General features: G+C 34.7%; 15 protein-coding genes and 1 non-coding gene across 32 annotated transcripts in view; 11 read left to right on the top strand and 5 right to left on the bottom strand.

The window, feature by feature from the left end:
- The window catches only part of LOC7461771 (uncharacterized), a 6,272-nt gene extending 3,614 nt beyond the window's left edge, over positions 1-2,658 (top strand). The window contains exons 4-7 of the mRNA XM_002302552.4: positions 1-739; positions 824-987; positions 1,073-1,253; positions 1,356-2,658. The exon at positions 1-739 is cut by the window's left edge and continues 876 nt beyond it. Of these exons, the coding sequence (XP_002302588.4) occupies positions 1-739; positions 824-987; positions 1,073-1,253; positions 1,356-2,026 (1,755 nt within the window). The 3' untranslated portion in view covers positions 2,027-2,658. The remainder of the gene's footprint in view (positions 740-823; positions 988-1,072; positions 1,254-1,355) is intronic.
- Positions 2,659-7,880: 5,222 nt separating this feature from the next.
- Positions 7,881-22,445, top strand: LOC7494075 (mediator of RNA polymerase II transcription subunit 12). 5 transcript variants are annotated; one of them, XM_052450831.1, is made up of 14 exons: positions 7,885-8,343; positions 9,398-9,556; positions 9,665-9,844; positions 10,332-10,391; positions 10,626-10,731; positions 11,210-11,278; positions 11,459-11,512; positions 11,677-11,784; positions 12,735-12,884; positions 12,973-13,320; positions 13,458-15,862; positions 16,903-19,491; positions 19,896-20,226; positions 21,503-22,445. In XM_052450831.1, exons 3-14 carry the CDS (start codon positions 9,717-9,719, stop codon positions 21,962-21,964), a joined length of 6,810 nt encoding a protein of 2,269 aa, XP_052306791.1. In that variant the 5' UTR covers positions 7,885-8,343; positions 9,398-9,556; positions 9,665-9,716; the 3' UTR covers positions 21,965-22,445. The 5 variants fall into 5 exon arrangements, with proteins under 5 accessions (XP_052306792.1, XP_052306791.1, XP_052306788.1 ...); XM_052450828.1 differs by having other exon boundaries at positions 9,654-9,844; XM_052450829.1 differs by having other exon boundaries at positions 9,398-9,564; positions 9,654-9,844.
- A 10,761-nt stretch (positions 22,446-33,206) lies between these two features.
- On the bottom strand, positions 33,207-36,511 carry LOC18096355 (rop guanine nucleotide exchange factor 3). Its single transcript, XM_006386538.3, has 8 exons — positions 36,025-36,511; positions 35,217-35,584; positions 35,009-35,125; positions 34,759-34,913; positions 34,604-34,678; positions 34,218-34,511; positions 33,679-34,023; positions 33,207-33,591 (listed from the first exon to the last, which is right to left on the bottom strand). Exons 2-8 carry the CDS (start codon positions 35,545-35,547, stop codon positions 33,469-33,471), a joined length of 1,440 nt encoding a protein of 479 aa, XP_006386600.2. The 5' UTR covers positions 35,548-35,584; positions 36,025-36,511; the 3' UTR covers positions 33,207-33,468.
- Positions 36,512-43,978: 7,467 nt separating this feature from the next.
- LOC7494074 (gibberellin 20-oxidase-like protein) lies at positions 43,979-45,566 on the top strand. The gene is made up of 2 exons (XM_002302550.3): positions 43,979-44,445; positions 44,561-45,566. The coding sequence occupies exons 1-2, from the start codon at positions 44,093-44,095 to the stop codon at positions 45,156-45,158; spliced, it is 951 nt and encodes a 316-aa protein (XP_002302586.1). The 5' UTR covers positions 43,979-44,092; the 3' UTR covers positions 45,159-45,566.
- Positions 45,567-52,103: 6,537 nt separating this feature from the next.
- On the bottom strand, positions 52,104-56,755 carry LOC7461769 (transcription factor EGL1). 2 transcript variants are annotated; one of them, XM_024596157.2, is made up of 8 exons: positions 56,447-56,755; positions 55,596-55,847; positions 55,389-55,485; positions 55,224-55,238; positions 54,548-54,604; positions 53,514-54,416; positions 52,727-53,170; positions 52,104-52,444 (listed from the first exon to the last, which is right to left on the bottom strand). In XM_024596157.2, the coding sequence occupies exons 1-8, from the start codon at positions 56,569-56,571 to the stop codon at positions 52,325-52,327; spliced, it is 2,013 nt and encodes a 670-aa protein (XP_024451925.1). In that variant the 5' UTR covers positions 56,572-56,755; the 3' UTR covers positions 52,104-52,324. The 2 variants fall into 2 exon arrangements, with proteins under 2 accessions (XP_024451925.1, XP_002301357.1); XM_002301321.4 differs by having other exon boundaries at positions 52,104-52,449; positions 56,447-56,751.
- Positions 56,756-67,887: 11,132 nt separating this feature from the next.
- LOC7461768 (beta-amylase 7) lies at positions 67,888-75,129 on the top strand. Of its 8 annotated transcripts, XR_002980258.2 has the most exons (12): positions 67,888-68,344; positions 68,845-69,396; positions 69,590-69,880; positions 70,235-70,318; positions 70,527-70,730; positions 71,639-71,833; positions 72,224-72,388; positions 73,021-73,281; positions 73,518-73,736; positions 73,925-74,144; positions 74,322-74,459; positions 74,805-75,129. XR_002980258.2 is itself a non-coding variant. In XM_024594903.2 (11 exons), exons 2-11 carry the CDS (start codon positions 68,938-68,940, stop codon positions 74,831-74,833), a joined length of 2,040 nt encoding a protein of 679 aa, XP_024450671.1. In that variant the 5' UTR covers positions 67,889-68,344; positions 68,845-68,937; the 3' UTR covers positions 74,834-75,129. The 8 variants fall into 8 exon arrangements, 7 of the variants coding, with proteins under 7 accessions (XP_024450672.1, XP_024450671.1, XP_002302585.2 ...); XM_024594903.2 differs by lacking the exon at positions 74,322-74,459 and having other exon boundaries at positions 67,889-68,344; positions 68,845-69,381; positions 69,662-69,880; XM_002302549.4 differs by lacking the exon at positions 74,322-74,459 and having other exon boundaries at positions 67,889-68,344; positions 68,845-69,381; positions 69,593-69,880.
- A 214-nt stretch (positions 75,130-75,343) lies between these two features.
- On the bottom strand, positions 75,344-79,326 carry LOC7494072 (uncharacterized). The gene is made up of 5 exons (XM_002301320.4): positions 77,994-79,326; positions 77,472-77,530; positions 77,008-77,136; positions 76,289-76,424; positions 75,344-75,825 (listed from the first exon to the last, which is right to left on the bottom strand). Exons 1-5 carry the CDS (start codon positions 78,696-78,698, stop codon positions 75,505-75,507), a joined length of 1,350 nt encoding a protein of 449 aa, XP_002301356.2. The 5' UTR covers positions 78,699-79,326; the 3' UTR covers positions 75,344-75,504.
- A 6,801-nt stretch (positions 79,327-86,127) lies between these two features.
- Positions 86,128-88,448, bottom strand: LOC7461767 (uncharacterized). 2 transcript variants are annotated; one of them, XM_024594980.2, is made up of 2 exons: positions 88,001-88,448; positions 86,128-86,769 (listed from the first exon to the last, which is right to left on the bottom strand). In XM_024594980.2, exons 1-2 carry the CDS (start codon positions 88,269-88,271, stop codon positions 86,549-86,551), a joined length of 492 nt encoding a protein of 163 aa, XP_024450748.1. In that variant the 5' UTR covers positions 88,272-88,448; the 3' UTR covers positions 86,128-86,548. The 2 variants fall into 2 exon arrangements, with proteins under 2 accessions (XP_024450748.1, XP_002301355.1); XM_002301319.3 differs by having other exon boundaries at positions 86,128-86,763; positions 88,001-88,432.
- A 6,513-nt stretch (positions 88,449-94,961) lies between these two features.
- Positions 94,962-100,993, top strand: LOC7461766 (integrin-linked protein kinase 1). The gene is made up of 7 exons (XM_024594145.2): positions 94,962-95,070; positions 95,179-95,258; positions 95,682-95,744; positions 99,397-99,509; positions 99,616-99,701; positions 99,838-99,956; positions 100,301-100,993. Exons 3-7 carry the CDS (start codon positions 95,686-95,688, stop codon positions 100,437-100,439), a joined length of 516 nt encoding a protein of 171 aa, XP_024449913.2. The 5' UTR covers positions 94,962-95,070; positions 95,179-95,258; positions 95,682-95,685; the 3' UTR covers positions 100,440-100,993.
- A 2,195-nt stretch (positions 100,994-103,188) lies between these two features.
- TRNAV-CAC (transfer RNA valine (anticodon CAC)) lies at positions 103,189-103,262 on the top strand. The gene has a single exon. It is a non-coding gene; the product is annotated as a tRNA-Val (tRNA).
- A 75-nt stretch (positions 103,263-103,337) lies between these two features.
- LOC7461764 (riboflavin biosynthesis protein PYRD, chloroplastic) lies at positions 103,338-105,856 on the top strand. Its single transcript, XM_002302545.4, has 3 exons — positions 103,338-103,809; positions 104,396-104,694; positions 104,895-105,856. The coding sequence occupies exons 1-3, from the start codon at positions 103,423-103,425 to the stop codon at positions 105,502-105,504; spliced, it is 1,296 nt and encodes a 431-aa protein (XP_002302581.2). The 5' UTR covers positions 103,338-103,422; the 3' UTR covers positions 105,505-105,856.
- A 2,815-nt stretch (positions 105,857-108,671) lies between these two features.
- LOC7461763 (putative ripening-related protein 1) lies at positions 108,672-111,713 on the top strand. The gene is made up of 2 exons (XM_002302544.4): positions 108,672-109,251; positions 111,228-111,713. Exons 1-2 carry the CDS (start codon positions 108,691-108,693, stop codon positions 111,711-111,713), a joined length of 1,047 nt encoding a protein of 348 aa, XP_002302580.4. The 5' UTR covers positions 108,672-108,690.
- Positions 111,714-113,240: 1,527 nt separating this feature from the next.
- Positions 113,241-115,404, top strand: LOC7494071 (uncharacterized). Its single transcript, XM_002302542.4, has 3 exons — positions 113,241-113,679; positions 114,283-114,337; positions 114,875-115,404. Exons 1-3 carry the CDS (start codon positions 113,404-113,406, stop codon positions 115,198-115,200), a joined length of 657 nt encoding a protein of 218 aa, XP_002302578.3. The 5' UTR covers positions 113,241-113,403; the 3' UTR covers positions 115,201-115,404.
- Positions 115,405-117,259: 1,855 nt separating this feature from the next.
- On the bottom strand, positions 117,260-122,073 carry LOC7461761 (serine/threonine-protein kinase BSK3). Of its 2 annotated transcripts, none has more exons than XM_024594910.2 (10): positions 121,671-122,073; positions 121,367-121,578; positions 120,816-120,951; positions 120,474-120,607; positions 120,282-120,387; positions 119,533-119,618; positions 119,164-119,352; positions 118,623-118,775; positions 118,247-118,360; positions 117,260-118,050 (listed from the first exon to the last, which is right to left on the bottom strand). In XM_024594910.2, exons 1-10 carry the CDS (start codon positions 121,750-121,752, stop codon positions 117,796-117,798), a joined length of 1,467 nt encoding a protein of 488 aa, XP_024450678.1. In that variant the 5' UTR covers positions 121,753-122,073; the 3' UTR covers positions 117,260-117,795. The 2 variants fall into 2 exon arrangements, with proteins under 2 accessions (XP_024450678.1, XP_002301354.1); XM_002301318.3 differs by having other exon boundaries at positions 121,367-121,587; positions 121,671-122,071.
- A 1,562-nt stretch (positions 122,074-123,635) lies between these two features.
- On the top strand, positions 123,636-124,394 carry LOC18096354 (uncharacterized). The gene is made up of 3 exons (XM_006386537.3): positions 123,636-123,804; positions 123,892-123,953; positions 124,112-124,394. Exons 1-3 carry the CDS (start codon positions 123,747-123,749, stop codon positions 124,238-124,240), a joined length of 249 nt encoding a protein of 82 aa, XP_006386599.1. The 5' UTR covers positions 123,636-123,746; the 3' UTR covers positions 124,241-124,394.
- Positions 124,395-134,200: 9,806 nt separating this feature from the next.
- Positions 134,201-138,982, top strand: LOC7494070 (AT-hook motif nuclear-localized protein 9). 3 transcript variants are annotated; one of them, XM_002302541.4, is made up of 6 exons: positions 134,202-134,658; positions 134,833-135,415; positions 136,276-136,343; positions 136,944-137,075; positions 137,946-138,107; positions 138,533-138,982. In XM_002302541.4, exons 2-6 carry the CDS (start codon positions 135,022-135,024, stop codon positions 138,761-138,763), a joined length of 987 nt encoding a protein of 328 aa, XP_002302577.2. In that variant the 5' UTR covers positions 134,202-134,658; positions 134,833-135,021; the 3' UTR covers positions 138,764-138,982. The 3 variants fall into 3 exon arrangements, with proteins under 3 accessions (XP_024451710.1, XP_002302577.2, XP_024451711.1); XM_024595943.2 differs by having other exon boundaries at positions 134,204-134,658; positions 135,076-135,415; XM_024595942.2 differs by having other exon boundaries at positions 134,201-135,415.
- The last annotated feature ends 976 nt before the right edge of the window (positions 138,983-139,958 follow it).

Genomic DNA, 139,958 nt, shown 5'->3' with positions numbered 1-139,958 from the left:
ATTGGAGATAAGGTTCCGAATGAGAGATTTGGTTCCAACTTTTCTCTGACTGAAATTAGAAGAAAGTTGAAAAATGCAATGGGAAAGGAAAGGCAGGATACCTCTACTGATGGGACTTCAAAGAAATTTGCTAACAAACAACAGGCTGTGGGAAATAGTGAGAAAGGATCCAAGGAGAACCTTGGAAGGAGTTCTCCAAGTAAAGACCACTTCTTTATTGAAAAAATTGCTAGACCTCCCGTGGTTGGCAAAATGAGAGAGAAGACTGGCAAGTTGAAAGAATATGAAATAAGCATGGAATGTGAGGCCGCTATTTATCCCAAGCATAGGGCATCTAACATCTACATTGAGGCCAAGAAACATCTTTCTGAGATGCTGAGTACTGGCCAGGGGGATGTGGATTTTTCAAGTGAACAGGTTCCAAAAACCCTCGGCAGGATTCTCTCCCTTCCTGAGTACAGTTTGTCGCCTACTGGTAGTCCTGGAAAGGATTGGGAGCAAGGCTTTCTGACAGCACAGATGAGATTTTCTGCCAATGACAAATTCCAGAAACACGAAGCCAATGTCAGCCATTTAGGTCGAATAGCATTAAACTCAGAGCCTCAGTCATCTGTTTCCAATGACAGCACCGATTGTATAGAACAAGCTTCTTCAAACCCAAATGCAAGTGCCTCAAATGAACTTCATGATAAGGAAGACAAAACCTTGTGCTCTGTTGGAGATGAGATGCCTTCTGAAGGTAGTGTTTCTTTATGGTAGGACATGGATAAATATATCACTGTGCTGATAATTTTTCCTAATATTGGCCTTAACGTTTCTGCAGGTGAGGCAGAGGTTGTAAAGGAAACTGAAACTGCAATTGATGAAGAGAGTGATGTCTTAGATACTCTATTTGAACCAAGTAAATCTCCTCTTGATGGAGATGGCCGAAATGGTGATATGTCTGAAGTTTGTGATAAAAAGGAAAATTCAGAATGCTTGGAACATGTAATTTTACTGGTTGCCTATCATTTCCAGTTCTTCATCACATATCTTGACATTTTATCCTAATGATTTTACTTTTCTTTCTCAGGACTCTGAAGAACAACCCCCAACTTCTCCATTAACATCTCCATCCACCTCTTCAAACACCAAAAAACTTGACTGTCTAGAGGGTCCTTCTGAGATACCAGAGCGGCCTAGTCCTATATCTGTTCTTGAGCCTCTTTTCACGGAGGAAGATGTCAGCCCAGCAAGCAGCAGATTTGAACCTGGTAGGTCTTTATAAGAAAAAGGTCAATAACTTTCAGCATTTGTTTAGTACTTCTTATCACGTGGTTTTCAAGCTAATCTTTAGTTCATCTCTTATCTATCAGTTGAACTAACAGTGCAACCCTCGAGAATTCAATTTGAAGAACATGAATCTTCAGCTGCAGATCGAATCCCTCTTAAAGCTTCTTTAGATGACAAGGAATCGGTATTTGAGTATGTAAAAGCAGTGGTTCAAGCTTCTGGCATGAAGTGGGATGAATTTTATATGAGGTCACATTCTTCAGAACAGCTTCTTGACCAATCAATATTTTTTGAGGTAGAATTCTTTTCCAACCAGCTTTGTTGTGACAAGAAGCTTCTCTTTGATTCCATCAACGAAGTTCTCATGGAGGTATATGGGCGGTATTTTGGTTGCTTCTCTGGGTTATCATTTGTACAATCTAACATCCGGCCTGTCCCAGACGTGAAAAATGGCATCTATGAGGTTTGGGAAGGAGTCTCTTGGCATCTCCTCCCATTGCCAATGCCTCATACTTTGGATCAACTTGTCAAGAAAGATATGGCTAAAACTGGAACGTGGATGAACCTTCAATATGATATTGAAACTATCCTTTTTGAAATTGGTGAGGACATTTTTGAAGATTTGATGGAAGAAATCGTTTTTGGAGATCTAATGGAAGAAAATTTATTCATCCATGCAAACGAAAGTTTAGAGGGTGGAAATCAGTTGATTTCAGCTGAGTTGAAGGAAACTGAGAGCAGCATGAGCTCCTAGAAGACATTTTCATGTATTCATTTCTTGATCGACCTTGTGTCTGGATGGGAATGATAGTGAGTCATGGCTTGTGCATCAGGAGGATGAGCAGTAATGCAAACATGGAAGAGCCTTATATGGCTCCCTTGTTTGACTTGACATGGCACTTCTTTAACTTCGCTATTGAAATCATGTACATAACACTACAGCTTGGAAGCTCGACTAAACACAAATCATGAAATGAATGAACAAGGAACCACACTACTTCATGGGCAAAACTCACAAACCCAATGTGCAATTGTTTTCTGCTACTGTATGAAGACTAGTTTTCACTTGCAGTTTTTGCAACAAGGGCCAGATCAGTGCCCTGCACTCGTTGGGAATAGTAGTGTTCCACATTATAGAATTTGTAGAAATTTGTGTCTTATTTCTTATATTAGGCTGTGTGCATTTTTCTTCTTCTGGGACTTGTTTCATTTATTCTTCTGTTGAGTTTGTGCTGATGTTTTTTCTTTTGTATTTACAAAGCCGGGGTTGAGTTGTGACCATTTTAGTGGGGAGGGGATTTGACAGTGAGTGTTGTATGCCACAACAAGCTGTGGCTGTTGTGCTGTAAAACAATAATAAATAATACAGAGTACATACTTGATCTAGTTGATTATTGTACTTTGCTCAGGATTATCCTATCTTGAGGTCCTAGTATAATATTCCTGGTCACACATGCTAAAGAGAGATGACATTTTCTTCTTTAATCATTAACCGATGCAAACCATATTATATCAACTCTTTCCTGTCATTCTTTAGCATTCCACCAAAATTCCCAAATCTTATGGAGCATATATTTTAATCTTCCGTGCAGGAATCGCATGTTTGATGTTTCTTCTTCTTCTTCCTTCCTTGGCTTCGGGCCTTTATTTTTGTAACGTGACTGGCAGGTCCCATTAATTGACTTAAAACAATAAATCGCACTCCACCTAACTGAATAGGATTTCTGTGGGAATTTCTTCCGTTAGAGAGCCTCCAGAATACAGTGGTTAAAATGCATCATCATGTGCACAAGAAGCCCGTGCTGTAACCTGCATGATGCCTATAAACCATTCAAAAGGATTAGGTAACTTCAGGACTAATCAAGACGCCCATCAGGACTTCTCAGCAACCGTTTGCTATGGCCCGCTACTATAATCTAATTAGATGAGCCTCACAGCTGAGAAAGATAAATTAATGGTTTTAATTTACATTTGTTGTTCTTTCTCGGCAGCGGCATTTGTGTCTGGATGCATTAAAAGCTCTATACGCATGACCAAAAAGGTCCATCTCCTCTCAAACCAGCAGGTAACTTTTTCTCCAGGCTTATATGATCTGTAATAAGATCAGATTCTTCCATTCATAAAACCAAAGAAGTTGCTTTTCCTTGCACTTTCATCATCATGTGTAACTCACCAAATGACCTCTCACCATCATGTCCGGAGCCCTTATGAGTGCAGACAGAATGGTACACCAACCATCAATATAAGCTGCCGAATCCAGTTACTCTCCTTGCCTAAACTGCTTTGTTGCGATAAGAAAATCAGTATAGCAAGGATAAAAGCAACTATGTCCAGATGTTGTTGGAACTTCTAAAGACGAACAAAAAATACCACTCCCCAACTGTTGTGGAGTTTTTTTTTGTCTGTAAAAGTGTTTTTTTAATTTTTTTCATTTAAAAACACATCAAATTATGTCTTTTTAAGTGTTTTAGATTATTTTAATAGACTATTATCAAAAATTAAAATTAAAATTAAAAAAATTATTTTAATACACTTTCAAAATCTCCAACTAGGACCACTAATTTTGTGCCCAAAGGCGTGCTTGCTTCCATGAACATGAGTCGCACGTTGAGCTTTCAAATTCGTGATAGAATCTCTGGATTACAGGCAGAGGATCAATGATTATCTCCAGGAGTGCTGAAGTGCTATTAAGCACATAGTGCAATTTCCACATCGACTTTGTATCCAACAAAACCAATCAAGTCAAGCACTTCAAGCCATTTGTGCGGATGTTTAGCCTTCAGCTTAACTTTGCTTTGGGGACATCAAGTAAAGGGGGGCACTCAACTCTCCACGCGTTCATCGCCAATTCCAACTTGTTGATATATATTCCTTAACTTTGCAAATTCGGGTACCCCAAAATTCTTTAATAAAAGATTAAAAAATATATGCAAGCTAAAAAGAGGTATGGATGATTCAAAATAAGCTAAAATGCCTTTGTATCATTAACGTGATAATTTTTTATAATTTTTTTTGAGATTTTTTTACTAAAATATTTATGTTATGATTATTCCAAAAACAAGTTTCAATTCTAAAAAAAATAACATGTTAGTAATTATAATATGAGTTAATGAGTGTATTAAAAAACATAAAAATGATATAACGATCATGTATTGTCGTGATTAACTATTTGTCAGTATTATTAAACTTGGCTTGGTAGGTTAACATTGAAATTTCCAAACTCAAGTACTTTCTTGGTTTAAGTTTCAAATTAAATCGTGTGAGAGTTGTTTTGACGTGATCCGGTCAACTTGGTAGGACCAAAAACAACCTGAATGACCGGTAAAAACATGGTTTGACTTAAAAAATCAAAGATGATTTTTAAAATATATATATATATATATATATTAAAATAAAAACATATTAAATCGACCCGGATTAACCCATCAAACTCACGGACTAGGTCATGAACTTGACTGAGTTTTATAAGTTTATTTTTTTGAAACTATTTTTTATTAAATTATATGATAACATTAATAGATACCTGCGGTAAATCAACCGAATAATTTTAAAAAAATGATTATGAAAGGTTGTACAAAAAAAAATGCTTGCTAATATGATAAAAAAAACTTCTATAATATCATTAAAAAACATTGAATGCTATTTGATAAAATAATATCTAAAATACATTCTTAATTAATTTTATAATTCAATAAAACAATACATCTAACTTATTAAAAAAACATATTTTTAAGAAATTTAATTTAATTTTTTCAAAACAACATTAAAAAAATAGTCAAGCATGCAAGTCTAGGTACCTAGAGCAACCGTAAAGGTAAACAGAAAATCAAGACAAGATATTTTTTTTGTCTAAAAAACCTATTTTGAACTCATTCTCACCTAAAAACTGCTGAAAACACTTTTGAAACTTCAAGAAACTAATTGTCTAACTCGGTAAAATCTAAATTAGTTAAAGAAAATATCAAACAAAAAAATCTCTCTCAATCCTGATTCACTTTTTTAGGCGATATAAAAGCCAAAATATATCTCAATGGCACGCGTCTCGTCAAAAAAAATATTTTGACACCAAGCTTGTTTATTTTTTCCAACAAAATCTTACTAGCCAATATCTTTTTTTTTTGTTGCTGTTTTTTGACAACTCTCTCCTTTTTCTCAAGCTTTTTGGGAATAAAATGTGAATAAAACAAAATTTTGAACTAAACCAAATAATTTCCAAACTAAAGGGACTAAAAAGGATTTATTGGAAATAATCTAGGGCAAAATGAAGGAAAAAGATGCTAACACCATTTTTTTTAAGTGCTCATCCTTTTTTCTTTGTTTAAATTTTGGTCCCCTCATTTTTAATATTTTTTAAATAATAAAATTGGATTCTTTTTCATAAAACCAGATATCAACCTAATACTATGATTTTTTTCAAGATCAAGGTGACTACATAAAAAGAAAATTGAAACAAATTATTAATCACAAATCTCAATCAATACAACACTAAAGAATGAAATGAAAAAAAAAAAAATTGAAGACCAAAAGGGGAAAAAGAAGAAGAAAGATGAGCAAAGTTGACACAATGGCTTTTTTAGAAAACAAAAGGGTTGTTATTTTTTCTTTGTTTCAATTTTGATCTCTTTATTTTCAATCTTTTTAAAGTAATAAAATTGAATTTTTCTCTCATGAAATCCAGCATTAACATGATGCCAATACTTTTTTTTTAAAACCTTAATAACCATAAAATAACAACCCCACAATTAATTTAACTCTACAAAACAATCTTTAAAAATAACCAAAACCAAGAGAAAGAACAAAAACACCCCTACACTCTCCCACTCACCAGCACACATATAAATATTCAAATAAACAAAAACACAAAAAAAAAAAACATATCCACTCTTTAATTCACTATTCATCTTCTTTGTCTCCAAACACTTAAACATCAAAGACCATAACCACTCTCTCACTTAAAACACAACTTTCGACCAACCAGCACCTAAACTACAATACATAGCCCCTGAGTCCCTTCGTAGCCATTGCCAACAACAACAACAACTCACAGTGAAGAGAGAAGAGGAGAGAAAGGAAAAGAAGAACTAAAACTTCAAGTTAGTCAATCTCTCTTTTTCGTCGATGGTGAGCTACATTGTCAATACCAGTAAAGAGAGAAAGAGTTGGTCTACCACGCGAAGGTCACACACCTACAAGTCTTATTAGTGTGTGGGAAAAACATGCCAGAAGCTTTGGCTTTCTCAAGTTACGTATGCTAATGTATTGCCATTGTTTCCATGGATTCCAACAGCTCCAAGGACCTTCAACTCCTCTATTGAAGATTGATTTCTAAGATCCTAAACCATAACTTCCTAACCTTATTTTTCATGTTTAGCTTGTATTTTTAATTGAATATTAGATTTTGATTCATGAATTATATGTTTGACTATAGTATTTGTTTGAACAAGTTTATGGTTTGAATGTGATTTGTGAATTTGAAAAACTTTATATTGATTTAGGGTCTTATTAGATTAAGTGGTTGAGTTGTTAATGATAAGCTTTAGGGTTGTGTGAGTTGACTTGGATAAGGATATTAGATTTGAACATGATTTGTGATGCTTGTTTTAGTATTTAGTGCTCAATGAAGTGTGACATCATGTTGAAGAATTACATGATAATTGCTAATGGTTCATTGAGAAACTAAGTATTTAGTGCTTAAAAAGGACTATACCATATAGCTCATCCGCTTTTAAGAAAATAAAAATAAAAAAGGCACGATCCTAGTCTGTTTATCCTTTATAAATGGCTATGTCTCGGGAGCCTAACTTATTTTTGTTTTTTCTTTAAATTTTTTAATTATATTTTTCAATATTAAGTTTTTATTAAAGTTTTTTATTGCTTATTTGTTTTAATCGATGCATGTTATTTTGTTTTTATTTTGTTTTTTATTAATTTTTTCTATTTAAATATTGATTTATACCCTCTCTTTCTTAATTTTCTTAAACGAATCGAATTAACTTTGAATTCTAATAATTAACCACAAAGCGTGGGTGATTAAACTAGTTTAGTGCTAGTTTAATTATTTGTGGAAAGATTAGAGGGTTGCTGGATCATGTTCATGTGAAATACATGATGCAATAATGAGGAATAATATTACACAGAGCGTGTTGTTCTAACCTAATAATACGCGGCGGTACAAAAAAAACACAAATAGACGACAAAAATAGTAAGTAAATCACTCGATGCCGTTTTCCTCAAGACAAATGTGAAAATCTACAAGCTTCCTGCTTTCTCATTTTCCTGCTTTTTTATTTTCCACAAAGCGTGGATGATTAAACTAGTTCCTGCTTTAAAATAATATTATTTTTATTTTTAAAATTTATTTTTTAATATTAATACATCAAAATAAACTATACAAAAACACAAAAAATAAAAAGTAATTCAAAGTTAAAACAATAAAAGTATGGTTAAATTCAATACCAAATATCATGTTTTTTATTTAAAATTAATTTTTTTTATGTTTTTAAATTATTTTAATATACTAATATTAAAAATATAAAATATTATTTTTAACAATAAAAGGCTCTCAAAATACTAATGAAGTTCCAATGGTAAACATCTTCTTCAACCAAAACAATTCTCATCTTCCTCGGAGCAAAAAGGAATCTATCACATTTTTCACCGCCTGAAAAAGCCTGAAACACCAGCGACACTGCTCCCTGGCATTCCTCTTTTAACCTCCCATTCCATTCCACCCCTCCGAGATTCCTCCCCATAAACACTAAAAGTCCCAAGGCTAAACCAGTAAAACCATCTTAAAAAAGGAAGAGAAAAATAATTTTTTAATATTAATTCTCGTATGAACGAGTAGATCGTTTCTGTTTCTACTCTTCTAATTTGTTACACAGGAGACAAGCAACGACATCGTCTTCGTCATCAGCATCATCAAGACAATCAAGAAATAGCTATAAGAGTCAAACCCTCTCCTCTCCTCTCACTTTCTCTCTCTACTCTACTCTGATATATATATATTTATATACATATAAAAGCAGCTATTCTTCTTTCTCTCTCTTCGAATCTTTATTTTCTTTCAAGGTAAGATTTTTTTCACGTAGTCTCTTCCTTTCTCTCTCTTAATCGCAATATCTTTCCTCTTCCTTCAATTTACGAATTTCCCATAAAAAACCTAGCTTCCTCAATAGCTTGCTTATCGTGTCCGAGCTTAAGGAATCAGAGTTAGGTGTAAACCCTAGTTTTTGATTTGTGTTCGAAATTAGGGTTTGTTTACTCGAGGATTATGTGATTCCGGGTGCAATTATTGATTTAGATTGATTAAAGGTATTGTTTTTATGGTAATTTGGATTAGATTCGTGGATGTGGTATTGGGTTTTGGATTCATTTTGTGTTTGTTTGGGGTTTTAGTAGCTTGAGGTTGCTGGGTTTAGAGGGAAAGATTGAATTTTGAGTTGTCGATGATAGTTTTGAAGCTTAGGTTTTGTAGATCAAAGTAATCAGTTGTGTTGGAGTTATACCACTAAGTTTGCAAGTTTGGTTATTTGATTATGATTCTGAATCAGAGGAAGTAACACATGCTTGGGTCTTTTGTATTTTAAGTTGAAAGTATATTACTTTGATGTTCATGTCCAACCTTTTGTTCTTAATATTTGATATTAGAAACCCTAGAAATACTTGTTCTGGGACCATTGGATGTGGTTGGGAAGAAGGGGCCTTGGACTGGTTCAAACTAGTTACTTGGAAAAAAGAGATGCTTGCAAGTTGCAACTCCAAAATGCTGACTTAGGTTTTGAAATTTTCAGTTTACTTGGTTATTGGCGAAAACAAGGATTACTTTGGTTTAGTTACCTGATGCTTGATTATCAGCAATTTAGAGTTCCCAATCTTTATTTTCCCTCCAAAACACCATTTGAAGTTCTGTCTCAAGTTTGTGTTGATCTCAAGATAACCTAGCATGTGATGAAAGCAATCATTTTTTTTATTTTAAATTATATTTCTAGGACATGTTGATTTTCATGGCATCATTTTTCTGTACATTATCATGTTACTGGATTCATTTAAACCCTATAGTATAGATTCTTCGCTTCTTCTTCTTCTTCTTCTTCATGTTTTCCTTTTCCATTTTTTTCAACAGGTCTGTTGTGTCTGCTATGAAAAATAGTTGGCTTCATAGCCACGGGAAGTTGTGATCATCATCTTACAGTTTGATGCTCGGGAAAAATAGCCTTTTCAATTCAAATTATATGGATGTTGATGGATTTTTACCAATTAACTTGTAGATTTCATGCTTGAGGTCACACAGCTGAGTTTGTCTTTGCATTTCTTTGAATCTGTAGCTTCAGTGTTCTTTTGGCTTTCTATATGTTTTAAATATGTTTTTCTCTATGCAGTTTAGTTACAGAGCTTGTAGTTGTTCAATGTTGGGAGCAGTATGTGGATGTTAGTTTGGAGAAATGCAAAGGTATCATACTGCCGGCTGCACTAGTGCAGTTAACAATAGCTCCATTGGAGGCACATCTTCTAGAGATAGCACGCGGACTGATTCATCTTCATTGGCGTCCAACTTCTCTATAAACCCTAGGTAAATTGGTTTTCAATATCTTTTTGCCCTCCATGAACTGTTGATAATAATTTTGTGGCTCTCGACTCTGAACACAGTCACATTTTCTAGTTACATGTACAATACAATGCACACATGCCTTTGGTCTGTGATAAGTTTTTAAGCGTTGCCTATACCTTTGTACACACCCATACGTTTGAATTTCCATATTGAAATCACTTTTTAGTTCGCAACGCATCTGTGCATGTGTGCGCTTTGTGCTAGCCTCACTAAGAATGGGGCTAGGTACTCAACTCGTTTCGTTATTACATCAGTCAATGCCTAGTTCTCTCATTTTAGTTCAGCTGCATATTAACTGTTAGACATTTAGATTTTTCTCCCATGCTCCTCATTCCTTCTGCTAGTAGGATGCTTGTTCTTTTTTCTTTACAAATAGACACAATTCATTTTTATTATTTTGAAGGGCAAATTTGCTGTTTACTCAAAAGTGACGTTTTGTATTGTGTAGGCGGCCACCTCCTCTGATTCCATACAAGTTGAAGTGTGATAAAGAACCTTTGAATTCCCGGTAATTTCATTATTAGCACCACTTACAGTGAAAAAGAAGTAAAATAATATTTGTTGGCACCAATTTTTATTCAGTTAGCTATTTCTTCATTTGTTTGGAATGATGTCAGTTAAGAATTTAAATACTTTCATTATGAGTTTGGATGCTTGTTGTTTAAACTTTTTTTCCTAGTTGATCTTTATTGATTGGTTATGGTTCTTATCCATCATATAATCATCTCCTTTTAAATCGTAGACTTGGCCCCCCTGACTTTCATCCTCAAACTCCAAATTGCCCTGAGGAGACTGTCACTAACGAATATGTTGAGGCTGGATATAAGGATGCAGTTGAAGGACTTGAGGTTATTTTTCATTCATTAATACTTTGCCACAGACAACATGTATAAATGTGGACAACATGCTACATTTTATTGTCCTTGCCATTTGACCTTTTATCGAAAAGTGCGCACATATGCATGATTCTTGTGCTTAATTCAATTAGCATACGAATCTTGATGTTTTCTCAAAAAGAAAAAGAAAGTTTTGATTTTTTTTACTTGTTATAAAAACTGACATTTTGAACATTGCCCCAAGAAACAAAGAACTTTATTGCTTTTTTCCACTTATGATTTTATCCCTGCTTACATTTTTTAATCTCAAACCTGCAAGAGGAAATCATATTTCACAGATCCCTTTATATTTCCTCGCATAAATGATTGGAACTGTGAGAATCGCGTTGTTAATATGTGCTCATCAAAATTAGATCTTAATGTTTTCATGCAAATACTTACAAGCCTTGATATCTATAATTTATCAATTTTTTATTTTCTGAGTTCTCAGGAAGCCAGAGAAATCTTACACACTCAGGCTCAAAGTTTTACCAGTCCTGTTGTCAAAAAATGCAAAGAGGTTATTCACTTCAATTTGGAAGCTATAATGCCTTTCATTTACTTGTTTTTTTTTTTTTTTTTTTTTGTAATTTTATAGGAAGCTACTATGTTTCATTTTTGTTTGCCCATAAAAAGCTTTGGATACTCTCATGCGAAGAGATGATTAACAATTACTGATAGTTGAATTTTGCTCTTTCAGGCTATCAGAAAATGTCTGAGGGCCATTAATGAGTCTCGTGCACAAAAGCGCAAGGTATGCCTTTCCCCTTTCTAATTATGTGTCATACTTATGAAAGCTTTTTCTGCTTTGAATGCTCTATCTTGCTCCCTATATGTTCATCCCACCAGTAGCTGAAGATGTGTTTTTTTCTTTACAATCTCATCATCTAGTCTTAACATCTATGCTCATTATTACAGGCTGGTCAAGTATATGGCGTGCCTCTTTCTGGGTCATTATTAACTAAGCCTGGTGTATATCCTGAACAAAGATCTTGTGGCGAAGACTTCAAGAAGAAATGGATTGAGGTATATGGTTTCCAAGTTTCTCTAAAAGAAAGTGTGCATACCTGATTGGAAAAGGCACTTGTCAATGGACCTACTATGGCTGAGTTAGCTTCCTAAAAAAACCATGTGGGTGCCTCGAGGAAATGCGATGCAATGTCATTCTTAAACTTATTTGGTTGTGATACACATTTAATTGTTTTGGGGGGGGTTGATCCTGAGTTCAAATTTTGAAAAACAAAACTTGCTACCCTTTATCTTGGAGAGTACAAATAACTACGTGCTTGGCCTTTCTCTCAAGTTATGCGTAAAGTGGGACAATTTTTTTTTTAAACATGGAAGATAGTGCATCATGAGTCGAGAGAGGAACGGGTTTGAAATATTGTTTTAAATTTTCATATATCACCAATCTCTAACATGCTTTATTATGTATAGCAGTTCTTGATGGTTGTGATGGCTTGTCATCTTTCTTAACACTTATAATTGGAATAAGCTATAGTAATTGGATGTGGGATGTTAAGTCAATAATTAACCTTGTGTAGGCTAGATGTGCAATTGCTTAGTTATTGAAAAGAATTTGTCAATGTTGCTGAGGGAAATTTTACATGTGCACAAGTAAAAATGCCTACACATGAACTGGAGTGCCTTCTATTTCTTTTTATATCTTTTTGGTTGATACAAATACAAATTTTTAGTAGCACTCAATTGTCTCTAATTGATATGTATTATGTAGTTATATTCATGAGAAGCATTGTAAGTATCAAGTAAAATACAATTACAAATTTTGGAGCCCTGTAGGCAGCTTTTGCTGAAAGAAACTGGGAAGAACATCATTTTAGCAAATGTGTCTGCATGTGACCTTGGAAATTGCCTGTTGTGTTGCATTTTAACACAAGCTTGAAATTTTAGCTGATAACGGTCCTGTTTTCTTAGTCTTTCTTGTAACATTTTTTTTACTTTGTTCTTTATACCAGGGTTTATCACAGCCCCACAAAAGATTGCGTTCTTTGGCCGATCATGTGCCACATGGATATAGGAAGAAATCACTTTTGGAAGTTCTTATCAGGAACAATGTGCCATTATTTCGTGCCACTTGGTTTATTAAAGTAACTTATCTTAATCAGGTAGAGCTGCTTGATTACTAGCACTGGCATACAGATACACTTGCTTATTTCACTATTTTCAAAAGCAGATTATGGTTATATTTTGTAGGTAAAACCGAGTTCTACTAGTATTTCTTCTGGCACACCTGACAAAAGTCAGTTGTCCCGCACAGAGCTCTGGACAAAAGATGTTGTTGATTACTTGCAGTCTCTCCTGGATGAATATTTATCCAGAAACAATCCTCATTCTGCTCCACACAGCAAAGATAGATCACAACAAATGCTTTATACTGGTTCAGTACAGCACAGAAGTGATCCATCATCAGCCATCCTTGATAGTGAAGAGCCTTCCCTGCATTTAAAGTTGTGGTATGTGGCCCGGCTCTTGCACTGGCACCATGCAGAAGGGCTGCTTCTTCCTTCAGTAATCATTGACTGGGTTCTTAGTCAACTACAGGTATATTTTTAGATTAACCAATTTTTTTTTATTGTACTTCTTCCAAGGTACAAGATGAACTTTATGCTTTACATGTTAAGATCACGAGTACTTAATTGGGTTTCATGGCTTTTGGTGGGCTTTATGTGCTCCTGCAGGAAAAGGACTTGCTTGAGATTTTGCAGTTGCTGCTGCCAATCTTATATGGTGTTTTAGAAACTGTTATTCTTTCTCAATCATTTGTGCGCACTCTAGTGGGGGTTGCGGTTCGTTTCATTCATGAACCTTCTCCAGGAGGTTCGGATCTGGTAGATAATTCTCGAAGGGCCTACACAACCTCTGCTTTAATTGAGATGCTTCGGTATCTAATATTAGCTGTGCCGGATACATTTGTCGCTCTGGATTGTTTCCCTTTACCACCAAGTGTAGTGTCTTATGCAGTAAACGATGGGACATTTCTGTCAAAGGCTTCTGAGGATGCAAGAAAGACAAAAGATAATTCAGCTGAAGTTGCTTGTGTTTTCAGAAGTAAAGGGCTTGATGCTCAATATCAATCTTTGTCCTTTGATCGGGTTGTTTCATCCATTCAGAAGCGTGCAGATAACCTTGCCAAGGCTGTTAGCTCTGGCTATCCAGTTCATAGCGTGGCTAAAGCCTTACAAGCTTTAGATAAAGCTCTTTCACTAGGGGACATTAGAGAGGCTTATGGGTACCTTTTTGAAAATTTTTGCGAGGGATCTGTTCATGAAAGCTGGATAAAAGAAGTCAGTCCATGCCTGAGATCTTCTTTGAAGTGGCTGAGGGGCGTGAGCTTGTCACTCATTTGCTCTGTATTTTTGCTTTGTGAGTGGGCAACATGTGATTATAGGGATTTTCGGAGTGCCCCACCTCATGAACTGAAATTTACTGGCAGAAAAGATTTTTCTCAGGTTTATATTGCAAGTCGGCTTTTGAAGTCAAAGATACGAGATCTGCAAAGTCCATTTCGACGGAAGAATGAGAAATCCCCTGGAGTGAATAGCCTTGTAAAAGGTCTCAATCAGTCTAATTATTTTGGCAGGATTCCTGTGGGAAATGGATATGAAATTAAAAGCAACTCAAAAACTGTGAGTGGACAAGGTACTAATATGTCAAATATATTTGAAAGTCCAGGTCCTTTACATGATATCACAGTGTGCTGGATTGATCAACACGAAGTGTGCAATGTAGAGGGTTTGAAACGTCTTCAGCTACTCATTGTGGAACTTATACATTCTGGAATTTTTTCCCCCCAAGTGTATGTGAGGCAGTTGATAATTAGTGGAATAATGGATGCAGCTGGTCCACCAGCTGACCTTGACAGACGAAAGAGACACTATCGAGTCTTGAAACAACTACCTGGGCGCTTTGTCCATGATGTTTTGGAAGACGCAAGGATTGCTGAAGGGTCAGAACTTTCAGAGGCAATGCGTATTTATTCAAATGAGCGTCGCCTTCTCCTTCATGGACTTTTTTGTGAACGATATCAAAACTCAGTTAAATCAAATTTATCAGTGAAGAAGCCCAAGCATCATCCACCTATTGCTGGAAAGGATGGTGCCTCCCCATCCTCCTTTGAGCAGTGGAAAAATACCCAGTCCCGCCCTTCTGCAAAAGTGAAGAATGAAATGGACATCGAGGAACTGAAGGCATCCATATCGGCACTGTTGCAACTCCCAATATGCTCCACATCTTCGGACACGGGACTGGATGAATCTCAAGGGAGTGTTAAGAGGCCTGCTGAGTCAATAGGCAGCAAAATGGATGTAGTAGAAACACCTGGTTGCGAAGACTGTAGAAAGGCAAAGAGACAAAAGTTAAGTGAGGAAAGGAACTCATACCTTCAAGGACATTCTCCTATATCAGATGATGAAGATACCTGGTGGGTACGGAAGGGGGCTAAACCCTTAGATTCCTCTAAGGTTGATCCACCACCAAAGTCATCCAAACAGGTCTCCAAGGGTAGGCAAAAGGTTGTGCGTAAAACTCAAAGCCTGGCTCATTTAGCAGCAGCCAGGATTGAGGGTAGCCAGGGAGCTTCTACAAGTCATTTTTGTGATAATAAGATAAGCTGCCCTCACCACAGAACTGGAATAGAAGGAGATAATCTCAGGTCAATGGATGGGATGGGAACAATGTATGGTGGAGATATTGTTTCAATTGGTAAATCCTTAAAACAACTGCGTCCTGTTGAGAAGAGGACAATTACAGTTTGGTTGATAGCTGTTGTTAGGCAGCTTGTTGAGGAGACTGAAAAGAGTGCTGTCAAGGCCAGCCAATTTTCTAGATCTCTTGTCAATGTAGATGATAGGAGCTCTGTTAGATGGAAGCTTGGTGAGGACGAGCTGTCTGCTATATTGTATTTGCTGGATATTTGCTGTGATTTAGTTCCAGCAGCAAAGTTACTGCTCTGGTTGTTGCCGAAGGTCCTTAGCAACCCTAATTCTACAATCCATAGTGGGAGAAATAGTATGATGCTGCCAAGGAATGTGGAAAACCATGCATGTGAAGTGGGAGAGGCATTTTTGTTATCTTCTCTCCGAAGGTTAGACATGCAAAAGTTATGTGGTTACAAAGTTCCAGTTTGTATTATGCTCTTTCTAATATCCATGAAGTGCTTCTTGCTTATTAATGTGCTTCTTGCTTATTAATCTAGATAAAATACATCACAGATTATCTGCTTTAACTGCTTTTTGTTGACGTGTTAGTCTTTATTTGTGGGATCCTGTTTTTGTTAGAGTAATTTCTTTTTTAGTTCTTTAGATTCTTTTGTGGCTAAATATTCTTCATACTCATCTATTTCTTTCTTGAAATGGTTTACAGAAAACTACAATGTTGGTTTTACAATGTACGAGAAATAAAGTTTTAACTGCATAAACCTCAGGGCTCCGAAATAAATTACCATTTATTTACTGTTTAGCTATTTTTGCATGCTTAAAAGATGTTTTTAATAATTTGTATATGTTGTCTATTGGTTTTGCTTGAATGCAGTAAACTTCTTCTTCTTCTTCTTTTGCTATTTTCACTAGAGTTTTATTTTAGGGTCCTTCCATTTTGTTCCCATCTCATCTCTGCAGTTGAAATTCAAGCTTGTAGCTATTCATATTTTGTACTGTTTAAAAAAAAGCTATGGCCGAACTGTTTTTCTGGAACAAAGAATTTCTGAGCTCTCCAATTCTTTATTTCCTCATTTTTTTTTCTGGGAAAGTCTCTCTGGAATCAATACCAAAGAAGTTATGTTTATATATTTTCTTCTTCACTCTGCTTTTAGGTAGTATTATACATGCATCCAGCACATGTGTGTTGAACCATCTGCATATTCTTGTAAAGAGCACTGTTTGCATATGCATGTTCCCTACTTTATTAGTTTTTATCCATGGTCTGGCTTGTAAAGTGATGGTTCTTGCAGAGTGATGGTTCTTGCAGACTTTTTATGAAGCAATTTTTGTTTTGTTGTTTCTTTTTTGCTATCTGGTAGGATGTCTTATTCTCCATTTGTGTATTATTCTGTTCCCTCTTTACTATAATTTTTTCTTCCTAAAAAAAATTAAATTTGTAATTGCTCATCACAATGAAAATTTTCAGGTATGAGAACATAATTATTGCAACAGATCTTATTCCTGAAGTCTTGTCAACCACAATGCACCGTGTTGCAGCACTGCTGGCATCCAATGGAAGAATTTCAGGTTCAGCAGCCTTAATTTATTCCAGACATCTTTTGAGGAAATACAGCGATGTGCCAAGTGTTTTAGAATGGGAGAAGAGTTTCAAGGCATCATGCGACAAGAGGCTTCTTTCTGAACTTGAAATCGGAAGATCACTGGATGCAGATTTTGGATTTCCACTTGGTGTTCCAGCAGGAGTTGAAGATTTTGATGATTTTTTTCGTCAGAAAATTAGTGGCAGTCGATTATCAAGAGTGGGTATGAGCATGAGAGATGTTGTCCAAAGGAATATTGACGATGCTTTTCACTACTTTGGCAAAGAGAGAAAACTCTTTGGTGCTGGTACAGCAAAAGTTCCTGGTATGGAAAAATCTGATGACACATATCAGATAGCTCAACAAATAATCATGGGACTTATGGACTGCATGAGGCAGACTGGCGGTGCTGCTCAAGAAGGTGACCCATCCTTGGTGTCTTCTGCTGTTTCTGCCATAGTCAATAATGTTGGACCAACTATAGCAAAAATGCCTGATTTTTCTCCAGGCAGTAATTATTCAAATGCTTCAGCTGGGACGGGTTTGCTAAATTTTGCTAGGCGCATTTTGCGCATCCACATAAATTGCCTATGTCTACTCAAGGAAGCTCTTGGAGAGCGTCAAAGCCGGGTTTTTGAGGTAGCTCTTGCAACAGAAGCCTCCTCTGCTCTTGCTACAGCATTTGCTCCTGGAAAGGCTTCTCGAAGCCCGTTTCAGCTGTCCCCTGAATCCCATGATTCCAGCGGGAATATTGCTAATGAGATCTTGAACAACTCTGCAAAAGCTGCTGGAAGAACAAAAAGTGCTGCTGCTATTTCTGGACTTGTTGTTGGAGCTATTATCCATGGTGTGACTACTCTGGAGAGAATGGTGACTGTCTTCCGGTTAAAGGAAGGGTTGGATGTAATTCAGTGTATAAGGAATGCAAAATCCAATTCTAATGGTAATGCTCGTTCGTTTACTGTTTTTAAGATGGACAACTCAATCGAAGTTTATGTGCATTGGTTTAGGTTACTTGTTGGGAACTGCAGAACTGTATCTGATGGTCTGATTGTAGAGCTCTTGGGTGAACCATCTTTAGTTGCTCTTTCAAGGATGCAGCGATTGCTCCCTCTTAGCTTGGTTTTTCCACCTGCCTACTCTATCTTTGCCTTTGTTATTTGGAGACCATTCAGTGCAACTCGTGAAGACATCCATCAATTGTATCGCTCTTTGACAATGGCCATCGGTGATGCCATAAAGCACCTGCCTTTTAGGGATGTGTGTTTAAGAGACAGTCAAGGCTTTTATGATCTTATAGCTGCAGATTCTAGTGATGCTGAGTTTGCTTCCATGCTAGAGTTAAATGGTTTGGACATGCGTTTCAAAACCAAGGCCTTTGTTCCGCTCCGAGGAAGGCTTTTTTTAAATGCTATTGTTGATTGTAAATTGCCACACTCGGTATTCGTGCAAGACGATGGAAATAGGGCTTCTGGACATGGTGGATCTAAGGTTCAACATGCAGAGAATGAAATCAAGCTTCTAGATAAGCTTGTGAATGTATTGGATGCACTGCAGCCTGCAAAATTCCATTGGCAGTGGGTTGAACTCAGGTTGCTTTTGAATGAACAAGCCCTCATTGAAAAACTTGAGACTCATGACATTTCCCTAGCAGATGCAATCCGTTCTTCCTCTCCTGGCCCTGAAAAAGAAGCTGCTTCTGAAAATGAAAATAATTTCATTGAAATCATTCTTACAAGGTTATTGGTCAGACCTGATGCTGCTCCACTTTTCTCAGAGCTGGTTCATCTTCTTGGGACGTCTCTAGAGAACTCAATGTTATTGCAGGCTAAATGGTTCTTAGGAGGCCATGACGTTCTTTTTGGACGAAAAACCATTAGACAAAGGCTTATTAATATCGCCGAGAGTAAAGGTCTTTCAACTAAAGCTCACTTTTGGAAACCTTGGGGCTGGTCCAATTCTGGTTTTGATCCTGTGATGAACAGAGGGGATAAGAAGAAGTTTGAGGTTCCCTCTCTTGAAGAAGGGGAGGTTGTTGAAGAGGGCACTGAGACAAAAAGGTCTGGAAAAGGGTCCTTTCCAGTATTCGAGTCCGAAGGTTCTAGTCTCTTCCAGCAGAATGTGACTGAAAGGGCTCTTGTTGAACTAGTTCTTCCCTGCATAGATCAAGGTTCTGATGACTCTCGCAATACATTCGCAACTGATTTGATCAAGCAGTTGAATAATATTGAGCAGCAAATAAACTCGGTCACTCGTGGTACAAGTAAGCAAACAGGAACAGCATCTTCTGGACTGGAAGGTCCAGCAAATAAAAGTAACAACCGCAAAGGAATAAGAGGCGGCAGTCCTGGATTGGCGAGACGAACTGCAGCAGCTGCAGATTCTACCCTCCCCTCCCCTGCTGCCCTACGAGCTTCTATGTTACTGCGGTTGCAGTTATTGCTAAGGTTGCTTCCTACCATATGCACAAATGGGTAAGCATACAAATATTTCCTGTTCATTTAATATTTCGTAGCTTGCACATTACTTAATACAAATTATTATGTGTTGATCCTCAACTATTTTTTTTTCTTTATCAATTGTTCTTTCACTCTGTTCTCACATCAGTGTTTCTAGATATTTTGTTTCCTATATTGGTATCCATGAGAATCATTTTACCATGTGGTGTATCATTCCTTTCACCTTTTTCTCACATGCTAAATCCCAGACACATGCGTAATGAAATAATTCCTTGAATGAAGACAAATTGGCTTCAGTAATGATTATGCATAGAATTTTATGCTAGTGTAGTAGACTGCGCAGGCAGACATTTAATTGTCTTATTAAACTGCTGCAGCAGACACTTAATTGTATCATTTCCATTTTCTGGACTTGTCAGTGAGCCATCTGGGCGGAACATGAGACACGTGCTTGCCTCTGTCATACTTCGTCTTCTTGGTAGTAGGGTTGTGCATGAAGATGCAGAGCTATCTTTCTATCCTTTGCAAAGCTTCCAATCTAAGGGGGAACTAGAGTCGCCGTTGGAAGCTGCTTCTGCAGATTTATCTGGCGAAAGTCTCTTTGACCGGTTACTGTTGGTCCTGCATGGGTTGTTAAGCAGCTCCCGGCCAAGCTGGCTGAAGCCAAGACCTGCCTCCAGCTCCAAGTCAGTCAATGAATCCTCCAAGGATTGTGCTGGATTTGATCGTGACTTGGTGGAGAGTTTGCAGGTTTGTTATCTGATACCCGTGTTTCAATTGACTGCGATGGTGGTGTCAAATATGATCAATTGACTGCTGTGTTGGTGTCAAATATGACTTTCACATATGAATATAGCTACTCTTAAATGTGGGTACTTATTTTGTGTGTCTCAACCCCCATGTGAGATTGGATAAACTTTTTGTATTTGTTTGGATATCTAGGTGACATTTATATCCTCGGTCATATAAAAGATGACCTGTTGAATCTGACTTGTATAGGGAATCTAAATCAGTATCTTGATACCAGTGAAATACATTCAGGCTGAATGGTGGTCTATAACCCAAGTAGAACACCACAATTTCAATTTATGCCATCTCAGTTTAAAAAGCCTGTTTCTCCACCTCTCAAGCTCTTGACCTATCTGTACAGTAGGGGGAGAACTACTGCTAGAGCACAAGGTCCGGTTTCCAGTTAACCTGTGAAATTTTACATGCTTATCAAGTTTTATGTAGGGTTTAAAGGAACAATCTAGTTGACCAACATGAATTCTTTTTATTTGCCTGCCAAAACCAATGGATGAAAAACCAAAACTTACTTTCTATGCCACTGACAAGATCCTATGATGTGCTTTTTCTTAGTCATTTCAAGTGATTACACAATGCACAATCAAATTGTATGACAGTAAAGGTAGTTGTTTCAACACTTATTGGAGGTTGAGATGCCCTTGAATTGAGTATCCCACAAAAGTATTGATGTAATATCTTTGTTTTTGTTAATGAATCTTAATTTACACATAAAGGATATCCATCATTTGTTGGGGCTGGTTTTAAAAATGTTAGAAAGGGCGCAAAAAACTCTTTTCATTCCTTTCTCTGGAATCTTCATCCAATTTTATTTTCTGTTCTGCTCATCCAATTTTCTTTTTCATTCTGCTCTCTCTACCTACAACTAAACTGAACCGTGTCTGTCCCAAATAAGGTGGGGCAGTTTACGTTGATCCATAATCTCCATTTATTTGTTTTGGGATAAACTCAGAGGTTCTTATTGCTAGATCTCCCTTCACTTCAGCTCCACCATTTGGTTGATCTCTTCTCTCATCTTTGCAAAATACTTAAATTTGATCACTGTTTCTATTATTACTTCTTAAAAAAAATAAAAATAAAGGCTCACTGTTTCTCATCAGTACATCCATGTTTTGATGTTGGATGCTTAAAATCAAATAAAAGAAGAGAAAAGAACTAAATGGTTATTTTAGTTTGTCTATGAGGGTATAACCCAACACCCCTATCATTGCTGTGAATGCAGAATGATTTAGATCGAATGAAGCTGCCCGGCTCGACTCGACTGCGTATCCAAGCTGCAATGCCAATTCTTCTACCTTCTGTTCGATGCTTTGTCTCTTGCCAGCCACCACCTGTCCCCACAGCTGCTGCTGCTTCACTTCAACCCAGCATTGCAATTTCAGGGGTTTTAAATGGAAATAACTCTCAGAAAAATCCAGCTCCTTTGGCACGCTCTGCAAATAACATATCAACAAAATCCAAGCCACTGCCACTTCCGCTGCCACTGCAACTTGATAATGATATGGAGATTGATCCATGGACATTGTTGGAAGATGGCACTGGGTCTAGCTTATCTTCAAGCAACACTTCTGTGATTGGCAGCAGTGACCATGCTAATCTTCGTGCTTCCAGCTGGCTTAAAGGGGCTGTTAGGGTGAGGCGGACTGACCTCACCTACATTGGTGCTGTGGATGATGACAGCTGACCTTGACTTCATTCTTGATTTTGTTCTTGGAGAGCTCAAACCACCCCCCACCTGACAGCTGACATGAACTTCATTCTTGATTTTGTTCTGGAGTGCTCAAATCCCCCTCAACAAGTAATTTAATGCTCTCACTTGTCACACAGAATTGGCATCAAGATTCTACCATGCTCTTGCCTTTGATGGAAAAGGGAGCTGTTTGTAGGGGCGGTTTTTCAGAGGGGAGGGGTGGGGGTGCAGGATGGAGCGCCGGTGGAAATAGAGAAAGTGATGACGCTCCTACACAGCCTGCCCCGCCAGGTCTTGGTCCTGCTCAACTACTAACCTTTTAATCACCCACAATCTGGGCTGTATTATCCAGGTGCAGTTCAGAGTATTGTTGTATATATGAGATAACTGTTTTTACTTTGCAATTGATCATGGTAAAATATCCTCAAGAATGACCTGTAGCATTTTCATAGGCATCAATCTATTGTTGCAACTCTCTCTCTCTCTCTCTCTCTCTCTCTCATTATGTGCTCCTGTTTATTGGCATGTGTTCAATAATTACAATTGTATATTTGCATGCTCTGATGTGTATAGTGTATTTATTTGTTGTGTTTTAGAAAGGTTGCAATATCGTTTTTTGGAACAAAGAGCTTTGTTAAAATTTGTATTTGCTGTCGATGTTAATCAATCATGCATGTTAGGTTAGGAGGTTTCTGGATTACGTGTTGGATTCTTGCTCATAATTCACCTCATTGTTTATTATTTTACAGAGATCTGGATGATTGTTAGCTGAATTTAAAATTAAATCTAAAATGTTGATTATTATTATGTATTTGCCTGGTTTTGTTGTTCTGTCACACCAATGATTTTTTTGGTTTGAGTATCAGTTATCTTTTTTACTGTGACGAACTGTCAGCAAAAACAACTGGTGTGATGTTCTGTTTTTCCCCAATGTATCTATGTAAGTTTTTTTGTTAATCTATCGACCAATTGATTAAGGGTACCCAAACTTCAAAAAATGGAGATTGGTCGAGGGGATTGACAAGAGGTACCGGGACCTCTGGAGTTCTGAGTCTCTCTGTTGTGAAGTGCTTAGCAAGACTATTTGCTGGCCTGTATCTATTCCCTCTGGCATAGCGCAGAAACCACGGGTCTCTTCGTTTTGGTGTTATTGTTGGTGCTTGTTATTTCATGTGTCATTTGTTGGATATTTATGTTTTCTTCCTGTTCACATCCATGGTCCACCGATCTGTGGATGTACGTGAATGATGGTATATTAATTGTTGATCTCTCAGGGACTGCCTTGTCAATTTCTTCATAAAAGGTTACTGCCCTTTAGCTTCTTAAAAAATGAAAGAACGAAATTGTATTGCTTTGAAGATCACTTGATCAGTGCATGTGCGATTTGTCCATCATTTTCTTTTCTTTTCCTGCCTGGTTCTGTCCATCTCGCCGTGCCAATGAATATGCAACTGATGTGGATGATTATAGTTCATCGATTTCTGTTAATCATCCTTCAGACTGAAATGTTACTGGGCTAACTTAAATATGCGATGTGGTATTTCTACTCAATCAGATTATTCTCTTATTATCTTGGTCATGCTAGCCAAGATTTATATAGCTATCCTCATCAAACGGTTGAGAGTCTATTGAAGGTGAATTAGGGATAGAAACATTATTCTGTGTATTGCTATGAAGTTCTAGGATTTCATAGCCTTCTTTCTGACACCAACATGATTGAGCAACACGATACCCACATCTTGCCTCAATTGGAAAAAAAGAAGAAAGAAACTGTGTTCACTCCTTTTCTTTCCGTTAATTCTGTCTGTTTGTGTTTCCTGGACTGGTTTAATGGAGGAAAAAGAAATCGATCCTTTTTTATTTATTATTTATATAAACGCAGCCTTTCATTGTTGCTTCAACAGCTTCAGCTGACACCTCCCAAGTCCTGATGGATACCGGACCGGAAGGGTACATGTAGCCCCTCACGCTTTCTTCTTCTAAGGCCCGCATGTTGATATTGACCATCTTGGGCACTTCTGTTCTCCATTGCCAGAGACGATCGAGGCAGTGAAGCTCCCCATCTCGCAGTAACGGCGGTTCTTTCCATGATGTTCTTCTAACTTTTTCCAAGTCCTGAGAAAATAAGCTTCCAGAAAGTGAAGGTTATAAAATTGTCATGCAGTATCTTCCAGTCGATGAATAATACTCATATCTCGTCTCGTAATTAGAAGTAATGCATCTAACGTGGCATTAGTTAAGAGTGCACCTATATTAATGGGGTTTAAGGGCAAACGATCACAGGTTCTTCGCTTAAGAATTTCGAGATTTGCACCTTTTTTTAAAAAAATTTTCTTTCAGTTTCATTGGTTTCCCCGCTTCAGATCCCACAAATATATATTATGTAACATCTTTTGTCATATTAATCTATAATTAAATACATCTTGAGATGAAATTGAGATATATTCTTAACAAAGGAGTTGTAATTTGAGAAGAAATAGAAGAAGAATAGAAGTAAAGAATTTGAGTGTAATACAGAAACTGAGGTGTTATTGCTTGCTTCTCTTGTTTTTACAATTGTCTTATTTATACAATCTATTCTCCTCTTTCTAACTAACAACTGACTACTAACTAACTTTTAACGGGATTTCTAACTACTAACTAACTCATTTTCACACGTGATTCTCTTCTACTGCTGACTGCTGCCTTTTGTTATTGGTGTACTGCTACAACCAGTTTTATCCACTCTAAGTTGTTCAATCCTCTCTCTAGTAATTCAATCATCTTTTCTGGCAATTAAGCCCAAGTCCTGTAACACTTCTCTCTCTGTGTAAGATTCTTTTCGTTAAGAATCAAGGCAAGAATTAGGAAATTGATTTGTCAGTTCCTCCAAATCTTCCCAAGTATCGTTATCTTTGAACAAGTTGGACTATTGCATGCACGACACAGCTAGGATTATTCGTTAGGGAGTCCAAAAAAATATAATATTTAAGCTGTGAGCCGAATTATTTAGAATATTTATTTGAAGCTTTAATATGTAATCGATTATTTAGAATTTCTTGAATAGTTTGTCTTTTAACTACCTTCTCAATATGACATGACTAATTTTTCAAAATTTTCAAGCACCTAGTAGCAAATCTGTGAGCTGAATTTAAATCTTTTCTCATATGAGTCAAAAAAGCACACCACTCCCCATCATTAACTTTTTTCCAACAATTGAATCACTTAACAATAAATGTGTTTGATCCTGGCTTTCCACACGGCTTACTTGAAAATAGATAACAAGGGAAACAAAATGCAGTATTTTTCTCTGAATATTCAAGCTATGGATAACCTTTGAACCAATGAGATTGAAATCGACGAGGATGTTTTTCATCAGTCAGCGGATATTCAGACATCAAAGGTTGATATGACCCCAAATTAATGTATGCCCTTCGAATTTCATCTTGCTGATTAACCGAGTATTCCTAAATTTGAGAACGATTAATGTATGCAGTATTTTTCTCTGAATATTCAAGCCATGGATAACCTTTGAACCAATGAGATTGAAATCGACGAGGATGTTTTTCATCAGGCAGCGGATATTCAGACATCAAAGGTTGATATGACCCCAAATTAATGTATGCCCTTCAAATTTCATCTTGATGATTAACCGAGTATTCCTAAATTTGAGAACGATTACTTGAATATCTAATTAAATGAGCAATGTCAATTCTAGTAGGAGGTGGTTCACTAGTCAATGCAGGTTCTTCGTATACTAAAGTACATTGGGGCTGCTCAACCATAACTTCAACATTACACATTGGAGTTGGTTCATTAGACTGTGAGTTATCAATATTTTTCCTCTTTTTCTAAAAAAAATAAAATCAATTCTTCTTATTTTGTTCATGGTTCAACCTAAAATCAAAACATATATCGTGAGAAAAAATTGGTAATTTTGGTGGTTCTGCTAAAAACAAAACATAAAAAAATCCAAGTATAATCAAAACAAACCCATAAAATATATCAAATTAATTAGAAAAAAAAGCATCACTATAATAAGAATTCAAATTTTTTTTGGTAAAACTAGCAGATCTGAGAAAAAAAGAAAAAGCAAAAATAGCATAATTATAAAAAAACATCATCAAATTCTTAACAAACATCCCAAAACAAAATAAAAATAAATTTTAAATTTGGGTTATCAGTAATCAATTACCTTGTTTTGTTTGATAAAATATTAATTAATCGGTGAATTTTCCGCCTGCTTTGGCTTTTCCACCTGCTGTTTGTATTCTTATGTCTATCTTTTATTTTATGTTAGGGTTTTAAAAAGTTACAGCAACTTTATGTTCTTCTTTCCATGTAGGAGTTAAAACAAAACATAACTAAACTCTACCAATATATTTACTATGGTAAGGGCCCACCTATTTAAAATAAAACACATTCCACCTTCTCACGTTCAATTGAATGTTTTGCAGGGGCCCGAGCCCCTACTTGCCCCCCTTTAATTCCGCCACTAATTGCATGAGCCCCATTACCGTAACTCGATTGTCTTTCTTTATAATTTTCCTGTTTGAAATGGCTAATGGATATACTTTTACTCTTCCATATTCATCTACCCTGGCAATACTAAGGAAACTATTGCATTGTTTCCATTTTTTTTTTTTAGCAAAGACATGGAATATAGGGTGGATAGTGGAACCTTCTAGTAGCTGAAGCTTGTATGCTACCAATCTAATCTCTTGTACAATTATGTATGAACAATACAACCTGATATTCAACTTAATAAATTTTCTTAAGACCACATTGGTTTGTCTATAAGGTTGTAGCTTAAAGTATGCCAGGTCTTTCGCCTCAAATTCCCTCTCATTTCTTTCTTTGTCTGCAATCTGTTTTATTCTGTGTTTAATTGCTTCTAATTATGTCTTTAATAATTGATCCATGTTGAACTACATATTTCACAGCCACTGAAGTAATCTCTTGTGTAATTAATTCCCTATTATAAGAAGGATAACCATATAAAGCTTGAAAATGACTCATATTAATGGTATAATAGAAGTTGGAATTGCACCATCATTGAACTAATGATAACCAATGAAGCCACTTTTTTGGATTGTGCATAGCCATACACCTCAAATAAGTCTTCAAATATTGATTAGACATTTTAATTTGTCCATCAATCTGATGATAATAAGAGCTCATTAATAACTTAACCTCTAACAACTTCTTCCATAATAAGTTGGTGAAGTTCTTATCTTTGTTTATGATAATTGTTGTTGGCAATTCATAGAACTTGTATAAATGATCCAGGAACATCTGAGCCATACCCTGAGCAGTAAAAAAATGTGTTAATACAGTGAAGTATCCATACTTAATGAATCTTTCAACTATCACCATTACAGTATCATTTCCCTTTGAATATGGTAGCCCTTTTATGAAATCCATTATGATATTCCTGCAAGTCCCCTCTAGTGTTGGCAAAGGTTGTAGAAAACTAGGATAAGCTACCCTTTCTAACTTAGCTTGCTTGTATACATTACATTCATTCACAAACTTTTTTTTACCAAAGTCTTTATTGAAGGCTAATATAATATAGATTTGAGATTTTTATAAGAATTATATATGTTACTATGATCCTCAATATATGAATCATGTATAGTATTAACCAAAATATCTCTTAAATTTCTTTCCCTCCTAATTACTATTATATATTTGTACCTCAAAACGCCTTTTGTAAAAATATAATCTGGCCAGCTACTTGTATTTAACATTGTCTCAGCAATAATTCCTTGCAACTAAGGATCATTGCTATAAGTTTCTTTGATCTCATCATAACATGTTGGTATTACTACGAAAACGATTCATAAACTTCCAGTGCTTTTCCGAACTATTCTATATTTGACTGTTAAACTCTCATTATAACCAATTCATTTTTACAAGGAATCAACTACCACACTCTAATTGCCCTTCGTGTATTAGACATGTTATCTTAGCCCCAACAATTTAGCCGACACTTTCTTTTGTAAATGAGTATGAATATTTTATTTTAAAAGATGTTTTAAACTCTTATGATCAATTTTGATGATGAATTGATCATGCTTTAGATAATATCTTCATCTTTTCATTGCTATCAATATAGCCATGTATTCTTTCTCATAAATTGACAATCCTTGATGTTTAGGACCTAATGCCTTGCTAAAAAAGGCAAATGGCCTCCCATCTTAACTTAAGACTCACCTAATTTATTGGGCATGCATTAGTCTCCAACACAAGATTCTTTTGAAATTTGAAAAATCTAACATTAGAGTTTTACGTAATGCTTTGTAAAAAAGCCTTATAAACCTTTTTATTCCAGTTGAAATTGTTTTTTTTAATAGTTCAATTAAAGGCTTACAAATAATTCCAAATCCTCATAAGAACCCTCTCAATTCTTTAATCGAGTGTGGAATGGGCCAATTCTTCACAACTTTTGTTTTTCTAAGATCAGTGGTTACCTTTTAATAAGATTATATGTCCTATGTATTCCATTTGTTGCTGATAAAAAAGACATTTTGATTGCTTAACAAACAATTGATTATCCTTTAAAGTTTCTAGTACCATCTTTAAATAATTGATATATAATTTTAGGACAAAATTATATTTCAGAATATCATTAAAGAATACTCTTACAAACTTGCTCAATAATTGTTCCAGTATGTGGTTCATTAAAGCTTGAAATATGGTCGGTGCATTGGTTAAGCTAAAAGACATTACCTTAAACTCATAATGTCCATGACGAGTTCTAAAAGTTTTCTTCTGCACATCTTCATGCATTATCACCTGATGATACCTAGATCTTAAATCTAGTTTTAAGAAGAATTAAGAGTCATGTAGTTAATCTATTAGGTCATCAAACAATGGAATGCAAAATTTATTCTTTATAATCTAGTCATTGAGTTGTCTATAGTCAAAACAAAACCTCTAAGTGCCATATTTCTTTTTTTTTTACCAATAAAACAAGAGAAACAAATGATATGCAACTTGGTTGAATAATTCCATTCTGAAACATCTCATTAACCAAGCTTTCTATCTTCTTCTTGTGCACAAATAAGCCTTAATAGGGTTTACTATTGACCAACTTAGCTCCAAGAATTAGAGGAATCTTGTGATTCAGTTGTCTTGTAGGTAAGAGGTGCTTTGGTTCTAGAAATACTATTTTATAGTCTTTTAATAAGGCTTTCACTTTTGAATTCTGCATAACTTGTTTTGGTTCTTTAAACGTCTTCATGGAGAAGAACTGTCCAATTAAACCATAAATTGCTTCCTTCAAACACTTATATGTCTTGTAATTGAGATAATTTATAATCTTGCTTCTTCTACGATTCCTTTCAATCCGATCATTCTTCCATTCTTCTTAAATAATAACTTTATTTTAATGAAGTTTAATAAGATTGCTAAATAGATACTCAACCAATCAACCTTTAATACCATATCACATCTGCCCAATTTCAATATTCTCAAATATGTTTGAAATTCATATCCTTGCATAAACCATATAAACCTGGGACTGTAGGCATTGCACCTGATGACATTTCTATTGGCTACTATTATAGCAAGTATAACAATCCTCTCAATTACTATCTTGATTTCTTTTATAATAAATTCATCAATAAAGTTATGTGTGTTGCCACTATCAATTAAAATGATAAGGTCTCTTTCTTGGCAACTACTTCTAATTAGTGTTACGTGTATAACTATAATCTAAGACATTTAAATACAATTCATATTTTTTAACTCTGGTTTTTTCTATTATAATTTCATTACTATTATCCTCTTCCACACCCAAGAATTCTTCCCTATCATCCTCCACTCCTTATATTATGTTTATTCCTTTCATAATATGTTGATTTTCAATGATATATTTCTCTTCACACCTAAAACATTGTTCCAACCTTCTTATTTCCTCATGTAATATTTTAGAAAGTTGTTTTGAACTACATGACACTTTTGCTTTAGAATGATTAAAAGATTTAGGTGGTATATTACCTAATTATCTTCCTATACTGTATGATTAAGTAATTATTGGAACACATATATTCTTCTTAGCTAAAGCATTATTGGGTTTTTCTTTCTATCTAGCTTGATCAAACAAGTTGTTGGTTTAAGAATCTTGAGCATTGGTTTACTACCATCCTTGAGCTTATCGTTGAAGCTGGAAATATAATAGGATTCTGGCATTAATAAATTGAGGGTATTCATCAAAGATTTGAGTTTTTAAAATCTTTTCATATATTTCTCCACCCTTTTATAATGCTTCAATTTATTAAACTTTTCCACCACATCATTTCTGCTACCAAACCTTATATAGATTGCCTTGGAAAACTCTTCCTAATTTGCTAGATCATTGCCTCCTAACAAAAGTCCTTTATACTATATTTCAGCCTTCCCTTTAAGATAAAAATAACTATTTCTACCAATTGATGCATTGGAGTGAAGTGCATCTTAAATAATTTTTTATGCTTTCTAATCCACCCTTTCATGTTTCTTCCCAAAAGGCTGGTAGTTCCACTTTAGATAATGCCACATCATATCCAATTCTATAATTTTCATGGTTTTTAATGGCTTTACCAAAATTATAACCTTTTTAGCTAGGATTTATTCCTTCAGAAGTTGAATTATCCCTTCTTGCTCTTTTTGCTTCTTAGCTAACCATGAAGGGCTTAAAAATAGTCATCATAACTTCCATTTACAAATTAATATGTTCATCCTTCTTGGTTTGTTCCAACCATTGCTTCTGGTTCTCAGCTATGAAATATTGTAGTTCTTGGTAAATGCTTTGTATTTGTTCATTAAACCTTTTACTGTGTTCCTCTAATGCTTTGATTTTTTTTTGTTTTCCACCATGATTTGTTGCAATTTTGTTACTATTGATCTAGTACATGCATATTTGATACCAATTTATTAATAACCTATTAACAAAGGAATTGTAATTTGAGAAGAAATAGAAGAACAAGAGTAGAAGTAAATAATTGAATTGCAATAACTAGATTCTTATCCCTTACTTCTCATGTTTTAACAATTGCTTTATTTATATTATTCATTTTCTTTTTTCTAACTACTAACTAACTTCTAATTGAATTTCTAACTACTAACTCCTTTCCTTGTATGATTCTACTCCAATTTATTTTATCCTCGCTAAGTTGCCTAGTCCTCGCTTATGACAATTAAGTTCAAGTCCTATAAAATATATTATTGGTAACATAGGAAATTGAGATGAAACATTAAAAGAGAACTTTAGATGTTGAAATGAAATTTACCCTTTCTTTGACGAGACTGCTGAGCATAAGAGGAGTCCACGAGACAACACATATGGCTTTGACTTTTAGGATATTTGAGAGTCTAGTAGTTATTACTTTTTAAAGTATTTTTTTTTGCTCAGAAATATATAAAATAATTTCAAATAAAAAATTAAAATTTTGATATCAACACATAATAAAAACATAAAAAAATTAATTTTAAATAAAAAATTTAAATTTTAACCAATATCTATTTAGGCCAAGGTTTTTAATTCCGTTCCGTTTCGTCTGGAATGACCGAAACATTTCATACCAATTCAAAAAACAGAACAAAACGGAACAATTTTCATCTCATTTCAAATCTTGGTCCGTTTTGGATTTTCTGGTTAATTTCGGCTGGAATGTTTTGGTTTCATTTCACATGTTCCGTTCAAGGCTTAAAAAGCCATTAAATCAACAGAGGTAGTAGCTCAAGCTAAAGATGAAGAATTTGAGAAGACCTTGGAGGAAAAGAGGAACTTGCTTGATGCATGCCATGCTATACACAAGGATCTGAAGACCGCCCACTCATCTTTGCAGGAGCAGATCATTGAGTTGGAAAGTCCGCGGGTCCAATGGTGAGTAGCTAGAATCATATAAGGGCTATAGGAACGATTTGATATTTTGTTTAAGTTGAATTACTTTAAGTTAAAATTCTATTTAATCTTGATTATTTAGGAATATTTTAAATTTTAAAATTATATTTGTTTGACATTGTGTTTGTATTGCATAATTTATAATTAATTTATTTTGAATTTGAATTATGTTGTTGAATTATATATATATATATATATATGTGTGTGTGTGAGAGAGAGAGAGAGAGAGAGAGAGAGAGAGAGAGAGAGAGAGAGAGAGAACAATTCAACCCTAAAATGACACCCTAAAATACTCTGAAACCAAAATATTACATTCTAATTTAAAAAATAAATCACCTACGGTAATGAAATTGACAATCTTCGATTTAAAGTTCTCATCCGAAAGAGACAAATTGTTAGAGAACTGGACAAAGAAACAGGCCGTTAATACTTAATACCTCAACGCGTGGTGCGCGACTGGTTGATAGTCCCTTTCTCTGCTTTTCTCTGTTATATTCTGCACTGTACACCCTATGACTTCACTATAGTTACAGCCCTGAAATTACTCCGCTATTTCCTACTTGAAAAACCCTAAATCACAATTCACTCAAATCAAGTAAGTTCACCAACTACATAGTTTTCTGATAAGAAAATTGGTAGGTTGTTGATAATTCACCACCAAGTTCCCTGAGTACTCTGTTTGTATTAAGAAAGAAAATCAAGTAGTCATGGAAGAATCAGGTTTCTGTATTTCTTTTATTGATAAAAGATCTTTGTTTTCTTTCTCTAAAAATAAAAATTGTGTACAATAACCTTTCTTGATGATTTTTTTTATGTGGAATGTGAATGATCATTCAGATACAATGGATGATGAGAAGGGAGAGAGTGGTGGTGATAGTCCTGGAGCTAATGATGGCACAAAGAAGAAATTGTCTAAAGATGGGGCTGAAGCACTAAAGAAGTGTTTGGAAGAAAACAAAGGGGACCGTAACAAATGCAAGTCCAAGATTGATGCTCTGCGATCTTCTTCTGCTCCAAGAAAACGACCCTTGCTACCTTTAAGACTCAAGAGCGGTTCATTGACTGATGTGTGAAACAGAGTGGTAGTAGCGGCCCATTAGCATGACTTCTGTTGATATCGTTAGATATAAAGGGGCGAGGAGGGTTGCCTGAATTGCAGACTTTTATTGGATTGATGATGTTATGAATATAATATGGGTTTCATTACTCCTGTTTTCTTTTATCATCTTTTGCTCTATTTATCTCCATGGATTGCATATCAATTAATGCTGGAAAAACTTGATCTTTACTTTTCTGTTTCAAATTTGTATGTGGGGGAAAAGAACCGTGAATTGAAAGCTCGATTGCACGAAAACAAAGTTCTTGAGGTTTCAGAATTAAAATTATCTTAACTGGATGCGGAATGTACATATCTTGCTCAAAAGATCTGAGTCAATACAGAAAATGTTTCCTATGTAAGAACTACTGCCTTTAACTTCTTACACACAGAAGTACATGGAATTTCTTAGACTCATCACTCTAATCCTTACAAAACTTGCGCGTTACAGAAAGTTGTTGGACAATGATCTGGGATAGAGCTCCTTGATTAAGATATCTTATATTTCACTGATGTTTGAAACTCATGCGGTTTCTATTGATCTTGGGTTCTCACTGAGTTGTCCACGAAAAGAACATCTTCGATCCAAGCAACAATGTTGAATGCTAACCCTTCTAGAACTCTTGAGTAGCTCTCTAGTGTTGCTTGTCCCACATCCTGCAATATTTATCTTCCCATTTAATTCTGTATAAAAAATTAATAAACTTGATATCGTGCAGTGAGATTAATGATTACTCAACTTACCCGATTGTACTGGATTTTGCAAGTGTCCAAGGATGTTTGTGAAAGTTCAGGGTATCTCTGCTTCAAGCAAAATAGCAAGGTCTCGGCTCTTTCTGCTAGAACATGATTTTTATCAGTTCGGTCAATGTCAGACATGAGATCTTTTACCATGTCCCAAGAGGATTTTGAGTGGCTTAGGCATGCTTTGCGTCTCCATGTGTACATTGAAGCTTCGACTCGGTCTGCAAGCTCAAGTGCTTCATGTTCTGATGCTAAGTTGAGACAGTCAAGGAGATGGTCTGGGGAGAATCCGTCTGCTGTACACAGGTAACGGTAAATCGTGTCCCCCAGACTCGCTCTTCCACTCTGAAATAAAAACATTTTGATATAACATACTGTCAATACTGGAACATGTCTTCGCTATTCTTTAAAGCCTAAATGAATGAGATAATTTCATAGTGCTTTTTCAGAAAATGGAAGCTAGTCATCACCACTCTGAGACCTCGAAATCTAGAATCATTACATTTTTGTTAAGTTATTTGATTAGCAAGAAGGCTAACCTTTGGAAGAGATGCCATGTAAGAGTGTGGAATTTCCATCTCAGTAAGAATGCTACTGTTAATGGCCATGGCAGCTTTGTGAATTTGATATGCACAGTCACGTTTGTGTCGCAAGTGCTTCCTCGACTTCTCAGAGAGACCATCATGTGGGACGCATGGGACTGGCACCCACCACTTCTCCTCTTTGCGCTGAATAACAACTCTGCGAAATGAGCCCGAACGAGTTGAATTCGATGACATGCTTCCTTGTTCTGCATACCAAAATTCTCTATCTTGGAAACTATCCAGTACTTCCTGTCAAGTAAAATCCAAGTTATAATGAATATATGACACTGAAATGAAAACAGAGTTTGCTCTAATCCCTTGCAAAAGAAAGCTTTTCATACTATGAGCATCGCGTCTAGCTTTGTTAATGCCGGAAGGTTGATGTAAATATCTGATCTTGGTCTACTTTCCATCACCTGAAAGACCAATCTATCATGTTAGAGATAAGCGAGGACAAAGTCCTTTGAAATTTGGGTTATAGTTAACGAAACTTCACCTCAAGAGCTGTCCCATCTCGTAAATTCTGAGACTTGGGGATAAATTCTACTATGTAATCACATACGGAAAGAAGGCAATCCATCTCTCTCTTCCACATCGATTTCTTCTCAGGTTTCAGTGGTTCTAATCTCAAATTTTGCCCAAACACAGTTGCTGCAGGAAGCATCAAAGATAAACAATGATGGAGAACTGGATGAAAGAAAGAAAGAACCATATAATTTAATAAATCAAGGTGATGTCATACATACCATAGAGATTGGTTATGGCATTTGATATAGTAACAGCTGTGCAGACACCTTTGCCACTTCCTGACATGTCTTCGCCAAGCAAGAGCTTTGAGAATCTTTCTTTCATCGTCTCAAGTTCTGCCATAATTAAGCAAAAAATTGTTACCGTCTTGCTCATTACATGGACAGATTTTTCAGCAAAAAGACAAACTATCATGCGTAACCCCACCTAAGTCAACTGATTCTTGATCATCCAACTTGTCATCCACAACTTGCTTCTGTTGCTTCATTTCTAGTCTTCCAAACATAGCCTGATTTTGTGCTCCAGATTTGGTTACTGGCCAGTGAGAAGGAGAAGGTTCACTTGAATAGCTGTTGTCATCTATGGGATCAGAAAAGGCTGAGGTCTCTGAATAAGTCCGACCGAACATGAAAGAATCACCACTCATTGTTGAGTACACTGGAGTTTCCACGGTTGATTGATCATTTTGATCCAAAGAAGAAGGTGAGGGTTGATAACTGGGCTCAGAAATTTCGTCAAAATTCGATGAATTATCCATTTAAAGACTAGTACTTGTGGCGTAATTGCTCAGAAATCTGCAAGATAACCATGAAAGTGTTAAGAACTTTGGTTAGTGGGCTCTAGACTTGGATAACTTCTTTTGATCATTGCCAAAACACAATCCACAGATGGGAATCTAGGAATACTCGAATCCGATACTTTCACCCGGGATTTGGCTTAAAATTCAGAATTTATGATTGAGAGAAGAAGAAGAAGAAAGGATTACAAAGAAAAGAAACAGAAGAGCAGAGAAAGAAAAAGAAGCGTTCTCCTTTCTAGCTACAAAAAGCAAAAGGGCTTAATCATAAGTCGTTACGTAATCATGCACTGAATTTTCTGCAAAACTTATAACAGAAGCCAGTCTTTGATAAATTCCATCTTTTAGAAATGAACCAACAGACATTTGAAAATCGAAAGACAACGGTTTATTACAAAAAGCAACGGTCTAATAACAACTCCTTTGCTTTGAACTTACCTTTAACAGGGAAAATTTGAATTTTGTAATAGCTGATGACACTTGCTAGCTAGTAAGCTGAATATTGATGAGTACCGTCTGGAACACTTCCCTACTTCATATGCTTCTTCTTCTCTTTATTTCTTGTAGCCTTTTCTTTCCAAAAGGTACGCTTTCGCTGGACAAGCACTCATACCTCCGTGATCTTAAGAGATCAGGGAAAAAAAAAACTTCGACCGTTGGATTGTTGTGTTTCTTGATATGAGATGAAGATTTATATGGTGGGCATGAATATTTATGGGTTTGCGGTGCGTTATTATATGGTGCTGAATACATGGTGAATAATAAATGTTGTAAGAGAAATTCAACGAATCATTTTGAGTTATTTTAATGGCAAGTCTACCATCTTGAAGTGCAGGAAATGCCAGGGTGAATTTTGATTCGAATCACCTTAGGGTTTATAAAACACTTTTAGGGACATAATTGGTCAATTAGGACCATTTTTTTTTCCTTTTCTTTTTGGAAAGCGATTTAGACCGTCTGATCTATAAATCAAAAGGAAAGAAAAAATAGAAGAAGAAAGGACACCTTGTTCATTCATAATTCTGGGTCATAAATCTGCCATGTGAACCAGAAGCCATGAGATACCGGCAAGAGTTTCTAAAAAATCCATGTTTCCCCCATCGTTTTTTGCCTACTTGAGATCCCTCAAAGTTGAAAGCCTTTTACTATACGAACTCTAAATCCTACTCTTCATTTGTTTAATGAACGTGCCCTTTTGTTCGCTTCAATCTACGACATCAAAGACTCTGTATTTCTCCAAGTGGGCAGTACCAGCTTGTCGAATTGGAAATGAAACTCGACAACACTTTCATCATCAGTTCTTAAAATGGCCATGAACCCCTTATTTAGTTGTCCAAATACAACTTCATAATCAGGTTTTTTTTACATCACCTAAAATCCTGTCTAAAAAATCCAATAACAAGGTGGTAACCCACCGACAAGTGAATCTTGCAAGTTATCAGACCCAATATATTTCGAGAAAATAACTCTTTAATCTCCTCACTCCATCAAAACAACAAAATTTAGATCTCAACTCAATAGTTTAAACTATTAGATGAGATCCCAAGAATAATTTTATATTACTTTATAATATTTATCATACCAAAATAAGAACACACATCCTTGTTTTTGAAATTTAAAACTTTTTTTCATTTAATATAATTCTCTATTTAAAAGTTACTGACTTCATCATCTGAAGATCTTTAAACCAAAAAAAAAAAATTATTTTGTAAATATCAGGACCTTTAATCATGTACTTTCTAGGCTATGAAAAATAAAATATTAATATGTATATGTGATTACCTACTGTACAAAAACCAAATAACCTCATTCTTAAACATCTATATCATTACAGCTCAACTTTATTCCTTAAAAGAAAAAGAAAAAGAAAAAGAAAAAGAAAAAAGAAGGAAAGAAAGAACATGCAACCCTTAGTTGTATACGTTAGAATTTAATAAGAAAGAGTTGTTAGCTCGGTCGGAGGTTAGCTTGGAAGACATGTGGAATACATTAGCCTTCGTATATAATTGATGAACTCTCGCCATCGGTCTAAAGAAAAACTCGTACCAATTTGAAAAGAAATCCATTTCCTGATAACATTTTTTTTATGAAACACAGAATTTCTCAAATGGGTCGTGACTCCTGAGACAGACGTGCATCCCATTTTGCAAATGTGTTCCCTGTTCCATAGGGTTGGCAAAGAAACAAAATCTCAAGATTATCAGGTCAAATATTTCTTTATTAAGCAAATGCATGAACATACTTTTAGGTGCAAAACAACAAGTCTACCGTTCCATACAAAATTACCAGAAAAAAAAAAAGTATTCCTATGCAAAATTGACCAACCAAGGACTCAATGAAGGTATTGTTGTTGTCCATTCAGCTATTGAACAGATGCAGGCTACAATTTTCAGACCCGTTGCCCATAGTCACTAAAAGAAAGTACTCTTACAGAAACGACTATTCAGAAGCTTCTAAGTTGACCATATATATAACACGGGGAGAGAACCTGATGTTGCTCAACTTATAAATCAATATAAATTAAAAAAAAATTATAAAATTAAATTCTCAACTATTTCAATATTAAAAAATAAAATTAACAAAAGTTTTTTAAAAACAATCATAACAAAAAAAAACAAAAAAAAAAGAAAATCATGTGTTAAAAAAAAAATATGGAGAAACACTGCAGCAATTTATTACATTTTGTGAGAAAAACAACATGTTTCCCCGTATGTTTTAGCTTTTTTTATTATAACTTATAATATGAAAACTACAATGAGGAACATATTCTGATGAGTTCTGAACAGATTTCCTGGACGGAAACATTTTCCCCATTGATAACCAAAATATGATCCAATTCCCACAGGCTCAATCCATCTTGATTTCGTGAGGAAGTTTTTCCTTGGACTATGATTCAAGATTATGATCTAATTAATATACTTCTAATCTTCCTGTATTGTTTTTAGTATTTCTCTGAATATGATAAAGCCAGAACCTCCACCATGAAAATTTCCAGAGATTTACAATGGAAAGTCCTCTCTGGGAGTACTTCTTTCTGCCAAAGATGGTGATTTTATGTAAGATCAGTGATCTAATCCACTGATGCGTAATTACAAGAAATTGATGGATGTCACATAAAAATGTTTGCTTACATTAGCAATGAATTTGAGTCCAATCTTTATCTCTCCTTTGTTCCTCTACTAATCCCCTCTTTTATTATGCTTCATAGGTAAATTCTAAATCACAAATGAAACATAAATTAAAAACAACATCAAAATAAAATCACAAGAAGACAAACTGGTTAGTGGATTGAGAAATCAAGTCTCTACACTACACCTATGAGAGTATTATTAGATGAAATTCCTCATTGCAATTACTTTTAGCGTACAAAAAACCACCCTGCCATAGTTTCTGCTGTAAATCTTATCTATTATTCCTCAGAACAAAAGTTTCATTTACTTTACGACTTGCACAAGTATTCATGGTCAAGTTTAAAAGGAGGAAAAAGAAGTTTAAATAAATAGCACTTTGAGTTGTCAAAGGAGTTAAAACAAAATAAGTAGCTAAAGCTGTTTTAAATGAATCCCTAAATTATTGGCCACGAAGCAATGAAATCAAATCTTGAGTTTCATAAATTGTTACCTGATGACTGTTATGATGAACAACATTTTGTAGTTTCAGAGCAGAGTGAAACTGTAGCCTAACATAGTTCAAATTTTATGTTTTAAATCATATGCCTAGTGTGGTCTAACATAGAGCTTCCAGAGGTCTTCTTACCCGACCTACAGTTTAATTAACTTCATAGTTTGAATGCATACTGATTGACCAAAGTTATATATTGCATGTTAAGTATTACGTAGATCTTTAGGTTTTGTTCTATGTGAAGACTGACACCATTATAATTAGAACCCTTTTCAATGGTCACATACTCAAGTGGATCATCAAGCACCCTTTAATTAACTAACTCTCCCTTACATTTACAGTATACCTCCTTTCTGAACTGATCACTGAAAATTCACCCAACAGAAATACACAATTCAATGACCATTTCAAAATTCTCATGACCAAAACAAATGAAGAAACAGTCCAAGATTGTAATTCCAAAATTCATGACCATCATTTTAATATCAGCATCTGAGCAGCATAAATTATACAATCACCGTGTATAAGAAAAGGCCATTTAACTCTCATCCTTAGAAATTATGAACCATGTAATGAATAGGGAAGAAACATGAAATCAACTGACCAATTACCTGTTGATATTAATGAATTGGAAATGCTTGTGTGGACAATCATTTATCTGCATTCTGCTCTCTACATTAATCTTTTGCCATCTGCCAACATTTTGAGCCTCACCACATAGTCCCATCTACCTCCTTCGCATACAAGTCTAACAAAATCTCAGGATAAATGGTATTTTCTGGGTCCAAGGCACTAAGCCATTTTCCCACAAATTCTGCCACCACATTGACCCACAACTTCTAGATCTACAAATGGCAAGAGGAGATCCCAGATTCTTTTAAAGGCTCCAATGGCATTTTGTTTCAAATTCAAGAGCTTCCTCAACCTTTCCTTGCCAAATTAGCAGATCCACCATGCAAGCATAATGTGCAAGTTTTGGAGTACGACCATACTTTTTCTTAAATGAAATAAACAAGTCATGACCCTTACATTCTAGCCCACATGGACGAAGGGCAGATTGAAAAGAGAGAGAAACATCATCATTGAGCTTTACCCCACAATCCAACATGCTTCAAGACCCTCAAGTCCTCATCCATCTAACCCATATCCCTTAATTGGTGAACTTCCATTCTCAAAACTCATTCTCAGCACAACCAAGAATCTACAGTCTTCCAAGAAATCAAATCCTTCTTCCAACCTCCCCTAAAAACCCAAATCCAGCCCTCCAATTCCCCACATTTTGCATACACAATGAACATATCGTACATTTGAGAAAGACAATCTATATCAACAACCTACGAATCTCTTTTCCTCAACACAACTCACTAAGATCATCTCAAGCACCAGTAGCCTCCAAACTTTAACTCTGCATTTCTCCTAAACCAATAAATACCATCCTTATACTTCCCATTCTTGACAAAACTCGAAGCCATAGCACTCCACAACACAACATCATATTTCTGTTCTACTTGATCAAATAATATACTAGAACCCCTATTATATATAAAAAAAAAAAAAAAAAAAAACCCAAGTAAAACAATCAAGACCTGAACTTCAAGCTCGAAACCACATTTAATCAAGAAAAACATGAGAAACTTTTTTTAATTTTGACAATTAAATGAACAAAAAGCACCAATCACACTAACTAAAGCCAATAATTTGGCCTCTGGTCACTCAAAAGCATCGTTTTGAATAACACAATCGCCTTTCAGGCCTTTTGTTTTCCTAAAAAAAGGGGAAATCTTACATGTTCATGATGGTAAATTGTCGTAAAAATCAATTGGTTATGCATAATAATGGTATTCTTTAAGCGTGGGAGTGAAATAGTAAGAAATTATAGAGCTGTTCAGGAGATGGTTTCGCTTGGTGATTTTATCGAACGGTTTGTGTGCGTTACTGGAAAGTTAGCACGTAAAGCTTCAAGCTAACTTAACGTGACATGAAATGTGAAATCGTTATGGAGAAATGAAAAGAAGTGAGTGAGTTTTGAATCTGGGCCTTGAGTTCACTGGGCCAATGCCTCAATGGATTTCTGTGCCCTAGAACTAGAACCTATCACTGCTCATGACGGTTGGTAATTAGTTCTTTTTCTTGAAAATCTTTTTTTCCCCCCTGTTGAAGAACGAATCACATCCTAGTCATTTTAACAAGCGCTGAAATCATAAATAATCATTTCAAAAAAATAAATAAATATTAAGGTATAGATTTAAGGAACACAATCAATTTTTGTGACTTTATTAACAAAACATGGAAAAACACTATAGACAAATATGCATTTATACACTAAAAGTATTATTAAATTAAAATCTATTAGGACATTGAAATCTTTTCATAAGATATATTAGTTATTATTAAATTAATTAGAAATAAATAAAATAATTTCTAATTAGAAAACACAATGCAACAATCAAAATGCTCTTGAAAAAAAATTAAAACTGACATTCAAAGATTTTTTGTATTTTCACAATAATTTTTTTTTTATTATCAGGTCAGTTAAGAAACTATATATATATATATATATATATTCCATGTGGAAGGCGCTCGCAATCTTCGACAACATGTTTGGTGGCCAAAATCCTCTTTCCACTGTGTCATTGGAAATTTTGTGATAAAGTCTTTCTTTTCAGGCAGTATGTGTGGTCAGTGGTGACACAATTTATCACCAATGAATTTTTTTTCCCCTCTTTTCTCTCTTCTCCCATGATTTTCGCATTGGTCATGCAAAATTTCAGAGTTGTCCTCTGATTTAAAGAGATTTCCTCTCTGGTCCTTCTTCTTTTGATTTTTATTTTTTGTTCTTGACAATTTTATAAAATTTTAATTTATTTTCAATTTCATATTTCAATTCCAATTTGTGATGTTATTGTTTCCAATTTGATCCTTATTTATTTGATTTTTATTTTTTTAGGTTTTTTTTGTTAAATTGATTTTTCTTTTCGATTTTGGGGGTGTTTGGGAGTATGGTAGAGGTTGCGGTTTAAAATGCTTTTCGCTTAGAAATGCATCAAAATAATATTTGTTTTTTATTTTCTTAAAATTATTTTTGACATCAACACATCAAAACGATTTGAAAATATTAAAAAAATAATTTTAAGCAAAAAAAAGAAAAATATTCAATTTTTTTAGAAACGCGGTTGAAACCGCGTTTCCAAACACCGATTTCACCATTTAATAAAAAATAAAATTTATTTTGTATTTCAATTTTGATCCTCATTCTTTTAATTGTGATTTTGTATTTTGAATCCTTTTGTATAATTGAATTTTTTTTTCAATTTCATCATTCAACATTAAATTGAATGAGAATTGAGCTTCATGGTTTTTTCATATAAGGTGTTTCAGATCTAATGAAAGTTAATAAGGGTTAACATTTTTTTTATATAAAAAAATTGGCTTTGTGATTTTTTTTATTTTTTCTATCGGGTTATTCCAAACATATGACCTGAGTTACAGGTTTAACGGTATAACTCAGGTTGGCTCGACCCTGATTAACGGGGTTACAAGTTTTTCATGCTAACTAGGGTTTACAAGCTTAATTTTTTAGGTCATTTTTTAGCACATTTCATCCTTCTATATTGATGGGTTGAGAATTAAGCTGTATAATTTGTCTCATTTAAAAAAAAAAATTTACTAGGCTATTATGATCACTTAAAAAAAAAACAATTGTTCTTATGATGTTAGTCAGGTCTATGACCTGAGTCACGAGATTTTTTTTCTTTTTCAAAACATGTTTGCAATACTTGAACATTATATTTTACAAAAAAAATAAAATTCTATTCAATCTTCATGTAATTCTTTGATCAGTGTTTCTTATTTCATTGGTTAATGTAATTATTTGATATATTCCTTTCCTCTTCTAGAATTTCTATTTAATTTAATCACTCTTTGGTAAGGCTTGATACTTGTTTAATTATTAATTTGTGTTTTGTGATGTAACTTGGTGGGCAGGCATGAATCGCACGTATAGTACTTTAATCCCTGTCTTATTTCTTTAGTATATCTTCCAGAACATCAGGTTAATTGTCAATGAATTGCTTCCAGCAGAGTACAAGATTTGGAAACTCAAGCCGCACTTCATTATCATCCCCTGTAATCGCATCCCGTTTCTTGCAAAGACCCGGCTTGCCTGGATCGGAACCCGCGACACACTCAATCGTATGCAGACAGATTTCGGAATGGAGAAGAATATTAGGGTTAGTGGTGGCAACAAAATCACGTTTTTGTCTTGACCAATATTTATTAGTTTTATAAGCCCTAGACTCTACAAGCTTAATGAACAAGCAGATGTGCTGGTAGGCTTTCTGACCAATAATTTTAAGCTCTAGAATCCATGCAAAAACACGGTATAAGAAAATCATCCCATGTGTTCTGGGCACCTCTCTAACAGTCTGTCATTGGTTTTGAGCCTCCATTCATTTCTTCACTTGACAAAAAATAATACTTAGCAACCATTATCATCTCTTTGTTTATACGTAGTCAAACCTTTTGTGGTAGCCTTTGATTCAAACATCATGTTGGTTGATTAAAGCTTAATTTCTTATACTGGTCAATCAGTAAGAATCAACTACTTGTCATTTTCATAACTTTCTGTAACAAAAAAAAAAATCAAGTGAATTGCACCTCTAAAGAGCACAGTTTTTGTAGTCGCATCAGTTTATATATATATATATATTTATTAGGTGTTGCCCTTCTCTTCTCTCTCTCTCTCTCTCTTTTCTTTGTCCGTTTTCTCTTGATCAACAAGGTTGAAAATGATTTCCCTCTTTCTTCTAACCAATCATTTATTGATATATATATAGCTCTATCAAACTGGACAAACCAAACATTTTCTCTCCATGTTCTAGGAAAAATGCCTGAGTGCCATTCTGCAGAACTTCCTATTCTAGATATCTCTCAGCCACTACAGCCGTCTGCTCTGGCTTCACTGGCTGAAGCTTGCCAAGAATGGGGATTTTTTCGTATTAGCAACCATGGAATCTCCAAAGAGCTTTACAACAAACTCTATTCACTTTCACAGCAACTCTTCGGCCTCCCTGCTGAGACAAAACTCGAACTTGGTCCCTCTTCTTCCATAAACACTTACACTCCTCATTTCATTGCTTCTCCTTTCTTTGAGTGCCTCCGAGTTTTTGGACCAAACTTCTTTGCATCTGCCCAGAGTTCCGCAGATACCCTTTTTGGCCAACAGAGTTTTGAATTCAGGTGATATAAAAATTGAAACTTCCTTTTCTTTATGCGTTTATATTTTCTGTTCTTTCCTGATTGTTTCCATATTTTTTGCGTTTTGTTTTTCTCGTTTCCTTTTCCTTCCTTACAGAGCGGCACTACAAGAATATGGGACCAAGATGACAGAATTATCGAAGAGAATCGTGGAGATTTTATCGATGAGTTTGGGGGAGGGTTTTGACAATAAGTATTATGAGTCAGAATTCAAAAATTGCCATGGTTATCTGAGGATTATTAATTACAATCCTCCGAAAGGTTTGGTAGATGAGGTCGAGGGACTTGGAATGCATACAGACATGAGTTGTGTTACCATCGTATACCAGGATGAAGTCGGTGGCCTGCAGGTGAAATCCAGGGAAGGGAAATGGATGGATATAAGTCCAGGTGAGGAAACCTTGGTGGTAAACATAGGAGATTTGTTGCAAGCTTGGAGCAATGATAAATTAAGATCATCAGAACACCGAATCGTTTTGAAGAAGCCAGTTAACCGTCTTTCTCTTGCCTTTTTTTGGTGCTTCGAGGATGAGAAGGTCATCATGGCACCAAATGAAGTAGTAGGAGAAGGAAATGCGAGAATCTATGAGCCCTTTGTTTGTTCAGATTATTTGAAGTTCAGAGAGAGCAGTGAAAGAGGGAAGTTTGAAAAGGTTGGCTTCACTGTTAAGGATTTTGCTGGTATTAGTCTCTGAAAGTCATGGCTAAAAAATCCAAGTTCAAGTTCTTCCCCGTGTATCTGGTCATATTACTGGTAATCTTTTATTTCTGAAGTTAGGATCTTAAAGTTGGTAGTTTATGTCAGATATCTCCAGCAATCGCCTTTCTTAACTTTTAAGCTCTTAGTCAGTGAATGGTTTGTCTTGAGGGATTTCAAGTTCGAGGTGAAGAAGCCAACAAAATAGGGGTTAGCTGAGTCTGAGAGCAATGACCTGTTGGTAGTTAATGTCGAAGAGGTTGTACAGTTGGAGTTCCAACTTCCAACTATGTGTTCGTGTATTATATAATTCTTGTATTTATGGGCCTATCAATAAATGGAGATACAATAATGGCCAACTCCAAAAGAATCTAGAAGTTTTAATGGATTTGTTCTTGACAGATCATCTGGATATCCAACTTCTATTCCTTCGCGATCAATTAGGTCAGAAATAATTGGCAGGGTTGCCTTAATTCCATAGAAAATTGGGCATCCAAAACCATAATGTCCCTTTATGACATCAACGGATTAATGTCAGAAGAGACGATGCAAAGCAGAGAATGATGCCCAGTTTCTAAAGCCAAACCCTACTTTGATCTTTCTATTAATGAGTGAATGATTATGTTTTTCTTCACACTTGAAAGGATGCCCTTCCGCTCCCAGCAAGATAATATATACTTATATTGCATCACATTTTTGTACAATTGATGTGAGAGCCTCCCAACCAAAGCCAATTCAATATTGGTGATGGCCTCTTGCCAAGGTCATCAATTAAAGGGGATGGCCTCAAAGCCGAACCCACCCCTACCTTGGCAGGTTTGTGAGGGCTTATCCTAGCCCATCATTCATATGGTGTGGGCTTGTTAAGACATGCTCATGCTAGAGCTGCTAACCTAAACGTTTCACTTTATATGGTAATAGCGTGATCGCTCATAATAACAGTGCAATCGCTCATAATGACAATGCAACTGTCTATAGTGACAATACGATAATCTATAACAACAATGCGACCATCCATAACAAAGGTAATCATCCTATTTGATTTTCTAATGAGTAGATTCACATGATTCATGAATATATAAAGATCTATGAGTTACTAGGTAATATACAACAAGTTGTGAGCTCAACTCACTCACAAACACACAAAGAGATAAAAGGGAGCTCATATTCTTTCTTTCAGCTCTCATCATCTCTAGCTTCTTTCCTACAAACACACATATCATCACAAAGGTTTCTTTTTGCCTACATTAGTATTAACTTAAGCATCAAAAGGTCCCCTAAGCTATCAAGGGATCTGTTTTGCAGGTGCTCTTGAGATCCAAGTTCAACAATCACTTTCAACAACTCAATTTGAAAAGCCCATCAACCAACCATGGAAACACTCCTTTAAAGTTTTCCTTGACTTTGTTAGTCCGTAGCGTTGTTTATAGGAATTGAAGAAAAGTCAGTTCAATTCCCTTTTTTTACTAGCTTTTTCCATGACTGACAACCTAGAAACTTTTAGGATATGGGAAAGAAATAAACCTTCTCATCGCAGATACATCAGCTCCATGAAATCTCTAACAACTAATACAATAATAAAAAATGCTCATGGAGGCTCTATTAGCCACCTAAAAGCAAGTCAAGGCCTTACCTTTTCCTTGACAGATGGCTCCAACATTATCTCTACTAGATGCACCCCTTTAATGCACACAGACAACTACAGCTTGAGAAAGGAGCATGTCAAAATAATGTGTAGGAGAGAAAATAAAATGCCACAATTCACACATCCCATATGAGATCTCTGTCTCCAAACAAAATCTTCATGTTTCAATACAAAATCCCTATCTTCATGCAAAATATCTATGTATCCAAGTGAAATATCCACACACACCATGTCTCCAAGTGAAATATCCATACATAAACTTCATCTCTCCATGAAAATTCTTCATATATCTCCATGTGATTTTTCTTTTAGGCGATGAACAACCTCGTCGATCATGTGCAACTACCCACCTGTGTATAATATGGTCTTTATTTAGGTATGGGGATGACCGAACTTGAACTAAAGATATTCTATATGAAAATGATCTCCATGAAAAATCTTTAAAAGTGTCCATGCAATGTCTCCAAATAAAGTTCTTTGCCAATCTCCATGAAAAATATCTATAAATCTCCATAAAAAAGTGTTTCAATGAGAAACTCGTGTCTTCATTTAAGCATACTCTCCATTTACACACTATTAGATAACATTTATCCTATTAAAATTAAGTTGCATAATATGGAGAAAAATAGGTAGCATAATTGAGCCCAACATAGAAAAAAATAGGTTGGAAAACTAAGCCCATATCGATGATGGAAAAGGGCTTAAAATCAATCCCAAAAGAGGTGTTTAGTAGGCTCAAACTCGAACCTATTGCAACTTAAACTAAAAAAAGGATGCAAAATTCAAAAGAGAAGAAACAAAGAAAAATGTAAAAAGCAAAACAAGAATGACGCTCCTCCTCAGCCAACTTTTAATTGACATGCATAAGATAAAAATGACCATTCCTTTAAGAATAATCTAATGCCATGATAAACTCTCTAATTGGCCACTAGAAGTTGCCATTAGCATCACGAGTTGATGAGAAACACTACTCCACACACTAGCGCTGGGTGTCATGATCTTGACATATTTTCTCCCCTTTTATTTTATTTTATTATTCCACAATAGCTCTCCAATTTTATTCTAGATCTTGGCCACCTATCAAAATAAAATAAAAAAATCCAAACCAGCAAGCAAAGTTGGATTAGATTTCAAGAAATAAAAAAAAATATTCTTCATATTAGGGGTTTACTTAACCAGGTTTTCAACTAACAACCCACTTGTCAATCTCCTCTAATATAAGCACTGAGTATAGCTACTCCTTAAATGAATTCATCTCCTTTATAACTGATACTCTTACTTGCCTAATTTGCTATAACATTTGTGACACATTTTAGAACTGGACAATTATCTCTTACTCTAATGAACTTAATTCAAACGTGATCATCAACTCTCCTATGAAACGAACTTCTATTTGAATTTTTATTTGACCCAGGTCCACTTATATCAACACAAAGACCTAACATCTTATAAATAGGTACATGAATGTACAATTATAATAACAATATACATGCAGTAAAGTATACCCATTAATGCTCCTCTAATGGGGACTTTTTGAAAAATAATTCATATGTAACTTTAAGTCTTTACATCACAATAAACACAAAGATTTGAATGGGTACTAATTCGGTGGGCTTTCAAATTGAATCAAATTTAATGGTGATAAGCCTCTTATCTAAGGCCACCAACAAAAAAAAAGGGTGGGCTCAAACTCTAACCCACTTACACTTTGCTGGGTTCGGTAAGGGCTTACTTAATCCTATATACCATTCATATGGTAAGGGTTAGATTTAGGCTTGAAAGACCCAACCCTTTTCTTTTCATGTCTTGGAAAATTCTGTATTTAATATTGGCATGACTCAATATAATAGGGTATACAAAATGATATTAAGTCATGTTTATGTCAGAACTACCCACCTGAATGTCTCGCTTTATAAGGTAATAATGTAGCTTCCTATAATAACAGTGCAGTTACCAGTAATGATAATGCCACCATCTATAATATAGGTAATCATCATGTATGATCACATAACAAGTATATTCATGTGATTCATGGGTATATAAAGGTTTATGAGTTGATGAACAGTGAAAGAAAGTTTTGAGCTTAACTCATAAACACACGTAAAGATAAGGGAACTCATTTTTTCTCATTTAACCTTTTATCATCTCTTTCATCTTTCCTACATGTACACACATCACTATAAATGTTTCTCTCTTTCTATATAATTGCTAACTTAAGCATCGAAATATCCTTTAAGCCATCAAAAGTCTTGTTTTGTAGGTGCTTATAAGGCTCAAGTTTAACAACCACCTTCAATGGCTTAATCTTAAAAACCCATCAACTAGTCATGAAAAGGCCAATAATTATTTGATGTTTTCTCAAACTTCGTCAGTGGTTTTGTTTGTGAGAATTGAACAAAAGATAGTTCAATTATCTTTACTTCCTAGCTCTTTCTATGGTTGACAACAAAAAAAATCCAAGATATTAGAAAATGACAGACCTTCACGTAGTAGGTACATTAGTTCTTCCAGATCTCTAACAATTAATATAACAATTGAGGATTCTCATGAAGACTTTATTAGCCACTCAAAAGTAACTTAAGATCTCGACCACCTCCAGACCCTAATGCATGTAAACAGTTTGAGGAAGGAGCATGTTACAATGATATGAAAGAGAGTGTCACAATCTCTATATCTCACATGAAATCTCCATGTCTCTAAGCAAAATCTCCATGTATCCATAAAAAATCTTCATGTATCCACCTAAAATCTTTATGTCTCCACATGTATACTCCATATCTCTATGAAAAATCTCCACAAGTCTTTAAGTGATTTTTCATTCAGGTATAAACAACCCCTTTATGCATGTAAAATTACCCACCTAGGTATAATACGATCTTTATTCAAGTATAAAGATGACTTAGCTTAAACTCAAGATATTCTTCATGAAAGTTATCTCTATGAAAAATCTCTAAAAGCCTCCATGCAATTTCTCCTAGAAAAGTCCTCCAACAGTCTCCATGAAAAATCTTCATAGGTCTCCAAGAGACTATGTATCTATTCAGGTATACTCTTCATTTAGACACTATTCATTTAGGTAACCTCCATCCTTAAAAAAATATAAAACCAAGTCCAAGACAGAGGGGAAGTTGCAAAACTAAGCCCAACATGGAAAAAAGTGATCTGAAAAACTGAGCCCAAATTTCTTAAAAAATGGGCCGAAAATCATGTCTAAATTGACACAAAAAAAGTGCCCAAAATTGTGCCCAAAATGAGTGTTTAATCGACTCAAACCAGAGCTCTTGTAACTAAAACCAAGGCTAAAATTAAAAAAAGATCGCTCAAAATTCGAGCAAGTAAGAAAAAGAAGGCATGACCAAAACAATAATGTGCTCCTCTTCCGTTGACTTTTTGTTGACATACACTGGACAATAAAGATTGTTCTTTTGAGAAGAACCTGACACCATAAAAAACTATCCAATTGACCACTAGAAGTAGCTGCGCATTCCATGAGTAAACAAGGAACACTTCTCAATGCATTAGCACGTGAGTGGTCATGAGCTTGACATATTTTCCTTTTCCTTTTCTATTTCAATCCCTAATTCTATAACAACCCTCCAATTCAATCTCATATCTTGGTTACCTGTCAAAATCACATCTATAAAAAGTCCAAACCAAATCAGAGAAAAGCAAAGTCAGCTCAAATTCTAAAAAACAAGAAAAATATTCTTTATCCTGAAGGGCTTCCTTAATTGGGTTCTCGATAAACAATCCCTATACCAGTCTCCTCTAGTATAATCACCAGGAACAAGTCACTCCTTAGATGAATTTCTATCCTCTACATCTAATACTCTTACCTCCCTAACTTGTTATAATATTAATGACACCTCCTAGAACTAGAACTGAGTAGTTATCTCTAACTCCTAAGAACTCAATTCAAATGAGACACTTAACTCTTTTATGAATTAGACTCTTGTTTGGATTGTTTCTTGGACCTAGGTTTAAGTGGATTAAAATAAAGATGCAACACCTCATAAAAAAGCATAAGAAGGCACAATACAATGACAATATAGTGGGTTTTCAAAATGAAGCCTACTCAATAGTGATGGGCTTCTTGCCTAAAACAACCAACTAAAGAGGGGGGCTCAAACCCAAACCCATTCCTATCCTGGTAGGTTCGATTAAGGATTACCCAAGCCCACCATTCACGTGGTGTGGAATCAGGTTAAGCCCTAGGGGACTTAACCTTATTTTTCGTGTCTTGGATGATTTTGTATTTAATGCTAACATGATGAGACATACAAAATGGTGTTAAGGCATGCTCATGCCAGAGCCACCCACCTAAACGCCTCCCTTTACAAGGTGATAATGCAATCACCCACAATGATAGTGTGACTGTTCGCACTAATAGTGCGGCCATCAACATGAGAGTAATCATCCTACATGATTACATAACAAGATTCTTGGATATATAAAAGCTTATGAGTTACTAGGTGATTAACAATAAGTTACGAACTTAATTCACTCACAAAAACATAGAGATAAGAGGAGCTTACATTCTCCCATAACCTCTCATTATCTCTTGTATCTTTCATGCAAATACACATATCATTGTAAATGTAAATGTTTCTCTTTATCTATATTAATACTAACTTAAATACTAACTAGGGGGTCTCGAGAGCCATCAAAAAAACTTGTTTTGCAGGTTCACGTAAAGCTCAAATTTAATAACCACGTTAAAACAGCTCAATCTCAAAAACCCAATAACTGCCCGTGAAAAGTTACATATCCTTCGAAGAAGTTTTCTCCAACTTCATTAACAATCATTTTAATTATTATACTTTGTTGATCTTTTTAAGGTCCATACCGGTAAAGCTATACATTGGATTTATTTGGGGGGTCCACCGTGTGGGAACGTGGTGTTTCCTTTTTGTGTACATTTTTGCTGTTGTCTTGAAGAATATGAATGCTTGAATGAGATGTTAATTATGAATGCTTGAAGTTGGCACTCAGCAACTTGTCTCTGGTTGGGGAAAGCAAATAGAACAATATACTCTCCTACATCAAATTTTAAATTCTGCACCTGGTCAGGTGATTATAGGTTATTTACATCTTATTTTACAGGAATATCTGAAATAAAATGAATTTTAGTTTACTTAAGAATTCTAATTACAGCATTAGTCAAGGTTCCATGTGCCTCTTGTAAAGTAATGTATTTCAAATGGCTACTGTCATCTTGGTTTTTTTTTTTGCCATTTTAACAGGGATACTAGCTCTTGTCTTGGAGAATCAATCGGCAGCACAACAGATAGAACGGTATCATTAAGAAGAACACTTTATTGAAATGAGATCCAAATTGGTAGGAAAATTACGCTGAAAGATTTGATTCCTCCACCACTTCTAACAAGTCACTACTTGATCTAATTTGCAAGCACTAAGGTTGAACATTTGATAATGGAAAGAAGGTTAAGAGGGAAATTGAAGTTATGCAGTTACAAGGCCATGCAGTTACTGCTACATGATACATGAGAATCTAGGAACTAATTTGTACTGAATGGATAAGCCATCCAAGTACCAGTTGATATATGACGACTCAAGTCTTGCCGGCAATTTTCCAAAGTGCTTGTTCGATCATCCCTGCTGGTGCAACTGCTGCCCCTCTAAACTGAAACCAAGTTCATAAGAGTTAAGCATTTTTCCAACAAAAAGGCATCGATGTATGTATCAGAAACAACTTCAGTGACAACTGGCTTCTTCTAAAGGCCGTATTTTTTATAATGGTAATAATCTATTTCAGTTTTGGATTACAATTCTCAATAGACATCATATTTAATCTCATCGGGAGTCAGTGCACCTCACACTTCTTAGCTATGGATTTCTTAATGCATCTGAAAGACAAGATAAGCAGAAAGGTAGCAACTGGATTGATCTTCGGCACAAACCTTAGATTTCAGGGTCAATGCGAAAATGCCATCAAGAGTGGATGACTGGACTGAGTGCACATCCAACTGCAGTTTGTTGATTTCATCCATGATATCAAGCAACATGTACTCCCTGTAAGGACATCTAATCTCAATGAGAACCTCCTTCTCTTTCGTGCATACTTTCAAATCTAAGGGCATCCCATCTTTGGGAGAAACCCCATCAAGCTCTAGTTCAGCTTCATCAATGTCAAGGGCCTTCCTCTTGTTTACCCAAGATCTCTTTCCATTGTCAATCTTCTTGATGTCGTCGTTATCTGATGTCTGGTCTACCATGTCCATGTAACTCCTCCTGTGTCCTGCCTCGTGATCTATCCAGCCTTTGCAAGATTCTAGTTCTGCTACTCTTGATTCAAGCTGTTTCAAGTAGTTAATGGTGTCGCTGAGGATTGATTCTTTGTCAATCTGAACAATTATGATCGAGTTTATTAATGAATAGCATCAATAAAAATTCATGGATCAGAATTATGAACTTCTCAGAAATAACATCATCTCAGAGCCAGTTTACAGAATTCAGCATAAAAGTTGTTGAGGAGAAAAGATATGCATTAATGCTTTGTAGCTGATTAGAAAAACCAGCATAAAATCAGTTGAGCATACATATTTAAAAGTTGGAGATTGGTTTCCAGCTCTCCAAAAATGTATTGCAGTTTCTTACAGTAACACAAGTGTAAGGAATTATGAAAACTCCACTTAATATCAAAGTCTCAATAATAACAAAGATTTCCAACAAAGGCAATTTAATTACCTCACTAATAGAAGGAACCATCGACCTGAGTACTATAAATTTGTCATTCACTCTTTGTTTATCTGATTTATAATGCTCCTTGCACGTTTCACAGCCTTCCAATTTCTTGAGGCAATCTGTTCCTCCATTTTCCTTGTCGAACCTAAGAGAGTGGCCACCATATATCAAAGGTACTGCAAATAAAATCTTCTTCAACATATTCTGTTGTACCCGTGGCATAACGCCATCAACTGCTCTTTTCTTCCAGCTAAAAAAACTGGACTTGTGATCTCCACTTCGGAAACATGGATTTTCAATTGATTGACTTGAACTTTTCATAATAACACACACAGTTCTTCTGTAGTGCAAGTCATCATCAGCTCCAAGATCGAAGGAGCTCAACTTTGTGTGGTTTCCTTCTTGAAATACTTGCGACTGAAGGCGGGTTACATTTTTTTCCTTGGAAGAGAGTACGGCCTTTCCTTGTTTCACTACAGCCTCTGATATGCACTCACTCGAATTCATAGAATCTAGAACATCATCGCTGAATTCATCATCCATGAAATGCCAACTTTGAACTTGAGAAACACCTCCATTTAAACCTTCATGCATGGAGTCTTCAGTCTGGTGATTGTGCTCACAGCCATCTGAACAATCATCAGGAGAATTCCTTTTGAATTCTTCACGCAAATTTCCATGTAAATCGTTAATTCCCTCTTGCTCAAGTTCTATATCGTCTGTTGGGGTGTACAGGTTCTCCAAAACTAATGAATCAACTATCTCATGGCTGATCTTGGTAGACATTGGGTCTTCATCATCATCTCCATTATGAGCAGCAGAGGAAGATTTCTCAGAGCAATCAGGCTTTGAGAAATCTAATAAGGAAGCTTTGATATGTTGAATGAGACTGGGGTCTTCTGTGACCTTGAAATAAGCCAAGAAGAGAAGCAAGAACGCAATTAAGGCATTTATAAACTGTTCCATTCCATGCATGCTTATATACATATATTCTGAATTAGAAAGTCATTGATCTATTTTTCCAGAGAGGAAATTACCAGCTCAGTTACACCTAGCTCCATCACTCCCTCAAGATAGGGAAAACACACCACGGTCTGCAAAATTGAAGTCACAAGCCATGTGATGTTAGAGCAGAAAGATAACACATCTGTATTTGATAATATGAGAATTGGGCTATGGGTGTTGAATTTCAAAGCAGGTGAAATGACGATTTTTAAAAAAGCCCCGTTAAGGTACATAGCTTTCTCCTTAAATTAGCAAGCAAAGTTGTATATGACAGCAATGTTGAAAGCACCAAGGACTAGGGAAATCTTAACATATGCCAGCCAGGTGCAACATTGCTTCTTGAAGTTTATACTTCAGAAAAGGAATGCATAGCAATGTAAAAAGAATGCATATCTTATACTTCAGAAAAGGAATGCATAGCAATGTAAAAAGAATGCATATCTTATTATAGCAGGTTTGAGATTGGCTTATCATGTGACCGCTTGTCCAGTAACATGTAAAAAGAACGCATAGCAATGTAAAGCAAAGCAAAATGGCCAAACAGAGAAGGTCAATGCAGGGACATGTATGGGTGGGTGCATAGATTAGAATTATGTGTTTCGTTTATACAAAGACCTTCCCAGCAAAGGCCAAAGCAGGGGCAATTCTGTGTAAGTGTGTTCATAGCATTCACATGATGTATTCATAAAGAAATAGATCTGTTGTTACCTGAATAGATGCACTCTAAGGTCAGTGATGGTCCGGTCATAGAGAAAACATAACACGGAAAAACAAAAGGTCAGTTTTCCTTCATAGAATATAAGACATTACAGGTATTAAGATCAGTTGAAATCTGCATTAAATGTGAAACAGATCTCAACCAGGGAAACCAACCTTTGCAAGCAAAGAGCGAGAGAATACTTTGCTATCTGCATATTGAGCATTGCACAACCAGATGGTCTGTTTATTGGCCAATGCTCTTCCTGGCAACCTGTGCAGCAAATAGAAATAAGAACGACCATCTAATAGCATAATTATATGACAACATTACCCAAATAGAAAATGAGAAGATCCTTGGATCAGTGAAAGACAGATTAGTACCCTTCACCAGGATTGAATACAAAGGACATGCACACCAAGTAATACCACTCCTCATCTGACAGATCCTCAGGAGACAATGCAGGAGAAGACCTCTTAGCCTGCTGGCCAGCATCGCCTCCAAGGAGAGACTTGTAAAGTTCTCGCAATTGCTCACTCCTCTGTAAGCCTATTTTATCAGCTTTAAGTTCCGTGGCTTGAACTTTCCTAGTCTTGATGTCCCCATTGTAGTACCCACCACCCCATTCCAGTACCCTAAAAGAACATGATCACGTTGTATTTTCTCAGCATAAGCATTGAAGGACATAAATGAAAAGCAATCTCAATTAACTTTTCAATGCTGCATTGTGTTACCCAAGAGAAAGGAGGTGTCTTTAAAACTATCCTAGCATTATCTATTTAAAAGAAGAATACTTTCACAGCCCTAATTTTCATACATTCTTCAACAATAAAATCCTTTCTTCTATCAAATTTAAGTAAATGAGGGGTGGGGAGAAAAAGAAAACAAATCTAATGGTTAGTCTATTCACTTCTAGTGGTCAACTTCTACTGCAGCAGCCGATGAGCATATAGCTCAGCTGACAGTAGGATCCCCTCCCTCTGGAGTTCTCGTGTTCTAGCCTCTCCTCTGTACAAAAAAAAATCTGCTGCAGCAAACCATAATCTTCTAAGTTCTACTGCGGACAAGGGACATTTTTTTTTCTTCTTAATCTTGGATAGGGTATTTTTATCATTAAATGTGAAAACCCAGATATGGAAATCGAGAAATAAGAATAGAGTTGCAACAAAGAATCGTCTGCAAGAAGAAAAGAAGTAGTTTAAAAGTTTAAAGTGAAATAGTTCAACTAATGTACCCTTTCTGTCTGGTTGACAGTGACCAGAAAATTGCGTAGCTCCACTGTACACTCCTCACAGCAATTGCAAGCTGTTTCCTCAGCTTCTCTAGTATTGCCTGCTGGCTTTGGACAACATGAGCCATAGCCGAACACAGACACCCAACCTCAAACTTACAGAAGTGAAACACTTCTCTCTAATACATTAGTCAAACAAGAAAGCCTGACTGCTCACTTTTTTTGCGGACCCCAGATGGTTGTTTACTTCCAATAATGCAAAATATTGTTTCGTGGAAATTTGTCAGGCAATCATGGCCTTATAACCAATCAAGCTCGAATCTTCTTTCTTTCTTTTTTATTGGCAAATATGTCTATGCATACCAGCAGCACTATCTTGATAGGTGGCAGTGCCACTATTGTTTTCTTCTCATAAAAAAAAAATCCCAAAAACTAATAAAAATGGAATGGACTGTGCGTTGTTTTTATCTCAATTAAGGAGGAGTGCCATCTTTTGTGGTTAAAAGGATGGCCACAGTGCTGAAATTAATGAGCAATTAATGAGAAGAATCTATCGGCCAAGGTAATTAATCTTTTGTTTAATCTAGAAAAGATCTCCCTTGCCCTTGTTGTTCTTTGATGCGTTATCATGGCATGGAAATGCCATTAAAATACTACCCCACGAAATAAAATAGCTTGTGCTCCGATTACGAAAGGATTTCGCTTGTATTATGTTCATCGATTTCTGAGGTTGCAGATTGGATTGGCTTTCTAGCTCGATGCCATTGATGGATTTTATAGTTCTGCCCCCTGAGATTCTGTATGGAGTAACTTGTGAATTTGTTTTGATTAAATTAACATTATTAGTTGCTATATGTCATAAAATATTAAACCACTACTCTCTTCTTTTAAAGATCAACTCAATGTCATAAATCAACTTATTTAATAATTAAGATATTTAAATTTTGTATCCAAACTAAAATATATATCAGAAGTTTTAAAGATTATTTGGTATTATAGTAGCGGTTGTTTTTTTTATTTAAAAATATATCAAAATAATATTAATTTTTTAAATTATTTTTAATATTAAAATAATCTAAAATATATATATTAATTTTTTAAAAAAATATTTTTAAAACATAAAAATAAACAAAATTTAATATATTGTATCTTTTTTTTATTCGTACTCAGACGTATGAAATAAACTTACTAACAACATCAATGAGTCTCATGAGTTTTTTTTTTTTTTTATCAAATAATGAGCAAATCTTTCCTCGATCCTTGGTGCCGATAACCATAACTCGGCAAGTAGTGGATGAGTTCAGGAGAGGTTGCCTCGGTCGTGAAAAGCCATGTTCATGTGAATTACTATTTTAATGGAGAGACGTTTGCAGATTGATTAGATCAGTGATGCAAAGTCAAAAGAAGAGAAAAACTATTTCCGACTTATTGTGAGTTTCTAAGTAAAAACAAAATAGCTAATTAAACTATATATATTTTCTCCCCTTTACATTTACATTATTCTATGAAATAAATTTATTTGTCTCACGTTATTCTATGATCTTGAATGTGTTTATTTGTGTTCTTATATGTTTTTATTGTGGACTGGACATAAATTTTTTAAAATATAAAAAAATACTTTTAATTAAATTATAATTAAGAATTTTTTGGCATAGTCATTAAACTAGATATAACAGTTTAAACTTAAAAAAATCCATACCCAACTCCTTGATTGATATTTAGTTAGTCTACCAACCCCACGAGCTGAGTTATGAACTCTACTTGGTTGAATTAGTTTTTTATTTTATTATATGATAGAAAATACCAAAATTAATTTACAATTAACTTAATACTAAAAAATAAAATTCAATAAAAACTCAACACTAAATAATGGATTTGACAAAAAAAAAATCTCCTGAGCTTGTGTGTGTGTGTTTTACTTAGATAAAAATATGTATGTACAGTGGCGGAAATGGAAATAGAAAATAAAATTAAAAGGGGTCAATATTTTAATTGCTTTACTACTTAAGCTAAAATTATAAATATCATTAAGGGAGGGGCTGGAAAAAAAATTCCTTGCAGGGCCGGCCTCCCTGCCAACCCCTCCCTGTGTGTTACTACCATTATCTTCTATATCAACCCTTTTTTCTTTCTTTCCTTGTTCCTCAGGTTTCTCCTTTTGTCCTTCAGCAAGGGTATTCTTATCCTTTCATGACTAACACCACATTGTCCAGGACCTATACCATTACAATTTCCCTTTTGTTTTTATCTCCTGTTTCACTTTCCCTTTTGTTTCATTCATCACTCTCTCTCTCTCTCTCTCTCTCTCTCTCTCTCTCTCTCTCTCTCTACGCTCAGGTCGCGCTTGTTTCTCTATCTAAGTTGTTCAGTAGCTATTTGGTTGCTCAATTAGTGATGTTCTCCTACACGGGTTCACCTGGGAATCGGTAAGGAGTGGCCAGATAGGAGCCAGGCGAGGCTATTTTGAAGAACTAAAAAAAAGGAAGACCGCGCCTGTTAACATCATCAAGATTGTAGGGAGGAAAGGCCAGCGCCAAAAAAAGAATTGAAAAGGCTACAAATGGATGATAGAGGGGGAGGAAGGTGAGAAATGTGCGTCAGGTGAGGAGAGACTTTGAAGGGCACGATACGAAGGAAGAGGTGATTAATTGCTTTAGGAGGAATGAGGATTTTCTTTTTAGGCCCCAAAGGCATGCCAAGAGTTCCAGAAATGCTAAATATGCCCTCTAATTCGAAAAAGATTAGCTACGAGATATTATTATATATTTTTGTATACGTTAGTATCATATTATTTTCAAGATATATATATATATATATAAAATGAGCATAAGAAATAAGTGTAACACATTTAACTAACAAGAAAACTATAAATAATTTTAAATAACATATTCAATGAGAATTTTACGGTCGAATTTTTTTAGTTTAAAAATAAAATTACGAGATCATGACCTTTTTTTAGAATTAGTTGGAATTAAGCAGTCATACGTAATATAAACACATGCATGGAATAAAAATATTTCAAGTAAATGTTATACAATATTAAAATTTGAAGTACATATAAAAGATTTGGAATAGAGATATAAATCAATTTTTTTTAGATCTTGGTAATTAATAAAGGTATTTACGATCAAGGAGGATAGATGATACTCTCCATGGTATATACGAATCTAATTTGTCTTCTGAAAACATTATAGCCATGTATTCAGAGATATTGTTCATCGGAATAGGATAGTGATGATTTTGCCCTAATCACTTTTCTTTTTAAACTTGATTATCTAGTATCTTTTTTTATTTTTTTTTCTATCTAATTAAAATAAAGAAAACTTGTTTGACTCAGTCAGATCTATAACTTGAGTCACATATTTTTCTTTCTTTTTTAAAATACATTTGTGATACCTGGACATCATTTCTTGTAGAAAAAGAAAAATCTAGCTTTGCAGCGAAGCGCGAGCACCAGGCCAAGTAATTTACTATATAAGAATCTTAGCTACTATTTCAAGTGCTTTTATATATATATAAGATTTACTTGCATTGAAATGTATCATTTCAAGTCTTATGCAAATCTGACTATCAAGTGTGCTATCAAAAACAAAATACTCTAATAAATTTTTGAAATTTAAAAAGATGACCAAAGAAATTTTTTAAAAAGGAGTGGAATTACTTTGAATCTTCTATAATTTAGTTATTTTTTACATTATTTTTATTTTTTTAGAAATTACAGTTCATATTTCATAATTTATAAGTTGTATAACACTTTCCTTTACGTCTACTCTTTAATTAATGATTAAAGAGCTTTTATTATGTTAAAATTAAAAAAAATACCACTCTTTTTTTTTCAAACATAAAACCCTGACTATCAACCTCCGTCATACTCGTCAAGGTCTAACCTCCCAAAACCAACAAAAAAAAATTGGATCATCATCAATAATGTCTAAATCTATGTATCTATTCATCTTAAATATTTGATCAAAACAACAATTTTTTTCCCTAATTTTGTTTTATCTACCCTCAAGAAGTGATCTTTTTCCTGTTGTGGTTTCAAAGAAATTGGATTCAGATTATATAATGACTTTATTTCATGGAAATTTATGATCTTTAATGGATTTCAAATTCAAAAGCTTGAAACTTTAAAGCAAAGATTGAGATTTTTTTCAAGGAGAATTTTGTGGGGAAAATGTATAAATCCGTGGTGTTAGTGGCGAAGCTAGAATTTTTTAGATGAGGGGGCAAATTACTAACCAATACTATATAACTTTTCAAACTCATTTTTCTTTGAACTTGATTGAGTTACATGACTTGAAGTTTTGAATGACTTTTCATCCTCAAATACTTGTTTAGTGACATGTTAATTTAATTGATGAACCTGCTAGTTTTTTTTTTTTTTTTTTTATTATTATTATCATTGGTGTCTACATTATAATTAACACAACTACATAATAATTTGTTGTTAAATAAAATTCAGTTGAGTTACACAATAATTTTAAATCTCCCATATGAAATTCATAGCAAAATACATATCAATTCATCAAAACTCATTTCAATTCATATCAATATGCATATAATAAGTATGTTGATTAAATTATACTTAATCATTTCTAGACATTTAAATTATTTCTAGATACACACAAAAAAGTTGTATGGACTCACTAAGTCAAATATATAAAATAAGTTTTAATACTATATTCTAGTTTCAAATAAAAAAAATACTGAGAGAGAAAAAGTGTAGCTTATGGGATTTAAACCCATGTCCTCTCCTAATTCCAAGCATCTCATTAACAATTAATTACAAATAAATTTGTGATATAAAATGACAATCAATATATATACATTGTAAATTAAGAGACCTCAATTAAATAATTAATCAATGATTATAGTGAATTAAGAGACCTCAGTTAAATAATTTCAATAATCTACTCTGTCAATACAAGAGATGCCAAGAATACTGGTTTTGCATGAACATTAATTTATTCATTTATAATAAGAAAAGAAATATTTAATTAATTAAATTAGTAAATTCAAACATTTATTTTGAATATATTTGAACACATTCGTATCAAAACCCCTAAATTATCATAAACCCTAATATTTTTAATAACTAATTATATAAAAAATAAAACTAAATTAAATAATGAAATAAATAGAAAAGATAAAAGAAATTTACCTAAAATATAAAGCAAAAAAAATTAATTTAAAGATAAATTTACATAATAGAAGGAGACAGGTAACAACGGCTCAAAAGAAAAAAGGGTGTTAGTTAATGTAGAAAAAGAAGAAGTAAATGAGCTACATGTATAATATATATTATATTAAAATATAAATAAACAATAACTTCCACTTTCCATATATCAAACCTTCATCAAACTATTATATTAATATTTTAATATAAAAAATATTAAAAGAATTAAAAGGGTAATTGCCCTATTTTATCTCTACGCGACTCCGCCACTTGGTGGTGTACAGAGGAGATGATACATTGGGAGAAGTAGAAATACATGCACAAGAACAACAACAAGAGAAGAAGAAGAAGAGAACAAGAACAAGAAGACGAGAGTGATTGATGAGATATTGAAGGGAATCAGAATAAGGCATTTCTCACAAACAGGCAAGAGATTTCCATGACTTGCTGAGGCTGGAAGGAGCTATGGATACATTAATTATTGGAGAGGGGCCAAGAGGCTGGAATAACATGACCATTTTTGTTTGCGATATGGTCAAACTCCAAAATAAATAAATAAATTTTGAATTCTTGCAATTAAATTATGAAAACCATATTTTGGCTGCAAGTACGTGTTTAATTGCAAGGAGCTATGGATACGTAATCTGGAGAGGGGCCAAGAGGCGGGAAGAACGTGACCATATTTTGTGAAAATTGGTTTTTCTTGTCTTTTACCTTGTGTGCAGAGGCGGAAGGAAGGGGACAAGCAGGGGCCGGGCTCCTCTAAAATATTTTTTTTATAACTCAAGCACAATAAAATAAAATAAATATTATATTTTATTATATTAATTATAGCCTTTTTAATAAATAATTCTAACTCTGTCCCTGCTTGTGTGGACTTGGGACCTCAACAACATCTGTGTGATCTGTCCCTGTCACGGACAAGGGATTTACGTTTGTGGTCACTTGCACTACTGGACCTGCTGTTCCTCCTGTAATTCGTATATTCTGTGTTTTTGGAAGTGTATTAATATTTTTTAATTTTTTTAAAAATATTTTTAATATCACTACTTAAAATATCTAAAAATATTAAAAATATATTAATTTAAAGTAAATAAAAAATTATATATTTTTTTAAAAAACTTTTAAAATGTAAAAATAAACTTCGCGCGTGAAAACTCTCCTTTTAACGAAGGCTGTGTAGCCAGCTGTCACATTTTCATCATAAGGTTATTGAAGAACGTTCCCACATGAATGCCCAGCTTGTGGTCTTGTCTCCCATTTCAACTCAACTGTTGGATTCTTGCCTTTCGCGGCCATTAATCAGCCTTGCATGCCGAATCTTCGGCTGCTCCCCCTTTTCTTTTTTTTCTGGCGACAGCCCGATCCCACGTTTATGTTTGGGCTATTTTTAAGACTTGAGTTACAGTCGTACTTTTTAAATAATTTTTTATATTAAAATATATATTAATAATATTTTTTTAATTTTTAAAAATTATTTTTAACATCAGTTCATCAAAACGATTTAAAATATATAAAATATATTAAATTTTAATAAAAAAATTAAATTTTTTAGAAACGCGGTTTGCTTTGTTGTGATTACGTAAATGTTTCTCTGGCTCCTTTAATTTTTAAAATTTAGTTGTGATTACGTAAATTCTCTTTTGGTGTATTATTTTTTAATTTTACCTCCATTCTTTAAAGAATTATGTTTTAATATCCTGTATATCTCCCTTTTCACATGTTAAAATAATTAACAAAAAATATTAAATTATTTATATTATATATTAGTTAACAATTAAAGAGTTATTATATTAAATATTATGATTTTGCCATCAAATTAAAAAAGCAAACCCTTGCCACCATCCTCCTCCCCTCCTAATCTGGCAATCCAAACTCAAACCTCTACAAAACTTAAAATTTACCAATGAAGATTAAGAATTTACAGCGAAGCTGTGGTTAGCAGAGACAGATGAAATATAGAATTCAAGTGACTGAACTACTTATGGCCTGCCTATATATATGTAGCCGACATATAGATACAGTCCCAACATGTGGTTTGTACGCGCCAACACTATCACCTTTTGTTCTAGCTGCTTCGATCCAGATCTAGCCAACTCTTCAGTTTTGAACTTCACTATGTGATTTATTTGTTCTTAGAATTATTTGGGATGTATGTTTTGGGTTTTGGTCAGTGAATGTTCATGTGATTGTTTAGCGTTATTTATTTTGTCCTGATTTATTTTCAATGCGTGAATATTTTTTTAGGTTAGATTAAATAATAACAAATATTGTAATTAACTCAATTAAATATAATTAACCAATAATATAATTAAAGTACTTAAATTAGAGAATATAGGGGTAAAAATTACAAACTTGGTTTTTAACGTGGTTCGGCAAGTCTACATCCACACCTCAAACACCAAACCGGTTTTAAGTATCGTATTCTTTACTAGTCAAAGTCAAATATTACAATGTCCTTGATGAATCATCACCAAGCTTTTTTTTTCACCACTTGAAGAAATACATTCTTCAAGATTTTTTACTTTAATGATATACCTTATCAATGACCAAAAGTTTTTCACTTAAATTCTTGAAGGTCATTGTTACCCATTTTGGGGCCCCACATAAACAAAAAAACAAAAAAAAGAGAAAAAATATTAGAAGAAAATAAAAAATATATATCGTGAGAAGAGCATACCAAAACGCCTAGGAAATTGCCAAAAACTAGTTGAGAAAGATCAAATATACAAGGTTAGAAAAAAATCTGACAATGTATTTTTGATTGATAAAAGCCCTATTAATAAAGAAAATTCAATTTGAGGAGGAAAATTTAAAATTGGATGTTTAAGGACCTAATTAGAATTTTTCAAGGTTTATTTGAATTTATTGAGGGCTTAATTGCATGAAAAAAATGATTTTTAAAATAATCGGAAGAGATTAAAGTCTGGGGGTCGAATTGCAATTTTTAAGAGTTAATTTGGTCAACTCAGGGGCTTAATTGCATAAATATTGAAGTTTGATGGGCAATTAAGGACTTGATTAAAGAAATCTAAAACCAAAGATCAAATTGGAAAATACACGTGAATATAAGGCTGAAATTGACCAAATCAGGGACTAAATTGAAGAAATTAAAAGTTTACTAGTCAATTAAGGGTTAAATGCACAAATTCAAAACCAATGACCAAAATGAAAAAGGTAATCAACTTAAGGGCTGATATTTGAGTCTGGCAGGGGTTAAGTTTTTTGTGTCAATTAAGAACGAACGTGACATAATTAGAAGAACAAGGACTAAATTAAAACTTTGTCAAATCCCAAATTAAAAACCTTAATTTCTAAGTTTTACACTAGACAACACGTCGTTCAATCTCTGTTCATTTTCATCCTTAGCAGTTCACGATGGTCAGATTGGCACCTTCCAAGAGCTCGTTGTGAAGTTCTAGACCTCCAAATCATAGTTTTAAAACCCGAACCGGTGGTCGATCCGGTATAGTGATCGGGTACGGGTCAGATGGGTTGACCCGGGTCGACCCAAAAAGAGAAAAACTAACGTTATCTCTAAGTAAACTGAGTGGAGCATCGCGTGTTCCCATTATTCCAAGAAATAATAAAACTTGAACGACACCACCCTCTTGCAGATACTCACACCCTTTATTGTTTACCTCAAATTAAAAGAGAGTTAAAATCTTCCTCCCTGCACCTCCATCACATAGGCAGATTGTCTACCAAATCATAAAGACTCTCTGCGCAATTAACCTCCTAATTACTCTACTAATTGACAGGTAATGTAGGTGGTTGTTTGATTCCACAACAGATCAAACAAAGTATGCATGAACGTGGACGATGAAACGAGAGAGAAAAGTCTGTATGGCTGCCGGCTGCTATGAAGAGACATGTGGGTACAAGTAACATTAGCTTCATCTATAGCAAATTTGAAATAGTGATCCAAATTCTTCTGCTCCTCTGCTTTTCTTCACTGTTGAAATGGCTTTGAAGATTTCTAGGTTTTTTCAATTCTCATTTATGTCTTTATTGTTAATCGTTTTGGCATTTTACAATTAAAATGCCAAAAAGACATTGTTACACACACACACACACACACACACACACATATATATAAAAAAAAGAGGGCAGGTCTCAACTGGGTTTACCCGGGTCGACCGGGTTTCGCCGGGCCAACTCCCAGACGGGTTTTTGCTTAAACCCGGACCGGGTTTCAAAACTATGCTCCAAATAACATGAAAATTTTTTCAAATGGAAGAGAAACATCGATTTTACAACCCTATTTCCATAAAATTAGACATTTACACCACAATTTTTCCATAGAATTTCTCGACATCTTGTCCCTGATCAGTCATCACTCGATTTTCAGATTTGAGGCTAATCAAGTTGGCACCTTTGAACAAATGAATGTGGAGCTACATAACTTCAAATTGAGCAAAAATGAATCCAAATGAAAGGTGTGTACCTCCTCTACCAAATTCAGGTGGTCTCAAGTAATGATGGCATCAAAATTGCTTCGAGAAAACCTTGAAAGTGGGCAACTCAGTCAACCTTAACAATGCAACTATCTTGCAAAAAAGGATTTGATTTTCATTTGTTCACATACAAGGGCTCCTCAATGAATTCTTATTAAGGATTCACGACACTCCTCTCAAGATCAATAAAGAAAAACTTTATCTCACATTGAAATAGTAAGAGGTTTTGTTGTGCCTTATAATGTGAGGGAAACATAAATGATTATTATTATTATTTTTGGAATAAACTAATTTAAGTTAATTAATTAAATTTTTAGAATTAATTAATCTAATAATTATACATGACGTCTCCTGCCAAATTGTTCAAATAATTTGAATGAAGAGTTGTCTTTTAAACTCTACAGACATATTGGTATGAAGATGTATGCCTTTAAACTCTACAGACATATTGGTTTGAAGAGGAGTGCCTTTAAACTTTACAGATACATTGGTATGAAAGAATGTTATTTTATTTATAAATACTAATTTGATGGTTGTCAGAAATTAATTAAAAACAATATTCTTCTCTCCCTAATTTTTCTCTACAAACTGTTTATTTATGTTTATAAAAAACAAAACAGAACTTCTTAATAAATCTATTGAAATTACTGTCTATAAATCTAACACTTTGCGGTATCCTAAAAGTATATTACTTTAACCCTCCCTCAAATATAATGAGAATAATTAATACCTTAAAGATAACAGTTTTTATGCTTATACCCACTAATATTATAGTTTGTTCATAATATTCAATGTAACATGTTTCATAGTGCAGCTCAATGTAGGCTTTTAATTGTTCTAAATATCCATTTTTTTTACATTAAACAATAGCTGCCATTTATTCTTGCGACGAAGCTCATCTATTTGTTTTTTTTTTTTTTTAAGATAGTCATCCTCTATGTTACTGGATGAGTCTTTTTTGTGTTGCTACATTTGACTTCGACAATCTGATTTTATAGATAAAAGAGATAGAAATAATAAAAATAAAATGAACATGTCTTTTGTTCTTTCTGTCTTGAAATGATAAAGATTTTCTGTCTTGAAATGATAAAGATTTCCTTTAAAATTATCACATAGACAAATTAATTTAATTTATAATCTTATCTTCATTTAAAAAATAAATAAATTTATGCTATCTTTTTATATATTCTTTATATCCCGTTATACTAACCAAATATAATATTAAAAATTAATATTATTTATTATGGATTAGTTTTTTAAATAATTTTAATCACAGGACATAAATATTAATAGGATTTACTAAGTTGGATTCGACTAATCATTGACATTATTGGCATGGATGGATATTGCCAGGTGAATAGTATTATTTCTTATTTTTTTTAGAGGTTGTTTGAGAATATAATAAATATTATTTTTTTAAGTGTTTTTTATTTGGAAATATATTAAAATAATATTTTTTATTTTCTACAATTTATTTTTAAAATTAACATATTAAAATAATTTAAAAAATTTAATTAAAAATAAATAAAATTTAATAAAAAACAGATGACACCGCAACCGAAAATAGGTTCAAGTTTCCTCATTTATGATTTATGCAAATCATAGTAACATTGAGCGGAACGGACTGACCGCGTAACTTTTCAGACAATTGTAAAAACGGTCTGTAACCATTTACCACAAATGTAGGTCACGTGATAGGGCCCCTTAAGAACACACTAACATCTCGTGTGTAGTCTAACTCGGCCAACTTTCGGCACGTGCTACTCGTGTCTCCCGCACCCCCTTTCGAGCTTAACTACACACGCCCCATCCGTGTCAAACCAAAACACACACACACACAAAACACGCTCGAGCCTCTCCACACGCGCGAAACCCTAACCCTCGCACGCAAACACACATCTCCACACGCGCCTCCTTACTCTCCCTTTCACATTGACCGTCCGCTACCTCCACTCGCCGGGAAAACCTCGAATTTCTCGCTTTCTTGCGGAGCTCTGTGTTTAATTAGGCTTTGGAGAGTGGCCGTGAAACGCACCGGAGGTTCTCCGGTGGTCGGCGAAGTTAGGGTTTCAAGAGAGGTAGATGGATCTGTTGTTATGAAGCAGATATAAGGTGAGAAGGTTTGTGAATTTGTTGGCGTAAAAGCTGGAAAAGTAAAATTTGAGTTGGAAATGGAGAAATAGAGGGGAATTTGAAGTGTTAGCACGCAAAAGGTGAAGTTTTTGCGGGATTTTTACGCTGAAATGTGCGGAAGACTGTTACAAGAAGGTGATTGTTGAGTTTATTTGTAGTTAAAAAGTGCTAATTTTTTATTGAAGTTCTGCTGTTAATTTATAGTGAGACAATTGGTCTCTACTTGTTTGGTTGCCGAGAAAGAAATTAATTTTTTGATTATTCTGTTTTTTATTTCTATTTTTCCCTTGATTTGAAGAAACAAAAATAGTTGTAAAAAAAAAAAAATATATATTGAAGAACAGAAATGAGAAAACTTACATGTTTATGCCAAATGTAGCGTTAAGGACAATGTAGCGGAGGCATTTGTCTTCTTGACTTGTATGCAGTTGAAAACACTATAAAAGTTTCTAATAAAGGCTTAAATTGTAAAAGAGAACATTCTTTTTCCTTCTTTGTCTATTAATGATTGAGTATATTTGGGTCATAACTCTTTAAGTTTTTCATTGTTGCCAGGGAAGTCGAAAATGAGACTAGCACATGTTTTTTTTTTTTAGTTTACTGTCTGCATTATTTGAAAAACGGTAGCTTTTCAGATATATGGATACTCAAAGTGGAAATGATGGCCTTTGTCACCGTAGAAGTATTCAATGACTAAGTCCTAGACATTTGGTTGTGGAAGAGAGAGAATGGCAACGGATATCCAAAAATTAATAGGAACAAGTGAAGAAGATGATGATGAAGAAATGGACATGGACGTTAAAGAGGAAGATGATGAAGATGAAGAAAATGGAGGGAAGAATATTGCTGCACAGATTATGGCAGGAGGGGGTGGAGGGATGGCATCAAACAATAGTGATAATCAGTTTCAACATCAACAGCAATTTCAAGAGCAGGTTACCACTCCAGCAGGAGGAGCTCGGAGGTCTAGACCGCTTGAAGAAAAGGAGAGGACGAAGCTAAGAGAGCGACACCGGAGGGCAATCACAGCAAGGATCTTGGCAGGATTAAGGAGGCATGGGAATTACAATCTTAGAGTTAGAGCTGATATAAATGATGTAATTGCTGCTTTGGCTAGGGAAGCTGGCTGGGTTGTTCTTCCAGATGGAACTACCTTCCCTTCAAGATCTCAGGTGCTTATCTCTCAAGTACGAAGCCTTTGTTTGATTTGTTATTTAGATGTTAGTGATAACTGATGAGAATGCGCATTAAATTGTTATTACCCATGGGTTTGAAGAGGTTGGGTTGGTCATAGTACCTCTTTTTCATTCCTTGATTCTTGCTTCAAATGGATCTTAGTAAAATCTAGAGGGAATGGCTATGTTCTTTACTTTTTTGCAGCAGGGCTCAAGGCCTGCGGGTGGCACTTCTGCTGCAGTAACATCATCTTCTTCTCATCTGGTGTCACAACAGACTCCACCGGCTTCCCTTAGAGGAGTCTCTCCTGGTTATCAGACCTCAGTTGAGTACAGTACATGCAGTATGAAAGGTGTTTTTATGCCCAACCCCTCACCTTATGATCTATCAGCAAGCACTCAGCCACAGATCCCAGCAGTGGTGGGGGAGGGAGGAGAGCAAACAGAGAGCAATCTCCATATTGGTGGCTCCATGGACATCATAAATGACAAGCAGGTACTATGGAATTCCTTTGTACTCTATCTGTGCTGAAATATCCATCACTGGATATTCTAATAAATGTTGTTTTCAAGTTGAATGTTTGTAACCTCCTAGTGAACTTTGAACGCTGAAAAAATTTGTGCTGCTGCTTTTTTTTTACTCTACGTATATCTTGCACATTACACGTTAGACATAACTAAATTAACCAACCTTTTGATTAGCAGTGGAGCACAATTTTGTACATATGTAGAACTTGTTTTCAGTCAAGGAATCGAGAGTACAAGTTAATTTTCTAACAAAACTTGGTTCTTCTAGACGAGTTTAATTTCATGCATTTTTCAACTCTCTACTCTCTCTTTTTTCATATAGATTGTTGACATACCTCCAATTCCAAAGCTACCAGAGCGGGATTTTGCTGGCACTCCATTCATACCAGTTTATGTGATGTTACCAGTGAGTTAATCAATCCTACTTTTCGAACAGTTAATTTTGGAGATGGGTGCTATCCTATTTTTATTTCTGCTCAGAGTTCAGATTTTTTATGAAAGATACAATATTGTCATTGATATGTTGTTCTCAATCTAACCTTGATGCCAAATGTGAGATCTATGCAAAGTTCTAATCAAATTCATTTTTGTTTGCCATAATTTGTTGGTGTCAGTTGGGTGTCATAAATATGAAATGCGAGCTGGTTGATCCAGATGACCTACTGAAGCAGCTCAAGGTCTTGAAATCTGCCAATGTTGATGGCATTATGGTTGACTGCTGGTGGGGCATAGTAGAGGCTCACACTCCTCAGGAGTATAACTGGAGTGGGTACAGTAGGCTCTTCCAGATGGTGCGTGAACTTAAGCTTAAGTTACAGGTGAGTGCTTTTTGAAACTTGTTATCCTGTATCGTAGCTCATGCTCTCCCTCATTCTGGACATAAAATTAATGCTAATCATTGGTTTTTCTTAGCAACCTCCCTTTCTATGGTACACCACTTCATAGATTGTTTATGAATGCATCCATACATGTGGATGTTGGTGATGTTGATACAATGCCCTGGATTCTGCAATATTATGAGATCAGATATTTTTCAAGTGTGTGTGAAACTGAGCAAGTTGTTGCTGTTGATCATACTGTCAATGATATGAGCATGTGTGTGACTAAGCATGTTGATGGATCATAGCTGGGAGATTATTCACAGATCAAATTTAAGGAACTTACTATGATGATTTTGATAGGAGACAATTTCATTAAATGGCAAAACATTATCTTTGGGCTAATGAATGGGCGATGGTTGGGGGACTTAGATGCATAAGACTGAAGTTGTTGAAACTGTCATGAAGCCAGGCACTAATGAAGGTGTGGTCAAGTATACATCCATGTGTTTCAGTGGCTTCCTGTCTATGAAGGGTGATGGTTGATTCATTTAGGTTTGAGATTGCAAATCCCCACAGCTTGGGAGCTGATATTGGCTGTGGAGTATTTCATTCTCTTTATTATTATTCTCTGTTTTTTTTTTAATGTTACGATTAAACAATAATTCTGAGTACACCCAAATTTATTAACAGGTTATATGATGTTTCTGTTAAGAAGGGATGGTGTTTTCACAGGGTTTATTTAACTTTTAAGATTCTAATAAGTATTGAAATGTTAATTATGAGTGTATCTTCATCTAAACATACCATAGCAACTCATTGCTGATTGATCTGTAGTAGTTTGTCTCAACACTCTTGAAGATTCCTTCTGGATGAGGTCAACTTGTTTTACTGATTTTTTACCTCAGGTTGTGATGTCATTTCATGAATGTGGAGGCAATGTTGGTGATGATGTGTGTATTCCCCTGCCACATTGGGTGGCAGAAATTGGACGAAGTAATCCTGACATTTTCTTCACTGATAGAGAAGGCAGGCGCAACCCAGAATGTCTTTCATGGGGAATCGACAAAGAACGAGTGTTAAGAGGCCGTACTGCTGTTGAGGTACATCCTGCTGTGTCTGTCAGGCCTTATGGAATTATAAGCTAGTGTATGGTTGATACATATAAGCTTTTCTGTCACTCTTTGCAAGTATCCACATGAATATCTGCTTCTGTGATAATCATTAAATTTTCTTAGACACCTGCATAAGCTAAATACAATGATAAATTATTCCATTTAATTATATTTTTTAAGTTGCTGTTTTGTTTATGGCTAACATTTTGAATGTATATGATGCTGAATTCAAAACTGGATTTTATATGTGTTCCTAATTGCAATGATCAGAACAGAGGAGATTTGATCTGTTGCTTTCATGTAATTTGGGAATTTGAGCCGGATTATTTTTTGAGGCTAGTAAATTTGGTGTTTTATCTCTATGGTTAACTAATGTAGGTGTACTTTGACTACATGAGAAGCTTCCGAGCAGAATTTGATGAATGTTTTGCTGATGGTATCATCTCCATGGTTGAAGTTGGACTTGGTCCTTGTGGGGAGCTACGTTACCCATCTTGTCCAGTGAAGCATGGCTGGAGATATCCTGGCATTGGTGAATTTCAGGTAATCTTTTAGCTATGATTTTAGCGATCTTCTTTCTTACTGATGTAAGCTTTCATCATCCACATTTGCTTGCTACAACTTTACAAGTTACTTTGATCTTTGAGGTTTGCAACACACAAAATCCATACATGCAAACTTGCCGATGGCTTCCAACATTTGCGCTCACAATGCTTCTGGCCTTGAGAGTTGCTGCTCAGGCAGTATGCTCCAGCCACCTGTTTTTCCAACACCATGCAGCCTCTCTTCTTTTCTCTTCTTCAAAATGCAAAAACTGAAAATAGAAGTCAATTTACAACGTCTTTCCAGAGTTCACTTGGACACAAGTTGATTTTCTGATTTGTATGCCCATTTTGTCAAGGTACTTCAGAGAAGTGGAGTTGGACTTGAATGTTAAGCAGAGTTTATAGATTTTAAGAAAACAGTTATCTTAAAAATATACTTTGCAATATGGCTTGTTTTCAATTTTTTATTTTGTAACTAGTAATGAGAAAACAATTATTACCATTAGGTTAATTGGTTGCTCCACGTTATGTGAATTGAGTGCTTGATTCTTTCATCTATTTTCTCAACTTGTCATGTCAATTTATCTTTTATTATCTCAGCATGGTTAAAAAAAAGGCCCTTATTTGCAGTGTTATGATCAGTATTTGCTGAAAAGCTTAAAGAAGACAGCAGAAGCAAGGGGACATCCTTTCTGGGCCAGGGGACCAGATAATGCTGGTTTCTATAATTCCCAGCCACATGAAACTGGTTTCTTCTGTGATGGAGGGGACTATGATGGGTATTATGGCAGGTTCTTCCTTAATTGGTATACTAGGATTTTAGTTGATCATGGTGATCGGGTACTTTCTTTGGCAAAGTTAGCTTTCGAAGGCACTCAAATTGCTGTGAAGGTGAGTCAGCTTTTCTGAAATTTCTTCTAATTTTGAGGCTTGTTTATCTAAGATTGCTATCTAGAATTGTTTCTGTCTTTCTGTGTTTAACTGCTTTGGTCCTAATTTTATGCTCATTTAAGATATTTGTTCATGCTCACTTCAAAATGCATTTTGAATTTGAAAACTATGTCTAAAAGTTATTTAAATAGTTATGCTTGATCCACTCTGTTTGCTACATTTTAATTGGCGAGCAGCTATCAGGTATTCATTGGTGGTACAAGACAGCCAGTCATGCTGCTGAATTAACTGCTGGGTTCTACAACCCATGCAATCGTGATGGCTATGCTGCAATTGCAGAAATGCTAAAGAAGCATAAAGCTGCTTTAAACTTCTCGTGTTCTGAATCACGGATGGGAGACCAGCAAGTGGACTTTGCAGAGGCACTTGCAGATCCTGAGGGATTAGTATGGCAAGTAAGAAACCTACTGCTCAGCTTCAACATTTCCTAAATTGAGCCTGTCATTTTAGAAAAATAGGTCGTCTTTATAAAAGCCTGTTTTTATCGCCTAAATAAAAATTTTGGATGAACATAATGCTATATCTTTCTTCAGATACGCTGGTTTGAAAGTGTGTCTATGAGCATTCTAACTTTCTATTTCAGGTGCTGAATGCTGCGTGGGAAGTTGGCATTCCAATTGCCAGCGAGAACGCTCTTCCATGCCATGATAGGGTCACATATAACAAGATTCTGGATAACGCCAAACCATTGAATGATCCAGATGGAAAGCATTTTTTGTCTTTTACTCACCTTAGGCTCAGCCCACTTCTAATGGAGAGACAAACCTTCGTGGAATTTGAACGCTTTGTCAAGAGAATGCATGGTAAAGTACTAGAGCAACATGCAATTATTTTTTAAATTTTGAGTCTTTTCAATGCTATTAATTTTTTTCCAATGAGTCGTGCTGTCTTCGCAATGCTGTAAATTTTAATCCAATCACCCATGCTAATAAAAAAGAATGAATCCGTTTACCTATTTTGAGCATCTATTTGGTGGGCAGGGAGCTAATAACTGAGGGAAAAGGTTGAAAATAGAGGGTGACTGATTTCTTTATCTAAAGGTTCTGGATGCTTCAATGCTTGCCAGAATCCGAGGAGTAACAAATTTGGTTCTACCAGCATGAGTTTCACTGATTTAGGTAATTTGCACCAGTTTTCTGTTTCATAAACCGTGAGATGACTTCAAAAGGTTCCGCCAACAGTGCCCTGTGTGAAGAACAGACAAGTCATAGCCTGGTCTCATTTTCTGGCTGTTAGAACGAAAAAAAAGAGGGCTTTATTTTCAGGCACAGCGTTCTAGCAGAATCTGTTAGATGTTGATAAATAACCTGTCCTTCAAGTTAATGAAGGTTTATCTAGTCACATAAAATTCAAAATGAAAGTGGTAGTGAGCCATTTGGTTAGCTCGCTGTTGATGATATTTAGCACTGATGGATGCATTTTCAGTCGCGATTCAATCTGAATGAGTTTGATTTCCATTGCAGGGGAAGCAGTTGTCGAACTCCGGGTATAGCAGGAGGAGGAAGGGCATCCAGATTGAGTAGCATTTGTTTTTCTCCCACATAACAGATGGGGGTTTACCGTAATGTATATCAGTGTAGTAGTAGTTTTTATATGATAACTAGGGAATAGTATTGAAATAGTTCTAACACCTCTGTAAATGAAATCTCAAACTCAAAACAGTCAGGTTCTCCACTACCGCTAGATTCGAGCTTCCTTTTATGCCTGTGTTGAAACTTTTTGGATGGACAAAACTGAAACTTCTGGTGTGCAGTTCAGAAGCTTGAAATTATTTATTCATTAGCGGTACATCTTTTCCCTTCCCCTTCCATTTATTATTTCCTTCTCATTTTCTATCGCATCTTCAATTGTCTTTGTAAGTTCCTCCTCAAGATCCTTCTAGCCAGCTACTTCCAGACCGTCACATTTGCTGAAGGCCAGGTATCTTCGTAATTTCTAGACGTGCTCGCACAACAGGCCGCCGACAAGTTTCTGTTTACAATGATCTCGCCACGCCTGAAGGTGGGCAACATATTCTTTCCTTGTATATTTTATTACCCGTGGTTTAAGCAGACAATCCCACAGGCCATCAAAATACAATCGAATGAGGAATTGAACCTATTTGGCTGACAAATGAAAGAAAGAAATTTGAAGGCAAATTACAAAAAAGAAGAAAAGGAAAGTCTAGGTGGAAGACTTCTTGAACACCATTCGACCAGATTCATCCACATCAAAAAGACGCTCTATAAAGTTGTCCCAACGCTCCCTCATTCTCTTAAACGACAACAGCGAACCTGCTCCACTTGAGCTGCCAGAACTCTCCCCTTCTTCCACTTCAGCAAAGGTTCCATAAGAAGGCGAGTAGGATGCCTGTGGGATGTCCAGAGCAATAGCTCTCCGAAGTGCTGCCTCGTATTCTTCACTGTGCTCGCGTGCAAGAGACTCCTGCCGCCGCATCCGTTGTTGTGCTGGAATTTCCATTATCCGATCTTTCTCTAGCATCAACTGACAGGGAAAATGGTGTTTCAGTTTTGTCAGCAAATGTAGAAGTTAATTCTCAATCCCCGATCATCTAATATAACAAAGTGAATACACAAGAACCACATGACTGACTGTCTGACACTGCCTTTATAATACATAAACAATGGAGCCACAAGATCCACTTGACTGGCACAGCCTTTATCATATACAATGGAGCTATAGATATGGCAGGTCTCGGGGATTTCATGAGAAACTTGCCACGGATTGGCCTCTACAAACATTCCAGATGCTGCTATTTTTTGAACTTCAGAAGTTGTGAAAATGCTGACTAACCTCCCTAGGCTGAACAAACCAAGGTTTTTTTTCTTAAAAACTAAAATGGCTTTACGAGTTTGGTTCATGACTCAAACTAGACCAGTAATGAAAGTAGAGTCTCAATCTTAGCCCCAACTCACACTATACTTGCCAAGGAAGAAGTTAGACTTACATCAACAGCCCTTTGAGATTCCCTCTCTAACCAGATAATGGTGTGATCAGAAGTCGCGTTGCATGAAAGAACTATGTGCTCGAAGCGCCTGTCCACAGGGACTGCTGTTCTGACAACTGGAGGAAATCTTCCTATCCTGAAACCAGAGTGTAAAGGTACTGTCATTACAATAAGATAGTAGTCAATAATCTAAAACACTGAACTTCTCATAAATAAACCTCCAGAAATCAAAATTGAGTGGCAACCAGCACATCATGGTGGCAACTGACCACTCTTTTGCTCGTAAAGTATTCAATGCTAATAATCAGTTACTCTTTGAGCTACTGTTCCTAGCACATGAATGAAATGCTCCCCTGCATCGGGGAAAACACTGACATCTCAAATGGAAGAGTGCATGCACAGCCCTCAATGAATGTTGGTTTCAGGATTCCTGCGGCATTTTTAATCCACTTTGGCTTTGAGGAAGAGCCTAATAAGTCTGTCTTTGATTGCCTATCAGTATTGCAGGTCAAATTGGTAAGCATAACCCATACCATCATCAAGACTCCTTATTTCTATTTTCGCTCTTCCCCTGCCTATTACTCTTATTTCCCAGCAGGAGAATCCTTCTTTGTATACCCGCATCATCAAGAAGTTCCTTCAGCAAAGGGCATAAAAACACCTGGCCAGCTACTTTGTTAGGTGCACGTAAAATTGCAACAAAATACAGCTGAATTTACCTGAAGGGCTTCCTCTCAACAATATGGTATAGGCGGCCAGGTGCGTATAGCCGCCTTGGATCCTTAAGCATCTTCTCCTCGAGAGTGCAAGTATCCTTCAAGCACATCAGGCAAAGCAGGCAAGGCAAACTGTCCAAAACACAAAAAATCAGCTTAGTATCTTGTCTAAAATGAACTCCTTGAGAATACATGATCGTTGTAACAAAGACTACATGTGCAAGCATAAGAGTCCATAGATGACTATCAGCGGTTTCCTCAACTAGCCCAATGGAAAAGCTCTGTTTAAGTTTATTTGCACAGATGCACTCGTTTGCGAAAAGCATATTGACCAGTTTGATTTTTTCAAAGGTCTCAAATTTCAACATCTTTTCCATTAGAATATATGCCAGGATACCAGATGCCATAAAAGAAAAAAACAATATAACTGGTTATGAAAAAGGTGAGTAAGACATACTATCTTTTACCAGAAAATTGATTTGTAAACATCTTCCAGAGCAGTAGTTGTCCGAGGTAAGAAATCATCCTGGTTCATTCAGTAACTCATATTAGAACAGAGCACATACCACTATTCCTAGGCACAGAGAAAGAGGAACTGACATGCTAGAAGTCTAAAGCATTAAGCTCTTTGCTTGTTCCATCAAATTCAGAGTTTGGCAGCAGGTTAAAATTGTAATAAAAAAGACAGATTAAAATGTTAATCCTTCACATAATTAGTTTTCAAACCAGCAGGGTTCCTGATTCTCATAATAAGCTGATGATTTCAACATGCTTTGGTAGCCACTTTGACCAGGTTTTATTCATTTCAGTAAAACCAGAAAATGCTCCTACCACCATTCTCATCAAGACCACTCATCATCATCATTTTTGTTGGTGTTTCCAATCGACTGATGAATTCAAAATTTAAACTTCACCACAATCCATTTTGACAAAATTTTAAGCACCTTTACTTGATTTCAAACATAGCTGGAAGCACAGGGAAGTCCTACCTGAAGCACGACAGAATTGATAACATCAGCATATCTCACTGCCAAATTCAGTGACACGCATCTAGCAGGAGCCATGGCAAAGCATCTGATCCTATTCCTCTCAATGGTCCCCAATTTCTCCCGATTCTGAACAGCATACATTGCTATCAATGACACTATCCCTGCACCTAACGAATGTCCAGCAAAAGTTAACCTATAATCTGGATTCATCTCAACCAAATCCCTCAAAAGCTCACATTCTGCATCAAAAATCCACTTTGCAGCCTTCAATAGCCCATTATGCACGTAACCACCATCAAACTTGGTCTGCCCCAATTTATTATCAAGTAGAACTGCATAATCACTTTCCTTTGCCAAATTAAGCCCTCTAATAGCCAACACTATTTCAACATTATCATGATCCAGGTAAATCATATAAGGAGTAGCACATCCCCCAGTTTCTTCATAAGTTCTCTTCACAATTACCCAATCAGGGTTAATACCATAGCCACCTGGCGGTGCCCAAAGTGGGTACCGAAGATCATCTTCATAGACTGATAGGATTAGGCGACAAAGACGAGGCACGGGCTCAAATTCTTCAGCTGTGGCTAAGCCCCAGTTCTCACTTTCATGACCAGCGGTGTAAAGGCATTTTTGCCATAGCCAACGAGCACAGCCAAGGCAGTACACACATTCAAGGATTGGAAGGCCACAGAGGATTGACATGGAGGCCTATGATTCAAGCATGATAATATATCCATCAAGAAACATGACTCAAGTGAGACCGACACATCAATGAATTCAGGGAGCTCAAATTTTGAGGAAAAAACCCAAGTGGGTCTAGAAAACAGTCAGATTATACTTCTTATTGAAGAATCAGTGAGACATATCTCAAAAGCTTAGGAATGAAGCTATTCATCTAAAAAAACTAAGAATATGAACGACCATCATATATAAAACAAACAACAAACAAACTTAAAAAAAAAACATAAACCCTTATAAAAAGAACACTAAAAAAGTGTTAAATACAAAGAATTGGTTGGTGTTAGTGTATCATGACCTGCAAAGAGTTGGGTTCTTTAGATATGCTACTTTTGATTGGTAGGTTTAGACGACAAATGAAAGGGAGAGAATTAGTAGAACTAAGAAATAAAACACAGCGATGTAGATGGAGATATGAGAGAGACTAGACATCTTATTGGATGGTTTACCAGCTAGTCAACCCATTTCCCTGTAGAGTGAGTTGGCCTTGCAAGAATCTACTCTGTTTAATGCTTTTAGATGCCCAGTTTTTATTCAAGTTTCATTCTTTAATCATTGGAGCCTGTCCATCTAGCTGTTTGACCTAACGACCGCTGCTCTTACAGCATTGACGGTTAGGAGGTTCAAGTATTTGGGCATGTCCTAAAGAAGAGGGCCTGATTGATTTGTAACGTGATTGATTTTTTAGAGTGTTTTTATTTATAAATATATTAAAATAAAATTAATTTTTAATATTAGTATATTAAAAGATCTAATAATATTAAAATATATTAATTTAAAGTAAAAAATAAAATAAAATATTTTTAAATGTTTTCAAAAATGTTTTTAAAATATAAAAACAAACACTATCTTAGTCTAACTAAATGTATTTATTGTTTTTAAAATTAATTTGTTTTTTTTTATTGAAACAATAAATCATTCATATATTCTAACTAAATGTATTAATTGTTTTGATAATCTTCTCTTGTATTGACTCCAAGATTATATTTGAAAAGCAAATGTGAGGGCAACTGTGAAATAACTTGTTAATTATCATATGAGAATCTATATACTTGTTTGGTCTTGATTTATCTACGGTATGTGAATATAGGAGGTAAATAGCATGAAGAACATGTCTTTGATATATCTAGTCGATGTAAGAATTTCAAATTTCTTCTTTTTTACCAAGTGAAAAACTAGGTTAGGAAGAAATGAGTTTAGCTTAATTATCTGGTTGTTAGGAGTTGGATTTAATCATGGGTTTATCCAGAACAAAACAATAAAATAAACTCGAAATATTTTAGTTTAAATTTAAGTGGAAAATCTAAAATAACCCAGATTCAGATCAATATAAAATTTATTTCACTTTGTTTTATTTTTTTAAAATAATACAAGGTATACCGACTATTCTAACCAGAATAAAACGAAGTTAATAATATTGGTTGAAACCATAATCTTACTATTAATTATCATGATATAAGAGGTTGAGATTATATTTCAGGGGTATATTATATAATTTATCCAGAAATTAAGCAATACCCTCTCAATTTTGACCTTAGAAAAAAAATGAATATTGAATTAAAATAGCTACTATTTGTGTATTCTATACTTACATTAATAATATATTATCTCCTACTTTCTTGCTTGTCTAAATGAATCAATTTTGATTTACTATATCATAAGAAAATAGTATTTCAATATGCAACAAGTTGAATTAATCATATTTTAGGTTTGAAATCTACATTGAAAAAAAATCAAAATAAAAAAATTGTTTTTAATGCATTTACGCATATTTTATAATTTTCACTGTCTTAAAAAAAACTTGAAAAAACAGAAAACCTAAAAATATGCTTTTGAAGCATTTTAGCCATTAACGCATCTATTTCATATTTCTTGATTACTTTTTTTTTTTATCGAATTGATGTTGACATTGTTCTTTGAAGGGAAAAAAAATACAAAACTGAAAAAATAAAAGGTCAGAATAGGAACCAAATGGACAAGTTAGCTAAAGTGCAGAAAAAATAGAGGACCAAAATAAAATTGAGTTACTTATAGACCGGGTAACTAAAAAAATATGACAAAAATATTTGGATATAAATAGAAGGAGAAACCTTAGCCACCATAGAAAGATATAAAGAGGGAACATAAAAGGGAATATGGAAAACCTAGCCACCCACAACACAAACCAACCCACCAAATAACCTACCCTCATCTTTTCCACTTATTGTTTTCACCACAAAACCTTAGCCACTATAAAAGACAAAAAATAAAAAGATGGTGAAAAAGAAAAGAGAAAGTGAGGCTGAAATTTAGAAGAAAAACAACCCTAGAAAACCCTACTCATCTTCTCTCCTACCAAAACTCAAAACAAAACCAAGAACCCTAGCCACATCTCAACCAACCTCACCAGATCTCGACCACCATAACAACAACCATGACCAATCACCACCATTTCAGCAACCTTAACCCCCCCTCTCTCTCTCATCTCTTCTTATTATCTGACCAACTTTTACAACTTCCTATATCGTAAAACATCAAAATAATGAAGGAAAAAAAATTGTCAAAGAAAGAAATAAAATATTACTGAAATTTCCTGGTACTAAGTCTCTCTCACCAATTGACGATGATTAACACCGCCACCACCAGGAGAAAGAATGGGAAGTGGTGCAACATGCAAATATATTCATGTGCCTTATCTCCCCACCGTTAAGCCCAATGACATGTCCAAAAAAGACAACATCATAAGCAAAAAAGGTCGAAACTTTCTGGCCATCAACCTCCTCTTCTAAATAAAGGTGATTTGTATTGTCACTACCAGGAGAAAGTGGTGCATCCTACGAATATAACCATACACCTCCTGTTCCTGCCATTAATTTAAAAGACTTGATGTAATCCGAGTCGTCGCTGCTAACTTTTCCAGCATTATTTCACAATTTCCATCTATTACTCCAACAATTTCTTACCCATCTTAGCCACTCTAAAAGATCTATTTCGAATCCTAAATGATTTTCAAATTATTATTTTGGTTTATGGTTGATTTGGAGGTGTATTGTGAATATTTTTTTTTAGATTGATTGCATATATGTATGTGGACATTTGAATTACCTGTGCGCTTAATTTTCATGTATAATGTATGTATATGCATCGCAAATGTGTTTTCAAATATTTTTGATTTTTTGTTGCATTTATGCATTTAGGCTGAATCCCTTAACCTTGCATCTTACTCATATTTATGTTCTTTTTCATTCATTTGTGTTATTCATGCATGAATTTCACACTCATACACACATTTGCATTGGATTTTATAACTTGTTTATAAAACTCAATAAAGGTTTAACTCATATTAAAAGGCCTTTTAAAGGTTGACATTCAAATGCTTTTACATGTACTTTTTTTTCAAACCATGTTGGTTTAATTTCCAAGTAAAACTTTCAATTGTCAATATGAACTTATAACAATTCATTATTTTATATGTTGATTAAGAGTAACCCTATATTTGGTTTTTAAAAATTAAAACCTTTTTTTAAAATACATAAGTCAAATATGCATCAATGATTCCTAACATAAATGAACCTTTAAAGTCATTACTTTTAGGTGTTGATAAAGGGTAACAAAATGTTCCATTCATTTGATGTAAATAACTTGAATCATGAATAAATTATCCTCTAATAATAGTTATGCATATATAAGTCTTTATCGATCGATATGTAAAAGTATTGATTGAGGGAAATACTCTAAAATTAAGTAATAAATATGATTGTTAATACAACAATACATCCTAAGACAAATGAATTCATAAAAGTTATTGTCCAACTTTTAGTCAACAAAGGAACATTCGATGCCATTAAATCAAAGACACCCTGAAAATTGAGAATCGTAATTTTTTTTTTTAGTTTTTTTATGAGTTCATCATGATTTCATGATTCGGGTCACAAATTTAACCAATTAATTTGGGTTTATCATTATTAGTTTAATATGTTACCGTCTCAATACTTTAATAAAAAAATACCATCCAATATGTGTTATATTTTGAATTTATAATTACATTTTTTTCTCTTAGAAAACACATTATCAATACCTATATATATATATATATATATATCGACATAATTCCTTAGATTTATCACTTTTGGTTTTTATCTATTCAATTATCTTGTACAAACATTCGTATTTCTGTAATTTTTATTTTATTTTAAGCTAACATGAAGCTGACTCTTTTGTTGGGAACAGAAACATAGCTATCTTTCACATTATTACACTTTGATGTTATGCGCAGGCACTGGCTGCAGCATCAAAAACAGTTGATTGCCTTAAACTTGTCCATAGCTTGCATGCTTGTTTTCTTCTTGCGGGGGATCTTAACAGTAAGTATAACCCGTGACGCCTAATCTTTGGATAAAAACCATGTGTTACCCTTAGTTTTGTTATGCTCAGAGGTTACCTCCGTTCAATCTTCATGATTCATGATTCATGTAACAATTGCAATATGTCCAAGTAGAAGCAACCACTATTTGTCATACTCTGCTATCCCTTCCTGCTTGGTAGGCTCGTCTTCTCTCTAATAGTATGTGCCACAAGAAATTAGTGAAAATTCTCCCACATCCAGTCTCCATCTCAAGTTATCAACAAGTTCTGCAAGAAGCAGTGAAGCAACCTTGTTCTCTAGAGTCTAAAGACAAATTGATCCTATAAGTTCTTCAAATTTCTGACTTTCTTCTTGTTCAGAAAAGAAGAAAATATGTATAAATTACGAAATAAAGGAGAATATAAGTGTACAGTTCAATTGAAATATTTCTTCGCAGTTCATTGTCAGGTACCGATGATGCTTTTGTTTGCATCAATAATGCCTTTCCCTTCAAAGTCAATAGATGTGTGTGTGTGTGTGTGTTTAATCAAGTTTTAGATCATCTTGTCTTACCTTTTCAGTCCATCATCTTTAAGAGAGAGACCTTTATCAAGTTTATGTATTGATATGTTCAGTCATTACACATGTAATCAATTTGCAATTCCTGTATGCTTCACCACATGCTATAGGTGCTCTTTGAGATGGGTTGGGCATTCTTACTATAGAATACATGCACAAGCTCAGTGGAGGTTTTGAAAAAACCTGACCCAGCATTCGTGGTTTTGAAATGAAGCATAGAGGATAGCGGTAGTAGATTGTACCATGCTCAGTCAGTTATTTGAGAAGAGGGAACCTTGCCATAAGTTCTTCTTTTAAAGAGAAAATAAATGGGTTGCATAATATATTTCCTTCTTCTAACGTTTTGGGCTCACTTTCCTGCTGATGGAGCATGACAGCTAAACTGATATTACATGTGGTTTATGTTTGTCCATACTCTTTTATTGCCAATTATATACAAAGTTCAACGAATACGTGATGGGAAAAGCTTTGCTACCCGAAAAGCTGATGCCGTACAGAAAGGAAATATTGCATTCACATTGATGGCTTCATTTCAGGTAATCCTGCTGTCTTTGTTTTGCACCTAATCTGTATTCTGACAAACATTTTCAGTGAGATGGATATGGCAATGGTCATCGATTCTGTGGCCACAATGCGAATTGTTAGGTTGTTACTTGGGTATGTTTTTGAAGGGAAGAAATGCAACCTATGCTAGAAAGTTAGTGGATACAATATTGAAAATACCGGATAGCTACATTAGCACTCTGCTATGTTCTTCAAGAGCTTTCGACATTAATTGAATTTTCTGTTTTAGCATGGTAAGGTTTTTAAGCTAGCTGAAATCACCCCCTGTCCAAACTTGCTTGAAATCGCGAATAGTTGGAAAAGACAACTGAGTTGAAGCTGTTAAACTTTGATCCTGAATCTTTGATATTAGTTTTGTTATCAATAGAAACTTAAAAGGAAGATTTAAGCATCATTGCTTTCATTAATCTATAAGGAATTAAAATAGAATAAGATCTATACCGTGTTAAATAATAAACAGTCCCTGTGCTCATCTCCACCGCACCAATCACTCCGTTACTTATTTCTAGCAACCATTTTCTTTGCTGAGCTTGCCGCTCTTGCCTAAGTTTGTTGTTGTGGAGATGTGGCAGAACCGGCTAATTTCGTGATTGGGGCTAAAGGAAATCTTTTGTTTCTAGCAGGGTTTTTTTAGTAAGATGATCCGCCATGGGGTAGGTTTTAATTGAATGCTAGAATCCTAGGGGAAACTTTTATGCCAAGTGGTTATGGCCCTGTGGCACCATAGTGATTCTAAAGGTGTGAGTGTAAATCTGGGATCAATGCTTAAGATTCTGAAGCTGAAACGTGGCAGATTTTTGAGGAATAAACCTCGCTCGAATGAGGAAAAACATGATATTTACCTTTAATCAGTGCTTTGTGAAGTTATAATTGAAGCTTTTCGAGATTTGTAATTGGATTAGCAGGTAGGAGAGGTGATCAGTCAGTGGCAGGGAACCAGACAGCTCCTGATCTGGGAAACTAGGATCTGAAGTTGTATAAATGCTGCATTTTTTATTCATTTTATAGTATAAATTGAGGGCTTCTAAGTAAATAATTTGTAAATACTGTCGAGTTTAATGAGTTTCTCTATAATAACATATTGGGAACTTCCATAAATCTCTTTGATGGTGTCTTAAAGCTGCTACTGGCTCTGCGTTTTCTTCTTGTTCTTTCGATATCAATCTCCAGCTCAATTCTGCTGATAGCTGCCTCCACATGCAGCTTGCACAGAGGCTGCACATAACAGGTGCTAATTACATCTTGAACTTGGACAGGACAGTAAACCCTCCCCTGAGAAAGGTATTTCTTTTACGCCTATGATGAAAATTGATTTTATAAGAATTGTTCAAGCTAATATTTCATTATCAGTCATATCTGGTGCAGTTCTTTGCTTAAAGACATTGCCCTTTTCCCTTAATTTCTGCCTGTCTTACAAAACTTTCAGCAAATAAACTTATATTTCTGACGTCCTTGATTATGAGCTTAAGAGATAGCCTTGTAAGATTATTATTATTATTTTTTTTTGCAATCATTCAAGAATGAAACTGATGTTGGGTTAAGTTAATTTTACAGAAAGAAGAACACATGTTTGTCCACCAGCAATTACCAATACCAGCTGTGCCAGAACAGGAGCTGGTAAGTAGAATGTACGTTATTAAACTTTTCCCCTCAATGATTTTAAAAAAAAACAACAAAAAATATTAATATTAAATATATTAAAATGCAAATAGATTGTTAAAAATAACTTTTTTTCATTGAATATATTAAATACATATTAATATTAAATATATTAAAATACATAAGAAACCATGTTTATTACACTATTAAAAAACCATATCAACAATTTAACTCTTCTAAATAACTTTTGCCAATTAAAAATGCTATTATCTTTTTGAAGTTATTTTGGAATTGCCTATGATGTCTCGGGTATACAGCCAAACCAACTACACAGACTACAAGAAAGCATTCAATCCGCCATTTTTCCGACAGGCAAATCAATTGTTTGAAGATCACAATCATGTCCAGACAGCCTGAATGTAGCTGATGGGTAAATGAGAACCTAAGTAACACAGGTGGCAAGACAATAGCTTATCCCATCTTGCAATTAAATAATCATTGCATCAAGTCGATGCAAGATGTCTTGCTGGAAAGCTATCAACACCTATCCTCCACATTAAAATTGATGCTTTCGGGTAATTGTAGTACAGGGAAAACACCTAAATCCAGGACTGTTAGGCTAATTTGGTTAGCAAGCCCTTCCTTTCCGCAGCAGGATCATGGATCTATTGTACAAATAGAAGACAATCATAGGCAACCCTAGTCATTCACCTTGAAACTAACACCAAATGCTAAAACTACAGCAAACTCAGCCTGTCTTTTTCTTTTTAAAAGCCGGATGTATGCTTCCATTGTAGGAATCTAGTTTGTTAATCCTAGAAATACAATCTTTCATCCTCTTTAAAACTACAGGCATTGTAGAGACATTGCTAGATATTTTCTCTTTCAACAAATGTACTTTCTCGGCAGTCTTTCGGTCTTCTTTTGTTAGTAATGCCGCTCTACTGGATTTGTCCTGTCCTCCTGAATCTCCATAATGTTATGATATCGTCAGTGCAACAATCACAATAAAAAATCTATAAATTTAGAACAAGGTGTCAAAAAAGAAGTATCTCAGTATTTTAACTTGAAATTTACATAAACTTATTCTATGTTATATTATTAACTAATTTTAATTAAAAAAAAAGTAAAATTCAAACTCGTGACTGTTTAATCATTAAAGATTTGATATTATGTAAAAGAACTATCTCAAATAAAAAGCTTAAACTATGAAGTAAGGTAGTTTAAGCTATTAAATAAAATTTTAAAATATAGATTATATTATTCCCTACCAAGATAGCTCTAAAGCCTTGAATGCAAACATCATCATGTCACTTTCTCAAGTTAAAAGTAAAGGAACAAGGAAAACCGGAAAACACAGTTCGTTCTTTAGGATGAAAAAGAATTGCAATCAAACAATTGCGCCGATGAACCTCCAAAGAGTAAATATAAGTGCAGTATTGGACGCGGACAACAAGCTTCAAATTATATCATTTCCTATCATGCTAGTGTTATATTCTGTACTTATCACACTATAGAACCAAAGATGTGAAAATCTGACTACCTCTATTTCCATAGAAATCAGCAGAAAACCACAAACTTCATCTTCATTCAGCTCTTAGAACAATGTCTGCCTTCCTAGCTTCCTTATCTTTCCAATTTACATAGAATCCCTCTAAAAATTATTTCCTCTTGATTGGAAAAAAAAGGCAAGAGCTGAAAGAACCACAGTGCATTGCTCGATATAATTCAACACAGCTTGTAGACGGCACATCCATTGGCCTAAAGCTAAAATTATTCATTAACGTTAGGCAATGCAGCATAAATTAACTGATCTCAAATATCATCAACTTGAATTAATTAATTAATTAAGTCGTCGTCAATTAAATTACACGACAATCATAATAATAATACTTCCATGATACTTGTTAATGGCATATCATTCGAGTTCATACCTAAAATTAAAATCTTTAACTGACCTTGAGCAACGGTTTAAGACCTAATCTTTTACGTACTAATACAAAATAACATTAAAATTAAGCTGGCACAACAACTCATTAACACTTCTAATCAACAAATTTTGCAATTAAGTTAAACTTCAAAAGAAACAGCACACAAATCACCAAATATTTTAGTACCCAAAAACACTAGCACACAATTTTCACTTGCTTAACCCAGATTACATTTAAAACCCTAAAAGAGAAGACGATAACTAACTAACCTGGGTTAAGTTCACCGGAGGGCCCAGGATCCGAGCCGGAATCGCAATCAGGTAAGATGGGTCGTTGCGAAGAAAGAAGCAAAGCGAGAGTAGTTTTGAGTTGATCAGGTAAAGTGACTCTGTACTCGAGAATCTTCTTTGCCATTTGCTTCACTTGTGTCTCCAACTGCTCCAATTCCTCCGCTTCCTCCTCGTCCTCCGCCTCGTCTTCGAATTTGGATTCGGGTTTTTCTGGGCTCCGAATGGTTTGGTTCGGATTGTTAGACGACATGCTTGTTTGGATCTGTAAATGTGGAGTATAGAAGAAGAGCGAGAGGAGGGTTTTGGAGGGTATTTTTTGGGTTTTTGAAATTTGAAACAGTTTTTTGAGCTTCCTTTTCTTCTTGTATTTTTTTTGTTTTGGAGGGGTGGGGTTGGGTTTTTCATTTTGAGCGTATAATATAATACTGGAGTAGAGAAGCGGAGGTCTCCACTGACAGTGACTGCACCACCCAGCCCGATCCATATATGGACGGTTAGTTGTATAAATTATTTTTTTAATTTATTTTTAATATTAATACATTTTAATTTTATTTTATAATTAAAATTACATCCTATTAAAAATTTGTTGTTGCGTTAAAATAAAAAATATTATAATTACATGATTGTCATTTTATTCTTCCCTTTATCAATAATAAAAATTAAGACATTGTTTTGATATCTAACTGTTTGTTTATTTAGGGTTTAAGAAAAGTTTTTTTTAATAAAAAAATATTATTTTATCTTATTAAAAATTAATCATTCTAATATAAAAACATAAAAAATAAAATAAATTATCTTTTTATTTAATATCAAGAATATATCTCACGTATAAGTTTATAATCTTGTATATTAAAAGAAACAAAATAATTTTTTTTATGTTTTTAAAATGTAGACATAGTTCTAATAGATAATCATAAAATAGTTAATTCTTGTATTTTTTTTCAAAGCATGATAAAAATACATTTTTTTTAATAAAAAAAAAATATGCATGAGAATTTTAAAAGCTCCCGTGTGCAAGAAAAAAAATATTTTTTTATTTTTTAAATTTTATATGGTAAAAACTTATTTTTTTCTTATAATAAAATTATCAAAACAGATCTAAAAAAATACATTCTTAAACCAAAAATTCTCTTAGGTAAAAAATTGCAAGCTAATTAGAGTTTTAATATTTTAATTTAATTTTGACCCGAACAGGACAACTCGACGGATACTTTACCTTCCACTAACAACCTTTATTTTATTGCTTCGGACAAGCATGCTCTCTTTACTGTTACTGCACTTCCCCTCATTGAGCCAACCAGTTTCACTACTGCTTTGAAGTTTCCAGAATGGCATAGTTCCATGAATGATGAATTCTCTGCACTTATGAAGAATGACACTTGGATTTTAGTTCCCCGACAATCACACATGAATATTATTGTCTGCAAATAGACCTTTTATATGTTAATGAATAATCTCAACTCAATAGCTTAAGCTATTAGGTGAGGTTCCAAGATATGATTTATATTATTCTCTAACACCCTCCTCAAGTGAAAGCCCTTTGAGCTTGAAACTTGCACAGACTTACATTACCTTGTGTTTAATTTTTATCAAATAAATGAGGATGGTGAGATTCGAACTCCTTTTATATTAAACAACATGTTGATGGCGCCATTGAATGTTACAAGGCTCGCTTTGTTGCTAAAGGTTTTCATCAATAACAAGGAATTGATTATAGTGACACTTTCAGTGCAGTGGTTAAACCAATTACGACTCGAATTATTCTATCCATTGCAGTTCAATCTCAATGGCCTATACATTAACTTGTTAAAAATGCGTTCGTGCATGGTGATCTCAATAAAGATGCTTACATGACTCAACAATGGATTCTCTCATATATACTTTCCTGAACATATTTGTCATTTACAGAAAGCCTTTTATGGCCTCAAACAATCTTTGCTAAAGGTTCTTTAATTTATTGTTTTTCATCTGAAATTCTACTTGTACTTTATTTATATTTATATGCTTATCATTTATCTGCTCATATTATTATATTTCTGTAAATTTTGAATTGCACTAAACAATTTATTTTCCTAATAACAGCCTTTACATTGATGAATGTACTGATTAAATTTTCAGTTTCCCAAAATATGCTTATTGGCAATTTGTGCTTCTTTTTTTCATGCAGTTCATGCCGGTACCGTTCGGTAGGGAGCAATATCTTAATGGGAAACCGAAGAGCATTGAAGTTCAAGGTCCTCGTGGAAAAAAGTGGCCTCTCAAAACTCTTTGGAGAAAGGCGGCAAAAAGAAATCTCTACGTGAATCGGGGATGGCCTATGTTTCTGAAGGATAATAAATCGAAAGAAACTGATGTTTGTGGTTTTGAGCTTATCAACAATAAAGATGCTGTGCTAAAGCTGTCAATATTTCGTGCTGTTAAAGATCCTGGGCCACAAATTAAGCTTACCGAGTAGCAAGAACATATGTGTTATGTTGTTTGGTTTCTGCTCATTTCGTTGTCTATGCGCTGCCTCAAACGAGATTCTGTGCTCAGTCATCTTGAAATATAAGAATCTAGTTTGATCTTATCCTTTTCTACATTGCCGAAAGCTATAAACCTAGCTATAGTTCGTTGCTACGATGCTGTTTGCTTCAGGCATTTTGTACTAATCCGCAATGATTTAGGTTTAAACCTGTAGGACGCAAAATCAGTCTAATAAGTATATTTGTAATATGGCTAACCTGTAGGCGTTGCTGGGGAAAGGGTTCTTTATGAGCTCGTCCAAGATGCATTTGAAGTCATGATCTCGGTTGACATAGATGGATTCTTTTTACGGTTTTCTGCTTTGAACTTGAATTACACTCTGCTTGTACTTTAAGTATTGTTTCTTTTTAGGGGGCTAACTGCAATTGCACAGATTGGATATGGCAGTACATTTTGCCTTCCTATTTCATGCATGCTGCACCAAGAAAATTTAAGCTTTGATCCAAAAGAAACTGTAGAACGTTTGGTCGTTTTGTTTAAAGTTACACCTTGAATAGCCTGACTAAAAGCTGTTTCTTAAATCAAAGTTCAATGGCACGTAGTTTTCTCTTCATATCTATGTGTTTTAATTGGCTTCAAGGATGGGCCTTCCCTTCTTGTTTGGTTCATAGCAACAGGCCGACAAATTTTCTCTCCCACTTCGCTTTTGCTAATGTAATAGTAATAAAAAGCCAAGACTTGAAACAAAACGAAACGCTACCGTTTAATTAAAACAGAAGAAAACCCGCCAAAAACAAACTTCCAGCCAAAACTCCAAAACCCTCATCACTCTCCAGATAAAACAAAAGGAGGGGGGGGGGGGGGGGGGGAATTGTTTGGTTGTCGAGAAAATTTAATGAAGTTATAATTCTCAGTTTTCTCTTCAACCAAACAGTATTTTTATACCTCCTTCCAATCCAATACCTGGAGACGTAGAAATCCAAGTGAATAATTATTTAGACGAGACAGGACACGATAGTAACCCTCGGTTACATCGAATTCAATACAAAATAGATTTTGGATTGTTGTTGTTAGTGTCATTATTTAATCGAAAATGTATTAAATGTCCTCGCGTCTATTGTAAGCTTAGCTGGGCTTATGCATGTATTAGTACTATTACATGTAATAATCGAAAATGTACTCCATGTATTAGTACTTTTGTTTGGTTTTAATTTCCCTTTGTGTTCAAATTGATTTTCTTTTTTTACTTCGTGTGTTTATTTATTTATTTTTCTGGCCAGAGAGATTGCTTTCTCTGATTGTTTTTTATTGATCATGGAAGGTTGCAATGGTTCTTCCCTCCCCTCAAAGGTACTTACTTCACTTCTTTTTGTCTTTTAATGTTAATTTATGCGTATTTTGAGGTCTGTTTGATATTTAAATCGATTCTTGAAATGAAGAGAGCTTGTTATCTGGAGTCAGGTACAGATTTTTCCTTTTTAAACTATGTCAAGGGCTTATAACAAGTATTTTATTTATTCTATGTATAATAATCATCTCATTTTGTGAGTCAAGTTATAATTTTCTTCATTAAATGGACTGAATTCTGTGATATTTGTGACTTATTAGTGTTTTGAGTATATATTTCAGATAAGTTATTCGAATCATTTCGAGGATAAGCATTTACTAGTTTTTGGACTAGGTTTAATTTGTTTGCATGGTCTATATTAATAAGAATCGAACTTTTTATCTATTATTAACAAGAATTACAAGTTCTGCATACTTTCCCTTTGCTTGAGCTTCTACTTGGCATCGAGGAGAGAAAAGGGTTTGTGTTATGGCATTAATTGATCTTTGCAACTGCTGAATCTAGGTTTATCCATCCTTACGTACCTTCACGGAAATGGGGTTTTATGAAGGATTTTCTGTGTATTTTCAAGTTTTATGACATTTATATGCATGCAGTTATGTAAGGCACTTAAAGGAAGAATATTTAGGGAATCATTTTTTCTTTTGTTCAAGTTTTGACGGTGGAAACTCATCATACATCCAAGTGATGATCAATGAACTAGCTTTTTTTGTTGCTTTATATAATCTTTGTGCGCTTTATTGAGATTTTGGGTACGATGAAACAAAGCAGCTGATGATCAATGAGCTTTATTTCTGCTAAGTTTTTCATTACAAATGAAGACAATTTCACTGTGGTTTTGTATATCAGAGGATTCAATCACAAGCAATCGACTCCGAAGGTCCATACCGGCTGCTTTCTTGTTCAAGCAAGGGTGACAAAGCTGGAGTGTTGCAGGAGTTAGAAAAAGGTGTGGAACCCAATCTGGCCGATTATGATAAGAGAACAGCTCTTCATTTGGCGTCTTGTGAAGGTTGTACAGAGGTTGTGATACTACTTCTTGAGAAAGGAGCAGATGTGAATTCTATTGATCGCTGGGGTCGCACTGTAAGTTTTTCTCATCTCTAAACTTGATATCTATTTGCTTGCCATGCATTAAGAAGAAGACACATTGGCAACTAATGTGTTTAGCTGTGGAAGGTATGTGCTAAATGGTAAGGTCTCATTGCTCAGAGGCAGTCAGAGCTAGCGGCAGATATATTAAGAAACTAAAACTATGTCTCTATTTTGTTATATGGTTGATAATCATGCTTGCTTGGCACGTTTCAATTGATGCAGCGGAAGCTATAGGGATGATAACAACATAAAAACACAACAAATTTGAATGAGTGAAAAGAATTACAGATATGAATTTTAATGAAAATTCTTCTTACTAGGAACTTTGTATATAAACTTTAGTCTTCAAGCGAGTGTAACAAAAAACATATTCTGTGTATTGCATAACTGTACTCTCACATACAGGGTTTCCCTAAATTTCTGTCAGATTGCTATTATTATCACATCCGTAGAGTAGTAGTCAGATTTTTGGAATTCTGTCATTTGACATTAGAAAATCTTCAGCCTCTGTCAGATGCTCGTAGCTTTGGTCATGAAGGTATTTGCAAGATTTTGGAAGCTCGAGGCGGAATAGATCCGGTATCGCACTTCCTTTGCATATATGCTGTACTAATTTATGTAAAGGAGACAGACCTAATGCTATATATATATATATATACACATCATATGCTTTTTTATCTGCATTTCTCCTTAGATCATTGGTATATCTGGCCAAGATTTTCAGGTTAACTCAAATGAGAAATATCACTTTACGTGTAATTTTCAGGATATTTCTAACGAATTGATAAAAAATGGAGGACACTTTCTCAAACATATGCCTATTTTAATTAACTGCAATATCGTATATAGCATTCAGCACTGACCTACTGTTTATTTGCTCATTGTGTATACCTACTGTATGCACTGACCTACTGTTCATATGTTTTGCGTGGTCAATTAAAACTATATATAGACTTAATGGTGGCTGTCAGAATTGCAAAGATTAAGGCTCTTGTTTATATTAGTGATGGATAAATAAGTGTTTTTCCATTAGATCATATGGAATGTTATAGGACCAAACTATTTTGGGAACTTCATGGGTCTAGTAATATTGATCAGTCAGTGTTTCACATTCAATTTCCCTATCATGATCTGTTTTTATGTTATTATTTTCACTGGGACAGGTAGGACTTGACTCCCAGACTGCGTGCTATGAGATTGATTACTCTGAAGTGGGCATGGATGATGCAATACTCATTGGAGAAGTAATTACTGGATATCCCAATTTCTAAAGGCAAACTTATATAGGGCCCATGAAAACCTTTTTGATTGCCCCACGTCCTTTGGGTCGTAGGAGCTCCATTGAGATATTTAACCTTCACCACTACTATCGTCTTCACTTAATAATGTTATTGTGATGATCCCACTGACTTAGATCAAGAAGGCATTGCAGGGATCATATGGTGAAGTTTACTTAGTCAAATGGCGTGGTACAGAAGTAGCAGCAAAGACGATCCGTTCCTCCATTGCATCAGATCCAAGGGTGAGGTAAGTTTCATACCTGAAGTTGTGTAGCATGTTCTCTCTCTGTTTCATTGTCCAATATCTTATAAATATTCAAATTATACACATCTTAAAATTTAGGACATTAAATCAAGTTTTTCTTAGTTTAGAGAATGATCTGCCTACCAGAAAATGACCTCGTTCAAGTAAAAAAAACTGTGAAACTATTTCTCTAAGAAACCAAGAGAAGAAAAGAGAACAATGAAGAAGGTAGTAAATTCAATATAAGAATCCATGTTTTTCAATAAGTTCAAAGAATGATCTTACTATCTGAAATGACCTTTTTCAAGTTGATAAAACTATGAAACTACTGCACCAAGAAATAACGAGAAGGAAAAGAAAACAACGAAAAATACAGTAATGATGTTAATAAACGTAGATCAACTAGTTGGCTATTGAGTATAGACTGATTCTAGCAACTTTAACTATTTTCAGATTTTATCTTAAGTTCATCTTCTCAGCACGTTAATTTCACAGGAATACCTTTCTGAAGGAACTGGGGCTGTGGCAAAAGTTGCGCCACCCTAATATAGTGCAGTTCCTTGGTGTTCTAAAGCACTCCGATCGGTTGATCTTCCTGACGGAGTACCTTCGCGATGTGGGTTATCCAATTTTCAATCATGACTGGACCTTTTTGGTATTTGTTTCGTTGACTCCAGACTAGAATTTGCTCCCCTGATTTTTTCCTCCGATATGAACGTGTTAGGGAAGTTTGTATGACATCCTAAAACGGAAGGGAAGACTTGATCAGGAAACAGCAGTTTCGTATGCTTTAGATATTGCAAGGTAAGATGTTCAAAGAATGCTTCCTGTACTTGAAGTTTGCAAATAAAAGCTTAAGCATTTTCTTCGAACAAACTTGAAAAAAAAAAGATTATGTCGTTAATTCAACTCCAAGAGCATCCTGAAATGTATTTTTGTTACAGCAAAGATAATGTTGTTACAGAGGAGATTTTGCCAAGTAGTTGAAATTTAGCTTTCTTGAGTTGATTAGATCATTATAGAATCTATCTGACAAAAACTCCATTTCTTTCCAATAAAGCTGCCTTCTTGTTGAATTCTCCGAAGAAATTACAAGCAATTCGATGCACTAGCATTTCCTGTTGTGTATTACCCTATTAATTAATTATTCTGCTTCTACTCATTTGACTCGAAATCATGTGGCCTCCACACGCTAAACCCTCTGTCATTGATCATGAAAACTTGCAGGGGCATGAATTATCTGCATCAACACAAACCACGTGCTATTATACACCGGGATTTGACACCAAGGTATGTTGCTATCTGGATATTTCTGTTTCATGCTGATTGTGTTGGATACTTGGCTTGCATGTCAAATTACAAGAGTTTCGGACTCGCTTTTGTTAGGAAAAGTACATCAATCTAACTAAATTCATAATTTACAAGTTTCAATTCTTTTTACCTTTTTGCACAATAAAAATTAGAATGAATCTATTAACAAAATTAAACTATTAATAATACAAATCAACACTAGAAAAATTTACGTGAAAAACCCAATGATATAGAAAAAGTCAACTGTAGTCCACGTAAAATCCTCCACTATCAACAAATAATAGGATTACAAAGTATTTTTTTTTTATTAGCTAAAACTAAGGGCTACAACATACAAACTCTTGTAAAATTATGTTGGAGCTTACTTCAACCCATACAAGCTCTTCTTCAGCTTATAAACTAATTACTTTATACCTTTAACTTCAAACTCTTAAGGGTAATCCATGTAGATCTCCTAACACAAGTCACAATAGCAGTTAAACCAAGCATAACTCGGATTGAAGATATCTTGAGCAAGGGTAAAAATATTTCTTCAAAATCAATAGCTTTCTTTTGACCGAAATCTTTTACAACCAATCTTTCATTTATTGGTTGTAAGCAATATTCATCAATTTTCAACATGAACACCTATTTATTCTAGAGTGCTCTCTTGCTTTTAGGAAGCTTTACTAACTCGAAAGTGTGGTTTCCATGCAAGAATTTCATCGCTTCTTACATGGCTATCAACCACTTAATTTTCTTCTCATATGGCATAACTTCATCAAAGAATTTTAGCTCTCCCCTATTAGTAACTAGCTCATACTCATGAGGAGAATATATAGTGGAAGCTTAGTAAGTTCTAATGAAACTCCTTAATTATGGCTCAATTAGAGCTTCTTGAATAACCTATTTAAAAATAATATCATCATTATCATTAGTTGGCTCCGGATCATCAACTAATAGCCCAAAAGGCAAACTTCTATTATCATCATTTTATAAATCTCCTTCATGATTAAAAGGCATCAAATATAACTATGGAATAGTTATTGAATTTGAATTTGCAGGAATAAAATTAGTAGATTCTATTTTATCTTTTTGTTCAAAATCTTTAATAGTTTGATATTCAAAAAACACATCTTTACTTCTCACAACTCTTTTTTATATATAACCTATAACCAAAGTCATCATCTTTAGAACCCAAGAAAACACATTGCTTCGTCTTGCTGCCAAGCTTAAATCTTTCATGTTTAGAAATATATACAAATACCCTACAACTAAACACTCTTAAGTACGCATAAAAAACATCCTTTTTCTTTCCATATTCTTTTTGGAACATCAAAGCCATGAGAAAATTATAGAGAAAAATTGATCATGACAATTGTCTTCAAAGTAAGCTTTCCATTCAGAGTAGAATTATTACGTGACACCACCAATATTTTTCAACTATCTAACAATAAACTCAATAGAACTAATGTTTTTATCTCATCAGCTATCTCAAGATTCATCAATGACAAGTAATTCAAAAACCCTTAAAATTTATTTATGTGCAGTGAAGTATCTTCGCCATCTTTACTCTTCAAATTCACAAGATCTCAAATCGCAAAAGCTTTGTTTTATGTAATCTCCTTAGCAAAGGTTTCTTCCAATATCTTTAAAATTTTGCAGTAGTTATGTTCTTGAGAAATATAGTTAATGGAATTAAAAGACACTCATTTTGGAACATCAGCAGTTGCTTTTCTATTAAGCACATTTCATTTTACCTCCTCTATATTGTCAGTGTTTTTTCCTTTGCACTCTAGCGGCAAAGCCAAATCATTGCAATAAAGGTGATCTTCCATCATTGTTTTTGATATAAAATAATTGGAGACAATAAGCTTTATCATGCTTAAATCTTCATATTATATTTTAACTTCACAAGAAAATTAATCTACACAATCAGTACTCTGATACCACTTTATTGAAAAAACAATATCAATCTAACCAAATTCACAATTCATAAATCACAATTCTCCTCTCTTGATGAAATTAAAATTAGGATCAACCAACAAATAAAATTAAGTAATTAATCACACAAATCAACAACAAAAAATTTTACATGGAAAACCCAATGTGGAAAAAACCACAAGACCATAATCCAATTAAAAACTTCCATAATCAACATATAATTATAGGATCATAAAGTGTTTTTTTCTTACCTAAAATCAAGGGCTACAACATATATATTATCAAAAACAATTTATTCTTGGAATGCAACAAGATTAAAGAGGAAAGAGTCGAGAAATTCGTATAAAACCAACAGCCTTGTTTTATAAAAAAAAGAAATTACCAACCTAGACACCTCTAATTTTCAATCCAATCGTATAAAATGAATCGTCATTGCAATCTTGTTTCAAAGTGGCAAGTGATCTACATATCATAAAAAATTCTCCCACCTCAGGCCCAATCTCCTCACGTTAGACTTCCTTTTCATCATCATAGATAGGCTCTTAAGAATCATCAATGCACTCCTCACCTTGTTCTGAATGAATAAGGTTCACTCGATGTTTTAGGCACTCGTTTGCAAGATGGCCAACTTGACCATATTTGAAGTAAGTTGCTGACCTATGAGTGCGGTTATTTTTCCCACCATCTTGCTTTGTGGAGGCTAATTTGTTCTTTCATATATAGAACTTCCAAGTTCTGTTTCAGAGTTTCCAGCCTTGGATGAGGAATTATGATTTGTGCTTCAAAATGTTTATTTGGCCCACTTCGTGCAAGTTTAGCATCCAACTTTAATGCTAATTGCTAAGCATCATTCAACTTCTAAATCTTGTGAATTGAAAGTTTCAAACCCACCCCCCACAAATCTTGCAGCCAGTTGTTCTTCAATTTCTTGAGTATCATTGTGAGCCATTAACTTTTAAAACTCTATAGTATAGTTAATCACTCTCTTATGTTCTTGTTGAAGATTATTAAACCGAGAGAAAATGCTGTGTAAAATCAGAATGAAGGAGTTTCTCTTTAAGTCTGGGCTTTATTCTCCCATATTCTGTAATTTTTGCTTTTCCTTTTCGAAGTCGCATCTCTTGGACTTATCCCCACTAAGCTGAAGCATAACCACACAATCTTATAGCTACCAGCTTCATTTTTTTTGTTTTCAGGGATTTCTTTGTAATCAAAGACTTTCTCAATAGCACTAAGCTAATCAAGAAATTTTTCAGGTTGAAGATGGCCTTAAATTAAATTCTGGTAATTCATTCTTTATATCATCTGAAGATTGAAAAAACATTTCAATCAATTTGCCTTCTTGATCTTGACAATTGACGAAAGGATCAACATCGTCGGAGTCACTTTTAGAATTTCCATAACTTGAACCTTACTCTTCTCGAGCTTGATAACGTTCAAGCTATAAAGAAATCATAATCTGCCACCAACAGTCACAGTAATAGAATATAAACTAAGGAAAAGTAATTGTCAAACTTAAAACATAATGTAAATAAAACATTAATAGAAGAATTAGCCTTTTAGAAGAATATAACGGGAATACCGTCAGCCAACATAAAAAATATAAATGATTGCTCACTGCATCACTTTACCTCCCTCCATGTAAGCGAAAGGAGAAAATGACAAATGAAAGAACTCAAAAGGTTTTTTTTCAACTTAATGTTGCTAGGAATGTGTTACAAGATGAGTCTGGACACCTAAAGGTTACAGACTTCGGCTTAAGCAAAATTGCACAGGAAAAGGATGACCAAGGTTACATGATGACTGGAGGAACAGGTTCATGTAAGCCTTTCTTTCTTATTGAATTAATGTATCTGTTAGAACTAAAGATCTTCTGCCATGTAAAGATCACGTCATTTGTTGTGGCCAATGTTATGGGATATTACAGATCGCTACATGGCACCTGAGGTATATCGTCGAGAATCCTATGGGAAAAGTGTTGATGTCTTCTCCTTTGCCCTCATAGTACATGAGGTAACCGAATTCAAGCTTTGGGTTCATCTGAAATCAACATTGTTGTGACTTGTACATGGAACAATAAAGAGCATGATAGTTTTCGTATTCTGATTATATCATGATCTTGTTCATGCTGGTTTATATTTGTTGACAGATCTTCCAAGGAGGGCCATCAAATAGAACAGCACTCCCTGAGCATATTGCAGACAAGCGGGCATTTGAAGATGCTCGACCATCTCTATCCTCATTTGTTTACCCTGATCCAATTAAGATGTTAGCTTTCCTTCTCTTTCATTGTGTTTTATTTACCAGCACAAGATGAACTGCAATTCAGCATAACAACTGCAGCCCTCACGGTGCCTTGATTTATTTGAAAAGGCATGCCGCTAGATAGAACTATTAATGAAAACAGTAGTGGGGCTCTGAGGAGTTTTAGGTTGGTTATATATGCTGGTCAATATTCTGTTCTGAGAATGGCATTCTGCAAACAGGTCTCATTATTTCTGGAACTCTTTGGTTCTGGACACACGCACGCCATACTGCCAAGGCTTTATCTAAAACTCTACAATTTAGTTTGCTTGATTATGCTCTTGACTGCTTGCTTTCACTTGATTTAGGCTTCTTCGAGAGTGTTGGCACAAGAATCCTGAAAGTCGACCAACATTTGAAGAGATAATATCAAAGCTAGAGTCGATCCAGGAGAGTTTCCAAAGTAAGAAAGACGCAGGTGGCTGTTGCTGCTGTTGCATCTTATAGAGATTAACTGAACAGCAACACATATACATCCCGACTCCAATTTTCACCATACTGAATGTGTGTTCTCCTTTTCACTCTGTATTCTCCTTTCTGTATTTGATTTATGCCTTCCCTTTTCACCATGCACTTGTGTATCTGCTGCTGCATGTGAGGCCCTACATATCCTTGGGGAAGTCTTATCTCCCAGATATCATGTATAAAAGTCGTTTGGGAAATTCTTATGGACACCCTCTCATTCACAATTTGCCATGTAATCTTCTTGCACATTTGTCTCTGAAATGGTCCAAATTTGTCAAGCCAGAGAAAACTGACGCTCCCTGCACTGCAGCACTTTCATCATTATTGCCGCATCCCCTGCCATGACCTCAGTTTGGCCTCCACAACCAGATCACAACTTAAACAGCAACAAGAGCACAGGTGCCTGAAGATATCATTATTTCTTCCAAGTTCATGGCTACAGTGTGGCCTGAAGTTATGGATTGGAACAGAATCTTCAGATTGTATTTACTTGTTTCATTATCTTGGATCAAATAAGCGCATGGGGTTCGAGAATATAACAGGCCAACTAATAAAAATTCAAATTAAAAAAAAAACTAAAGAGATCAGCTTTTCACCGTGGACTGAAAGCTGAATCACTGTTGATTTACTTGGTGTTTTCATTATTTTATTTTTTTGTCATTCTTTTCGGTTACTTATGATTTTTTTAGTGTGATCCTATCATTTAGGTTTACACAGGATTGTGATTGATAATTTGTTTAGGTTAGATTTTTAAGGGTTTCTCGCAATGTTGAAAAAAGATTCTAGCGGTGAGCAAAATCAAATTTAATTTTTTTTATTAAGTATAATAAAACTATGAGGATTAATATTGACACCGTAACAAATTCCCAACCACTTTGTTTTTCCTACTACAACTCCTGCGTGTTTTTAACATTTTTTGTTCCCAAAGTTTTTTTTATTTTTCATTCTTAATCCTTCTTTTTATGAGATTTTAATATTTTGATTTAAAACTTTATTTTTTTGCATTTAAATCCTTCAGTTAGAAAGAAAAAATAATCATCAAAAAACAACAAAAAAAAAGAGAAATTCATACGTTGGTCACAATCCAATAGCCAAAATTATAATTCTAGATGCTAAAGGGTTCATTTTATGAAAGGAGTTCTATTGAGCTGTGTTTTACTTTTTATTTTAAAAAGAATTAGATCAGGTTTGAAAAACAAAATAAAAAACATTTTTTTAATGAATTTTTAGTATTTTAGATCGTGAAATAGATTTATTAGAATTTTAAAAGTGTTTTTAAATTAAAATTGCTTAATTTTTTAATGGTAGTTGGAATTTGAAGATGTATAGTTTGTTTTTTTAAAAAAAAAAAATAAGTAAACGAGGTAGTTGAAATTTAGAGATGCAAGTGATGCTTTATCTATTTTTTTATACATAAAAAAATGTAATTGAAATTTGGAGATGCAAATGATGTTTTATCTATTTTTGAGGCCTGAGATGATGGCCTAACCTCCTTCCTTTTAGGTCAGGAGCGATAGCCCATCCATGCCTATGTACCTAATCTATTTTATTATTTTTTTCCTTAAAATCTTGATTTAAATCCATTAAAATAGATTAAATAAAATTTTATTTGAGGCTTTTATAGTACAATTTAATTTTTATCTTTTTCTTACTTAAATCATAGCTATATTTTTTATTATATTAGCAAGTGTTCTTTTACACAACCTTTTATAATGTTTTTTCTTTTATTTAAAGAAAATTTTATTTAATCGCTTTTCTACATATGCCTATTTTTATTATTTTTGTGATTAAATAAAAAATTATTTTAAAAAGTAAAGTTGTTGGACTCAATTGGATAATATATTTAACAAGTTAACTTATATTGATTTAAAATATTATCATTTTAATATTTAAAAAACGAAGTTAAAACATTATTGCCTTTATATTGTTTCAGGTAAATTTTGGTTTTTTTTAGATTGCTCAGTTGCAATTTGATTCACTCAGTCAATCAATTTATAAAAAGGTTGACTCCAACCTAATTTGGTTTAAAATTCGGTCTAGAAAAGGTCTCAACTCAATGAATCTTTAATTTTAATTGAAATTTATTAAAACATGAACAATGCTTGTTAATATTGCAATTCAAATTAATTTTTTATTTAACTCTTGCAATTCAAATTAATTTTTTATGTAACTCGTATTATAGCATAAGTGAATTCAATTTGGATTGTGATAATAATTTTTTTTTTCTTTAATTTTTTCTACCCCGGATATTTTTTTATTATTATTTCTAATTTCATTAAAATCTTTCTTGTCGTTAAAAATCACTTTAGCAACATTTACACATTTTTTTTATATATATAGTAAAACAATTTTGGTCTGACCCAAAATAAAACGCAATTCAATTATTCAAATAATATCCGTATCCGATTAATTGCTACAATTTGTTGTTTATATATACCATAGTTCCGATCCAACGAAGCTGGTCTGACTAGTCTACTCTAAGGGGGTAAGCTAAAGTTCTTAACCAGTAAAGAAGTTATCCGATTAATTATGGTTAACAGATACAAGATGGTCATAAAAAATTGATTTTCCTAAATTCTACAATCCATGAAGCACTGGTCGTTATTATTATATTTCATTTCATTTTTTTTTATCATCTATGGCATGTTAATTCAACAATCAGACAGATAGTCGAGCTTTTCACTTAGAATACTATAAACTTATAAGATGAAACACGTTTCATTATCGAATCGTCTGGGTGGTGTAGTCGGTTATCACGCTAGTCTCACACACTAGAGGTCCCCGGTTCGAACCCGGGCTCAGACAAAACATGTTTTTGGTCTAGAATCCAATTTTTGGTCTGGCCTCCTCAGTCAAATAAAACTCACGCGTTGTCCACCTCGGCCCTTTTTGTCTGGAAAGAGTAGCAGTCGCCCATAAAAGGGCCTGCTTCCGTGCTTGCTCTCTGCCAGATTCTTGTCCAAAAATGCCGGCTCACACACTGACTCTCCCATATCACCCTCCCACACCACTCAATTTCTCTCGCTCTTCTCGTACTCTTCCTTCTCTGGCATCACCACAATACCCCTTGAATCTGACTCTCAGAGACCATTCAAGATCAGGTTTTTTCAATCCAGTCAATAGGATGTCTAGTTCTGGAAAACATGGAATCTTGGTTACGGTCAGTTGTGTGGCAAAAGAGGGTGGTGATGACGATAAAGATGATGGGTTTTATATGAGGAGGTGTGTGGAGCTAGCAAGGAAAGCAATTGGGTGTACTAGTCCTAATCCTATGGTGGGTTGTGTTATTGTTAAAGATGGTAAAATTGTTGGTGAAGGTTTTCACCCTAAAGCTGGCCAGCCTCATGCTGAGGTAACAAAAACCCACTTTTCTTTTCTTGTCTTCTCCTCTTCTTTTATCTAATGCTTTATCTGGTAACCTGATGAAAAAGATTGGGTATTCTTACAAAATAAAAGGAAGTGGTTAGTCTTTTGAGCCAAATTGATGAATTAGGATTAATTGATTTTATTGTTTTGATAATGTTGGTGTTGGCCATAGGTGAAGTCTGAAGTTTAGTACTGTAGCTTCTTTTCTTTTTTTAAATCTTGGGAATTATTTCTTGCTTCTGAGTAGAAATGATGAACTTGTGCCTCAAATATTGATCTTTTTTGGACTTTTTTTAATGATGCCAAAAGTTCTTTGCCATTCACCTCTTTTGGTTTTTCAAGGGGATTTCCATGCGGTCTAGTAATATGTTTTACATTCTTGAAGCAGTATTATCTATACTTGGAAAGAAAAGGAAGCACTTCTGAAATCTCACTACAAGATGTCTTAAAGTGAATTCTATTATTCGGCTGTTAGCTCATGCAGCTAGCATTCTTCTATGTTTTTCCACGAGCTGTACTGTTCAACTTGCCATGTTTGTTTGACAAACTGTTTGAGAATGATTTGATTTCAGGTCTTTGCCCTTAGAGATGCCGAGGATTTGGCTGAGAATGCAACAGCTTATGTGAGCTTGGAACCATGTAATCACTATGGGAGAACTCCACCATGCAGTGAAGCCCTGGTAAAAGCCAAAGTGAAGAAGGTTGTTATTGGGATGATTGATCCAAACCCAATTGTGGCTTCCAGAGGTGTGCAAAGATTGAGAGATGCAGGAATTAATGTAGTTGTTGGTGTAGAAGAAGAATTGTGCAAGAGGCTCAATGAGGCCTTTATCCATAAAATGCTGACAGGGTCGCCCTTTGTTACGCTTAGGTAATTTACTCCCTCCTATTGTTTCAAAATAGAAAGCAAAACAATCATCAATGGACATCTTTATTTAGTTTTTAATTGATTTGCTTGGGTAGTTCATATTTAGCCTCTCTTTATTTCAATGATCAAGTTTCTTAGTACCTTAGTTTTGCGCAATCCAATTGTAAAAGTGATCTAATTTAAGGCCTCGCTTAAACGTGCAGGTACTCCCTCTCAGTCAATGGCCATCTTGTAAACCAACTTGGGGAAGGAGTCACTGACACTGGTGGATACTACTCTCAATTGTTACAAGAATATGACGCAGTTATACTTTCTGCCTCGTTAACTGGTAGTTCCCCATTTCCTGCATCACAAGAACCTGGTGCCAATCAACCCCTTTGGATTCTAATGGCAGGAGGCCCTAGTTCTCCAATCCAAATTCCTCTACTCACGGAAGAGGCAGCTTCTAAAGTTACGATATTTACAGACAAAGAGGCAAGTGAAGAACCAGAAACTTCTAAAAAGGGTATTGAAACTGTGGTTTTGGATAAGATAAATTTGAATGCAATTTTGGAATATTGTAAAAGCCGGGGACTATGCAGTGTTTTGATGGATTTGAGAGGCAGTTTCGTTGAGCTTGAAGAGCTCCTAAAAGATGGTACCGAGCAGAATTTATTGCAAAAAATTGTGGTGGAAGTATTACCTTTCTGGGATGAAAGCAGTGGTTTAAGTTCTCTCACGGCATCAAAGAGCATTCGACGAAGGCTAAAAGTCAATAACTTACAGCCCAAGATCTCAGGTGATCAGAGCATTGTACTGGAGGGTTATCTATAGTGCTATAAGACGTAGGAACTTATGGCGGCAGTATTAGTTTTGACAAGTACTTCGGCTACTGGTCTATCCCATGAGGGCATAAATTTTGGCGATTGATCTATGCCAGCCAGGCAACCTTGCCAATTCTTTTATTGGCCGGGAAAGGTGCAGCCCACCCCGCCATCTTTGTGCGAGTGATGGAAACTCTTACCTGTATTTCAAATTGACAATAAAGTGGCATTTCCCGATTGTTTTATAGTAAATATATAACTAGATAGTTGTACCGCACAATGGCATGGGTGACCTTTCAATGTATTAACTATGTTGCGGGTGACCTTTCAATGTTTCAACATATTAATAAATTTATATATAAGCAGTCTATTAATATAAATCACAAACATAATCGCAGCATATAAAGATTCATTCAGAATGACAAACCAATGCAAAAGGGCTATGGATTTTTTTTTGTACAAAGAGTATAGGCAATTGGCAAGCAAAAGAGAAAAAATAGTGTCAAAAGATCAACAATGTTGTTAGGCCTAACAAAGCCATGAGGTAAGCATATTTACAACTCATATGAGTAAGGAGATAATTGAAAAAATTGCAAATGACACAAAAAAAGCTTACTAAAATTTATATGAACAACTTATCAATCATTGCATTGGTAAAAAATCCAGTATTTCATGATAGAAGTAAGTATATTGACATAAGATTTCATTACCTATGGGATTGTATTGCAAAAAAAAAGTTGAAGTCAAGTATGTAAAGATATAAGATCAGGTCGTGGATATATTCACAAAGCCACTCAAATATGATGTTTTTATTAAGATAAGAGATGTGTTGGAAGTTATGAAGAAATCAAGTTTAAGGAGAGATGTTGAAAGTAAATCAAATTTCAGTTCTAAAAAACAGAGAAACTGGTTTATCAATTGAGAACCGGTCGGCCGATTAGAATAAGTTGAATTGGTCAACCGATTCAGAAACAATCGACCGGTTCAGTCGATAAAATACAATTCATGTTTAGATTAGAATTTTTTATATTAGTTTAATTCCTTGATTGTCTAGGATTTTATGCTTATAAAAAAAAGCTTGTAATTCAGCATTATGTAGAAGCACAAAAGAGAGAGAATAACTAAGAGAGCTTAAAGAGAAACACTTAATAAAAGTATATCTCCCTCTCAATTTTCTTATTGTTCTTGAGTTTTTGACTTTACATTACTGTTTTTTTTATTTTCTACCATACTCATCCTTCTTCCAACAGTCCTGACCCATGTGAAAAGGACCACTACTTATAAAGGAATAACGTCTATATAACAGGTTTGTCTTTTATATTTTTTAGGGCTGGCTGTTGCAACAAAACAGACAATGATGGGGGGGGGAAGAAAATAGGAGACTTGTTGGAGAGAAATTTTGCAGTTTGAGTATAGTTTGTTCAATTTCTACATTATAACTCATTCACTTTTGGATAACTTAAAATTTTGACACCAAGTTTCAAATACATAAATCTTGATTATGTATGGATAGATTAAAGATTACATGTATTTTTAAGTTGGTTGTTTCATTATAAAACAGAGTTGTTAATTTTTGTGAGGATTTCTCACTTTAATCTTGTTATATTTGCAAGAATAAATTGTTCTTAATAATTTATTTGTTGTAGCATTTCTAAGAAAGAACACTTTATGATCCCATTATTTGTTAACAATGAAAATTTTAAATGGACCACAATCCCGTGATTTTTTCCACATCGGGTTTACCACTTAAAAAATCTTGGTGTTGATTTGTTGTGATTGGTTGCTTAATTTTATTGATTGGTTAATCATATTTTAATTGCACAAAAAAGGAAGAGGATTCTAACTTGTGAATTTGGTTAATTATATCAATGCCTTTTCCAACAAAGTGGTATTAGAGTATTAGTTGTATAGATTGATTGATTTTCTTTCTTTCTTTTCTCTCTCCTCTCTCTTCAATATAATGATATTGGAGGCACATTGAAGCTTTGATTACAACATCACCGGTACTATAAAAAAGATCTCAACAAGATGAATTCAACAACACCAAGAAGATCACTAGCGATGACTGGAGTGGGTTGCACTTACAACCAAAGACGAGTCACCCGATATATTTGGGGGGGAAAATACTTACCACCAAAGACGAGTCACCCGATACATTTGGGGGGAAAAATATGGCCTACTCTAGTCATTATTAATGACTTTTCTTGGTGTCGTTTGATTCATCTCATCGAGATATTTTTAATGGTACTAGTATTGTCATAATTGAAGTATTCGTATACTTCTAAGGTCATTTTTTTTCTCTCTTTCATCTCTTCTCGTTATAATTTATGCAACTCATTTTATAATTTCTTTGAAATGTTACATTTTTAAATCGCGACATGTAAAATTGTGTTATTTCACTAATTTTTTTTCAAACTGTGTTATTTTATTAATTTTTTTAAAAGAAGAAAACATGCAAATTTTCAATATATATGTATATATATATATATATTGAAGCATGTTGAGAGAACCAGCCAAGAATCCGATGGTTGATTAGCAACAAGATTAGCTTATATGCAAACTGCCATTCATGCCACCGTTAGATGTACAAATATCTCAAGCAATTCATTCTTTTGTCCAGATAAATAACTATTATTATTCTGCCACTGAAGTATATATACTGCTCTGTTGCTTCTCTCTTCCACTTTTTTTTTTTTTTTAATTTCAACACCGAAAAGTTTAAAATGCTATAAAACAACATAAGAATATAACTTGTTGTGGGTATTAAGCATTATCTTAATATAGATGCTTTTTAAAATAATTTGTGCAATGAGAATAAAATATTTATTTATTTAGTTTTTGAAAGAAAAAAATCCTCCTGCCTCTGCGTTACGCGTCCTCTAAAGTGAAAGCAGGGAAAAATCAACCAACCAAATAAGGTCCATCATAGAGTATATAGCATTCACTAATTACCTCTAATTTGTTTCCTTCATGTTTACCGAATAAATTCCAAAATTGTCAAAATATCATTGGACTTGTACAGCATGCGTACCGTGATAAAATGGCCATTCTTGCTTATTTACAATGGAGTTTTCCACGTTCCAAGAAAGCTACTAAATTGCCCTCATTTTGTGTTATGCTTTGATCTATATAAAGCTTGGTAGAGATTCAACCTCTTCACACCAAATCATCACTGAACAAAAAGAGAAAATATAATATGAAGAAGCAAGTCTGTTCAAGTGCTCTCTTTGTCTCTTTTCTTTTTCTTGCTACATTATGTTTAAGCATTGAAGCTCAGACTTGCAAGCCTAGCGGCAACATCAGAGGGAGAAAGCCTCCTCCAAACCAATGTAATCAGGAGAATGACTCCGATTGCTGTGCAGATGGCAAGCTTTACCCCATTTTCAAATGTTCACCTGGAGTGACCGGCCGCACAAAAGCAACCTTAACATTGAACAGCTTTGAGAAAGGTGGAGATGGCGGAGCACCGTCAGAATGCGACAACCATTACCACTCAGATGATACACCTGTGGTTGCACTTTCAACTGGATGGTATAATCATGGGAATCGATGCTTAAACTTCATAAATATCCATGGCAATGGAAAGAGTGTCAAGGCCATGGTAGTTGATGAGTGCGACTCTACGATGGGATGTGATTCTGACCATGACTACCAGCCTCCTTGTGCTAACAACATCGTGGATGCCTCGAAAGCAGTTTGGAAAGCATTAGGAGTTCCTGAAAGCGACTGGGGTGGGATGGATATTTACTGGTCAGATGCTTGATTCACCCTTTTCTGTTTTCTGGGGTAATTTGTTGTGGCATCAGGTTGATCCAGGCCTTATACTATGTAGCTTTATACTATATATGTAATCACAGCATGTGTTTAAGACTTTGTGTGAACTAGAAAAAGCTTTGAGATCAAGTATCTCTTTGATCGACAAATTTCTCAATTAAATTTTAAATTCTGTGCCTCATTTATTCGACTAAAACAAGCTATCGATCTCCCTGAAAAACTGTGAGGATTACTCAGAGAATTAACTGATTATTACATAATGACGATAGTGATATTAATCGAACGATGGCCATTGAACAGATATTCTAAAAAGTAAGCCATATGTTTGAAGATATTGCAGGGATCTCTTTCCCCAGAATGTTTATCCAGTAACTGCTAGCGCTGTGCCCTTTGCTTTTCTGATCGAAGAAACAAAAACAAATGCTGCCTAAATCTTATCCTATGCCACTAGTTTCCTCATTTTAAGCAATGAAAAATGAGAAAACCTTATTGGTGCAGATGCCATACATTGATAAGCATCTGTTGTTCTATTAGTTCTCGTTCAGTGAACACTGCCACGCACGGTGAAGTCAAATTCTTTTATACCCCCATACATCACCACTAGTGCATGCCATTATGAGTTCCAAGCATGTGAGCCAAAAATAAGGAAAAAACTAATCAGATGTTAAATCTTTAACAACTTTTTCAGGAGTGTGGCATTAAGCTGACACGCTTATTAGGGTTCTTGGTTTGAGGTCATAAAAACCCTCAAAACCTCGGAAATATGCATAGGATTAACAAGTCAAAAGGGTGCGACGTACGGCAGTGGATCGAATCTGTGGGTTTCAATAACATGGAAAAGCACCTATTTGATTGCAGATTGCGTTGTTGTTATTACTTCGAAAATCAAAGATACGTTGTTTAGAACTTTTTTATTGAAAAGTGCACATTTTTCCTTTTAAATTAGGCTCAAAGAAAAGAAGCGGTTGACTTTCAGGTAGCAAATCATCAGGGTAGCTAGAAAAGGATAAAGACAAACTCAGATCTTATGGCCCAACTTATCAGATTAATGACTGGAATGTGGCTGAAAAGTTTATGGATCAGCTAGCTTGATACACAAAAATCTAAGAAGGTATTCTCATATGGTAAACATGCAATTGTTTTAGATGTCAAAATCTACTTTGAAAAAATATGAATTATCACTACCAAAAAATTCGTATTCACAAATTATGATCTGAATAAAGGTACTCCAGTATAATATTTGTAAAAACAGCTGACATTCTTAGTTTCTTGTGGGACTAGTCTTGTTATTCAATGCTAAACTGCTCGTACATTATAAAATTGTAGCATTGAACTCAGTGATCTACATTATTCTAGCTGACGAAGTAGAGATCATGATGATGTGACATGGTGACCCTTTACAGCAACACTAGCTGAGTTAATTCTTACAGGATCGAGTTCCTGCTTGCACGTTGAAGCAGAATAATTCGGGATTTTATCAGCTCATGACCCTTTAAGCAGCCATACATCAATTAAATAACCGTATAAAAACCATATAATTGAAAGCAGGATTGGAAGTTCCTGACAGTATCAGGCTAGGAAAGTTATGTAGGAAAAAAGCCTATTTTCCCAGCGTGAGGCGGACGCTATAGAAATGCTACCACAATTTCGATATGCCTTTATTTTGTTTTTATCAGCAAATTCAAGTCTTGTAAGTTGTAACCACTCGGTGTGTTAATCTATCTTAACACAAGGGAAACAAATGTATATGGGTATTCTGTAATATTTTGAGAATCATATGGTCAAATTCATAAAGTCATTGTTATAAATATGGCTCTTAAATATCCTGTCTTGCACCAAACACATTACAGAAGAAGAAACACAAAGAAGTGCGAGAGGATGAGGACTTTTAGCATGAGATTTTCTGCTCCCCTCCTGGTCGTTCTCGTCTTAACATATGCTTTACACATTGAAGCCCAGCAATGTCGCCCTAGCGGCCAGATTAGGGGAACGAATCCTCCTCCGGACCAATGCAACCAAGAGAATGATTCGGATTGTTGCAAAGATGGCAAGTACTACACGACTTACAAATGTTCACCACTGGTGTCCAGCCACACAAAAGCAACCCTTACCCTAAACAGCTTTGAGGGAGGCGGAGATGGCGGTGCGCCGTCAGAATGTGACAACCAATACCACTCAGATGATACACCTGTGGTGGCACTCTCAACGGGATGGTACAACCACGGGAGCAGGTGCTTAAACTACGTGAACATCCATGGAAATGGTAAGAGTGTGAAGGCCATGGTAGTTGATGAGTGTGACTCTACAATGGGATGTGATTCTGACCATGACTACCAGCCTCCGTGTGCTAACAACATCGTGGATGCTTCAAAAGCAGTTTGGAAAGCATTAGGAGTGCCTGAAAGCGACTGGGGTGAGATGGATATTTACTGGTCCGATGCTTGATTTTCTAATGTAATTTGTAGCGGTATATATATATATATATATATATATATATATGGATTTTCTATCTGTTAAATTCTGGAGAAGTTGTGATGCTGTGACATCTTCATTTGATGAAAACAAACAAAATCTAGTAACCAAAACCCAACAGAGAACAAGGGTAACAACTAACAAGTATCTACGTCTAGCTAGATGCCATGAACTGCGGTATATGGTAAGAACCATGGATATTATCTGTTGTCCATTCCTGTCAACATTTCAGTGTGCCTCTCAAAAGCAACACATCTACGATACCAGATTACGAGATGGTTTGTTTTTATATATATTTTGAATTTTTTTTAACTTTTGAATTTTTTTTCAATTAATATTTTTTTAATATTTTCAAATTATTTTAATATATTAACGTTTAAAAATTATTTTTAAAATCAAAAAAATTATTATTTTAATATAATTTTAAAAAAATTATTTTTAAAAATAATTATTATCCCACTTTCAAATACTCCCTACATGAACATATATACGTACATGGGATTCTCTATCTTTATCTCCTCCAATTAATCATTAGACTGAATGATAGAATCAATTAATATCCGAACCTCCCCTCAACTTGGAATCGATTCAAAATCAAAGCAATTTTTTACTAATATTTTTTTATTTTTCATATAAATATAATATTTAAATATAAATTTGGATTATTTATCATTAATCATTTTAGATGGTTTTCTAGTACGTATAGTTATACTTTACTTTAACTTTATTTATTACGGAGTTTTAACATAAGCTTTCATTTACTAATTACTTGACTAATTCATCACACTCAACTTTATTTGTTTAAACTTTCTTTCACTGAGTATATATCTTTAACTATCCTTTTATATTTTGATTTTATCTTTATAAATATTTATTTTTAAAAAAAATAAGATTCAACTTTGAATTGCTCTTTTATACACATAGTTTTTAAACCCAACCCGGTCCAAGGCCCGAGTTTCAGGTTTTAACCGGGTCATCGGGTCGCCCAGGTCAATCCCTATTTTTTAAAAAAATTAAAATGACGTCGTTTTAGTAAAAAAAAAAAAACAAAAGTCAACGGCTTGCAACCAGGTTTTGCCGGGTCAACCGGGTCACCAGATCATGACTTTTTCTATTTTTTCTTCAACCCAGCCCGGTTCCAGTCCCAGATCGGTCTGATCCCGGATCAACCCGTCAAACCGAACTAAGTTTCAAAACTATGTTTCTACGCGCACATAAATAAAATTAGATTAAGCTTAGTAGCGATTACTAATTCGGTTCATTATTACCTCTTTTTATTTTATGTTTTGAAATTAAATTCCTATTATTATATTATTATAAATATGATAATGTATTTAAAAGATAAAAAAATTATTTATTTTAAATTTAAATTTCTAAAAAAATAGAATAAATTAAATATTTATTTAGCAATACGATTGCACCGGCATTTTGCAAACAAAAACATAAAAACTATAATGTTTTTGCCTTGTTGCAATCTCCAATGCATCGCGTTGTAAAGAGAGTGTCTAAAAACAATTATGAAAAAATTATGAAAATAAAAAAGAAATCCAAACAAACAAGGTTTCAACTTTCAAGTTTTGACTGACATTTTTCTTTCCCAGCAAATCTTTTATTTATTACCTCAAAATTCCAAAATCACCACGCGGAAAACAACATCAAATCAATGGAAGAACCACAACCAGTCCAGGACCCACCAAATCTCCAAAACCTACCCGTTCAAAACCCAGACCCGAATCCAAACTCAGACCTACCTTTCACGGCACCATCTGACCCTCCACCAGCACCGCCACCGCCACCAGCAGCAGTACCGACACCACCACCTCCTCCTGTCCTTCCTGAAAGCAAGAAGAGATCACTTGACAATTACGGTCCAATTCAAGAATGCAGATACTTCAAGATGCGCGCTATTGTCAAAGATATCAGATCCCATTTTCTTGAGGTACATTTTTAGACACCCATCATTAAATTTTATGTCTTTGGTTTTAATGTAGGTTTGAATTCATTGTTTCTTTTTTGTTTTGTGTGTTCGAGGTGATTTTATTTCTGGGTTTGAGTTATAAATCATTAGTAGTGCTGAAGTTGTGTTCTATCATAATTATTGCTTCTTGGTATATGGGGTTCCTGTGATATTATGATCGTGTTTTCCATTTTGAAATTACGGGGTGTTTTTAATTTGTTGATCTTATAAAAAAAAATATCTTAATTTAAGATTGAATTATGATCTTCTGGTACAAACTTCACTTTATGCAAGCCCGTAGTGGAGTTTATTTGCAAAAATTCTTTATTTTTGCCTGCATGGTCAAATCTTGAGTACTAATCTTTACATTTCTTTGAGACTATGAAAACCTTGTCTGCGAATGTGGCTGGAGTGTGGTAAGTGACAAGGTATACACTAGTGAGTGGTTTTTTACTACCATTTGGAGAGTTGCAATGACTTGCAGTTGGTCACTGCATGTCTTCATTTGTTAGTGCGTCAATCAATAGTAGTTGAAATTTTGATGTTAAGATGTGAAGGGTTTAAAATTCTTCTGTTTTGTTGAAGATGCTTCGAACAGTGGACTTCCAGAGTTGCAAAGGAGCCGAGGAACTTCAAGAAAGTAAGTTCATCAATTTTCACTTTGTATCATTGAATGGCACATAGTTAACCAAGTACAGTAGTTGAATGCAAATGTGACCTTTCTCTCTGTGATCAATTTACCTCATGTGGAAAGAATGCTAATAGCAGTACAATACTTAGAATTGATACGCTGAATCTAGGTCTTCTCTCTGTGTTCAATTTACCTCCTGTGGAAAGAATGATAATATCAGTACACTACTTACAATTCATATATTGGATTTAGGTCTGTTTTGTTGTTTTTTTCATTGCTTAGCTATGATTACATTTGCAGCCTTTTCTATCTTGAAACTCTATCAGAAGTTTCTCTGCAATTCTTATGGTGAGAGTCATTTGAGCCCGATTTGATGGAATTGGTGGGGTTCTAACCTCTGATGACATTTAACGTTTCTCATAAGCTGGTCAAATAACATTTACATTATTCATTTGCAATAATCCAAGCCACTCTTTGATGGTAGATTTAGTAATCTGTTGTTGGCTCATAAGACGTGCTTTTGACCGTGTAACTTGTGTTTTGCAGAGCTGAAGCTGCTTATGGAACTATACAAGCAGATGACAGCAGAAAAGCTCAGTACAACCAATTGGAAGACTGCACCCAACTCTGGTGAAAATGGGGTAGGACTAAAGCCCCAGGAGCAGCTTCATGACACAGCAGATCAGACCCGACCAGGCCATGTTTTTGCAAAACTATCTGAAAAGCAGCAAGCCGAACATAGTCAGAATCAAGGGACACATATTGTTGGAGGATCGGCTTTTGGCTGGAATTTTATCACCTTTACTGGCAGCATGCCAATCTACTATGGAAGAACAAAGGAATCATTCCGAGCTGCTCATGTGACTTTGTAGGCTACCATTCTCCTCGCTCACACAATTTGTTAGTCGAAAGGAAAGCATGTAACAATAAGAATATTCAGAGCCTCACCCATGAGCTTTGGACAAGGGGATGCTTTCAATGATTCAACAGTTGTAATGTGTGTAACTTTGGTGGAATGATTGCACAATTGTAGGTTTTACAAGAAATATGATGAAATCTCCATATTGGTGTCACAATGTTTTAATCATTTCCTTGCGTAGGCTGTATTTGTTCTGGCAAGATGAAAATGGTGCACAGGTGCTTTGCCAGGATGCTGAGCTAAGTGTGGTGCACATCCAATGCATTTTGGATCATGTATTTCAATCGGTTCATTTTCAACTTTCTTTTAGTTTCTTAAAACAAAACAAACCGTACAGAGTACTGAGTTTTCAATTATTTGTAACTACATAAAACAAGAGTGATAAATATATTTTGGTTAATTTGGTTTCATTTAGTCGTTTGGCTTTATTGTGATAGCTGGGAATTTCGAATTTTTTTTCTGGGACTTAATATACTCGTCGTCTTATCCTATGCTGGATTAACCCTCTTGAACGGCTATTGAAAAGGTATGGTTCCACTTGCTTAGTTTCAGACTGGTTCTTCCCATGGTCAACTGATTTTGCCTCTCATTGTGGAATTACAAGATTTGTTTTCCATGGAGCATGTTTCTTCTCTTCATGTGCCATAGAATGTGTGACATTGTATCAGCCTCGCAAGATGGTATCATATGATGACACGGATACTTTTGTCAATCCAAATTTTCCAAGCGAGATCAAATTGACAAGACAATAACTACCGGATTATGTTAAATGAAAGCTGATCATTACAGGAAGGTTTTAGGAAGAAAGGCATGGCATACAGGCCCCTTTTGGCTATGGAACTGTGTAGTTGAAAATAAGGCAAAGAGATGTAAAGAAGCCTCAATCGATGAACATGAGTGTATGAAATGGCTCAGTTCAAATAAGGCAAATTCAGATGTTTATGTATGCTTTGAAGTATAGCCAACTTCGCTTCTTCACGACTTCTGGAAATCGTAACGTCTTGTAGATTCTGGGTTGCAATGCATAGGAGCATGGGCACCACAAATATTGATTCTTGAACATGAAGCATTAGGAGGATTTGTGACACATTGTGAACGGAATTCCCCACTTGAAGTAATAATTGCTGGAGTCCCAACGGTAATATGGCCTGTTTCTGCAGAGCAGTTTTATAATGAAGAGTTGGTTACTGAGATTTTAAGAATCAAAGGGTTGGTGTGCAGAAGTGGGCTGCAGTGGTTGGTGATAGCTTGAAGAAAGAAGGCATAGAGAAGGCAGGGACTCATATTATGGAAGTTAAAGAAGTAGAGCAAGGAAGCTTGGAGAAATGGCAAGGAGATCTGTTGAAGAAGGCTGGTCTTCTCCTCCTGATTTCAACGCTTTCCTTGAAGAAATGAAAAGCGAGAATTGCAACTAAAATTTAAGAGACCTTGTCGTAGACTAAAATCAGAGTCTGCTTCCTCTGCCTCACACATCTTGTATCTTAGGCCATTCCTAAAGCACACCAAAGATGTTATGCGAACTTCCAATATTCAAGCTTAGCAAATCAATACCTAGTTCTTTCTTTGAAATGTATATGAAATATAATATGAAGCTAGAAATGCCAAGCTAATGACAATCTAACTGAAATATCAATCCAAACCAACCCAAATAAATAGGTTTTTTTAGATAATTATCTTCTCCAATAAATAACGAATAAAATATGAATATTATCAGACTCAATTCAAACATCTACTTATATTATATAGAAATATATGTATAACATTCTTATTTTTTTGAATCCAATATAATAAATACATATATTAATACATTTATAGTTTTATCATTTAATACATTCTTCAAATATATATATATATATATATATATATATATATATATATATTACTATTTTATTTTTTATTGAATAATAAATTATAATCGGACAATGAATATCTATATAGATACTCGAAACCCGATAGATAAGATATGTATTTCTGAATTTCTTCCCTGGTGTATAATAAATAGAGTATGAATATAGAAAAATCCGACTAAATAGATATCCATTGACATCCCTGCTAATGACAGCAAACTAAGTTCAATGCCTAAAACAATCAACATCATTTAGCAAGAAATAGCTAGGGACTGGATGTATCTTTTACATGAATTACATTGTTAGAGATGTTTTTCCACTGTCTCATCAACTTCCTTTTAAAAAAAAAAATTCTAGTTTATAATGAAAGTAGCAGGAAAAAATTTTGGAATCAATACATGCATAATGGAGCAAACCACACAAAGAATGAATGAACTTGCATACCTACATGAAAGAAATGCCAAAGCCCACCAAAAAAAACCATATATTGAGACACCTCAACTCCAAGATATCATCATAAAAAATCATCAGCAAGAAGAATTGCTTTCTTCACAGAAGGAGTTGAGTGAAGCTTTCACTACCCTGATGTCCATGGAAGTGAAGATCCCACAATAGGTGCCACATGGTTATCTTCAGAAATATAAAACCACAAAAAGATAGGATTGAGGAGATTCATCAACCACCAGAAAGCATGTTACGTCTCACTTTTGTCCAGAGTTTGCATTTTTCTCAGCTTCAAGATTTGTACCCTCCTTGAGCGCAGCATGTGCTTCATTTTCCATTCCAAGTGTAGCAAGGGCAACAGCCTGAAGATACGATGCCACGTGCCATACAGGGGAAATGACTTGGGCTTGCATTGCATCACTTAGAGCTTCCTGAGGCAGGTCACTCATGAGATAGGACAGACTCCGCCGGGCAAAAACAGTTGGGGAAACCATGGTTCCCACATCAATGAACTACAAGTCATAGAAGAGTCTGTCAAATACAATTTGTATGCTTGCTGTTAAAACAAGTGGGGAAAAAATTAAAATCAGGTAGCTTGGTATGATAAGGAGATTGTATTATTAGCCAAGAACAGCACAAATTAATGAAAAAACAATTCCTGACATAATTCATGAATGAAAACTGAAAACTTTGAAATGAGGAGGAAACCTGAGTGTAACACTCAATTGCAATTCTATAGTCTTTCTGCTTGAAAGCAGAATCACCCTTTTTCTTTGTATTTAAAGTCTCCTGCATCTCATCTGTCCACATTTGGAATGAGAGCTGCGCATAGGAAAAAATTTTGAGTTCCAATCTTAGCTGGGTTCTTGACAAGTTAGAGAACATGCGAATAGAATGAGCCAGTGAGCATTTGCAATTTATATGAGAAAAGAAACAGCAAGACACCTTGGTAATGAATAATTGCTTGAAATGTGAATATAACAAGAATAGCAGATAAGCCCAGGGTGAAAAGTATACAGTTTATAATACGGTTAAACATCTACTATTTGAAACCTATTGAGAGCTTTAATATGAAATAGAGAACCTCATTTGCCACTCCTTGATCATCTTTATAGCCAATATTGTCTAAGATCTCATTTATGGCTGTCAGGTCCCTTCTAGAGCAAGCCTCGCCAAATGGTGACAAAGGAGAGGATGAAGCACCATGTGGGATACCCATCAAGATATGAGAAGGAACCTGCACAGGAAAGGAAATGGAAACATGAAAACTATTTAAGACTCGCTTCTAATGTCAAGTTTAGTTACAAGCAGTCCCTGATGGTTTAAGTGTATTGACAAATCAACTAGAAAAACAAACTCCAATGCTATTTCAGGAATTTATATATCTGTACAGTCATCCGCAACCAATTTTCATTTTTGCATTTTTTTTAAAACGAGTTGTCTCTAAGAAACAGTCTGACAAAAGTTCCCCTCTAAAATTCCTAATGAATCCTTGCCCAACAGAAGGCACTGAACTCAAAAAAGTTTCACTGCATGATGAAATTATAACACGGCAATCTGCAGGCACCAAAACAAGAAGTCAACAAGAGGTATAGAAGATATGACAGTCAAATGAACAAACATACATCATTTTCCTTCTGAAGAGGAGTCAAAGCAGCGACTAAGGATTTCAGACTTGGCCGCTCTCGGAGTTCATACTGTAAACATCGAGAAGCCAGGCGTACTAACTCAGTCCCATCATCACTGGAAAACTGTCCTTCCAAACAAGAATCTGTCAACATCTGAAGATTTCTATCCCGTATCAAGTCAAGGGCCTGGAACAATTTTCTTTTGAGTGTTAAATTTATGTGGACAGGCTTGTGTAACATGTATTTGTAAACATGGGGAGGAAAACACAGTTTTTTTTGTGTTTGGCAGCTTGATCTAGAATGTCAATCAATGGATCCAAACGAGAGTTATACTAGTAAATTTACATTTGAATGATGTGCACTCACATGACTTGGGGGGATATGCTTTCCACTGAGAAGGTCAAGCAAAAGAGTGCCAAAACTATATATTACACTCTCTGGTGTTACTCTCCCTGAAACAAAGACAAGGAACATAAGCAAAGTCTTGGATTAACTTATATAACAAGGATTAAATAATATTAGTGCCCAAATACATTGGAGGGCAGGAACACAATTAGACAGCTATGATGACACAAAATTAGCACCAGTACAAGATATTATGCAGACAAGTACAATTTAGTCAAAATTCTCTATTCTGGGATGCAATCAAAATTGATAAATATGACCAAAATCTCATACTCTATACAATGCAAGAAAAGCATGCCTAACAGGGAAATCATCAAAAGATCGCACATCTCTCAAAACTATAAAAAAATGCATTGGCCTAGATAGTATTATAAGAGTTCCATTATATGGATCTAAATTCTGAAAACCTTTTGGGCAGGTCAGAAGAATAGTAATGTTATGCATCAGAAGTTTTACAAGCATGAACACATTGAACATTCCAAAAGAACAATATGGGAACTACAGATTTGTGGTGCTTTGAGGATCTAGATTATATAACACCTTGAGCAGGCCAGTCAGCAAGGCCCTTAACGGGTGGTAATGTAAAGTGATCTCACCATTAGATTTAACTACATAAATCCATTAGTTGTTCATAGATCTTCTGATTTCAATTTCAGAAAATCACAAAATCAAAGCAGCAAGAAACGGTACTGTGAACAAGAAGCACCTACCAGTTCTCAAATACTCAGGAGGAGTAAAAGCCAGATTCGTACTATAACTTTTTCCATCCCTGCTGTTTTTCATGAGGCCAAAGCTGGAAAGTTTTGGATTACCATCCTGTATAATTCTAACATATAAATAAAGAATGCAGGTAGAATCTAACTAGGAATTGGTTTCAGAGAAATGGAGACAGAATTTCATACCTCATCAAACAAAATTCTATAGGCATTAAGGTCATGGTAAAGGGCACGCCCTTTACTTGTGCAGTATTCTAAAGCTTCTGCAAGATGTAGAACAACTCTTAATCTCATCGGCCATTTTATAGGTTGAGTTTCCCCTGATTCAAGAGAGAATTGATTTGCTTATATCCCCTATAATCAAACTTGTAGAAAGACAGTCATGCAATTTTACAGAAAAAAGAAAATTGGTGCTATTATACCATATTTAGGATGCAGAATTCAATCAGGAGACCAAAAATACAATCACAAATATGCAACAAAACTTGTATCCAGAATCCTTGTCCATGCATGAGAAATAAGCCTTACAATGGAAAAGGTGTTTTGCAAGTGTCTCATTGAGCATAAATTCTGCCACAAGCACCCTTTCATCACCTTCACAACAGAAACCAAGCAAATTTACCAATCTATGACTCCGTAGCTGGCCAACAGATCTCGCTTCCTCCTATTATTGTAACAGAAAATTATTTTCAAGTTATGACACAGTAAACTCAAACCAAGGTATTTCTTCAAGCAGGTCTTTGTGACCTCAATGAGAATACATAAACAGATTGGCATTCATCAGTTATATGCAAGGCTTGATTCACGAATAGACCTCAAATTGAACAAAGAAATGCCAGAATTTGTCTTATTGCTAACTAAACAGGGGATGTAAATAAAGCGATTCGATCCTAGTCATACTAATTCGTTGAAGGTAGTCCATGCCTCTTAGTATAATTTAAAACACGGCACCTGCTCGAATGAAGGAAAAAAAAATTTGTCGAGTTGTTGATGTTTCCGAAAGGGCACTCTGCATAATGAAATTAAAAATGCAAACATAGAATCCAAGTACATTAGTGGATGGCGTAGAAGTAGCGCACCAAAAATTGTCGAGCATCAGGCCAGGCCATTTTATTGAATCGCTTAACAGCAATCCTCCTCTGATTTTCAAGCTTCCCTTTATAAACAACATTGGGAGCCTTCTCCCCATGCTCAGACACAATATTTTGTACTGCAAAACCAGATGTTGCATTTTTCAGCTGCTCAAGTGTGAATTCGCGGAATGTAGGCAAGTCATTAACCTCACTCTTATCTTCATTTCCTGGGGGGAAAAAAAGTTACGACCCATAAAAAAAATAAACTTTCTTTTCCCAAAAGAGAAGAAAACCCAATTATTTGACCCACCAACATCAGGAACTTCAACAACAGCTGCCTTGAACTGTGAATCTACGCAACAACGTGTAAGCTTAGTGCACTGACTCCCCATCTCTCAAAAATCACAAACCAAGGCTTTAATTTACCAGATCATAAAATAACCAAACTTGGCAAATCTAATCAACCCCAACTGAACCCACTGAAGCTATACAACTGCAAAAACTCAACAGCCACTCAAATTTGATAGAAACAAGATCAAATGGCCCAAAGATTTGAGGAGCAACCAAAGAAAGATAAAAGATGAAAGAATGTTGAAACCAAGATCAGATCATGCCATGTCATGTCACATCAAATTCATATAATGAGCGTGATGTGATATAATGGTTAATATTTGTATGAGTAACTTTAAAAAAAATGTGAATTATGACCGACAGGGATAGAATCTTGCATATTATTTTAATGGTTTTAATAGATATTTTCATGTAGCAGACAGGTGACTCTTATTACTGGAACAAGATAATTAGTTTTTTTTTTTTTTTTTTTTTTTAAGATTGGAACTGGTCTTTGTTCGGAGAATGGAACAGCTTCAAGAGGTCCAAAAGAAAACATTTCATCATCTCTCTTGCTCTCCCGCCGTAATCATTTCAATTTTGCCACCTTAATTATCATGTGTTAGGCAAACGGCGCCGTTGGACTTGTTGAGTCCACGAGATCAGGCTTGGGTCCCAGGAATGAGGTAATAATGATAGTAGTCAAAACTTGACTCAGGTCCGCAATTTAACTTGGAAATCTGATATACTATAACAAATATAGTGATGAACAGTGCTGAAAATAAAATTTATGTTCTTTTAGTTTTTGATGGATTTTTTTATATGATTTTACCATTTATTTTATTTCTTTTAATTACATACTAAATATTAAGATATTATTTTAATATATTTTTTATAGAGAAAAACTTGCTAATGAGATAGGTTTTTATTTAAAAATAAATACTTAATACCTTTATTAAAATAATGAAAAGATGCACTAATAAAAAAATAAAATTTAATACATTTTACCCCAATAATTTTACTTGTTGTCTTTCCAATAAATATTTAATTAAATAAAAAAAATTTAAAATAAAAAGTTATTGAACCGGATCAAGATCATAACCTAGGCCAGGAAATGACGTGTTAATCTAGCTTATTAGAAGTCAATCAAAAAACATTGTTTATTTTAATTTAGTTTCTTTCTTTAAAAAATTAAATTGTATTTTAATTGGGTCAACCAAACTTGCTATGATGGTTGGCCCACACTAAATGAACTCTTGTCTGTTTACTTTGAAATCCAACTAGATTAAAAAACCGAGCCAATGGATCACACTGTCAGGCTTAACGAACTGTAATAACATTGTAAAACAAATCTCAGTGACAGTGGGCAACTAACTAGTTTAAACTAAAGGGAAATTTATCACTTAAGCTAAATCTGTAAACCTATTGTCCACTGTGAATTTGTGAAGCAAAATCGAGCCCATCAGCTAAGAGAACAAAAAATAATGTCTGGGACGGGTCGGGTCGATCTGGTTTAATTTCATTAGAAAGAAATCAGTTTGATCTATGCATAGGTTAATCGAAGCCGGTTAGGGACCAAAATCGAAATAAATGAAGTTTGGGGGGGGGGGACAAAAAATAATAGCTGGGACGAGTCGGGTGAAAGAAATCAGTTCGATCTATGTGGTATGTAAAAGGTTAATTGAAGTAAATGAAGTTTGGAGACTAAAAATCAAAATAAATGAAGTTTGGGGGGTAAATGTAACTTCATTAAAGTTTAATTATTTTTTAAAATATTTTTCTAACTTGTAAATATATTAATTTAATTAAAAAAATATAATATATTTTATATAAAACATCAAAATAATATGAAAATATTAAAAAAAATTAATTTAAAATAAAAATAATTTAAATAATTTAATTTTTTTAAAAAAAAAAAACATAAAAACAAACCGGATATAAAACAAACCAACTACCGTTACACCGATTAAAAATCAAAACCTGTCCAGTTCTAGGGTTAGGGTTTAAGCGCACCTGAAATTAAAACACCAACAAGTCCCTTGGCTATCCGTACGAAATGTCGAAGAAGAACGATTTAGGTCGTAGAAAGAGACAACATGAATTCGAGCTTCAACGTAAATCTCAGTTTCCGTTCTCCCAAACTCTATAAATCTTAGCTTTTTGATCTTTATTCACTGTTGATTTCTGTTTGGTAATATTAGGAGAGAAGGAACTGAAGGAGAAGAAGCAGAAGAAACTTCAAGCGAAGAAAAACAAGATGAAAGTAAGCTTCTTTCTCTTATTTATTCTTTCTTTTTGAATTTATTTTCTAATTTTTGTTTCTACGCAAAAAAAAAATCCCATATTTGAATGGCTAATTGCATATTTGAATTGGAATTAAGGTTTTTGGTTTTGTGTATTTGGGGATATTTGTATGTTTAGGTTGATGGTAAAGACAAGAATAAGCAGAAGAAAGGTGGAGGTGGGTTTCAAGTAGGGAAGAGAAAGGTGAAGACCAAATTGAGCGCATTGGCAAAAGCTAAAGCTGATCAAGCAATGCAGCTTGATTAGTGAGGTTCAAGCTTATATCTTATCTTATCTTTTCTTTTCTTTTCTTGTTTGTTGAAATTCTAATTAGCTGTAATAGCTTAATGGTGCTGGATTTGCAGCTTCAATTTTTGTTATTCAGACGGGGAGCTATATATTTAATGTTGTTTTTAGGATATCTGCTGTTTGTTTTGATAAATTTGCTTCTCAAAGATAAGCAAACGCATTAATCTGGGAAACTTTGGAGTTTTCACAATACAATGGTGTTATGCACTTGTGACTGTGGAAGTGGGTGGAGTGACTGCACTTTAGAGGGTGTGGTGCACTGGAAAACAGATATATTTATGAAGTGAAAATATGGTTTATGATATCTTTGCCACTCACCTATTATGTTTTGCTTTAAGAGGGGGGGTAATATTCTTCCAACCGATTGAATGAAAAACCTGACTACAAAAATATATTTTAAGATAGGTGGATTCGTTTATTAGGTTGTTTCTGTTCTTCATGTTTGTATGCGAGTGAGGAATCATTATTGCCCAGGTTTTGAGGGTTTTAGGGAATTTGGTTGAATTGATTTATTAGCTATACTATTGTTGTTTCTGGGAGGTTAAGGGAGACCCAGATTTATATTGATGAAATTGTATGGTTGGGATGTGTATTGGTGCATTGTTGGTATCGTTGGTTTTGCACATCTTGTGATTGGAATTAGAATGATATTTTGTTTTAATCTAATTCCTTTTCAAGAGAGTCTGTGTCAAGCCTCTGACACAGCTAAATTAGGTGTTCTTAAGATTTTATGAAAACTTGAAAGATTTTTCTATGTGCAAATTCAATCATGGAAGATAAATATAATTTCTTCTTTGTAGCAAGATTTTCTGTCAGAACTGCTGTGATGCGGTCATACAGCTAACAAGAATTGGTACAAGTTCTGTGAGATAGTTTGCACTGACTTCTGATAAATTGTTTAATTATGCTAACCCGAGGCTCCTAACTGGGAAACAAGGTTTGAAAGCCTTGTAAATAGAAGGCCACTGGCATCATTGGTGGCCACTGTAACCAGAGTTCATAAGAAAAATATTCGGGTGTTTCTGTGGGCAGAAGTCCAATTGTTGCTTATGCTTTTCCTCAGTGTGTCCCTATTGATCGACATTTTTTCCATGGTTTCTTCTTCAACAAAATATTTTTATTGGAAATCTCTTCAACAGGAAGGATCGTATGCATCATGGAGGACCTGCTTAATGTTATAGAATTTGTACGTCTAGCAAGCATTTTTGCTCTCATGTTACAATGAGCTTATGAGTTTTGCGTGGTTCATACAAGTCATGTTGATCAGAGTGCAGTTGGGCTGATTAGGTAACTTACAAACTGCAGCTCTACCTCTGCTCCACCTCATAAGAGACCTCGAGTCTTTTGAGATTCCATTGTTCTGAAGGGAAATTAGAAGGGGTAAACGAAGCAGCATAGCACCTTGGCATGGAGTTGACTGGTTTGATGACCCTGCCTCTTTCCAAGGCTGACCTGGTTTGGATCGGAAGCCCCTTGAAGGCTCTTGTGTACGTGGGAAGATACTTAGGATAGTGCAAGGCCCATGCCAGCCTTGAGTGGACCAAAAGATGAAAAGAGCAGTTTCATGTCTTTCTAGGCTAATTTTAGCATATCCCTGGAATTTTTTTTAAAAAAAAAAAGCAGCTAAAAGCCATCGTTGAATTGCTTTCGAGGGCAAAATGGTTTTTTTTTATGGAATTAATTTGTCATTATAGAATTTATAGTGGTCATTCCATTTTCTTAACATAATAATAAAATAACATAAATGCCCTTTAAAAAAAACTAAAAATGTTGTAAGGGGTTTTTAAATCATTTTTTTAAATAATAAAAAAGTAAAATTAACTTAGAACCCTTTAAGGCAAAAATTGTAAAACTACTTTCTAAGGGCTTTTCTGTTCTTTTCAAATGTTTTTTTTTTCACCTCTCTATTTATTTTATTAGAGATTACATTCTGTTTTTTTTTTATTTTGTATATGATTATTCAATAATTTTGAGAATAACCAAGTTATCTCGGATATTTTTATTTATTATTTTTTTAAAAATAACTTTTTTTGAATTATATCCAATTATTTGATTTAAATATAAACATGGACACTCTTTTCACAATAGTTTATTTGTTTTTCTTTTTATGTTGTTGCTTTGACATTTCGTGCAATTTTTTTTAGTATCATCATGGAGCCTTTTACAATGACGTTAAATTTGTTTCGGTGAGCTTTTTTAGATGGTAAAGTGGTGTCCACGATGAAATGACAATGAATCTCTAACAGGTTTTTCTTTCATTTCCTCCCGAGTATGGTATTAACATCTTAGTTTTTTATGGTTAATTATTGCCAGGTATTTCTCCTTTTATTTACTATCAATGTGTATTTTTAATCTTATTTTCTGATCAATTAGACTTATTAAATTCAATCACATTAATAACTGAAGTATTAGATTTTTTTATTTTTTTAAAAAAATTATATTAAGAAAAAAATAGCCTGGCCCATCTACATAGTATTCTTTATAATCAAACACTCCTTTCGCTTTCAACAGCCTTATCATCTCCCACCACAAGCGTCTTGAAGAAGCAAAGAGCACGCATGACTTTCTGCTCAACTGGGAAGAATTTAAATCCTTGGCCCGTCAACTCCGTCCTGTTCGAATATCAGATGCCCTGACTTTTTGAGCAAAGACACCCAGACACATAGTGCAAGAGCTGCATCGGGATTGAATTGATAATGAGCTTTTTTTTCATAGTAAAAAAAAAAATAATTCCAACCACCAGCTTCTACCAATCTTCATCGATGTCGCATGCAGCATAATTTTCATGAGTGCTTCAGCCATAAAAGAAGCGGCATCCCTAATGGCCGGGCCTGGCCTATAGAGTTATACAGATTAAACCGTAGACCTGGGAAAACGAAAAACAATGGAAGTTTCCTTTGTATTTGTAATCAAAACAATCGTTTTCGTCTTTGTGACTCTGACTGTGACTGAGATTGTCGCTGGGTTCATCCATTTCAGAACAGCGTTATTCATGCCTGTGGTTTGCATCTTATAGCTGTGGGAAATTTTCCTAATTCAAATACAAGTCTGGTTTTCTCTTACAAATTCGTATTTGTTTTATTTTATCAATCGACCATTGATGTTATCAAGCAGATCAAAAACCCCTCATTTGAGCATTGATGTTCCTCGTCCATTAAAGGAGTTACTGGGCAAATTGTTGAAGTGAAAGGCAAAAAAGACAAGGATAGGCAAAGAAACAAGTGGAGTTTCTTAGTCAAAACAATACTTGTTTTATTCTTAGAAAATACAGTAAGAGAGGTTGAGGGTTGATCCACCAACCAACATAATCTTTGCTGTTCAACTCCTTCATCCATTTCTCTTCTCTCTCATTATATTCCTTCTCCACGTTAAGAGAATGGATGTCAATGAAAGGCATTTTCCCTTTTCCCATTCAATTGCTCCTCTTTTATCACAGTAATATCCAACTTCAATTTGCATCTACTGCCCTTCCCTTTTTACCGGCGACTAGGTAATTGTTGTCCCGCGCTATGATGCCAGTAGTCTTAAAGAAAATATAAAAAGATGTTGATAACATGTTTTATAATACAAAAAAAAATCAATCATAAACATAAAATCTGATGTATACCGAAGTATACACTTTAAAAATACTGAGATAGTAACGATATTTTTTAAATATTAACACAATGATATTTTGAATCAATTTGGCTTAATTTTAGTTAACTTGAAAGACTCATAATCCATATTGTGAGACCGTAATAATCCCATATAAAATAAATTAAAATCAATTCCAATCAACCAAATATTGAATGATAAAAATAAAATAAAAATTAATTTTAAAAAGGATTCAGAAAAAAAAAACTCAAGTAAATCTAGGTAAACTTGCTAAACTCATGACTTGATCCATGAGAACGAAGTTACCTATAGAAATTGAAAAGGTTAGTTCTTAACTAACCTATAATTGAAGAATAAAAAGAAAAAGAAAAATCAACTTGAGTTAACTCACCAGACTCGGGATCTAGATCATAAGAGAAAGATAAATCCATAAAAGAAAAACTAAAAGAAATTACATTTAAAAGCAAAGCGATAAAAAAATATCCAAACATAATCTTGAAAAAAATAATTTTATTGGTGCATGATTTAAAAATAATAATTTCATTGATTCCAAATCAACTTGAGTTAACCCACCAGACTCGGGATCTAGATCATGAGATAGAGATAAATCCATAAAAAACAAACTAAAAGAAATTACATTTAAAAGCAAAGCGATAAAAAAAATATCCAAACATAATCTTGAAAAAATAATTTTATTGGTGCATGATTTAAAAAAATAATTTCATTGATTTTATTTAAATGAAGTTTTTTTACAATTTTTTTTAAAAAAACACCCTTAAAAAAAGAGTTGGGGAGTCTAGGCCTAATGGACCAGCTCCTATACCTGAAATCAAGGGATATGCTTAAGTGACAATCCAACTTTTTTTCTTTTGCCTAAAATGACTAGATTATGCTTCGTCTGTAAAGGCAAACAACACGTCGCCTATGGTTTTGCCACTTACCACCTTAGGTGATCGGAAAATTAACCCAACAATTTCTTGATCTAAAAAAACCTATTATTCTGAAACAACAACATATAGACCTGAATAAAACCTTTCATAAGCCTAGTTCAACAAGCAATTGGTTTAGAAACCAAAAGTTAACCTAAAAAAAACCTTCACGAGTCCAAATCTATTATCTTAGGCAAAATGAAAGGCAAAAAGCAACGCAGTGAAAATTTTCTTATTAAATAAAACTTGTCAACATCATAATTGATATTTTTTATTGTTAGAATTGACGTCTATTAATTTTTTTTTCTTTCTTCCACTAGAATCCATCGACTCCCTCTCTATTTTCTCTTAGACTAGGTGCCATAAAATAAAAATAAAAAATAAAGTTTTTGACCATAATTGAATTTTACAAAACTAAAAGGACTAAAAAACTAGAACTTAGAAAGTTTAAGGACTAAACTAAACTTTTCCTGCAAGATTTTAAATTGCCACCTATTTTCCATTATTTTACACTTTGGTCCAATCTTTTACTTTTGCCATTTCTTAATATATCAGAGTCAGTTAGCCATCAATTTGGCCATAAAGAGTCCATCAGGGAGAGAAAAAAATCAATGACCAGAATAAAAAACAACCACGACATTGAATTGAATAATGAGAGGGTGCACCATGTATGTGTAGACATTCTTTTTTCCATTTTGTTTAGTTTTCCTACTAAGTTTGGTGACTGTGTTATTTCGTTTCGTGAAGAAACAAATTTTAAATTTAATTTTAGAACTAGTAGAATTAATTAAGGTCCATGCAAACTGATCCGGATACCCACATTAATAAAAAAAATTCAAAATATATAATTAATTTTTTTAAAAAAAAAATACTATTTAAATGTAGTATGTTTTCTCATTACTTCCAAAGTGAATCTCTCAAACCCTTTTGTTTTTTTTTTTTAACCTCCACTAGGTTTGAAATCTTGTACAATTGTCGAATCTTTTACTTGTTCCAATTGCCTTGGGTTTCATGCTTGACAATTACGTGCAACTAGGCTGGTCAGTTCAGACTTCAGAGTTCAGACATTGGTGTGGCCTACTTAAAAAATAGCTCGTACTCTCTTTTTTTTTTTTTTTTTTTTTTTTTTGTAATTGCAGGGCGAGCTCTGCTAGTGGAAGTTTTGGTACTCGATCGATTTTCACTATATCCATGTTTCAGCTAAATCTTTCGTTGAACGGAAACTTTCTTCAGGCAATGATCTGTACAATAAAATAATTATTGACAATCATCGCAACATGCTTTCCTTTCTCTTTGAAACTAAAGGTCAACAATCCTCATTAGCACCAAGAGCCTTTTCTCGTAGTTCAATCCTTCAATTAGTGTTTGGCAAGCAGGAAAAATTATGTCACGAGAGACTCCAGTTTCAGGCATCAATCCCATGTAAACCCTTTTTTCTTCGAAATACAAGGATAATTAATCCAGGAGTGTATTCCGAAGTAAGTATGGAGGTAATCATAATCAATTAGCTCGATAAGCAATGCCTGAGGAGAGATCTTGAGAGAAAAGGTCCGATTCAGCACTGATATAAAACAGCTATCCAGGTAGGCCAGAGAGCACCATAAATTCACTGCTGGTAGCCCTTTGCAGCCCCATTTCGTTGAAAGTTCGAAGCATTCTGGGTGGTCGTGACTTTTATCGAGAGTCCATCTATGTGAAGTCAGCATCAACAAAAAAGCATTGGTTTTGATGAAGAAAATTGATATCTTGAAAGGGTTATTTGCTGGTAGCAGTAAAACCAACCACAATTAAACCAGTAATCTCCTTGTCAAGTTTATTTGCATTGACCAATCAATCATTCACAATACATTATCATCCCATCATGCATCATTGTTGTGGTTCCTCCGTCTGCAATTTAATTAGTAAAAACTAAGTTATTCAAGGTAATTTAGTAATTTTATAAAAATTTATTGATCATTATCAAATTAATAAATAGCAATTAAATACTTTCACTCTTATAATATACAGTAAAATGATTATCCCACCCTTTAGATTCAAATTTTTTTAAAAGGTGTTTTCATATTTTTTAATTTTAAACATAATAGAATTACTTAAATGTTCTTAAAAGTGGAATTTTCTTTAGCATGGGTATTTCTTTTTATTTGGGTTTTTTTTTATTATTATCAAGTTAGTTTACAAGTAATTTTGAAATTAAATAAGCATAAATAATATTAAAAAAATGATAGATATGTGTGTTGTACTCTGGTTAGAAAGTGGCAAGTCCCTATATCTTTTAGGCAACGCGTGAGGGGTTATTTATTGATCAAACACCACGATGACTATTGAATTATCTCAGCATCTCCCTCGTGATGAAACAGTAATTTGGTTTGACATCTTTTTTGTTATATATTATTTTATTTCTTTTCCTTGATTTTTATATCTTTACTTTCAAAATCTCAAATCACAATTTGTTATTTCTACAAAATCCCAAAACACCATCTGAAAGTTTATGACATTGCGACTCAGATTGCTATAGTTTTTGTTTTTTTTATCTCTAGCAATAAATAGTTTTATTTATCTGAAAAACTGGCCTTTAAAATCTGAAAATGACATGAATTAATTCTCCATAGTAGGTCCTGAAGCTGTCAACAATCTGTTACGAGCATGGTGTTGGCTTTGCTTGGCTTCGTTGTCAAGAACCAACAAATATCTCATCTAATAAGAATTTGCCACAGAGAGCTCCGAGTTCCAGTCCTCATAAAATATTCTCGGTTCCATGCATGGCCCAGAGAATAAATCTCTCGAAACTCATACTTTAATCCATTAAAATACATCCCAGAGGAAATTAATACAATATAATATCAGCTTCTTCTTCTTCTTCTTTTGTTTGCGCTCGGCATGGAAAAGAAGGCGAACTTTACAGTGATCTGCCAAGTATTATAATAATCCTATCTCTATTCGAGTCAACCTTGACCCATCAGCAAATATTTTTAAAAACTAATAAATAAAATTTGCTCGAAAACCGTTCTCGAATAAATAAATAAATAAAAGGCAAGTCCTGCAGCTACTATGATTAGAGAATCATCTAACAAGTGTGCGTGTATTAAAATCTTTGTCTCTAGTCAGTGGCGGAGGCGGGGGGCTGGCAGGCCCCGGCCCTGCAAGAAAAAAAAATTTCCGGCTTTTTTCTTGTGAATATTTTAAAAATAACTGAAAAGCTTCCCTTAATTTTTAATTTGGCCCCATTACTTTTTTTTCTTGCTCCGCTCCTGTCTCTAGTTATATATGAAATACGGTCGAAACGTGTTTTCTGAAAAAATAATTATTTTTAATTTGTTTGTTTATTATCTTGGATAGTTTGTTGTACCAATAATGTTTAAAATAATTTATAAAAAAATAAAAGAAATATTATTTTGATATATTTTTAAGTAAAAAAACATTTTGGGTGTATTTGAAAGTATGATTACGATTGCTTTTCAAAGTGTTTTTCGCTAAAAAATGCATCAAAATAATTTTTAAAATTTTTAAAAAATTATTTTTTATATCAGCGCATCAAAATGATCTAAAAATACAAAAAATATTAATTTGAAGCAAATAAAAAAATAAAAAAAATTAGTTTTTTTCAAAGATACTTTTAAAACACAAAAACAAATAAGATCACCACTATCATACTTCTAAATACCTTTTAATCTCATATCTAAAGAAAATTCAGCTTTTCCATAATTCATGATTTGAATTGGGGAACAAAATTAGACCACCATCCAAAGTAGTTATTCCCTTTAGGATTCTTATAATTAAATGGAATTTTATGTGTTTGTTTAGGATTATGATCTAATAGAGATTTTTATATTTTAAATTAATTTTTAATATTTTAAAATTATTTTAATATACTAATATTAAAAATAATTTTTTAAAATAAAAAAAATATTATTTTAATATATTTCTAAATACAAAACACTTTAAAAATACAAAACCATACTTTAAAATATAAAACCATCAAATCATATTTGCCGTTGATAATATTAAAATTGGATCTGATGATTTGATAACACTGAATTAGCTGTGTGTACTATGTGGGGTGGTTTTATCAGTACAGGACACTGCTTTAGATATTTTGGATTGATGCCGGGCAAAGTTTAGTGGTAACAGAGAAAAGTCACGTGCAGACAAAGTTCACGCTCTTGCTTCCGGGCCCAAACCTATTTCTATCAGCTCAACCACTCCACGCGATTCACTGGCGCGTTGACACACTCCACGAGAATGTTGTGTGCGATGATCCTACACCACAAATCAAACAAATCGAGCACTTGCCAAGCCTCTAATATTTGTAAAGACCATCGGTCCATTTGATTTTCAAACCAAGAAAAAAAACAAGAATTAATATATTATAATTTTATTTAATTATTTTTAAAGACAAATCGAGTATATATAAAGTTTTATTTTAATGCAAGTATATATTTTTCCCTTCTAAAAATTAAATATTAATCTGTAACAATAAATAATTTTATTTTGTTTTTTAGTATTATATATTTTGCCCTTCTAAAAATCAAATATTAATCTATAACAATAATTAGTTTAGTTTTATTTCTAAGTATTAATCATTTTTTAGTGGTTTTTTTTTTTTAGAAAACCTCTTGGCAGGATAAATTTCATTTTATGTAAGTGAACAATAAATGCATGCATTTCTCTGTTTTTTTTTTTAACGTGAATGTCCGGATCAGTTTGCGCGCATCTCGACTAATCTTACGGGCCCTGAAGTTAACGATCATGTAAATCTCTAGTGGTTATCATATTTGCAACTACAGGACTCGAACCTGAGATCACAGGAAGAGCGAACCCTTTAGTCTCAAGCTCTTATCACTGAACCACTTACTAGATGGTTTGCATTTCCCATTCTTAAACGTGTCACCGGTACTATCCATTTTAGTATTTGATTCTTCCTTTATGGACGAGATGAATTTGTTCTTAAGTACATCAAGAAACATCCTAATAACATCTAATCAGTGAAAATCCCTTAGGCACCGAGCAACCTTAGATCCTTTTATTTTCGCATATATATATATATATATATATATATATATTCGCATATATATATGATTCCTTAACGTCAAGATCGATCTAGATTAGGAAAGAGTACGAATGGGGCTAACTAAAGTGGTGTGTGCAAGAGACTGGAATTGTTTATGGGTTTTATCAGCAAACTCCATCCACTCCTCTCCAGCCAATCCTGGGGTATAAAGTTGCTCTCATTCATGTATATTTCAAAAAAAAAAAAAAAGAGGAGTGGTGTTTCACGCACCTATGACTGCGAGTTCGAAAGAAGTTATGCCACGTCAGTTTGATACAGATACAGAGCCAGAAGTATTTATAGTTCTGAAAGATATATCTATACAGTATTTTCCAAGAGTAACAACACTTCTTTCTGTTCAAGTTTTTGTTCTTTTCTCCAAGCTCTCTCTATAAACCCCCCCAGTGTATCAAATCATAATCACTCGGTCCAGATATAGATAAAACTCTTAATATCTTCTCTGATAAAGCTTTTTTTTTATTTACTAGAACTTGAGAGAGATAGAGAGAGAAAGGTCCACCATAGAAGGATGCATTCTGATAAGGACTCGTTTTAAATATAGCTAGGTTCATGCCCGTTCTTTCTTTCTTTGTACATTTCTCAGTCCTCGCCAAAACTGTTCTACCTTTAGTGCCCTCTCCTCGTATGTTTTTTCCTCTAGTATTTGGAAAGTGTTCGACTTTTAACCCTGTTCATTATTTTGATTTATCATATTTGTCTCTGTTAGTGTTCAACTTCTTTTTCTGAGAGAGGAAAAAAGGGTTGTCTTTACAGCTTTCAAATTCTGGGGTTTGGGTCTTGTTGAGGTGAGATTGTGAACAGTTCTTTATCTTCAAAACGAACCTTCTCTATTTTCTATGTTGTTTCTTGTGGTTTGGTTTTGTAGGCTGAAAAGCATTCTTGTCTTTATCTCTTAAGGTCCTAGCTTTTTCCGATTTCTAACTTCCTTTTTTTTTTTCCCTGTGTCTTCTTCTTGCTAGCTTTTGCCTCGAGTTTGTTTGAACCCCAAAGTTCTTTTCTTGTTTTCCATCAGAATGGAAGTACATTTTTATTAGAATGTTAGCGGGCTTCAAAAACTTCTCCGTTCAGCTTTGTCGTTGGTTTTGTCAAGGAGAAACTAGTTTTTGCGAATAATTGAAAATTAGATTCAACTAGTAAGCAGTAAATGCATGGATAGAAGGGATACTATGACGATTTCGGGCTCTGCCTCCTTTTTTATGCAGGGTAGTGGTACACATCCTAGTTTAAATGTTTCATCTGGCATCAATACTTTATCCAATATAAATGCACCATTTCAACCAAATATGGGAGCCAATACCATGGGATCTGCATTACTGATGGAACATCCGGCAGCAATTTCTGTGGGTGAACTATCTACAATGGTATCCGGTCAACCTGAGAAAAGGAAAAGAGGGAGGCCACGGAAATACGGACCTGATGGGGCTGTATCATTGGCGTTGTCTCCCTCACTGTCTACTCATCCCGAGACATCAATCCCATCCCAGAAGCGGGGTAGAGGGCGGCCACCAGGGACTGGGAGGAAGCAACAATTAGCTTCTCTTGGTAAGATTTCTTTGGAAAATTTGTCTTCTCTATTTCATTTGGATGGACTTAAAATGAATTGATGACTGTAGCTGAGTTCGACCAGAAAGGTTATTGCCTTCTGTAAGGGATTATGTTATGTAAGGGATTATGTAGACATATATGAGCGCAATATTACTGCTTTGTGTAAGGGATCGTGTTCATAGGCTTTAATCGCATCTTGATGCATCTTTGAAATTGCACAGGAAGAATTCAAAAACTGTTACATGCGTTCAATGACATTCTAAGCTAGATCAAGTAGGGCCAAACAGAGCCTAAAACAGGTTAATTTAACTTTAAAATGATGGTTTAGTAATTTAGTGTCAAACAAAAAGATAAAAAGGAAGAAATGATTAGTTAGTAATGCAACCTTTAGTCGACTGTAAAGCGCATAAGATAAGCAGCTAACACAGCTTAAGTCTATAAACAAGTCTCAAAGTTAACCATTAATATGATGAAGCTTAAATGAGAAGCCAGCAGCAGTGTGAAACTACTGAAAGGAAAAATTATGTCCTTGATGAAAAATTACTATCTAATTATAGTGCTCAAAGGTCCTGACAATCTCTCACATGTAGCCGTGGTTTCTATATTTATGTGTGTATGCACATGTATTACAAAAAAAGAAGTGATATTCTCGTGTTTAATTATTTTTAACAAAGGTATCTAGATTTGTTTAATTCTTGGATAATTTCAAGTTCCTTTCACCTTCTGAGATTGTGAAGTCAATTAAAATAAGATCAAGTAATGGTGGATTTATCCAAGATCTATAATCTGAACTTAATTTTGTTTTTTCTGCTCTTCTGTTGGTTTTTGAATGATGCAAACTGTAATTGTTTTGCTAGGCGAATGGCTGTCTGGTTCAGCTGGGATGGGTTTTACTCCGCATATCATCACCATTGCAGTAGGAGAAGTATGCTGTTTCTTTTTTAATACCCTGTTTCTTTTTTGTCTAGCTTGTAAAATTTATATGGAAAGGACCAATAGTTATAGCAAAACGCTGTTCCCTCTATAATTATTCTGGTCAACTATTGTTTTGTTCGATGGAGCAGGGCTGATGCAACATATTGGCTAGTCAAGTGTTATAACAATCATACTAGTAAATAGGATTCACCTAGTATTCCGATGATGCTCCAGTTGCCTATTTATTGTATTATGAGAGAGATCTTGAGAAGGATGAAGCAGGAGGATACAGATCACATTGGTATGCAACAAAACTTAGATGAAAATGTAGTGGAAAAAAAAGGAAAGAAAGAAAAGAATCTACTCTTCGCTGGTGGTGTGATAGCATTTGATCTCTCTGATGACCACTGTCTATATCATTCAGTCTTTCCCAAAGAATGCGACATAGCGCATGCACCCAAGAGCAATCTCCAAATGGTTAAAAGAAAACAGTAGTGCTTGATTTGCTGTTTGTGTCGCCCCAACATACTTGCTTCATTAGTGTCCTTTGACATTTTGGTTCCATTGACACTTGTTATTTCTTTCCTATTAAAAGTTTGAACTCCTGCAGGACATTGCGACAAAAATAATGTCATTCTCACAGCAGGGTCCAAGAGCTATATGCATCTTGTCAGCAAATGGTGCTGTCTCTACCGTTACTCTGCATCAGCCATCAACTTCTGGAGGCACTGTCACATATGAGGTCTGAGTTCTTGATCTTTTTCTTTGGGTTTATCTGGCAGTCATGGATGTGTTTATATTATTAGGTAATTCCAGATTTTAATGGAGAGTTTATTTGTTGAAATAAAAATGTTTAGATTTGTGGGCTTTATACCTGGACGTGAAGCTTCAACAATATGCTCACATCCTCATAAGCTTGTGACTAAGGTGTTATCCTAATTAACATTTGTTGTGCATCTGAAGCACGAGCCTTGGGCATTAATGAATCCTCTCTTCTCAGTGAATGATATGTGGAGTTATTTTAATTTTAGGAAAGTTAACCTGACTCATTTGATTTAGATAAAACATGCCATGTGAAGTAGTTGTGCTTCTAGAACTTGTTAAATGCTCACTCTGCACGAGTCCTTTGCTGGTTGTTGAGGGGATTTCTATGATAGCTAGATAATTCTTTCTTTCTGACTAGTGAATCTTGGAAACAAATTTAATCTGACTCATTTGATTTTAATAAAACATGCCATGTGAAGTAGTTGTGCTTCTAGAACTTGTAAAATGCTCACTGTGCATTAGTCTTTTGCTGGTTGTTGAGGGGATTTAGGCTCTCTGATAGCTAGATACTTTTTTTCTGACTAGTAAATCTTGGAGACCATTCTGGCCTTAGTGAGCAATGTATAGTTCCCCCACCACCCAAATCCATCATATACAGACGGGGACTCAGATTGACATGAACACTTATTTTTTTTTCCCATTAAAACTCTCCTCTTTTAACTATTCAGTTAGATGGGCAGAACTGTCTCCCTGATTTCAGGCCTTTGCTTCGAGATATCTAGCTGTTCTATTCTCTATTTTTTGCATTTCTTATCAGCTGATATCCCCTTTTTGTTTGTTTCTACAGGGGCGCTTTGAAATTTTATGTTTATCTGGCTCTTACCTGTTCTCTAAAGATGGTGGCTCTCGCAATCGAACTGGTGGTTTGAGTGTCTCCCTAGCTAGTCCTGATGGTTGTGTTATTGGTGGAGGAGTTGGTGGAGTTCTTATTGCAGCAAGCCCTGTTCAGGTAACTTATTGGTCGTTCTGGCTCTCTAGTATATGTGGTTTGCACTCAAAACTGCAATCCTTTTATTGCTCACTAAACTTCTCAATGGTGAGAGTGTTAAATGTTTTTAATGCCATTTTCATAGAGATGCAAAAGTTTTATCAACTGGCATTCAGTAATTGTACAGAATTAGATTATCTACTTTGTCAATGAACTTTCAGCCGCGCAAAATAATCCATAGAACGAGGCAGGAAATGTTTTCTCTATAACTGCGTGTTGCAAATTAGTAATGTTCTCTTCTCTTATATCAGCCAAGCACTGAGTCCCTTTTGTTTTGTGCTAGGTAATTAGGTGTTAAGTTCATGCCACAAATTCCATGATAGAAACAGGCATGATTTTTTTTCATATTATTGTAAAATGCTTTACTAATTGATCCATGACTCCAGGTTATAGCCGGAAGTTTCTTGTGGGGTGGTTCAAAGACTAAAAACAAGAAAGTGGAAGGTGCTGAAGTAGCCAGAGACTCGGACCATCAGACGGTTGAGAATCCAGTAACTCCAACTAGTGTTCAACCAAGTCTAAATCTTACTCCAACCTCTTCTATGGGTGTATGGCCTGGTTCTCGGTCAGTGGATATGCGTAACACCCATGTTGACATTGATCTGATGCGCGGATAAGGATTTTCTATTGATTATTCTGTGAGCAATGTATATACTCTCCAGTTTCAGTACAGCTTGAATATAATCTTCTGAAGTCCAATGATGAAGATTGAAGACAGGCTGATTCTGCTTGACATTTCTCACTTCATTTACTTATGATTGACCATGGGTTGAACTCATCTCTTGTAGCTCAATGACAATGCAATTCCAAGTTTTAGTGCTCGTGATTCCAACTAATCTGTTTTTCTGTGAGTTAAAAGCTTTTTCTATCCTACAGGGCACGTAGGCATATGATTCTTCGTATCTTCGTAAAGTCACTCTTTCTGTAGTTATAGGGCATGCCATTTTCCTGTACAAATCAGCAGATTGCCTTTTTATGATTCACTCAATTTTTCCTAAGAGATAGAAATTTTACTTTGTTCTGGTTTTTATCTCAGTTATATTTTTTAAAATGTGATTTATAGGCCGTGGTCATTGAGAAGCTTATACGCGGCATGAATAGCCTTTGAAGTATCAACGATGGTTTTTTTCACATGGGGGTAAAGAATCATGGTCTTCATCGCTAGTGCTACCTATCGTGGAGTCACACTCATCCACCAACATGGCCTTCACTAGGAGTCCATTACAGCTAATGGTGATGTTGAACACCAACCGGCGAAGAGTGCCACAATTGGTATGCCATCAGAACGGAATTTTTAGTTACATTCTGATGGACCTCCCCCATCTCCATCCTTCTCAACTATGGACACCTCTTTATTTACTTTTCATCATAACAACACGTGTATGTTTGTGCTTATATACGTAGATGACATTTATTGTCACCAGTAATGCTGCATCTACTATTGATAGCCTTATTTCTCACCTCGGTTCTGAGTTTGCTATTAAGGATCCTGGGCCACTATCCTATTTCTTAGGCATTAACGTAACCAAGACACACAATGACTTGCACTTACATTAAGGAAAATAAGTTGTTGATCTCCTGCATCGCATGAAAATGAGTGGTGTTAAACCAACACCATGCATATCAGGTGCCAAACTCTTCAAGTTCTATGTGATCCTTCAAGTTCTATGTGATCCTTTTGCTGACTTTACTGAGTATCGAAGCATAGTTAGAGCTCTCCGGTATTTGATACTAACCAGACCGGATTTATCCTATAGTGCTAGCTTTCTAATATTTGACATTAACCAGACCAAATCTATTCTATAGTGCCAA

Source organism: Populus trichocarpa, chromosome 2 (assembly GCF_000002775.5).
Source record: "Populus trichocarpa isolate Nisqually-1 chromosome 2, P.trichocarpa_v4.1, whole genome shotgun sequence".
In the NCBI taxonomy this organism is placed as follows: Eukaryota; Viridiplantae; Streptophyta; class Magnoliopsida; order Malpighiales; family Salicaceae; genus Populus; species Populus trichocarpa.
Note: the sequence above shows the minus strand (reverse complement) of the source record. Positions and strands in the feature narration are given on the sequence as shown.

Coding starts and splice junctions, on each gene's coding strand:
- LOC7494075 (XM_052450830.1), top strand. CDS start 9,717: ATGCAAAGGTATCATACTGCCGGCTGCACTAGTGCAGTTAACAATAGC. Junction 9,845..10,331: donor AACTTCTCTATAAACCCTAG/GTAAATTGGTTT, acceptor TGTATTGTGTAG/GCGGCCACCTCCTCTGATTC. Junction 19,492..19,895: donor CCTACCATATGCACAAATGG/GTAAGCATACAA, acceptor TGGACTTGTCAG/TGAGCCATCTGGGCGGAACA.
- LOC18096355 (XM_006386538.3), bottom strand. CDS start 35,547: ATGGATAATTCATCGAATTTTGACGAAATTTCTGAGCCCAGTTATCAA. Junction 35,126..35,216: donor TCAAGAATCAGTTGACTTAG/GTGGGGTTACGC, acceptor TAATTATGGCAG/AACTTGAGACGATGAAAGAA. Junction 34,679..34,758: donor GAGATGGGACAGCTCTTGAG/GTGAAGTTTCGT, acceptor TTGGTCTTTCAG/GTGATGGAAAGTAGACCAAG.
- LOC7494074 (XM_002302550.3), top strand. CDS start 44,093: ATGCCTGAGTGCCATTCTGCAGAACTTCCTATTCTAGATATCTCTCAG. Junction 44,446..44,560: donor CAACAGAGTTTTGAATTCAG/GTGATATAAAAA, acceptor CCTTCCTTACAG/AGCGGCACTACAAGAATATG.
- LOC7461769 (XM_024596157.2), bottom strand. CDS start 56,571: ATGGCTCATGTTGTCCAAAGCCAGCAGGCAATACTAGAGAAGCTGAGG. Junction 54,417..54,547: donor AGCTAGGTGTAACTGAGCTG/GTAATTTCCTCT, acceptor GCTTATTTCAAG/GTCACAGAAGACCCCAGTCT. Junction 53,171..53,513: donor TGGTTCCTTCTATTAGTGAG/GTAATTAAATTG, acceptor ATAATTGTTCAG/ATTGACAAAGAATCAATCCT.
- LOC7461768 (XM_024594900.2), top strand. CDS start 68,938: ATGGCAACGGATATCCAAAAATTAATAGGAACAAGTGAAGAAGATGAT. Junction 70,731..71,638: donor AACTTAAGCTTAAGTTACAG/GTGAGTGCTTTT, acceptor TTTTTACCTCAG/GTTGTGATGTCATTTCATGA. Junction 71,834..72,223: donor GAGGCCGTACTGCTGTTGAG/GTACATCCTGCT, acceptor TAACTAATGTAG/GTGTACTTTGACTACATGAG.
- LOC7494072 (XM_002301320.4), bottom strand. CDS start 78,698: ATGTCAATCCTCTGTGGCCTTCCAATCCTTGAATGTGTGTACTGCCTT. Junction 77,531..77,993: donor TCAATTCTGTCGTGCTTCAG/GTAGGACTTCCC, acceptor TGAATGAACCAG/GATGATTTCTTACCTCGGAC. Junction 75,826..76,288: donor AATCTCAAAGGGCTGTTGAT/GTAAGTCTAACT, acceptor TTTCCCTGTCAG/TTGATGCTAGAGAAAGATCG.
- LOC7461767 (XM_024594980.2), bottom strand. CDS start 88,271: ATGTCGTCTAACAATCCGAACCAAACCATTCGGAGCCCAGAAAAACCC. Junction 86,770..88,000: donor CTCCGGTGAACTTAACCCAG/GTTAGTTAGTTA, acceptor AACATTATGGAG/ATTCAGGAGGACAGGACAAA.
- LOC7461766 (XM_024594145.2), top strand. CDS start 95,686: ATGAATTATCTGCATCAACACAAACCACGTGCTATTATACACCGGGAT. Junction 99,510..99,615: donor GACTGGAGGAACAGGTTCAT/GTAAGCCTTTCT, acceptor GGGATATTACAG/ATCGCTACATGGCACCTGAG. Junction 99,957..100,300: donor TACCCTGATCCAATTAAGAT/GTTAGCTTTCCT, acceptor CACTTGATTTAG/GCTTCTTCGAGAGTGTTGGC.
- LOC7461764 (XM_002302545.4), top strand. CDS start 103,423: ATGCCGGCTCACACACTGACTCTCCCATATCACCCTCCCACACCACTC. Junction 103,810..104,395: donor CTGGCCAGCCTCATGCTGAG/GTAACAAAAACC, acceptor ATTTGATTTCAG/GTCTTTGCCCTTAGAGATGC. Junction 104,695..104,894: donor TCGCCCTTTGTTACGCTTAG/GTAATTTACTCC, acceptor TTAAACGTGCAG/GTACTCCCTCTCAGTCAATG.
- LOC7461763 (XM_002302544.4), top strand. CDS start 108,691: ATGAAGAAGCAAGTCTGTTCAAGTGCTCTCTTTGTCTCTTTTCTTTTT. Junction 109,252..111,227: donor TGGATATTTACTGGTCAGAT/GCTTGATTCACC, acceptor ATTGAAGCCCAG/CAATGTCGCCCTAGCGGCCA.
- LOC7494071 (XM_002302542.4), top strand. CDS start 113,404: ATGGAAGAACCACAACCAGTCCAGGACCCACCAAATCTCCAAAACCTA. Junction 113,680..114,282: donor TCAGATCCCATTTTCTTGAG/GTACATTTTTAG, acceptor GTTTTGTTGAAG/ATGCTTCGAACAGTGGACTT. Junction 114,338..114,874: donor AGCCGAGGAACTTCAAGAAA/GTAAGTTCATCA, acceptor TGTGTTTTGCAG/AGCTGAAGCTGCTTATGGAA.
- LOC7461761 (XM_002301318.3), bottom strand. CDS start 121,752: ATGGGGAGTCAGTGCACTAAGCTTACACGTTGTTGCGTAGATTCACAG. Junction 118,776..119,163: donor CTCTTCAGAAGGAAAATGAT/GTATGTTTGTTC, acceptor TTTCCTGTGCAG/GTTCCTTCTCATATCTTGAT. Junction 118,051..118,246: donor CAATTGAGTGTTACACTCAG/GTTTCCTCCTCA, acceptor TATGACTTGTAG/TTCATTGATGTGGGAACCAT.
- LOC18096354 (XM_006386537.3), top strand. CDS start 123,747: ATGTCGAAGAAGAACGATTTAGGTCGTAGAAAGAGACAACATGAATTC. Junction 123,805..123,891: donor ACATGAATTCGAGCTTCAAC/GTAAATCTCAGT, acceptor TGGTAATATTAG/GAGAGAAGGAACTGAAGGAG. Junction 123,954..124,111: donor CGAAGAAAAACAAGATGAAA/GTAAGCTTCTTT, acceptor TTGTATGTTTAG/GTTGATGGTAAAGACAAGAA.
- LOC7494070 (XM_024595942.2), top strand. CDS start 135,022: ATGGATAGAAGGGATACTATGACGATTTCGGGCTCTGCCTCCTTTTTT. Junction 136,344..136,943: donor TCACCATTGCAGTAGGAGAA/GTATGCTGTTTC, acceptor GAACTCCTGCAG/GACATTGCGACAAAAATAAT. Junction 137,076..137,945: donor GAGGCACTGTCACATATGAG/GTCTGAGTTCTT, acceptor TTGTTTCTACAG/GGGCGCTTTGAAATTTTATG.